The sequence below is a fragment of the Chelonia mydas genome, chromosome 7 (genome assembly GCF_015237465.2).
Source record: "Chelonia mydas isolate rCheMyd1 chromosome 7, rCheMyd1.pri.v2, whole genome shotgun sequence".
NCBI classification, from domain to species: Eukaryota; Metazoa; Chordata; order Testudines; family Cheloniidae; genus Chelonia; species Chelonia mydas.
Window position 1 is genome coordinate 120,358,074 of NC_057853.1, and position 143,562 is coordinate 120,501,635.

Below are 143,562 nucleotides of genomic sequence, written 5' to 3' on the forward strand. Positions count from 1 at the left end.
TTCTTCCATTGCCAGTCCCCTGTACCATGCAGTTCATTTGAACGATCTAGGATCACACTTTCACAAGTCACCCTGTTCAAAGAAATATGCAACCTGACCACCCAATCAACTGTGGAACCAGCCATCAAACAATGGTGCTTTAAAAAGAAGGGGGATAGACTGGCCTAGGACTGAAATGACTCTTCAGAATAAAAGGGCCAGAGACTCCTTTTACTTAGGAGGAGAGAAATCAGAACTAAAACGGGACACTAAGAAGGAGGCACATTTAACTAGCAAAGAAGAGCCATTTATTGCTTCCCCTTTGCTTCTGAAACACGGGGCGGGGGGTCTAGAAGTGCTCTCCCACAAACATTTAGTCTTAAAGACACATGATCTCTTCTTGTCTTTCTGCCAATCCCCCATTCCAGCCCCTATTTTCCTGCTTTTCTCATCATCTCTCCAGAAGAGAATAATTATGATTTTCACCAAAGCATTTTCACTAGAGGCCCTGACTGAGCACTGTACAAATTCATAGCAAGACACAGGCCCTGCGACAAAGAGCACGGCTGAACGTGAGATGGTGTATAAGACAAAGTAGGAGAAAAGTTTCAGATGGGAAACTGAGACACAGAGCTGAAGTGACTTCCCCAAGGTCTCATGTGAAGTCTGTGGCAGAGCTGGGAAAGGAATGAATGTCTCCCGGCTGTGTGTGTCAGTTGCTTTACCCACGTGATCGTCCTTCAGAAATGGCAAAAGGAGTCTGAGAATTCCTGCCATCAGCTAAAAGTTGTTCAAGATATTCCTGCTGGATATCTGGGGATTTTCTTTGCTTTGGGGAGAAAAGGTATCTAACCCTTGAAAACGCCTAACAGGCGGTAAATAAAATAGTCCATGGTTTCCTCCTACCTCTCTGCTTTTAAACACTAGTCATAATGAACCCTTCAGAGGCTTGATCGGCACAGATGGGGGTTTAATCAGGCACAGTTTAAGCACAAGGGTGTTCAAAGTTAATCCAATTTCACTCTGTTCATTAGGGCGGATAGTCATCATTTGAGAATTGACAAAAGGCCACAAGTCAACGTGTCTCCCCGTTGGAATTCATCAGACAGAGACATGGGGCCAGCCTGTAGGTTCCTCCTACCCACCATACCTAGGCCAGAACTACAGGGCTTGGGTCAGTTCTTCTCACGGAGCAAGGTGTTGGATGAACTTAGTCCTTTAATAGCCATGAATTATCCATCAGCATGTTGCTATTTGTACAGATGGTTTGCGGTTTCTTTCTCTTGTCTGTTTAGACAATGACCTTTCTGGGGACAGGGACTGTCTCTTGCAATGTATACCTTGCATGATGAGGTCCCGACCTCCTTAGTGATACTGTATAAAAACAATCAATAATAATCCAGGATGTTGGTTCACACCTAGCACTACTAAAGTAAAGATAAGGAGTACTTGTGGCACCTTAGAGACTAGCTCACGAAAGCTCATGCTCAAATAAATTGGTTAGTCTCTAAGGTGCCACAAGTCCTCCTTTTCTTTTTGCGAATACAGACTAACACGGCTGTTACTCTGAAACCTAAAGTAAAGATGTAAATGTTAGGACACTACCAAGATTGTACAGCAGGGGACAGGTATTTGTAAGTTTCCATCTGGCCAAACGCTTTGGTGATACAGTCTAAATTCCCCTGTGTGCTGAGGCCAATGGAGTGGAAGTGGAATAGTCCACCTACTTCAGAACCCTGCAATTAAGAATATACGAATGGCCAGACTGGGTCAGACCAATGGTCCATCTAGCCGGTATCCTGTCTCTGACAGGTGCCGGTGGCAGCTTAAGTTACCTATAGGCTAGAGAGTTTCAAATCAATTACAGGTTATAAATACTCCCCCGGAATCTTTCCCAATATCACACAATGGCAGGAAAAAACACAATCAACATCAGCCTTCATTGAAGTATTTAAGATTTGACTTGATCCCAGTCTGTGAGTACCTATCGGGGGAGAAGATTTCTGCTCGTAAGTGGGCTCTTTAAAACTAGCAGACAATGGCAGAACAAGGTCCAATAGCTGTAAGAGGAAAATTCAGGCTAGATATAAAATGTGGGTTTTTAATAGGGAGGGTAATTAACCATTGGAAAAATATCCTGAGGGATAAAGTGGCTTCTCCATCACTTGAAGTCTTTAAATCAAGATTGGATGCCTCTCTAGCTCAACCACAAGATACGGGCTTGATGCAGGAATCACGAGGTGAAATTTTCTGGCCTGTGCTATGCAGGAGCTCAGACTAGATTATCAAAATAGGCCCTTCTAGCCTTACAATCTATGGGAAAGAATCTGTATTACCAAGGCTAATAATGAAACAGGTATAGGCCGAAACCAACCCCCTTCCTCTGAACACTCTTACATCTTCTGTGTGTGCAGAGGAAATGGCATTCAGACCCACAGAGTCCTGGCCTGTTCTGCTCCTGTACACAAAGAATGAAACGTGCACTTTCCATCTAAAATGATCTTGATTTTAGGTGAAGGGAAAACGAGAACAAAAGTAAAATCTTTCAGAGAGAGCACACTGTGTGTGTCTCCTTTTTAACATGCTGCACAACTCTGGGAACAACATGGCTGCTGAGCTCATGTTTGGGGAGAGTTGTTGGAAATGTAAAGGTGCAGGGCACAGAAAACAAAGCGTCACAATTCCATAGTCACACCAAACAGCTCCTAAAGTTGTATAATGGGCCAAACTAACACCCTACATCCATTTTGCCCCTAAGCTTTGGGGACATTCAAAACTGGGAGGCAGAGCAGGATTTTGAATCTTGGGTCCATCTCTAGTGGAATCTGGTAGGTCCCTCCTTTCACCTCTGCTCCATAAGATGAGAGCAGGGAGTTGCATGATAGAGCTAATCGTAAATACATATCAAATAAACAAAGCTAAACATTTCATTGCACAGCATACAGTCAGCCTGCTGCAGTTACAGCTGCAGGGAGCCACAGCATGAAATGCAATTGTGGCTGGATTCCAAGATGGCTGGGAAGTTTCATGATCAATAACAACAGACTGACGTGAGCTAAGAGAAGTGGAAGCAAATTTCATGCTTCAGGGTATTGAATGATCACTACAGAGAAAGGGTCAGGAAGGAAAATTGCACACCATACAGCACTGCACAGTTGACCAGGTGTAGTATGGGATTTGGGGTTCACCATTCCCTTTGCATTTCCCCCAGTATGCAAAATCCTAGGACTGGTGATCAGCCCAGTATCTGCACTAAGAGAAGGACAGTCGCTAAACCACCTTTCGGCTCTGCTGACCCTTATAGGCATTAGGTCACTGGGTGTCAGGCGTTCTGGCTTATCTACAGCGGGTGAAGGAGCCTTGGATGTTGGAAGGTTCATGGAGATAGCAATCAGCAGAGCTGTGGGCAGCATGCTCAGGAGGAGAGGAAGTCAGTGCTGTGAGAAGAGCTGACCATTTAATTACATGGTAATTACCCTGGAGTGGCTAGGGATTCACATGGTAATTACCATGCAGTTAGCAGCTGATAGTTACTGGGGGATATTCTGTGTAAATGTATCACTTGTCTGGGGAAGCCAGGCAGTCGCTTTGATGATCACAAATTTGCTCATTCCAGATTACTCTGCAGAGGGCTGGGACGAAGGCACCTCAGCCACTGGGCCACTTGCAAGCCATTGCATTGTAATTCACTGCGGGGATACCCACTCCACCAAAGCTAAGGTGGCCTGAGGGGGTGGTGGAGTAGTTGGGAGGCCAAGGATGCTGCACCCAGGGGCTGGAATTACAGCTGAGCTCCTTCCATACCATGTCTATGCTGTGGCCATGGCATCCAAGGAAAGGCAAGCAGATCCCTCCACCTTGTCCATTCGCCTCCCTCTGTTGCCCCCTGTGTGGGGCTTAGGAGGTGAATTCCACCTTACCTGTGCTGTTCGTGCCCATGATATTCTTTCTGCTTCCTGACTGGATGTCTCCTGAACCCCAAGGCGATTTCAAGATGGCCACGTAAGCCCGGTTAGAGTGAGTGATTGTGCAGCTCACTATTCGCATGAGTATTTTCTCTCTCTGGCTGAGAAATGCGCTCATGATAATGTTTGTGGAAAGCAAATGACAGGGTGCAAAGACTGCAAGTGAATTCCTGTCTCCTAATCAAATGTATCTTCATGAAGACTTTACCGCTATTCATTCATCTAACCCTAGTGAATACCAGGAAGCGGCCTGGGTTAGAATTACTATCCCATCCCCAGGGATTTAAGGGAAAGTACCAATTAGTGGCCAGAGATTTATTGGGTAGCTCTAATTACTGTGAAGCACTGGGGATTTACTGGGCAGGGATCATCATTTCAGAGAAAATCAACATTATTTCTAGTTGCTGCTTCTGTTTACATTACAGATGGTTAAGTCCTAACTCGGGAGAAACTCCCAGTGAAGCAGGCCCCAAGAATGTGAGCAGTAGGGTGCCGGATGGTCCCTGGGCAATGGGGAGCAGAGGGGAGGAGAAGGGGGCTACGTGTGCTCACTGTACCCCAGGAGCCAGATATCTGCCCCTTCCTCTGTCTGCAATGGCCCCCCTCCAGACCCAGCTGCTGATGCTCATCTTTGGGGGCGTCTGCCTGTGCGTGGTATGGGCAAAGTGCCTCGTGATGGCCAAAAAGGGACCCCGGCTCTCTGCCACCCCAGTGATTCCAGCCCTTCTGCCTGCCTGTGCTCAGTGGTCTCCCTTTCTTCTCCACGGATTCTCTTTTCCTTTTCTTTCTTCAGGACCCTCTTTCTTTTCATTCGATCCCCCACCTGCTGCCTCTGGCTGGCCAGGTCTGCTTCTCAAATTGGCATTTTGAACTGCTCCCAGCATCGTTTTCCCTCCGCGTTCCGTCTCCTCTGCTGTGCCCAGTGAAATCCCCTCCCCTGCAAACCCACGCCTCGCTCTGAACCCCCTCCCCGCCATGCACCCCTCCTTTCCCTGGCTGATTCCCCCCCAGCCCAGAGCTCTCTTATGAAGCCTTTCACACCAGGGCACCCTGCTACCCTCTGAAAGGGGATGCCGCTGGTATCTTGATGGGAGCAATCCATCTCCATCACTGTAATGACCATCCCCATTAATCGGCGATAAACTAATAAAGTAAGCACTTTCCCCTTCCCCCCCCAAACTTCATTAAGTCTTTAGTACATTAATATGTCTCACTTAGTGTCTGTTAGGCCTCTTTTCCGGGGCGGCATGTGGAATTACCCGACGATGTATTCCCCACCGGCAGGCTGCAGTCTTGACAGCTCAGGCCCTCGGACCTGTCGCCTGGCCCTCCTCATTACGGGACCGCCCTGCACACATGGGAAGAATGGGACAGGGAGGGGGGGAGGGTGAAAAAGATCCCCCGCCCCCTCCAAATTAAATTTGTGATGCCAGGCGTCAGATGGGCCCGCAGCCAGAGATTAATTCGACTGATCAAGTTATAAAGAGCGCTGAGGCTGGTAATCAATCTTGGAGCTGTCAGGCAGATAGACAGCGGTATTAACCTGGCAGGACTCACACATATGCAGGCCTTTTTAATTCCTTTCGCATGGACTGTTATTTCCCTGGCCTGTTTGTTTGGAGGGGGGAGGTGGTGCTGCTTGCCTCACTCCCCTTCTACCAGAGCAATTGCCCTCTAAGGCTAGGCTTTTGGGTCCCACCTGTGTTTGATCGCCGCCCTCAAATCGGAGGGGCTGCTTGTCACGAGCCTGTCGGGAGCAGGGTATGAGCTGGGTGATGCCACTTTTGTGACCCTTTTGTGAGCAAATCATGGTTATTTGGAGAGGAGAAGTTAGTGAGGGGGGGGGGTGGGGAGAGAGAGGTCACAGCAGCAATATGGGGTTGATTAGGAGCTGTAATGAAGTGTGTGGCTGGGGGGGGGAATTGGGGAGTGCTATGGAATGGTGGAGCTGGGGGACAGTGGCCCATAGGCTTGGAGCCTTTGGGATTCACAATCTGAGAGGAAGGATGGCCCAGTGGTTAGGGCATGGCCCTCGGATTTGGGGTATGTGGGTTTGATTCCCTGCTGTGGCACAGAGGTCCTTGGGCAAGTCATTTAATTGCTTCATGCCTTAGTTCTTGGTCTATACAATGGAGACAACAGCCCTGCTGTACCTCATGGGGTGGTGAGATAAACACGTTAAGGACTCCAAGGTGTTCAGATGCTACAGGGCCAGATGAGCATCTGACTCTCCCCCACCTGATCTGACCAAGCCACCACCTTCACCTCCCTGAGACTCCTTCCATGAGGTCCTCGGGGAGTGATCTAGACAAACTGACCAAGCACACCTGGCTGGCCAGTGTTACTCCTGCTTCGTCTCCACTATGTCCTGTCTGTTAGCTCTAACTCCTTCCGGCACAGACTGTCTTTGTTTTATGACTTGCACAGGATTGGGTAAGCCATCCAGGAGGGGTGCAGTCAATTGCGTGTCTTGGAGGTGCATTGGTTTGTTAGGTGGCGTAGCTAATCAGGAAGCAAACCAGTAGTGGGAGAAAGAAAAAAGAAAAGGAGTACTTGTGGCACCTTAGAGACTAACCAGTTTATTTGAGCATGAGCTTTCGTGAGCTACAGCTCACTTCATCGGATGCATAGCATATCGTGGAAACTGCAGAAGACATTATATACACACAGAGACCATGAAACAAAACTTCCTCCCACCCCACTCTCCTGCTGGTAACAGCTTATCTAAAGTGATCATCAAGTAGGGCCATTACCAGCACAAATCCTACTTGATGATCACTTTAGATAAGCTGTTACCAGCAGGAGAGTGGGGTGGGAGGAAGTTTTGTTTCATGGTCTCTGTGTGTATATAATGTCTTCTGCAGTTTCCACGATATGCTATGCATCCGATGAAGTGAGCTGTAGCTCACGAAAGCTCATGCTCAAATAAACTGGTTAGTCTCTAAGGTGCCACAAGTACTCCTTTTCTTTTTTCTTTTTACGAATACAGACTAACACGGCTGTTACTCTGAAACCAGTAGTGGGAGAATGATGTAAGCTCCTCTAGCCAGGGACTCTCTATGTTATGTGTTTGTGCAGCTCCTAACACAGTGAGGCTCTGGTCTATGATTGGGTCCTCGAGAGCAGGTCACGAATAGTCAGTTCGTAACTTTGCTAGTTAGAAATGAAGACAGACATTTTTATAAATGGAAATATTAAGTTCCGTTTGCCATGATTCATGGGTATGACAAGGTCACATGTGCTAGTATAATGGTCCCTCTTTGGCAGCCTGACAACAGCATTTGAACCTATGACTTTCAGTGCTAGAAGCATAAACCTCGACTGCTTACATGCAACAGGTTACTCCATTAGCCTGCTGCTATCTACTTATGTGGATCAGCCACTAGAGAAGGACAAAGATCGCAGTCTGTTAGTGTGGGTTGCATTAGAACACTGTGCAGGGGTGCAGAGCTCTTTTGCTGACTCACCCTCCCATCCAGATTAGGTGGATCCTATTAGCTCCAACCCAGGAGTATAAAAAGGCTTGGAGTGTCTATCTAAAGAAGAGGGAACTACAGGCAAGGACAGAGATGATCCTGCATAGAGAACCCTAGGAACTGCAAATCGCAGGAGGAAGGTTAGCTTAAGGCCAAATTTTGGTGGTGTTTAAAATTAGAGAAAAGTCCTCAGAAAAGGGAAAAGTTTGGGACATTAACCCGGCATGTTTGTGCTGTGTTGAGAGTGGGCTGGTGGACTCTGTCCACACCCCTGTGGGCTCATTATTTGTTGTCTGTAAATATTCAGTCAACCGCAGGTTATCCAGGAAAATGTTCCCAAGCCCAGAAAGCATCCTGAGCTGTCGCAGAAGAGACGGATCACCTGTCTGGAAAGTCATCCCGGAGAGTGTTCTTCATCACCCGTTGTTCCCTATTTGTTCTACTCCTGCTGGAAAAGCTGTAGTCAACCAATCAGGGAGCAGAACCAGCTCTTAAACGATGGCTTAAATGACCCGCCACGCCACACGAATAATGAACAGCGAGTGGTTTAAGCTTAACAGTTCCAGGGCAGCCCAGGGCATGAACCATTTCCGGACCCAAACTACTTGGCGAATACTCCCACGTACTGAATACATCTGAAGGGCACCAGGGGCGGTTTGTGACTGGCTCACACACCAGAAAAGGGGCTAAATTCATATCTAATTTTTCTCTATTAAAGCTAATGTTAAAATGATCTAATACACAGATTAAGGAAAGAGTGTCTGTATATCTGGGCATAATGCTTAAATTATCCAAAAGTACAAAGTTTGGTTTAAAAGTAATAAAATACATATAGCACATAATCTGCAATATCCCAGATTAAGATGAATAAATTCAGTGACACAGTTAAAGTATTAGCATCCAAATATTTGGGTACGTCACTCACAAAAGGTTATACTAAGAGTAGCTTGTGGAAAGCAAATATAGCAATGAGTGTAGATTGTCCCTCAGTAATTGAGAATTTAGGGGAGGTTGTCCCTCAGTAAATACAATCCACCAGAGAAGTATTTCAGTTATTTTCCCCACTTCGCTTCTCAACGGCATTCCAGCTCAGCTCTCCTGGGATTGCCGATGTCCGGTGATGTGTTCCAAATAGATGTCCCTCGACCACCTGATGGCGTCCGATACCATGAGTTGCCGCATCAGCCAAGTGTTGCACTGGCCTGTTCTGCATTCCCACCAAGCTGGCTCATTATGTTTTATTAGGTTTCAGAGTAGCAGCCCTGTTAGTCTGTATCCACAAAATGAACAGAAGGACTTGTGGCACTGTAGAGACTAACAAATTTATTTGAGCATAAGCTTTTGTGAGATGAAGTGAGCTGTAGCTCACGAAAGCTTATGCTCAAATAAATTTATTAGTCTCTAAGGTGCCACAAGTCCTCCTGTTCTTTTTATGTTTTATTAGTTGATCAGCTCTAAGAAGACAGGACTGGTTGGTCAATTTCCGTGGTCTCTGGGGTACTTGGCCTCTCTCTGGAGATGAGGGGCCCAGCAACTGTTACCTATTGTGGGTGGTATGCGTTTTGTAACTGTGATTTTAGTGGGGTTATTGGTGGGAGGTTGGGTTCATGAAGAGAGCTTTTATCGTGGTCAGTCAGATCCCACCTGGAAGGGAGCTACACAACTGACAAGAAAGCTGTGGGATGAATTTCCCCTGGAGGCTGCCACATTTCATTGTCTCACTGGGAGGTAGCATTGCAGGTCATCACGATCACATGGGGCGAGATGGCCCACCTGGGTAACTGGACCAATCCACTGGAGGGCTGGGACCTTGCCTTTGACCCACTGTTCAACAGGGAGCCGTTGGCTGCTGTGCTCTTGATGACCTCTGTTGTTTAGCATGTGAGCACGGCCGTGCAGGGACTGTCTCTAGCTACGTGTATGGACAGCACCTAGCGCAACAGCTCCCTAATGTCAGCTGGGGTCTCTAGTTGCTACTGTAATACAAACGATGAATAACCACAATGAGCAAACAGGCTGACGTGTTCTGAACCATTTGGACCCTTTCTAAACGTACTTCTGAGCATGTAGCTGAAACTTGCATTGCAATCACTCGCTTGCTAGGTACTTTGTTCATGGGAAATCATGTTTTACTAATCTATTAGAGTTCTTTGAAGGGGTCAACAAACATGTGGACAAGGGGGATCCAGTGGACATAGTGTACTTAGATTTCCAGAAAGCCTTTGACAAGGTCCCTCACCAAAGGCTCTTGTGTAAATTAAGTTGTCATGGGATAGGAGAGAAGATCCTTTCATGGATTGAGAACTGGTTAAAAGACAGGGAACTAAGGGTAGGAATAAATGGTAAATTTTCAGAATGGAGAGGAGTAACTAGTGGTGTTCCCCAAGGGTCAGTCCTAGGACCAATCCTATTCAACTTATTCATAAATGATCTGGAGAAAGGGGTAAACTGTGAGGTGGCAAAGTTTGCAGATGATACTAAACTGCTCAGGATAGTTAAGACCAAAGCAGACTGTGAAGAACTTCAAAAAGATCTCACAAAACTAAGAGATTGGGAAACAAAATGGCAAATGAAATTTAATGTGGATAAATGTAAAGTAATGCACATTGGAAAAAATAACCCCAACTATACATACAGTATCATGGGGGCTAATTTAGCTACAACTAGTCAGGAAAGAGATCTTGGAGTCATCGTGGATAGTTCTCTGAAGACGTCCACTCAGTGTGCAGCGGCTGTCAAAAAAGCAAACGGGATGTTAGGAATCATTAAAAAAGGGACAGAGAATAAGATGGAGAATCTTATTTCCCTTATATAAATCCATGGTACGCCCACATCTTGAATACTGCGTACAGATGTGGTCTCCTCATCTCAGAACAGATATACTGGCATTAGAAAAGGGCAACTAAAATGATTAGGGGTTTGGAACGGGTCCCATGTGAGAGAGATGAAAGAGGCTAGGACTTTTCAGTTTGGAAAAGAGGAGACTAAGGGAGGATATGATAGAGAGCTATAAAATCATGAGAAAGTGAATAAGGAAAAGTTATTTACTTTTTCCCATAATATAAAAACTGGGCGCCACCAAATGAAATTAACGGGCAGCACGTTTAAAACAAATAAAAGGAAGTTCTTCTTCACACAACACACAGTCTACCAGTGGAACTCCTTGCCTGAGGAGGTTGTGAAGGCTAGGACTATAACAGGGTTTAAAAGAGAACTGGATAAATTCATGGAGGTTAAGTCCATTAATGGCTGTCAGCCAGGATGGGTAAGGAATGTTGTCCCTGGCCTCTGTTTGTCAGAGGGTGGAGATGGATGGTGGGAGAGAGATCACTTGATCATTACCTGTTAGGTTCACTCCCTCTGGGCACCTGGCATTGGCCACTGTCAGCAGACAGGATACTGGGCTGGATGGACCTTTGGTCTGACCCAGTCTGGCCATTCTTATGTTCTTATTTAGTGGTGTTGTTTTTTTTTTTCAAGCTCCCATAAGTTTTTCCGCCTTCTAAGCAGCAACGCTGTCACTGTGGCATAGGCAAGTCCATGTGGGCTGGGCTTGTGGGAATGCTGAGTCTTTTCCAAGCTGCATGATTCTGCTTCAAGTGGGTCCTCCCAGGCTGGAACATACTGCGTGGGAGGTGGTCCGTTTTCTGAGAAATGTTTTAGGGAGAGGGCTGGGGTCTTTGGGAAAGGAGCCAGTTTCCAAGCGAGGTCCATTGGTCAATCTTTTTAAAATCCTTTCCCCTCCCACAGTTTCCCTTCAATTAACTCCTTGGAGCTGTCACTCAGGCTATTACCTCCCTTCTGGGTTTTTCAAGCTGCGAATCCCTAGGCAAGATAAATGCTGGGATACAAGAATTTGAGCGTGCAGGGCATGGTTTATCACTTTGTAACTGCGTGACACAGATCGGGTACCTCTAGATTGATTACACGGGTCTCTGGAATTCATTGATCTGCGACGTAGGAGCATCTGCATCACGGGGTGCTGGTTCTGTTACCAACACTAACATTGTGGCCTCGGGCAAATTGCTTAAACTCTCCAAGCCTTGATTACTTCATCTGTAAAATGGGGTAAAAATATTCCCCCCGCCCTTTACAAAGCTGTTTGTGGCCTCCCTGAAACTTTAGGAGACTGATGGCTACTCCGAAAGGAAGATGATCAACCCATTAAGGCCCCACCGGGGCTGGTTTCATCGGTTTGGCCCCTTGTTCAGAAACAGAGTAGGGATTGAGACTTGGACACCTGCTTTTGGGGCAGGGGCATGTCCTAGCTCACTGATGGCAGGGGGAAAGGGTAGGGGAAGTGGGCCACAGAGGCTGGCACATTTTAAATCATGAAGCTTGATCCATTATTGCTAGCAACTGATAGCCATATGCAGGGCATGGCAGGGGGCAGAAGACGGGTGAGGAGCGGTGTCGGTGCCTTAAAATCTGTAGGTATTAAGTAGCAAAGGGCCCAAAGTGCTTTTGCAGCTGTCGGGATCTGGATTCAAGCTTTGCAGCTGGGCACCATGTCCCCTACCAGGCTGCCCCAATTCTCTGGGTCCCAGATACTCCTGAGCTTTGGGGAAGCCCAGATCTGGATCCAAATGTTCGGTTCCTCTCGATGTTTACATGGCCTCCCTGCAGTGCCTGTAGCAACCTTACTAATCGTCGCCATGCTTCTACACACAGAATGGGACCGTATATACCCAGGGCAAGGGAGTCACACCCCACGCATCACAGGGTCCAGGCCCCTGTTACTTCAGGCCTCCCCATCAGATCATCCCATTCAAAAGGGTATCATTGCAACACCCCTGGAAGACGGAGAAGTATCATCATTGCCCATTGTGCAGACGGGGAACTGAGGCACAAACTACGTGACTTGCCCACGGTCACCCAGGGGAGTTCAAGACACAGCTGGGAACTGAACTCACCACATCTCCAAGGCCCCCGTCTAGTGCCACAAGCACCGAGGCGAACCAGCCACGCAACATAGAGAAGTTTCAACATCAGAACAGAAGCAGAAATACCTGCTACCCCCGATCTCCGCCCCCCCCCCCGACTCTGAACATCTCTGCTTTCAGCCGAGAGCTCTGATTAATGGGTTCTGCTCCTTCCTAACCACTGCACAACCCATCAAACACACACCTGCTTTCCAACCTCGCTGCATACACCACTCCAGCTCCACGGGGCCCTAGGCAAAGGGCTGCTCTGGAATGACGGGGCTATCTCCAAGTGCCAAGTGTGTGCGGCTTGGCCTCACTCCAGTGTATCTTGGAGCAGCTTGGTGCCAAAGCATTTGCTGATTAATCTTCCCCCCTCACCGAGCCACCTCCTGGGAAGGCTCCATCTATCTCCAAAGAGTCCAATGGAGAATTGGCAGCAGCCGCTCTCCTCACACCTTCTCCCTGCTTCCAGGTGGAGAGAGAGCTGGTGTTTTCATCATGTTTGATGGGATTATTAGGGGGAAGGAGTTAATTGAGCCGGTAATAAAGTTAATAGAAGCTCTTGTGAGCTCGGCCATTAAGTATAATTAAGGAATGATGGGTGGAGAAGAGAACTGAGCCAGGCAAAACCCCAAGGAGGTTGGGGGGAAGCTGGATTATCAGCCTGGCATGGAGCCTCCCCAAACCCCTTCCAACTCCCCACATTTACCCTCAAACTCTCTTGTCCTTGTTCCCGCACAGAGCGAGTCTCGCCGTGCGGCTCTGCTCTCAAATGGCATCTTAGGCTCCGCTGACGTAAGGGACAATAAGTGCAAGGTTTGGCAGTGTTTCTCCACTGTTATCCTGGCGGAGCCGGCCTAGCTGAGAGAGAGGCAGCTGGATTCTAGTCTGGCCGCACGCACCACCAAAAAACTCCGTAACTAAGGCCATGTCTATGCCATAGACGCCAACTTCTTGTTTAATCCCCGGGGGTGTTCTGCCCCGAGGCCCCACCCCCATTCTGCCCCTCCCCGAGGCCCTGCCCTCGCCCTGCTCCTTCCCACCCCTGTTCCCCCCCTCTGTGGCAGCATGGCACCCCTGATTAGCTCCAGCCCCAGAGCCCCCACTGAGTCAGTGCCTATAGTCTACATTACAAAATTGTCACTCTCCATACAGCCACTGCGGTAATTACATCGCTTGTGTGTGTCTACGCTCTGCGCCTTGGGTCAGCGGTGCGTGTCCTACCCAGGAGTGCTTGTATCGATTGCAGTGCCAGCGTGGGGCATTGTGGGATGGTTCCTGAAAGCCAGTCACAGCTGACATCCGCAATGCAGTGTCCACACTGACCCTGCATCAACATAACTACATCGACTGTAACACTATGGGGTGGTGGAGTTATTACGCTGACGTAGCAGGGCAGTTACATCGGTGGGAGCGACATTTAAGTGTAAACGCTTCCCCAGTTATGTTGACATTAGCTGCCTTGCATTGACCTAACTCTGTAGCGTAGACCAGGCCTCAGTCCCAAATACAGGGCCACATTTTGTCTATCCTGAAAACAGCACTGAGAGTCCAATTTTCAAGGCAATGGGGCTGCCTCGGTGTCACTGAGGACACAATTTGGTTTTCAGGATCTTGATCGCCGGTTATTACGCAGGAGCCAGAGAGAACCCAGCTTGACTCTCAGATCCTGGGGTGAGTTTGTGACACTAGCAGCCAGAAAAATCCACCTTTCCCCTTTTGAACTGAGCACATTTCCTCTGAGACTCACTGAGCACAAATAAATCTGGAAATAGCCCCATCTGAGTAGTTATTTTTCAGAGCAGGGGCACACTTCGGACCCTTCCCTGCGGGACTGGCTGAGGCCGGATCCCTGTGCGTCCGGCGGGAACTGGAGCCGGGCACTCCGCTCACAGACTAATCTCCCTCCCACTGAGGAAAAAATGCTCAGTAAACACAATTGTTGAGAGAAAAAAAGCAACACTCAGGGGTCAGAGGTTAATGCTGATAGAGCTACTAGGACAAGCGGCAAAGAAAACAAGCAGGATTTCAGCAGCTGATAAGGAATCCGCGGGGAGCTGATCGCAGCAGGAAGAACAGCACAACGGCCATCCCCGCACCTGGGGAAAGTCACCCCGGATTTCCGCCTTGCAATGGAGCAGCGGGTGGATTGTATTCGCGTAGCTCTAGCATCTTGAAGCCTCAGCGGAGAGCAGGGCCGCAGTGTGCTGTACAACATAGTGAGAGACAGTCTCTTTCCCAAAGAGCCCCCAGGCGAAATAACCAAGACAGACAAAGGTGTGGGAGGGAGAGGAGAGGGCAGTGGCAGAAAAATAACTCGGGTCTCCTGGCTCCTAGCCGCGTGCCCTGTCCTCTGATTGACCCACTCTAGCTAGTTAGAACTAATTAATCCTCACAACCCCCCTCAGTGTTGGGTTTTATAGTATGAGCCCCATGGGGAAACTGAGGCACGGGGCTGTGTCTCATCCCATGAGGAATTGAGATGTAGTGGCTTAGACATGGGAGTAGAAGTTGTGTGCGGAATCCTGCCTGGGTTTTCCCCAGGACCTGACGCATGCTGGGTCAGGACTCCACACCCTGTAGTCCCCAGCCAGGCTGCATTCGGTCTGAGGCAGTGATCAAATGGCCAGCTGGCCAGGAGCTGACACAATGCAAGGATTCACTAGTTTAAAAATACTGGCCCCTCCATGCCTTTGTAAAACTTCCCCCCAGGAAGCTGGTTCAAGGAAATAGCTGAGGGCCCAGGACTGGTGGGAGGAGGCTGAGAATTTCCATACCTGCTCCTTCAAACTGGAAATCCAGCTTTCTTGTGAGACGTGGGGCAGGGCTGTAATCCAGGGCGATCCTGCAAGGCTTTGCAATGGTATTAAGAGCGAACTGAGGCCCATTCTGCAGCTGGAGACAGGTCAGGGAGCGCTTGCAACATTCCAAAGCATTAACTCTTCAAACCACCGCCCACCCCCCGCCACCCGTCCTAGGCTCTGCTAGCATCACCTGCTTCTCCCTGCCTTTGGGGCCTATTACAGGTGTGTCTTTCGGTAGGGGGGCCAGGGACGGGGCTACCTTGTTTTGCTATTACAAAGGTCATAGGTACCGTTAATGGGCTTGTAAGAAGACGGGCTGGATAACCAAAGCAAACAGGGAATTAAGGGGATGAGTAGTAACTGCCCTGCTGTCTGCAACACCTAATCCTCACTGGGTTGGTCATGGGAGCCTGAAATGACAGGCTTAGGTAGTGAACACATCAGTAGGGGGTTGGGGTCTCATTCTCGCCACCAGCCCCTGGTCTGCTCTCCGTGTCTGGAGTAGCTGTATGCTGGGAATGAGGCCGACAGGGAATGGAGGACTGCCTTCCCTAGGGCTGATCTGGCACTGCTTTACAGCTCGCGATGGCAGATTGACTTAGCTGGCTGTGGAGGTTCTTAGCTACTTGGTTAAAAATGTGGCCAGGTCTCGCTAGTGATAATGAGAGTGAAGTGCTCGGCTAAGATCATCTTCCCGCCTCTCCATTCACCTCTCTTTAATGAAGCTAGGGCCGTAACTCCAGGCCTCACTGTCAGCCCAGTCCTCGTGTCCCCCGCAGCTCTGCTGACGAACCTTAGTCCCCACGGCTAGGCCAGTTCTGAACCTCCCTCTGCTAAGCTTTGCTGATGCATCTCATTTTGACCGAGCTCCCTGAGATTCTCCCAAGCCACCCAGTACTATAGCATGTAGGGCTGGGTCTTTAAACACAGGCCCTTTTGCACCAGGAGCAAGGCTGCTATCCCAGCCCCAGCCCTGATCTGCTCCTTACCACTCTGCAAACATATGCAGCATGCCCGGCTCTGAGAGAGATGCCCGATTCGTCTCTCCCGGAGGGTTACGCCTGTGAACCCATGTTCAGACGCTGCGTTTCAGGTCCGGTGCAGCCTTCTGGGTCTTAGCAGCCTGCCAAGGTAGCTCTCCGTGTTGCAAAACCTTGGGTTTAGAAGGCCAGTTTCTGAAGCCATCATGATCATGGCTTCACACGTGGAATCACGTGGGTCTGCTAGCATAGAGCTTGTGCTGGGTGAGATGCAAATCTGGTATTATTATTATTTTAACCCCTCCCTTTGAAACACATCCCCGCCCCGGCTTAGCCGAAAAGCTGCTGTGAATTTGGCGGTTGATTGGGAATGAAACCAGATCAGTTCTCGCTGCCCTAATCCAAGCAGGTCTGAACACAGCATTTCGGTGGCTGCTTCCAAAGCAAACCCAATAGGAAGCTGCGTGACTGGCACTTCTTCACTGGAGAAGCCGGTTCTCCGTTACACAGAGGTGCCTTGGACCATTAAAAAAAAAAAAACAAGTACAATGCATCCCCCGTCCGTGAGTCTCTTTCACTGCCCTCCCTTTCCATCACCTCAAAGGACAAAGAAGGGGAGTTCTTCTTGTTCGCCTCCTTCCTCTCCCCAGTGGGGAAGGGGAGAGCGGGTCTGATTTCAGAGATCTGGCGCAGGGAAATCCCTTCCCTGGCCTGTCATTGACCTCAGTTACAATCATGGGCGCTCTGTGCTTCTGCAAAATTGGGCCCCAAATCAGGCGGCTGCTTTGGAAACCGCTTGTCTGGAGCGCTTTTCCTCAGCGAGGGTCGATGGCCTCTTCTAATCCCATCAAATTAGATCCTGAAATATTGGCCGGTGGCTTAGTAATGACCTGTTTGCCTCCTCGAATCCCTGCAGGGGCAGCTTCTGTCAGTGCCTCCAGGGACAGACAATACCAAACACTGATCAGGGATGGGGATCCTGAAAGGTCGCCCTTACAAATAGCAACCAGCCATACACCTGTGCTTAGGCTTTCGGTGTGTACAAGGTATCCCATGACCTTGTTTTGTCCAGGGCCTAGAGATGCTGCCCCTCCCTTCCTGTCCCAGCAAAGGCCCTTACAGGCAGCCAGTGGTACCCAATGAGAACGGGTGGCTTTAACTGCCCCCGCCCCCCAGATAAAAGCTCTGCAGAGGGAAATCACTGAGGGAAGACGTTTTCAGGGAATTCCCTGGCCATCCCCTCTTCACAGGGCTCTTTTTGAGCAATGCTGGCATGTGATAGCTTTTGCGGCCCAGTACGAGAATGATTGCAGCTTCGTCCCATCAGTGCAACCTCCTCTCTGTCCACACTGCTGGGCCCTGGGCCGGGGTCAACACCAGGAGAAGTCTGGGATAACTGTAGCTTATGCTATAGGTAGACTCTGAGAGCAATTTGAGGGTGCAATTTGTACTTTAGCCTTAATTTATTCTCCATCAGCTATTTCCCCTTTGGAAAGATACTAGTTACACTGCAGCCAGCAGTGCCATTAGAACGGACACAGACTGGTGATGTCCATTAATAAAGTGTACCCTTTAAATATAGACAGGTGTAGGGTGACCAGACAGCAACTGTGAAAAAATGGAACAGGGGGTGAAGGGGAATAGGCTCTTATATAAGAAAAAGTCCCAAAAAACTGGACTGTCCCTTTAAAAACGGGATGGATGGTCACCCTATACTGGTGTGTAATGTATATAATTGATTGGTAGGCATTGATGCTCAAATCCCATGTCCTTCTGTCCCATAGGGCCTGATCTGCAGGCCTGTTCTGCCTCAGTTTCCCCTCCATCAGGTACAAACCATAAGAACGACCATACTAGGTCAGACCAATGGTCCACCTTGCCCAGTATCCTGTCTTCTGACAGTGGCCAGTGCCAGATGCTTCAGAGGGAATGAAGAGAACAGGGCAATTTCGAGTGATCCATCCCCTGTCATCCACTCCCAGCTTCTGGCCGTTGTTAGGTTTAGAGACACTCAGAGAATGGGGTTGCGTCCCTGACCATCTTGGGTAATAGCCATTGCTGGACCTACCCTCTATGAACTTGGCTAATTCTTTTTTGAACCCAGTTATATTTTTGGCCTTCACAACATCCCCTGGCAACAAGTTCCACAGGGTGACTGTGCCTTGTGTGAAGAAATACTTCCTTTGTTTGTTTTAAACCTGCTGCCTATTAACGTCATTGGGTGACCCCTAGTTCTTGTGGTACGAGAAGGGGTAAATAACACTTCCCTATTTATTATTTACGGTCATGATTTTATAGACCTCTAGCATATCCCCGTTTAGTCGTCTCTTTTCTAAAATGAACAGTCCGAGTCTTTTTAATCTCTCCTCCTACGGAAGCTGTTCCACATTCCTAAATATTTTGTTGCCCTTCTCTGTACCTTTTCCAATTCCAGTGGATCTTTTCTGAGGTGGGATGACCAGAACTGCACACAGTATTCAAGGTGTGGGTAAACAGTGTTAGATAATTGTATTATATTTGATCATCTCTCCATTGCCTTATGGTTCCTAACATTCTGTTCGCTTTGTTGACGGCTGCTGCACATTGAGTGGAGGTTTTCAGAGATCTATCCCCAGTGACTCCAAGATCTCTTTCTTGAGTTGTAACAGCTAATTTAGACCCCATCATTTTGTACGTATAATTGTAATTATTTTTCCAATGTGCATTACTTTGCACTTACCAACACTGAATTTCATCTGCCATTTTGTTGTCCAGTCACCCAGTTGTGTGAGATCCCTTTGTAACTCTTCTCAGTCAGCTTAGGACTTAACTATCTTGAGCAATTTTGTATTGTCTGCAAATTTCGCCACCTCACTGTTCACCCCTTTTTCCAGGTCATTTATGAATATGTTGAACAGCACTGATCCCTGTTGTTTCCCCCTCTCTATTGTGAAAACTGACCGTTTATTCCTACCCTTTGTTTCCTACCATTGAACCGGTTACCAAGCCATGAGAGGACCTTCCCTCTTATCCCATGACTGCTTACTTTGCTTAAGAGCATTTGGTGAAGAACCTTGTCAAAATCCAAGTACACTATATCCACTGGATCCCCCTTGTCCACATGTTTGTTGACCCCAACTTAAAGAATTCTAATAGATTGGGGAGGCATGATTTCCCTTTACAAAAGCTGTGTTGACTCTTCTCCAACATACTGTGTTTATCTATGTGTCTGATAATTGTGTTCTTTACTGTCATTTCAACCAGTTTGCCTAGTACTGAAGTTAGGCTCAGTGGCCTGGCATTGCCAGGATAGCCTCTGGAGCCTTTCTTAAGAATCTGCATTCTGTTAGCTGCCTTCCAGTTATCTGATACAGAGGCTGATTTAAACGATAGTTACATACCACAGTTAGTAGTTCTGCAATTTCATGTTTGAGTTATTTCAGAATTCTTGGGCAAATCCCATCTGGTCCTGGTGACTTATTACAGTAAAAGTTGTGTTATCCAGCCCTGTACCAACTGGAAAGCTCTATAAACCAGCGTTTCTAATCTTCATAGAAAGTCCGGTTTATAGTCTGGTTGGCGCAGGGCCGATAGGCTCCCTGGAAGCAGTGACCTGTCCCTGATGCTCCTAGATGGAGGCACGGCAGGTGGCTCTGTGTGCTGCCTCCACCCGCAGGCGCCCCCCCTGCAGCTCCCATTGGCCGTGGTTCCTGGCCAATGGGAGCTGCGGAGCCAGTGCTCGGGGCAGGGTGGGGGCAGCATGCAGAGCCGCCTGCCATGCCTCCGCCTAGGAGCATCAGCGACAGGTTGCTACTTGTGGGGAGCCACCCGAGGTGAGCGCCACCCAGATCAGGCATCCCACACCCCCTCCCGGACCCAAACTTCCTCCCAGAGCCCGCAACCCCTCCCCTGCCCTAACCCCTAGCCCCACACCCAAACTCCTTCCCTCTTTGTTAACCTTAATTTTTCTCTTTCTGGCACCCCCATTCTCCCAACATGCTGGATAAAAAAAGCTTTTACTGTACTGTTTGATTTATCAGTTTGTTCCAAAACCTCCTCTGTCGGTACCTCAATCTGGGACAGTTCCTCAAATTTGTTAGGTAAAAAGAATGGCTCAGGTGTGTGAATCTCTCTCACATCCTCTGCAGTGAAGACCGATGCAAAGAATTCCTTTAGCTTTTCCGGAATGGCCTTGTCTTTCCTGAGTGTTCCCTTAGCACCTTGGTCATCCAGTGGCCCCACTGATTGTCTAACAGGCTTCCTGCTTCTGATGTACTTAAAAAAACCCAAAATGCTGATAGTTTTTGTGTCTTTAGCTAGTAGCTCTTCAGATTCTTCCTTGGCCTACCTTATTATACCTTTACACTTGACTTGCTAGAGTTAACACTCCTTTCAATTTTCCTCAGTACGATTTGACTTACAATTTATAAAGGATGTCTTTTTGCCTCTAATCACTCTTTTACTCCTTTTTTTTTTTTTGGTCCTTTTAGTGTTTTTTTAATTTGGGGTATACATGTAGTTTGATCCTCTACTAAGGTGTTTTAAAATAGTCTTAATGCAGTTTGCAGGCATTTCACCACTGTGACTGTTCCTTTTAATTTTCTTTTAACTTGCTTCCACATGTTTGTGTAATCCCCCTTTTTGAAGTTAAATGCTACTGTGGTGAGTTTCTTTGGTATTTTTTTCCCTACAAGGATGTTAAATGTAATTACATTCTGGTCTCTGTTACTCAATGCTTCAGGTAGATTCAGCTCCCAATCCAAAGCAGGCCATTGTCCTTGAACTCCTCCTCCAGAGGACCTTATTTACTGACAATAGAAAATGACCTGAGTAAATCTGACTCTTAGAAATAGTCTCTGGTTACTTTTGAACTCTTGTCCCTAACACCTGGGACAAGGTTTCTTCTTTCCATAGTCGTGTTCTCTTGTGGAAACTGTTTCCAGCCCCTTGCCTTCTGGGTACACTTGTTATTCCCCTGACAAGCTACTTGTCTCCAGAGGTACGACCCTCTCTCAGGTTAGAAGCCTCTTCTCCCCAAAGACACTGTCTTCTTGTTCCCATTTGGACTGCTTAGACAACCTTCATAGAGGGAGCAGGTGCTCCACTGCTAATTGGCCATTAAGCAGTCACCTGGAGCACCCAATTACCCATAGGTGGTCTTCAGAGGTCCGTCATTGGCAAACTAGGCCCTGATTCCCCATGAAGGGCCATTTGCCCCTTGACAGGAAGTATAAGAGTTTTGATGATTGTGACACTGGTAGACCAAGTGCCAGCTCTCACCAAGGCTGTAAGCGCCAGCTGGGCACTGACAAATTCATAGCTGGAAACCAGACCAGCTCCCCGGGACGTTAGTATTGTTCAAGATGGATGTTAGACTTGTAAAGATGTGTTAAGTGTTTAGACTCCATAAAAGACTCGTAAGTTGCTACATGCATTAATCTTATTTGTAATGTCTGTATCCCATGCTGTAAGGTGAGGTGTACGTTTTTCTTTATAGCTGTAAAAATACCTGCTCTGAACTTGTGAATCCAGGCAGGAGGAGTGGTTCCCCCACCCATCAAGAAGGACTATCAAAACAAAGCGGGCTATTGTGAAGTAGGGTAGATTGGGTTAAGGGCCTTTGCACACCTGTGAAGGTGCTCCGTGCAAGGAAGCCCTAACCCTAACCCAGCTTGAATTCTGGATGAAGGAAATAAAGATAGCTGACATGACAATTATTCATCTCTTTGCTCTTCAGACTCTCACAGGCGCTGAAGCTAGGAAACAAAAGCGGACATCCCCAGGGCCAGCCTGGGTTAGCTCTGAAAGACGTTCGGTGCTGATCGATTGCTACAACTGTCACCTTTTGAAACCATAAACCATAACTCATTTGTGTGTATATGTTGCCTGCATTAACCTGTAAATAACTCACATTTCTTTTACCTAGTTAATAAACCCTTAGTTCGTTACTATCGGACTGGCCGCAAGCACTGTCTTTGGTGTGAGATCTGAGGCACAAACTGACCTGGGGTAAGTGACTGCTCTCTTGGGACTGGAAGCAACCTGAATCTTTTGTGATCTTTGGTGTAAGTGACCATGTATCACTTAGTCCAGCTTGCCTGGGTGGCAAGACAGACTGGAGTGCCCGAGGGGACTCTCTGGGACTCCAGGGTGAGACTCCGAGTGCTTCTGGAGTTCACCTTCGTTACTGAGTTAGTGAAATCTAATTATAGACCATGCCGCCAGTTTGGGGTGTCTACCCTGCTTTTTGACACTCTTCCCTGAGGTCGTGAGCCATTTCTGAGAGCTTGACAACGATTCTTTCTCTCCACCCATCCATCCTCCTATGGTCCCACATCACTGCTGTACCTGAGTGCCAGAGAAACGGTAGCATCTCTTGTGGTGCAGAGGAGATGGAACTCAACTGTAGTGAGGGGATTCTTTATTGAGGCTGGTGGACGCAGACAGAGCTTGTGTCTCTCTTGCTCCTCGAGAATTAATGTGGCCTGACTAATACACCATATGATCTATCTGTCTGTCCTTTCAGGATCTACTTTAATTGATGCAATCACTTGAAAGTTTCAGTTTTCAGCAGTTACTTTAGGCCCCCCTTGGCCAGGAATTATTTTATACCAAGCCTGACAAACTGGTAGTGGTAGGCAGTTGATTTACTTTCCCAGGAGCTTCTGGGGTGGACAGATATTGGGTGAGTTGGTTCAGTTAAGTAAACGATTACTGCCGCATGCAGAAGGGAAAGAGAAAGACGGAAAGTCACCCCTGAGACCTGGAGTGAAAACCAGCTGCTTTTGAATTGTTACTCTGAGCAAAGGATTTCAAAGTCCAGTCAACCACCAACCCACCCCGTGTGCGCTTGGCCTTTCGGCATATCACAGGCTGATGTTTCAATGGCGTCTCCCCGGTCACTTCCTATTAATACTTCCAGGGTTTGCCTGGCTTAGATTACCTCGCTGTTTTCTGTTTTGTGATCGGTGCTTGATTTATAGCCCAGGCACCCACAGAAATGATGTAATTCTGCCTGCTGTCAGTTTCAAGAGAAAGTATAAATCATTTGTCTTGGGATTATGACCACTGCAGATTTACCTCATCATTACCATGTGGTAGCTGGGGATGCTCTGTGTAATCACATTGTAGTACTGGGCTATTTACCCCTGAACTCAATAGGAGTTTTAATATTCCTCAATGTGGGGGACTTGGAGACTTCGTAGTAATTAAAAATTAGTTACACAAATGATTATGAATATGAAAATAGACTCGGTAGAAGAGCCTACAAATAGCATTCTTTGTTAATATTTTATGCTAATACAGCCCCCTTTTGATTGCTACCAAAATGCTTTACAAAGTGTATAAACAGGGATCACCAGTGGTGCTGGAACAGTTTTTATAGTGAGGGGGCTGAGAGCCATCGAACCAAACTGTAAACCCTGGATATAATGGAAACCACTTCAAGCCAGAGGGTACGGCAGCACCCCCAGCATCTCTAGTTCCAGCACCTATGGGGATCACTCACTCATCACTGAAAGACAGCCACCTCTGGGGTGAAGAGTGGCAGCTATTTAACATTACACAGCAGATAACCCAGTACACATGACTCCTGTATCCTGTGGGAACATGGAATTTATCCAGTAGTTATGTGGGGTTTACCAGCATGCAAATTCTCCTGAATTCTTATGCAATGAAAGAGCAATTTTCTGATATTTGTTCCCAGGTGAATGAAATATTGATGTATTTGTGAATGCAAAGAGAAAATGGCTCTTAGAAACACACATCCCGATTTTCCCCCCCACCAATGGACTTTGTTTTCTGTGCTGATTGGATGCTTTTAAGGCATGTTTGAACCTGAAAGCAGAATGGGACTGGAAAGGCCTCATTCAACCCTAAAAACATGACTCTAGTTCTCAGAGAGCAGCAGAGACATGTTCCAGCTGCCTGGGGAGGGACATAATGTGGGAATCCCGGGGCAGTGAGCAACCTACTCAGCCCAGCTGACCCTGGATTTGATGTGAGTCTCTATGGAGAATGATGATGATACATTCAAGTTCAATCCATTCAACCTCAGAACTAGGCTCTCCCTTTTAGCCCTCTTTGCCCCAGCAATTCTGTCTCTTCAGTGTTGCTGGGCGTCTCGGGAACATGTAGGGATGGGTGACGACTCAGCTGTGTTTGGCATCGCATGACATGTGTCCCTCTTATCCTGTCCTCCTCCAACCCCCCTCGTTAGTCTTTTCTTGGTGGAAGGCAGCCTGGCATTTGACGGGCCTGCCTCCCACTCCTTGGGGGAGACGGGCTGTTTCCTGTCTCTTGAGGCTTCCTTTGCAGTGAACTCCCGCTGCTGCAGTAACCTCTGGAAGCCCCATCCCCTTCACCCAGATGTTCCATGTTTCCAAAGCTATTCTCATGGCAGCATCTCCTCCGACACTGCCCGTTTAGCGAATCCTAGTATTGATAGTTCCCTGCAATTTCAGGGGCCTTCAGCCACCTCTACAAAATACCAGCTCTCTCCGGTGGGGTTCATGCTCCCAGCAGTCATGTGGCGTCAAGGGGACAGGTCCTGGAGGGCCAGGTTCTCAATATAGCTTTGCTGGCTTCATTCCCTGGGTCCACTTATGCCTGCTCTGAGTATTTGCACCCAGACCAACTTACATTGCAGGCAGGGCAATCTTCTCTCATGCACGCCATCGCCTGCTGGTGAGCCTCACCCTGCATGGGGGAAATCCCCCTAAGCTGTGTTCAGTCCGCGTGGCATGTCCCTCCGTGGCCTCTCCGCTCCCATGCTGAAGAAGGCTAGTTGAGTTGTGGGGGTGCTGCAGTGTGGTCAATGTCCCATTACATAGTGGACTGACCCACTGCACCCAGGCCAACCCCCATCCCACACATCAGGGTGCCCGTTCGTTCTTTTTTGAACCCAGCCCCTTTCATTCTCACTTTGAGGCCCTGGCACCATTTCTGTGGCCACTTATAAGAGTGGGGCACGTCACGCAAGATGGGGAATAATGGACTTTATGCGCTACACGCAGAACTGCCATGATTTCATAGCATCATAGACATGTCCGGCTGAAAGGGACCTCGAGAGGTCATCTAGTCCAGCCCCCTGCTCTGTGGCAGGACCAAGTCAACCTAGACCATCCCTGACAGCTGTTTGTTCAACCTGTTCTTAAAACCTGCAATGACGGGGACTCCACCACCTCCCTTGCACACCTATCGCAGAGCTTAACTCCCCGAGAGTGAGAAAGGTTTCCCTAAGATCTGACCTAAATCTCCCTTGCTGCAGATTAAGCTCCGTACTTCTTGTTTTGCCTTCCGTGGGCATGGAGAACAATTGGTCCCCAGCCTCTTTACTTGAAGACTCCCACATGTTTGAAGGCCACCAGGTTTCCTCCCTCCTGCCTAGTCATCTTGTCTCAAGACTAAAGATGCCCAGGTTTTTTTAACCTTTCCTCCAAGGTCAGGGTTTCTAAACTTTTTATCATTTCTGCTGCTCTCCTCTAGTCTCTCTCCATGTCCTTCCTACAGTGTGGTGCCCAGACCTGGGCACAGGACTCCAGCTGAGACCTCCCCCGTGCCCAGTAGAGAAGGACAATGACCTCCAGCGCCTTATATGGAGGAAGACACCTTAGAACGCCCAAGTTCTGGGGAAGCAGGGGGCTGTGGATGGTGAATCCAGCTTCAGGATGTATTAGGGGCAGAGAGAGGCTGAGATGGATGGTGAGTTGGGAGCACGTTCTATACCCTAGAGAGCCTTCAGCCAAGGACCGGGTACCTGATGTTTTAGGGCCAACAGGGCTGTGTTAATTCAACCTGGTACCCTAGGCATGGAAAGTGTCTCCACCATGTGGCCTCCTCTCCCCGCTTTACCCTCACCCCTCTTGGTAGCGGTTGAGGGGGTCCCCCTCCTTGCCCAGAGAGGCCGTGGCTTTGGGGGCTCCCTTCTGTCCCAAGACTGACTGTAAGGGGTTCCCCTCCCCAAAGAGGCAGGGCTGGGAAGAAGAAGGGGGCTGTATTTACCCCAGCTGCTGGGGTGTATCTGTGTGGTCAGCCCACTGCTTGCAGAAGTCCACTGTGGGGAAGGCACTGGCGGGTCGTGGAGTTCACACCCCGCTGTGATGCCTGGAGCGAGTGTCTCAGGCTGCTGTTCCTGCATCAGTTCCACATGGGTCACCTCTGCAACGTTTTCTTTGCAACCGGGAGGGCTAGAAACTCACTTTTTGTTTTTAAATGAAAGCGGGGGCTCTGCTGTGCAGTCGCACGTCTATGGTTCCTAGACCTTAGTCTGACCCCAGTCTAGCAAAGCACTTAAGCACCGGCTTTACGTTAAGCACATCAGGGATCCCAGTGAGGCCAGCGCACCTGCTTCCATGCATCGCTGGGCTCCGAACCTAACGATGCCATGGTGGGATCCTGAAAAAAGCAGATGGTGTCAGTGCGAGCCTGGCCAAAATCTAGGCTTTGGTTTGGGCCCCTCTGTATGAGAGAGGCCTCTGAATGTCCTTAGCACCTGGATCTTGCAAACTGTGGTGCTACTAGGACTGGCCGCCAAAAAGTTCCCATCAAAACTGGTTTTGACAGAAAATTGGGGTTTCTGACTAAATGGGATTTTTCATGAACAGTGTCCTGCTCTCTGCAGAAAATTGACTTTTCATCCAAACACCCCCCAAACACTCACAAATAAAACCGTTCTTTTGGTCAAAACACCAAAACATTTCAATTCAGAACCGTCACTGTGGTGCCTGATGGGAATTACCGTGCCGGTGCCGCGTGCCACAGTTCTCCTCTATGGACGGGGTTCCCTGGCGAGACTACATCTCCCAAGATACACTGTAGCCAGTCGCACTTTGGTGGGTCAGCGAGATGGGAGGCTGTGGTGCATCATGGGAGATGTAGTCTGGCCAAGAGAGAACGGGGGCATGACCTACTACTGCAACAGTATTTCTGAGCCAAAATTGTTGGTTTTCAGCTGAAAATTTTTGGACCTTAATTTTTTTTTTTCTGCCCCAAAGTCTAAATTTTTCCCGTACCCCCAACCGCAAACCTGTTTTCCAACCTGCTTTAGTTATAGGGTTGCCAACTTTGATTGGACGAATTCCTGGCGATTTCATCACATGACATAATCTTTAATTCCTGGAGAATCCCGGACCATCCTGGAGAGTTGGCAACCCTATTTAGTCACAAGCCTTTCACAGCATGAGGAATTCTGTGCTGATAAAATCTGGTGTGTCATGTTCTCTCAGGAGCTCAGGTACCAGGGTGATTTACGCCGCATAAGAACCAGACTAGACTAGACCAGACTTCTTTGCATCACATTTCAAACATGGGTGATTTTTTTCCCCCTTGAAATTTGTGCAATTGTCTTCTTATTATATTTTTTGGTCTGTTTGGATCCTAATAAAGCAGATTTGGGATAATAAAGTCGGGGTCCACCTTAAATCTGTTAAGGTGGCAGGGAATCACAGCGCGTCCGTCTCTTCGCCCTCTGATTTCTCATAACTGCCTGCGAGCACATCGGCATTTGTAATTGAATACAAGGGCTTCTGTGCCACGGCAGCAGAGCTGCATTAATCACCAGCAACCTGGCGGAGCCGGGGCTATAGATCTTCCTCAGCCATAAAATAACTCATGTTAATCATTGCCTTTGATTTATTGTCTCCTCTGTCTTGTACATAAATTATTCATCGCGTTGTTGGGGGAAGCTCTCCTGAAGCGAACTAATGAGAAACTCCGTCCTCGCCGCGCGTCTGCGGTCCCTTTCGCTGGGTCATTTCCTTTTCGCTAGTAGCAAAGAGAGGAGGCGCTGGCCAGCGAGGAGGACGAGAAGGTTGGGTGGGAGGCGGCGCTTCGGTCCAAGGCCTTCGGCACAAAGCGTGGTGTCAAGAGCAAGATGGTCTCTGGAGCTGGAAGAGGAGGGGTGGATGTGTCCCTTTGGGGGATGCCTTATGGGGCGGATGCCTGATGGGCCAGGGGACGAGAGTCTGGGTCAGGGTCTGAACACTTCCAACGTTCTGGGTCGTTGGGGTTCAGGGCACTGGGCTGGTAGGCGCACGTTGAGTGGTGATGAGCGCAGCGGGGTGGGATCTGAGTTACTACAGAGAATTCTTTCCCGGGTGTCCGGCTGGTGAATGTTGCCCACATGCGCAGGGTTCAGCTGATTGCCATATTTGGGGTCGGGAAGGAATTTTCCTCCAGGGCAGATTGGAAGAGGCCCTGGGGGTTTTTCACCTTCCTCTGTAGCATGGGGCACGGGACACTTGCTGGAGGATTCTCTGCACCTTGAAGTCTTTAAACCACGATTTGAGGACTTCAGTAGCTCAGACATAGGTGAGAGGTTTTTCGCAGGAGTGGGTGGGTGAGATTCGGTGGAATGCGTTGTGCAGGAGGTCAGACTAGACGATCATAATGGTCCCTTCTGACCTTAATATCTATGAATCTATAAGAACTTGTACAGAGGAGAATAAAATGTCGCTTTTTTTAAAGAAGTGATTTATCTGTCTGCTCCCCATATTCCTTCCTTCCTAGTCGGAGATTGCAGCTCTGATGCCACGGAGGCAGAGGTGAAAAGTGTCTGGCCCTGGGCGTTGCTGTCAGAAGCACTGGTGGAAATGAATTGCACATGCAACAGTGAATTGGTGAGCCGCCTCCACCTCAGGGCTACCCTGTCCTCATCTCTGCCCTCTCTGGTTTGCTGCGGACCTGGGCTTCTCAGAGCAGGTTTTTCTTCCCATCTGTCATGGCACTGGCTCCAGGACGTGTCCATCACGCCTGCTGCGTTTGTTTTGCTGTGGGTATTTTTCTTTAGCCTCACTTATGCTCAGGATCACACCAAAACAAACACGCTTCCAGACCCAAAGGAACCTTCCAGGCTCAGACTACCTGGTGCCGTAGCTGGCCCTCGGGGCGGATGAAAGGAGGGTGTGACAAAGTTTCTCTAGCCAATTAATCACAGGGGAGCATGCACCATCAATTAATGGATCACTGGCCTTTTGAGGCTAATTTCCTTCGGCCCTATCTCTGCAAAGCCGCACTTGGATCGTCCCCAGGCAAACACCTAGAGCTCTCTGCAGAGGCTAATGCATGCCCTGACTGTGCAAAGTAGAAAGATACCTGTGGTGTGTTGAGTGGACAGAAGCTGGGAATGGGCAACAGGGGATGGATCACTTGAGGATTCCCTGTTCCGTTCATTCCCTCTGGGGCACCTGGCACTGGCCACTGTCGGAAGACAGGACACTGGGCTAGACGGACCATTGGTCTGACCCAGTCTGGCCGCTTCTCAGGTCTTATGGCCCAGTTTCCCCAGGCGATTGCAGGGTAGCTTTGGGAGGGGGGTCACTGTCTGACTCTCACCCTGCCCAGATCTCACTGGGTTCTCATTCTATTGCTCTTTAATAGCGAATTTGGGAGTCATGAAAGTGAGGGCTAGATTTAGAGGCGAGTCTAAGACAACCTACCTGCAGTTTATCACATTCTGGCCCCTTCCAAGTCTTTGTTACGCTAATTTAGGTGCTGTCAGGCTTAATTATATTCACCCTCCACCCACTGTGTAACTTGCACCCCTCGGAATCTGACCTTCTGATCATCTCTGTGCCAGGCAACCTAAGGGAGTTGGTATAAGAGAAAGGAAAGCAAGTAGCCGGCGGCAGTAAGAATGTGTAAGTTGGAGTAACCCCACCCACCCTGCCTTAACTTCTCCTTCTTCCAGCTTCTTGGCAGGTAAATTGCATCAGTTTCGACTCCCTGGCACACCAGTGAGTTGGAGTAAGTAAGGGGGTCCAAGACAGCCTACGTTTGTGTGAGGGCATCTCCTTACCCATCACTTCTGAACTGATCCTCCTGACCAAATAGTGCCCGGCACACAGACTGGTGAGGAGCTAGGCAAGCTGCCTTTACACACCCTTGCTGGTGCACTTCAATCCTGGCCTGCAACAACCCCCTCTTATCCAGCTTTAGGAACCCGCCCCCACAGCTCTGCCAATGCACGTTAGCCCCCACCCTCAGCCCCCTACTCTGCCCATCTTGAGCTCTTCTAATGTGCCTCCCTCCTGACCTGCACCTGGCTGATCCAGTCGGGGAGCTGCCTGGCGCAGAGGCCTCTAGGCATGCACCATTGTGCGGTTGCTTTGGGATGTGGACAAAGTTCAGCGGGATTCTGGTGGGCGAAGGGGTTGCTCACCCCTTTTACTCCGATGATCTAAAGCCGGGTCTTTGGTGACAAAGAGCTAATTCTGCTATTGCCACAGATGTGCAGATACCATGACGACAGGTGTGGGATACATCGCTATTAACTCACCCCATCACTTAAACCTCCTGTGACTTGATTTCTGGACATCTTACCTCCGGGAGGAGATGAACTGCCCATGCCCTATCAGCTCCATTGACAAGCAAGAAGATCTAAGCCGTGGTCTCCTGCAGTCAGCAATGACTCACTGTTGATGGCTTCTTCGACATCCCAGGCTGCTCACAATCAGTGGGTTAGTGACAGCCAAGGTGATCAAGAACCACTGAGTAATGTCATTGCAGGGAGACATCCTTTGACAAGTTCAACCTTGATGATGAGGTCATTCGGGAGGTGGGCTTGGCTAAGTTACCTTTCTCCAGCACACCTGTGGTGGCCAGGTGAGTCAGGGGGTTAGCCAAACCTTTGCAGTGCTGCTCAGGTTCATCCGTGCCGGGAGGTCTTTGCTTTGTAGTGAGTTGGAGAGGGATGGATGGGCAGACTTTTCTGATTACCTGCAAATTCACTGAATAAATGATTTCCTCACTTGTGTTACCAGCATTTCCATTAGAACTGGGCAGGAAATGGTTTCCTATCCTGTGGAAAGTTTTTAACATCTCAAAATTTTTTTCTGACCTCCATCAGGGTGAAAAGTCAAAATCTTGAAAATTTCTAAGACCCAAGAACCTGAAGAGAAAAAACAATCAGTTTAGGTCAATTGGCATGTTTCGATGTTGACCATTTACCAAAATTACTCTCGCAAACTCCAAATTTCAAAATGGAAATGTAATTCTGATATGGAAAATAGGACTATTTCTGTTTGGAAAATGTCAAAACAGGGTCACTTCAACGGCTTTGAAACTTTTTTCCAAAATGTTTCAAGTTGAGAAATTTCTCGAAACGGCTCCTTCCTCGTGAAATTTTCACAAATTGGCATTTTCAGCTAACCCTCCCTCTCTCTCACCCCGATATGTTGAAAAATTCCTAATCAGCTCTAATTTACATTAGCAAGAAAAAGCACACTTAATGTCCTCCTCTTGGTTAGTTGGTTAATTTCTCTGCTGTCATTGTATCCAGCAGAAACCTCTGCTTCCCTGATTGCTAATTCCTTTCCCTCCTCTGTTGGCTGTACACTGAGTCACACAATGCAGAGCCAGGCAAGATTTAGATTTGCCAAATCCCCCTTGATCTGGAGGCATTGGCTTTGGATTCCACTGCATGTAGAGATACTGGGGGAATCAAAATCCAATTCCGGGAACCTTTTGGAATGAAAATGCTTCTCGTCTAAGTTTGTGTTACCGCATAAGTAACCATATGAGCACGTTCTTATCTTATTGACTATAGTATGACACAGTTAGAGGCCTGATTCTGATCCGGAGGGATGGGTCCTTCATTACAGAGATCTTCAAAGAGCTCTGAGGTGACTTTCGCTAGGACAAAGAAGAAATCTGTGGTAGAGGTGGGACTAAATACTAGGGGTGCCTGGCTCCCAGCTCTGTGTTCAGAGCGCTATCCCACATCTTCCTGCTTCGGTCATTTGCAAACACAGGATTTTTCTGGCACCACTTGCAGAGCCAGGAAAAGCACTGGAGCTGGGTTGAGGGTTAGATACAGCGGGGATGCACTTGTTCCAAAATGGAGTGGCTCTTGCTTTCATTAGAATGCAGCCAATGTTTGTGAATGGGTAGCTGAGGAAGTGGGGTGCTGGTGGTAATTTGATGCTCTGAATACACAGGGAAGCTCCAGCTAGAAAAATCCATCCAACATACCATTTCAGGGGGGGGAAAGGGGGTTACCTTCATGTCAGTTTGTCATAAAAAGTACCTGCAGAAAGGTCCACCAGCTCCTGCTGGGGAACTTATCACTAGAGATGACTGGGGGCGGGGGGAGGGGTTGTGAAAATCATCAAAAGAAAATAAAGAGTTAACATTTTAATTTCATTTTTTCATTCTTTCATTTTTCAATTAAAAACATTTTGACGTTTCGGAGGAAGTTTTTCTCCCATTTCTCTCACTTTGTACTTTGCCCCAATGAAAGAAAGAAAAAGGACGGGATTTAAAAGTGACACAAAGCAGAACATGTCAATTGGAAAAACAGGTGTGGGGAGAGATATTTTAAGATTCAAAAGTAAGACAAAATACCACTTTCACTTAAAAAAAAAAAAGAATCCATAAAACAAAACTGTTTTCAAATGTTTCCAGTGGCAAAAAAATGGAGGAAAAAAACTGAAACGTGGGAATTTTCTCATGGTTTCAAAGTGAAAAATTTTGCAAATTTTGTTTTTGACAAAATGCAGTTTTTCTTTGAAAAAACTTTCCATCAAAAAAACATATATTTAGAGAGACCCTTCTTTTAACCCCCAAAGACTGACATCCCGTCCACAATACCTCCCCAAAATTAATGAATTAGCCTGGATCTTTAAACATAAGGGGTTGGAAAATTCAAAACAAAAAACAACAACCACCCTCTCCCAAAGAAACCGCCCCCCAAAAAGTTGCAAGATATTTCTAAAATCCCCATTTTTGGTTGTCGTTTTCTGACCAGCTCTGAGGTGACCCACGCGAGCTGCAGCACCCCCTACTGGATCCCTACACATTGCAGCCCAAGTACAGCGCAGCACTGCGGGCTGTGAAACTGGGCATCACGGCACGTGGTGAATGCAGTGCCCACTAGAAAAGCAGCAGGTTAACTGCAGAATTTGCCAACGGGCAGAGAGAGAGGGTGGGGGAGGAGGGAAAGCGAGGGAGTTATCGTCTAATAGTGCAGGGCTGGCTGCAATAGCTGCCTGGAGATAAGCAACAGGCTTTCTAGTGCTTCCTGGGTTTTGCCATTATCAGCGTTGCTGAAGGAGCTGTCAGCAGCCTGGCACCTCCTCCTCCTTCCCCTGGACTGTTTGCACCCTGGAGACTGGGGGGCTGTGCACCAGCCAGGGGTGTTAGAAAGCAGTTGTTCCCGCTATGTCATGTCAGGAACAACGTCCGTCCATTTTGCACCTCGCCTGGCCTCCCCACAGAGCCAGAATGCCTCGTGGTGATTTTTCTTGGCCCAGTTTGAGTGGCTCTGCCCAGCTCTGGCCTCTCCCGGTTCTCCTAGTTCTGGGCCTGGCACAGGACTCAGTGTAGATGATACCTTCTGGCCTGGGTTATGCAGAAGGTCAGACTGGCTAATCACAGTGGGTCTGTTCTGGCCTTAAATTCAGTAGGTGAAATCCTGGCCCCACTGAAGTCAATGCCCAAATTCCCCTGGATTTCAGTGGAGCCAGGATCTCCCTCCATGGTTATGTGAATCCTCCAGCTTCTGTAATGGCTCCATCAGCCTCTCATTCCTCTGCCCTTTCCCACTTTCCATGAGCTCCCATGAGGCTCTGGGTTCTAACCCCTCCCCTCTAGGGCAGTGGTTCTCAATCTTTTGGTCAATCTTGATGGCCTGTCATAAGATTTTTCTTTTTGATCCATTACAGAGAAAGGGGACAGTTTTGGATTCTGATCCGGGTCCAGTTTCGGACTCTGAAAAGCTGCCCATTCCGAGCTCCCCAAGTTCCGGGTGTGTTTGGATCAGTGTTTTCGTTCGGGCCCATGCCTCGATTGTTATGAGTTTATTGCTGTTGAAGACAAGCAACCAGCAGTATTTATTAATCTATCCCGCGAGATGCAAGCACAAGCAAATCTCAAGGTTGTTGCATCTTGGTCGGATTAAAATATGTACAGCTCGAGATGCAATTGAAATGCTGCCACTGAGGTTGCAACGTGTGGGTGCTCCTATCCCCAGAGGCATCAACTAAACGTCATGGTGTTCTCTTTCATACAATAGAAATGCATTCGAGAGGGCAGAAGGGACTGTGCACCTGGACTGTAACAGACACTCCGTGCAGGACTGTCCTCTGCTGGATGGAACTGGAACTGCTCAAGTGTGTGTCACAGGCCCTATACTGTGGTAGGGGGCCTGTTCTTTCAGAGCCCGAGGGGCTGTGTTCTGTTGCTGTTCTCGTTGTGAAGTTCCCCATGGCCCCAGCATGCAGCATGGGGACCCTCCCTCCAAGTCCTACGTGCGGGTCGATTTCTCCTGACGGCTTTGTGAGAAACACTGGAAACCTTGGAGGAGAAAAGTTCCATGAAGACCACTTAGAAAAGGGGGTTTGATAAACGTGGGACTGTCTCTTTAATTTTGCTATTGCACTAGTGCCCAGGGGCCCCCTTAGAGGATCCTGGCGCCGTTGTGCTAGTCACTGGCCAATCCCCGGTGAAGACTTGGTCCCTGCCCTGTATGATTTCTAAGCTACGAGGACAAGTGACATAGGAAGGATGGAGGGAAAGGGACTCAGATCTAGTTTCTAGAGAGATGCATGCATTTGCTTTGCAAAGTTGTATTTCGTTAGTAGAGATGGATGGAGCAAGGGGCAGCATTCTCGGACTGGCAGCGTCCTTCGAGGCCTGGTGGGGAAGGTCTTGAGAAGACATGTGGAAGTGGAGAGAAGTGGAAGCTTGTCCATGTGGCTAAGCCACTAGACGGGAGCACTGTGTTCAACTCCCTGCTCCGCCACAGACTCCGGTGTGATCTTCAGCATGTCCTTTAATCTCGCTGGGCCTCACTTCGCCCAGCTGTAAAATGGGAGTCATGATTCTTCTTTTGTCTGACCTGTCTGTTTGGATGGTGCATTCTTTGGGCCGGTGTCTCCTGCTGTGGGGAGGGGCTGCACCGACCCCGAGAGGCCCTGGTCTCAGCTCGGGGATCTAGGTGCTAGCGCAATATAAATGCGAATCAAACCAGCCTTTCTCGTGGCTGATCCTGGCCAGAACCGGACCATGCAGATGACAAGAAGTTTCACTGCACTTTTCAGATGGCAAGCAAGGGGCCAGGGTTAGGTTTGGGGTGAAGGTTTCTGGGGCAGGGCCCTCTGACTCCCCCCTCTGCAGATCTCTGCCTCTCTTGTGTCTTTTATTCTTTGCACAACAAAAATCACACGAAGAATCCCCAAGGGCTTTGCTGGGGCTCAACTGTTTGTTAATGTGCCCGTGCAACGCGCACACACGTACCTGCCCTGAATGGTGTCTGGCAGCTACACACACACACTGAACACCATGAGCGCCGCTAGGGGGCTCACAAACCGTTTAAAGGAATACGACCTTATTTCTCTATATGGCATCCCCCCGCACTCTACACAGCCCGTGTGCAGCTGCAAAGTCACCCAAGGCAGCTCAGGGTCAGTTCTTGGTGAATCAGGAAGTCCACAGGAAAGTGGTGAGAGGGACACATGCTCAAACTTCTTTCTGTGGGGAGGGGAAGCTCCTTGAAGGGTGTGAAAGGGTGTTCAGCATGTTAGTGTGAGTCCAGCCCGTCTGCAGTGACAATTGACAGGGAAGGGGGGTTTTTGGACAATGAATTTGGAGCAAATGTCAGCAGGTCCCATCCTACAGTGCAATCAAAGGGGACTGATTTCAGAGACCTGTGGTTATCTAGGTTTCAGAGTAACAGCCGTGTTAGTCTGTATTCGCAAAAAGAAAAGGAGGACTTGTGGCACCTTAGAGACTAACCAATTTATTTGAGCATAAGCTTTCGTGAGCTACAGCTCACTTCATCGGATGCATACTGTGGAAAGTGTAGAAGATCTTTTTGTATACACACAAAGCATGAAAAAATACCTCCTCCCACCCCACTCTCCTGCTGGTAATAGCTTATCTAAAGTGATCACTCTTCTTACAATGTGTATGATAATCAAGTTGGGCCATTTCCAGCACAAATCCAGGTTTTCTCCCTCCCCCCGTTTGGGAGGCTGCTGCCGAGAAGGAAAACAGCCCTGCAGAAAGTCATTGGACTGACTGCTGTTCGGTGTCTTTACAGGCCCGATTCTGCAAGTTGCTGAGTGCCTCCCTCTCCCATGGACGGGCAGGTGGGGAGGGGGTTGCTTAGTATCATCCCGCATCAGGCCCTCAAATCCCCAGGCCCAGCTTTCCTCTCTGCCGTGGCGGGTTTCCCAAGCTGTTCGCTCAGCGCACGGCCCGTCTCCTGGACGCTGATGAACTCAAGAGCCCGCGGAAAGCTGCAGCCTTTCACATTTTGGGGCTGCCCCAGGAGGAAGCAGTGCGTGGCTGGCTGAGTTGTTTCTTTCGCCGGGCTGGGCGCTGGCTAATCAGAGCCTCCTCGGTTCTGCTGACGGGGCGTTTTCGAGGCTGCTAATGAATGATCGCATTCCCCTGCCTCACCCTGCTGCGGGGAGCCAGGGGCTCAATTAAACAGCTCTTGGGCACCTCTGGCTCTAAACACCCCTCTCCCACAGAGGGGTGGAGGAGCGAGGGCCCTCTCGGGCCTGGTGGTTTCAAAGCACAGCTCAGCGAGGGATCACAAGTGACACGAGTGTGGCTCCCTCTGCCAGTGGCCATTTTGTCAGCAGCAGAACTAAAAGTGCCATTCACTTTGACATAATTCACCCTGTCAATTACAGTCCGGTGAGGGTGGAGGGGCACTGGCAGAGCTGTATCTGTGCAGGGGCTTGGCAAAACTGAAGGTTGGAATAGGGGTTGGGGGGGGGGCTGCTGGTTGGGATTGAGGGGGAGCAGCAGGATTGTCTTTGTGTGCAGAGCCCAGGACTGGAACAGCAGGAGATGATCGCTGGCTGGTCCTCGAACACAGGCATTACAAAATAAAAAAGGGGGCTGTCTGTATTTAAATAGACTTGGCCGGGTTAGATTTCTAACAGTAAACAGCAATGTCACTGGACACCCAGGGTAAGATATTTGTCTCCACGACTGAAATTTACGGAGCAGCAAAGTAAGAAAAATGCTGCTTGAGAACTTCAGCACTTGGCTTATGGATATTTACTTTGTCTGTTTTGACATGTGATGGTGCCAATTGGTGTGTTAACGGTTATAACGCTTTGACTTTTTGAATCGCAACATCCGCTGTTGTTGAATAATTGTCTGGCACCCCCCCTCCCATTGTCTGTCACCCTGCTATAGTTTCACACAACTGTGAACATTTCAGTAAATAAAACTTGAAAAATTGCTTAAATATTGATATTCATCAAAATGATACCGATAAAAAACCTGAATTCTGCCAAGTCTTTTTATAAGCCACTGTCTTGTAGCCTAAATTGTGAGTACTTGTGGATATCAGTGCCGGACTCCACTGAAGAAGAGGCTCCCTGCTGGGCTAGAGAATTAGGTGGGTCAAAACCTTTTCCGTCATCCACCTCTGCCCTGACGACTGTTACACTCAGGTCTCCATGCCCCTCTCTTTATATGATGGAGTTCTCCAAGGTACTTCCTTCAGTTGTTTTCTTAAAAACTCTTTGCATCCCCATGATATCCGTGATTTTATCCTTCCTCCACCCAGTCCCTGGCCAGGTGGTATGTTGGTGGTGGTGATTATTTGCATTTCAGCAGTTTCTGTAGCCCAACTGAGAGCGGGGCCCCATTGTGTTGGTGCTGCACAGACACGGAGAGACAGTCCCTGCGCCAAAGAGCTCCCAGCCTCCACAGAAAGACCAGACCTAGGAAGCGTTGTTATGCCATTTTTCAGAGAGGGAGCTGAGTGACTTGCCCACGGTCACATGGGAAGTGTGTGGCACAGCTGGGAATTCCGGAGTCCCAGTTTAGCACCTTAGCTACCGAACCATTTTCCTCTTGTGGTTTGTCCCTACCTTAATCTTCATTATCTCTGCTGGAGACGAGGAAGAGAGTCAGCAGCATCGGACCAGTCGGTTTCCTGGGGGCCCCAGCCGATGTTCTATGGGCCACCAGCTATTCCCAGACCTCAGACTGGGAACTGGTCCTTTCTCATCAAGGACAGCTATGCAGTGGTGCGTGATGTACAGAATCAGGAAGAGGATCATCCCATTTCACATGGATTTTATTTCCCCTCTTTTCTGACTGGTGTTCCTGGGGGCAGACCCGCCCCAGAAGGAAGTGGCGTATGCTTACTGGAGCCCTCTGTATTGTATATTTATCAGTCAGGCACAGCTCTCCATCTTGGGTAATGTTCGCTCGTGGTCCCATGCTTCACCTGGGGGAACACCTACTCTCTAAAGATGATTTGGTCCCCACAGAAAGCTCAGTCCTGGAGCGCCACTGAATGAAGATGGCAGCTGTGCCGAGCTAAGTGGGCTGTTTATTTCCTGAGCATATGTATGCACTTTTGTAGCATCCTTCACTGGAGCCAGCCAAAGCATTTCAGTGTTGCTACACCCATAGGGGTGGGATCAGGGCACACTAGCATTGGTTTACAGACAAGCAGATTTAGGCACCTAAATAATTCCGAGGATCTGGGATGTTGTACCTACCTCCCATTGAAATCAGTGGGAGTTAGGTGCCTAAATACCTTGGAGGATCTGGGCCACAGAGGTTAAAGGATGTGCCCAAGTTTGTATAGGAGCGTGAGTGGCACTGTGGCACAGATGAGAATAGAACCCAGGAATCCTTGCTCTCGCCACCAGGTAACACTCTCTTTTCTTGGAAACTTGTCCGGGAACCAAACTGAGATCCACCCTGACCCCATGCCATATAGGGCCTTGAACCTTGCTCCCCAAGCTGATTGAGCATGTGGCCATGTGCACTTTCCAGTGGAATGGAGCATGTCATCCCACTCACTGAGTAGCCTTGGCATGGGTATTTCCCAGGAGCGGCTTCCAACCTGACAGCCAGCCGTGGAGTTCAGAGTTAATTACAACTGGCTGCTGCTGTTGGAATTTCATTTTCCCGGGGTTTGGAAACCCAGGCCTGTAAACTGATCCAGCAATGATGCCATGTGAACCTAACGCGGGAGCGGGCTGATGGGATTCGTGCATAGAGAGCTTGGGGCTGTCTGCTTTAAGGCATTCAGCACCTCTTCTCCAAACGGTGCATGGTTGTGTCAGGCTTCCTGCCTCCCCTCCGCTGGTGATCAAAGGTGCGTGGAGTTGAATGGAAAGTATGCCAGAGTTCAGCGAGATCCTCTTTCCAAGGACCTGGAACTGTTAAAACCATCCAGGACTGAATCAGATTCACTGGATGGAAGGGGGACCTCTTGGTGGGGCAGCAGACCCACCCACCCCATCTTGGCAGGGATGGATTCACTCTCCCATATGGAGGGGGGTCCAAGCCCTTGTGGGCTGGGACCAGGTAATCCTAAGTGAATAGACAGCACCTAGCACATTGTGGGCACTCCTGGAAAACAAACAATAGCTGGAGTGCCAAAGCTGGATTCCTCCACCAACTCCCCGTGGAGCATGTCCCATTGGCTAGAGACTTCCTAGACACCTGGGGCCAGATCCTCCCATGGTGTAAGTCAGTCTAACTCCATTAAACCATTTACCAGTCACCATTTACAGTAGCTGTGTCACTGCCCAATTCAGTGGGAGTTTGGACTGAGTGAGGACAGATGGATGGGGGCTATCATGTTTTCCCCAGTTTGCCCCAGGGCCACCTTAAATCCACTGCTATTTGCTCTGATCCCCATGTTATTTATTCCTTCTTTTTCCATGGATGGGACTAACTACAGGTTTGTCCCCATGTTCGGCTGGGAACGCAACTGCTCTTCGGTTTGACTGCTGGCAAAAAAGTGCTTTTCAGGCTGCTAAGAGAGGGCTGGCCAACCGGCTGGGAGCTTTGGCAACTCTGCATCCTGGCAACCCAGCTGGCGTCTTTCTTTATGCCCAAAGCTTTGCCTCCAGAGGCTAGCGTTATAAAGGGACGCTGACAGCAGACAAGGTGATGTTCACAAGCAGACCCTGGCAAATACTAAAATGAGTGCAGATAAGACCAGCCAGTCCAACTTGTCACTCTAATTAGGTGTTTACTACATTAGTCAGCCATTAGATGTAACTGTGTGCTGGGTTCCAGCAGGCAGGTAGTGGTCTGGGGTAAACAAAGGAGACAAGATTGGAACTCAAGCTGTGTGGAAACCTGCTTTTTTCTTTCTAGCTAAGGTATTCATGTGGCCCGCACCATCATAGTGTCTGAAGTGCCTCACCACCTCATTCCTTGTGTTCACAAGTGTTCAGCTGGGGCAGAGTTAGTTTACACCAATGTTTAGAGAAAGCTCATGAGAGTGTGTCCTTACACTCAGACACAGAGAGCCCTACGCAGATACGAAATATGTATCTGCATCCGATCTGCGATGTGCAACATGGTTCATGGATATAAAGCAGATATCCACGGATTTGCAGGACTCTAGATATAAAATATGGATCCACATCCACCCGCAGACATGGTCTGCGGATATAAAACAGATATCCACAGATTTGCAGGGCTCTACAGATCCATGTGTTTCATAGAATCATAGAATCATAGAATAACAGGGTTGGAAGGGACCTCAGGAGGTCATCTAGCCCAACCCCCTGCTCAAAGCAGGACCAATCCCCAACTAAATCATCCCAGCCAGGGCTTTGTCAAGCCTGACCTTAAAAACTTCTAAGGAAGGAGATTCCACCACCTCCCTAGGTAACGTATTCCAGTGTTTCACCACCCTCCTAGTGAAAACGTTTTTCCTAATATCCAACCTATCCAATTCATCACATAGGGTAGTCTATAGACCGATTGTTTCGAGGAGCAGAAACAATATCATGTGTCTTCAACGACCAGTCACACCACTTGAAGACCGAAAGAATACCCACACTGAACCATGGCTGAGCGCCCGGCAGGCCAGAATTGACTTGCCTCAAGTGAACAGTGAGTCAAATCGGTGGGTCAGTTCCCCAGCTGAGTATATTGGCTTAGCTCTGTTGAAGCCAATGGATTTACACAAGCTGAGGACCTGGTGGGCCATGATCTCTTCTCAGACAATTAGTGAGCAGAAGAGACCAGGCTGAATTAAACAAATAAATTGTGAGCTGTCCATAGATCATCCACTCCCATTCGTGGGCATCTTGTCATGGTCCGGAAGATAAAGCCAGACGACATGGGCGGCGGGTATCAAAGGCCAGGGCAGGCTAAGCCTCCACTAACCCAGGCCATGGCCCCGCCATGTTCCGCCCTGATGGCCCGCCCTCCCTTCCCCTCTACCCTGAAGCCAACGGGGGCTCAGCTCCAGCCAATGGCCTGGAGCTCAGGCCCGCCAGCAGCCTGGGGCTGGCACTGGGGGAGCCGGCTGGCATGGCTGAGGCAGGCAGGCCAGAGCTCCTCCGGCCGTGGGGGGGAATGGGGAGGGCCTCCTCTGGCCACGGGGGGGCCCTCGGGTGGAAGAGGTAGGGTTGGTGGGCTAGCTTCCCCGAAGGGGGGGTTCACTCGCCACCCATGCCAGCCAAATTCAAATGAGAACTAAAGCACACCATTTTAGCAGCGAGGGTGATTAACCATTGGAACAAATTACCAAGAGAAGTGGTGGATTTTCCATTGCCTGAAGCCTTTCTGGAAGTGATTTGGATCGATACTGGGAGAAAGGGGGTCAGAACAGATGATCTGATGGTCCTTTCTCTCCTTCACCTCTATGACTCAATGATCCTCCCAGAAGCTGCTGCTTCCCTTCCTCAAAAGAACTGGGGGGGAAAAACACACACACACAACACCAGGGTGACAAATATTGTCACCATGCTTCTGAAACAATAACACTGGCCGGGCGGTCTGTCACTCAGCCATCACCCAGAGGACTCGCTCCGGCCAGGCGTTTCATGCACCTCTCCACAGATGCCAGCTGAAGTTCAAGTTAGGGAAGGCCAGTTTTTCTGGGCCAGGAGCATTGTCCTTTGGAATCATCCCAGCTCCCGGGTGCCTGAATAAACACCGCAAGCCATGCGGTCTCCCGAGGCAAGGACTGGTTTCCCTCCGAGGTGGTGTATTTTAAGCCAGGCCTTTTGTTTAACACTTTTGCTGCCACTTTGGTATGGCACTTTGCAGCAAACACTTGCTCGTGCAGATCTGCAGCAGGTGGAGATGCTGATAGTGATCCAAGCCAGAAATGGAAAGATAGATAAGATAGGGTTTTATAGCGCTGTCAGTTACCGTAATATCTGAGTATGTCCCAGGTAAAAATCAATAACAGTGAAGTCCCTTGTGGATTTACTTTTTACATTTAATTTTGTAGGGGATTGGGAAGTTGGTTGCGGGGATTTGGGAGTAGAAGGGGGTGTCAGTGTTGCGAGCGTCAATCTGACGGTGGAAAGGCTCTCTCAGAGAGGAACGTTTTTCAGTGCTTCCTAAAGATGGTCAGAATCTGGATCTGCCTGATGTCCTCTGGACATTTGTCCCATAGCTGGATCCCCTCAACAGAGACTGTTTTGTCCCCAGCTCTGGCACGCTTCGTCCTGGGCTTTGAGATCTGCATTGTCCTAGAGGAACGCAGCTGTCACAGGGTTTCAGAGATCAAAAAACTGGTCTTTGATATAGCTGGGGCTTGTTCTATTAATCACTCTGAACATTGACCAAGGCCTTGAACTGGCATCAGAAACAGACTGGGAGCCGGTGGAGGGATTTGATCATGGGTCTGAAGTGCTCATGGCAGCCTAGACCACGCAGAAGGCAAGTGCCTCATTCTGTACCAGCCTGGGCATTGCCTTCCCATTCAGCTCGCCTTGCTGCCAACGTTGCCTCCATCATGGTATGTGTGGAGACATGCCACCAAAGAGCTCTCAGTTGGGCTGCTCAAAGTCAGCTCAGGGATTGAGACAGGCAACTCCGCCGATTAATTTCTAACGGGAGTGGGAGGGGTTTGTCTCTATGGTGCCCCCTTGTGGTCTGTCAGGGCATAACTCACTCAGCTGCAGGGAGGTCGCTGTCTCTTGTGAGGTCTGAGGTAGTGGGTTTAGCCCTCCAGTCACAGCACGCTTCAGTCCTATACTTTCCAGGCTGTTCAGGGCCAAAAGAAACAGGAAAAACCACAAACTCAAAACAGGGTCATCCAATGAACCTTCAACAGGACTCCACCCTTCAGTTTAGGGCTTGTCTTCAAATGACCAATGCTTTGGCCTGTCTCTTAAGGTTTCCTTGCCCCAGCTACCAGAAGGCTCATCTGACCAGCAAACTGCCTCAGTCTCTGGGTTGCAACCACGCTTTTCTCCCATCAGGAGAAGTGGAGTTCTGTTCTCCTTCCTGGGCAGCCCTGGACTGGGATAGGTCTCTTCCTTTCCCGTCCCCTCTTCATGCCTGTCACCTGCCGCAAGTGTAGCAGGCTGGAGCCAGTTGGGTCCACAGGCTCTCATTAACCCTCTCCTTGTCAGTGTGGGGCCTGTCTTCCCCACCGCAGTGTCTAAATCTGCTAGTCCTCTGTGCAAAGCTCAATCTTTGTGATGGAAGATGCTGCAGAAGATGCCTCGGCTCTCCTGAGAAAGGGACACATGGCTGCAAGGTGCCAGGAGAAGCCAACCAGAAAACACCTGGCCTGTTATGTGCCATGATGGAGATGGGACTCAGACACAAGTGGTTCTGAATGAGATGGGCCCATGGGTGGTTGAACATGCCATATTTTTGCCATTGGCAAACCTGAATATTCAAAATTGAATCAGTCTCTTCCCCTCCCCCCCCCAAAAAAACAATTCTGAGATTGGCTTAAAAAGTCATGAGATTTTAAAAATAATAAATGTTGGATTCTTTTTATTTGCCTCCTGGCATCTGAACCATTTGGGGTCACATTTTCAAGCTTTCCTCTGCCACCATGAAGGCTAGACGGTTTTTTAATGAAACCTGAGACTCTCACATATTAGCATGACTCCAGGAGCTGGGGATTTAAGAGAAACACCAAATATTGTGTGGCTCAATAAAACTGCAAGAGTGGGCCCCACTGTGTCATCCCCAAAAAGTGACTTCATGACCCATCAGCCTCCTCCTCTTGGCTTCCCCTGCACCTATAGAAGGGCAGGTGGTCACTGGGTTGCTAAGATGGTTAAAGGAGGTTGACATAGAAGAGGTGCTCTCCTGCGGGAATCTGGGGGGGAAAGGGGATACTGCTTACCCAAAGCAGGGAGAAGGGGGTCTTCCCCACGGCTCCTTTCTTGAGCCCCAGCCAAGAGCCACAGTGGCTAGAATGAGTGGGAACAGGTGGCCACTAGTGTCCCCATTGCTGGATTGGCTGCTGCCCAAAGATGTGGCCACCACCACTAGATCCTCGTGCAGGGCTTATTTCTTGATGCCTTGTGTAGCCACAGAAGGGCGGAGGCTGAGTGCTGCCGGCCTGGCACATATCTTCAAGATACCTGAGGCCCCAAAACATAAATCAGATGGGCTGGGTTGCGAGAGGTGAAAGATTCTATATTGGTTTCAGGTTTCCCCTTCCTTTTCTTTCCATTTGGTTTTCAACAGTGCATGGCTCCTTAATTCCCTTGCATGCCTTCCCCCTCATGCTCTGGAATGCTTTAGTCTTAAAGGGGCTAGTCAGAGATGGGCCCAGATCTGAGCTCTGGAAACTTTGAACTCTGCAGTGGGCAAAGCAGTAACATTAGCCGGTACAGGCAGCAGAGGGTCACATGGCCTTTCAGACTACCACAGCTCTCTAATTAAGCTCATTGTGTCCCTACAGATACCAAAATGGTTGGAGTCCTGGGGAGATGGAGAAGTAGGAAATGGAAGGGGAAGGGTTGCTGTCTGAGCCACAGCCAAAGTGGGTGAGTGATTTGCAGAATAGCACTTCTAAAAGTTTGATCTGGATCTGAGGGCACTGGGCTTGACACACCCAGCTTCTGCCATGCTATCGCCAACGTCCAGTGACTAGGGAAGGGGTAGGGAGAGCTCTGATTGCCTAGCCAGAGCAGCACTGAAAGGGACAATCCATCAGCTCACGATTTAGATTTGGCAGAGAGAAGGATTAACGAAAACGAGGCTCAAGAGAAACGTTCATAGGAGTATTGTTTAAATTCTAGTTTTCCCTTTGATTTAAACTCTCCCCTGCAACGTGGATGACAGCGCATTTTGGATTTCAACCCGTTCTGCATGGCGCTCGGACACCCTGTGGGCATGGGTGGAGGATGGGGGGGCAGCATGCAGCATGGCCCTTGTGCTAATACCAGAGGGCAGGCAGCTGACTAGGGAGGAACCCGAAACTGACTGGCCTATGGTCACTGGTGGAGCTGGCGGACAGGTAGGCAGGCAGTGCACACGTTGAAAAGAAAATCATATGTTTAAAATGCCATTGGCTTCTAATAGTTTAGCGAGGCCTCCTCATTGCAGTACTTAAAAGCCTCACAAACGTTACTTAGACTGGGAGGCTCTTTGGGGCAGAAGCGGATTAAGGTCTTTGGAGCTCTGGGCCGGAGCAAGTGGGGGGGCCCTGATGCTGGAACCATGGCCCCAGCCCACCCCTTCTACCTTCAGTCCCACCCCCATTCTGCCCTTCCACTGTGGCTCCACTCCCCGCTCGCTCTTTTCCATACCCCGGACTCCTGTGGCCCCAAGACCAGAGAAGCTCTGAGCTCCAACCCGGGGCCGCAGCGAGGGAAGATTTTTTGGGGGAGCCCCAAATTGGCTGGGGCCCCTGGGCAAGGACCCCTTCAGCCCATGCGGTAATCCACCACTGCTTTGGGGCTGGGACTGTCTTTCTGTACCCAGCGGAGTCCTGATGCCTGACTGGGGCTCCAAGGTACTACTGCAATACATGTAATAAAATGCCCACAAGGCCCCTGGAAAAGAGGAAGTATTTTCCCCATTCACAGGTGGGGAAACTGAGGCACACAGTGGGGACGCGACATGCCCATGGTCAAACTGGAATCTGCAGCAGAGCCAGGAACCAAATCTAGATCTCTTGAGTCCCAGTTTAGGGACCACTTCTACAGAGGTTTTAACAGCACCAAGGGCATGATGAGTAAATTTGTTTTTTAAAATATATATGATTTTTAACTTGGGAGTTTCCCGTTAGCCCCCTGGTAGGATCCCTCATGTCTCCCAGTTTTGTTCCTTGCTAAGTAAGCACTCGCCATAGGAGGCTTGTGAATGTGACAAACCAGCAGCTGACGCCCGTCCTGCGTGGTTTATTGTGCCTGAATGATATTGCTCTAGAAACAGAACGTTCCTCTTGACTCTGCCCTGGCGGAGAAGAGTCAGGCGGTGGGGAGTGCCGGAGGTTGACCAGGGGGCGACTGAGGCAAAGCACAGTGTTTTCGTTACCAAAAATGTTGAAAGGGACGCAAATGAACAAGAGCCCCAGAAGCTAAGTAAATAAAGGATTGACCTTCCACCCCAGGGGCAGAGGTCAACTGCAAACTGATGCTAATGAGAATTAGGGAGGCCAGCTTCCCAGGCTGTACGGGCGCTCGCCCTGCAAACGCTCGCCGAGCGAGGGATGCCTTTGGTGCGAGCGTGTAACTCACGCGTGGCTCTTTGTACGGACCAGCACTGGGAACGACACCCCGGCTCGAATCGGCTCTGGAGACGGAGCTCAGGGTCCAAACGGCTGGGTCTTAGAAGGATCCGTTCACTCCGGAGCAGCCGCGGACTCCAACCTCCATCTGTGAGGGCGGCACTGGAGAAGCACAGAGAGTGACACTGTATTGTGCGTCCCTCCGCTATTCGTTACACACTGTGACCAGCACCAGGAAGGGGGCAACCTCCTCCACAGGGAGGTTCCTGGGGAAATCACACAATCGGTTGCACTGACAGAGAAAGCAATGGCGCAGAAAGGAGACTTTACCCTCGTGATGGGGTTCCCGCGGCGCAACCCGAACCGTGGAACAACTGAGCCCTCCCAAACCAGCCAACCTGGGCTGTCCCTCACGCTATGATGCTGATGTCAAGCAACAAACCTCTGACAGGCCCTGCACTCACGTAGCCATCCACAGGCAGGGACATGATCTCCCAGCCACTCCTGAACCATCAACATAGAGGCTCCAGCCAGTTGCCAGCAGCCCCCCAGCCTTGCACCCCAGAACTGTACCGTCTTGCCCCGGTCTGAAGCCTGACCAGTGTCAGCTCATTACCTACTTCGCCCCTCCCTCAGTGTGGAGAGAACACACACCAACCTTTGTAAACTGAGCGGAGGTTTCCCAAGCACTTCAACCGAAACACGCTGTTTTAGGTAAAATATAAAACAGCTTTATTAACTGCAGAAAGATCGATTTTAAGTGATTGTAAGTGGCAGGCATAGAGATCAAAGCTGGTTACTTAAGAAATAAAAATAAAAGTGCAGTCTAAGTTCTACAAACTAAACAAGATTTGAATCAGGCAGTGTCTCCCGCTGACAGATGGTACTAGCAGGTTGCAGATCCTCAATACACAGACTGGATTCCATTTCCAGCCTGGGACCGCCCTTCTCCAGCTCAAAGTCTTTGTCCTCCAGATGTTCCTCCAGGTGTTGAGTTGGGGGGGGCAGAGGGCCAAGTGATGATGTCACTTCCCCTCTTTTATAGTCTCTTCCAGCTTGCTGGAAAGATCTTTGCTGTGCGTGTGTGGTGGGGGGGATCAGGCAGCCCCCATTGGTGAAGCTGTCTCCGGTGTATACGTGCTCTCCCTGAGAAGTCTCTGGGAAGGCCCTTCGGAGGAATGGATTCCCTTTAATGGCCATCAGCATGTGTCTGGCTGGTTCACTGGTTGCAATTGAAAGGCTGGCTGTGGACATCCAACCTCACAAGGTATTTCAGTAACACATAGAACAATGCTTCAGAACTTCTCATATAACGACAGCACTTACAATCCAGCAGGAGATTACTATTCAACTGAGCAAGACTTTTAACATGCTACCTCACAAGACAAACTTTGTTCAAAACATAGCACAATGATATGACAGTGGGGAATGTGGGGGTTCCAGGGTGCTACTTTGAGGTACCGTGTGTCACACCCCTTTTGTTAGATCTGTTCTTCTTGGATTCATAGCAGCTTTTCAGGGCTTTAAAGTGCAAACATAAATAAGAGGGGGACACAGAGACGGATCCATTTTAGTGCAGCACTACAGTGTACGAGTTTACAGATTAAGGTCTTGATCCTGCCTGCAGAGCTCAGTGAAAGACAGGAGGGCTCTGTGTGGGCGCAGGGCTCCATACCCTACTCTGGACATGTTCTATCTTGTATTGTTTTCACTCCTGCCTTTCGCCTATATAAAATCTCTAGGACAGGAACCTGTCAGTGGTTTACCCACTCCAGCATCCTTTGTACATCGATAGCATGAAGCTGATCCTTATTCCCTACAGTGGACAACAGTGATTGTGTTAGGGATTAGCAAAGTGGCTTGGATGGAACAACCTTGCTGAACTTCCACCCTCTTCTAGTGGTTGCCTAGAAATGACAGGGATGGGCAAGCTGAAAACATGGCCAAAGTTTTCAAAAATGGCTCTTGGGTGCTGGGCTTTCAGGGGGTGGGAGCTGAGAAGAACTTCCTGAACCCCAGGCTGCTTTGCAATGGCTCCGAGTGGGGATCCCAAGGATGAGACACTCCAAATCTTAGTCACTTTGGAAAATCTTGCCCACGCATAAATGGGATGTATGGGTAAAAATGGCATGGTAGACAGGCATGGTCTTTTCTTCTCACTCTTCCACTTGTTAGGGGGTTTCAGAGCCAGTGGTTATTAATAGCTGGGAATAACTGGACTGGCATGGAGTGTGCCTGATTAGCCCACAGGGCCCACTTGTACCATAGAGGTAAGGATAACACATGGCTGATAACCAGTAAGTATTTTACTCACAGGATCCTGATAATGGTGAATAAGCCTCTCCAGGTCTGGTAGGTTATCAGAGCCCTGTGAGTGATTTACACCCTTGTAAAGGCTACCCAGGCTAGGCATTATGTATGGGACAAGGAGACCTTCTGGAGCACATAGGACTCCGCTTGCCATGGCTATTAGCCCCTGGAAATCGGGCTGCCCCTTGGAGTAATGTATTGTGCTCTAATGTTTTATTTCTTTCAAAATTGGACTAGCCAAGAGAGATACACATCTCACTTCCCCCGTGCTTAAGGGGTCTTGTTCCACTTGCCCAGGTACCTCTGTGGGTTGCACCTTATCAACTCACAGAAGCTAAGCAGAATCCTGGCAGGTGGGTACTTGGATGGGAGACCTGGAGCTGTTCGAGTTGGTACTGTCTGCCCTGTGTGGGGGTGGTGGCAGGTGCCATCTTTCAAATGAGATATTAAAGCCGAGGTCCCAGACATTAAAGATTCCCATGGCACATTTTGAAGCGTAGAAACATTGGTCTGTCATTGCAGAAGCAGCCTGGGCTATCCCAGCTCCCTCCCATTTGCACATACTAAAGCTCACCCCCCAGTTTGGTGCTTTATACCTGGCCCAGCTGGGGCTATAGGGCAGAATTTGGATGCTACTTTCACTGGGTTTATTAACTTGCTGACTTTGCACTGAGGGCCCAAGCTGCTCCCACACTTCCCGCAGAAGGACAGACGAAATTCCCCCCTCCCCCAGTAAACAGAGCGGCTTAGCTCACGGCCACACAAAGAACCTGGGAAGTCCTAGCAACACACAGGGGGAGCGTGGCGCTTGTGAGGATACGGTAACTGAGGCAGGGCTTGTTCATGGCCCTACAGTCGTCACTCCCTGTCCCATCGTTGGGAAGGGCAGCGAGGAGCTGTGTGTATGGACACACGGAGCAAGAGGGGGTGTAGCGGGGACCCTGAATTAATGAGATGCTGATGCATGGAGGCCAAGTTCCCCAGCTGGCTAGCAGGAGCCAGGCCTATGAGCCTAGGGCTAATTGTTTTGTTCGCTTGACGAGGATCTAACCTTATGTCCTGTGTCTCAGACACGCCCATGCCCCGCCCCTTCTCTGACCCAGCACTCTTGGGAGGAAGAGCTGGGAGATTCGCCACCGCTGCTCGGTACAGACGATGGCCCCCTGGGCTGCATTTTGAACCAGGTGCCCACCCCTGCACTGGAGCACAAGACACTTAAACCCGTCCCCCACCCAATCCAAGGCTTCCAAGATCAGGGCAATGAGAGTTAATACTGGTTCAAAGCCATTTGACGTCAATGGGCCTCTTCCCATAGACTTCAATGGGTTTTGGATCAATTTGTCCATTGACCACCTAGCTCCTCTGTCTGTCAAGCTAGTGAAAGGCCAGGGTAGTCTGGTAAAGAGGTGTCCTGTCTAGCCCGACACAGAGAAGATGAACAAGACTTCAGTTCTCCAGTCTGGGGGCCTGGATCACTTCCCAAGGAAGGAAGTCACCTTGGTGGATGCATAGAAGGGGCAGGAAGGGGATGGGGCACTTCCCTTTGTGGCTTTAGGAGTTAAAGGTGAGTGAGTGATCCATGTCACTGCTTCTCACAGGAGCATGAAAGGGGCTGGAAATATCCACAAACGGGTGGGAGAGGCAGAGCTGTGTGAATCGCGATGCTCCAGAATGAGCGTGACGCCCACCACCCTAGAGCACAGGCCATCCTGGAAGTGCAGAGAAAAGTACAAACGCCCGGGCCCAGGGTGTGCAGTTGGGAAAAGGTCTCCCTTGGCGTGGTGATGGTGCAGTATCCCTGCACCAGCTCAGCCATGCTGGCTAGTAAGTGAGGTACAGGAAAAAGGCCCCTCTCATCCCTGTCTGCTCCCATCCACCCTGCTGCAGGGAGGAAGTCACCTGCCTAGTGGATGGAGCACTGGACTGGGACTCAGGAGACCTAGAGTCAATTCTTGGCTCTGCCACCGGCCTGCTGGGTGAACTTGGACTAGTCACTTCACCATTCTGTGCCTCAGTTTCTGCATCTGTAAAATGGGCATAATGATACTGACTCTCTTTGCAGAGTACATTGAGCGCCGCTGATAAAAAGTGCTATGTAAGGGCTGGATGTTGTTATTTATCCCTGGACCCAAAGGCGAGGTAGCCCCCGTAGAGTTACAAAGGGGAGTTCTCACTCCCTGTGCAGGTGTGCAGTCCAACTCAGAACCTAGCCTGGCAGGTGCCTGTGAGCTAGCATATGCTGGACATTTGCTGGTTCGCCTGCAGCCACACCGCAATACATGTCACAGGCATTTCTGGTGGACCGGACCCTTTCTCTCTCGCTGTGTAAGCCTCCAGCCTCCCAGCGAGAGACTTCACCACCACAAAAACCTCCAATCCCCTAAAGCACCCTGTTAAGAACATCCGCATCTCATTGAGCCATTATTAATAGGGAGTTTGTCTGGTGTCAGAACACAGACATAAAATACATTAACATTATCGCGTAATCGGATTTAGTAAACACTCGTGCTGCTTCGCCTTTGGTAATTGCATTTGGTAGATGCAATATTTATGAAAGGGGAGAAGGAAATGTCATGGCTCATCTCCAGTGAGCAGTAAAAGTCCTGGAAAAAAACCTGTGTGTGTGTGTGGTGGGGGGGGGTTATGAGTCTGGGAAGATGATGCCACCTCTGCTACTGCAAGTTGCTTGGGTTTTTTCCCCCATCTGTCTGCAGTGAGCCCGGCATTTGGGATCTGACCTTTCCTTCAAAGCTTGGGCTCACTCCTCTGCCCCTTCCCTGTAGGAACCTAGATATAACTCATTTCCAGCAGGATACAAACAGCTCCAGTCCCTGTGGAACTTCAGATCTGGATCCAGATTTTCTGACTATTCCCTTGTCTGTAAGGAGCCAAACCAAAACCGCACATCCGAATTTGGGGGGATGAAATTAACAGGCAGCAGGTTTAATACAAACAAGAGGAAGGACTTTTTCATACAATGGACAATTAACCTGTGAAGGCCAAAAGTATAACTGGGGTCAAAAAAGAACTAGATAAGTTCATGGAGATTAGGTCCATCAATGGCTATTAGCCAGAATAGTCAGGGATGCAACCCCATGCTCTGGGTGTCCCTAAACCTCTGACTGCCAGCAGCCAGCAGGGGAAGCCGGGTGGATCTCTCCAAAATTTCTCCTGAAGCTCTGTCAAAAACAAGACAGGTACAACCCAGTCTGGACATTCTTACGTTAAGTTTGCATATGGATCTGAACTTTACAGTTTGGCTTAGCTTTTAATTTACATCACACTTTTCATCCTGCACATGCATCATGAGAGTTATACCATGGAAAGGCACTAAGATTTTCTAGGGAGGTGCCTTCATCTCCCCAAACTTCTTTCGTCCTTCATACCCTCCAAACCCTTGTGACCTGCCATTACTTTTCTCATCTGTAACCCTCTCTTCGCTTATACCCAGATGTTTTCATTTTGCCCTGTCTCTGTCCTTGGCCTTCCAATACAGAGCTCTGATCCTCCAGTGTTGTCATTTGTATTAATCACCGGCTGCTGTCTTGCAAGGTTTACTTCTGTAAAGTGTTGTGGTATATAATTGTATCAAAGTACAAAATAAAGTCCTTTTAGTGCTTAGATCAGCACTCAGATACCAGGACTCATGCACTCTGTGCTGAGATATATGCTTGCCGCACTGTCAATGCCTCCATCACCTCCACACATCCTTATTGATTATTGCACCTAGCTGTCGTATTCTATTGTAAGCTAGACCCCAGGCCCGCACTGAAATCATCCAGATGTGGGACCCCCGCTGAATATCGCCCACAAGAGTCTCCGGCCAGAATTAGGGCTGTAAATTTGCAGGCTCTTTGGGGCAGAGTCTATCTTTTTAATAAACCTTTGTACAATACCTAGCCCAATGAGGTCCTGATGCCTGACTGGAACAGTTTGGTGCTATTGTAATAGAAATAGTTAACAACCGTGGATATGGTTGTTCATAGGGAGCTCCAATGCTTAAAAAAGTCATCTCCTGACCACTGCAATCTCTGAGGCAGTGAGTTCCACAGGTTGCAAATGATTCGTGTTTTATTCTGAACATTACAATGTGAGAGGAGACTGGATCCACACCCCGTGTCCAAATCATCACTGTGTTTGGGGTTTATTTATTTAATGTGTGAACATAGAATTGAATCTGGGACCTGTTAGCTTCTCAAACACCAGAAGCCCATTTAAAAAAAAAAATTAGCCCCCAGCCCTACTCCTCCTAAAGTCTAGGGCAAAACTCCCTTTAGTTCAATGGGAGCAGGAAATGGATCTCCAATGCCCGCACCTCAAGAGGGTATAAGATGGGGTATGTATCCAGGCAGAATCTGGGTTTGGAATTTTTTAAAATGAAAGACAAGTATCTAATACCTTCAGGGTGTAAACGTCTATATGTGGACTGGGTATACTTTTACAAACACACTGTTAACAAACCTGGGCTAAATAACTGACACAATGAACCCCCAAATTGTTGTATTTTAAAAATGTAAGAAAACCATGAGCTTCTGGATGGATGAGATTGTCTCACATATTCTCTCCCCCACCCTCCTTCCTCCTACAAGGCACTGCTAAAAGGGCAGAGTTAAGGGTGTTTCAGTGTTTTAACTATGCATTGCCATGCTTTCAAATGTTTGGCTTTCTTTCTTCTTATTATTATTAATAAATTGGTTAGTCTCTAAAGTGCCACTTTTCTTTTTGCGAATACAGACTAACAGGGCTGCTACTCTGAAACCTTTCTTATTATAGAAATGTCCTGGTTTTCTTTCTTTCTTTCTTTCTTTCTTTCTTTCTTTCTTTCTTTCTATATGAACTACTTCAACTTTCTTATAAGATTTTTGTTTACCTTAAGAATCGAATATGTACCTGCAGCTGGGGTTCTTGGATAGAAGTTCTTGTCTGGGGGTTCTTGTACAGAATAAAACCCTCCTATTCCTGTTCGTATGGCAGTAGTGCCTCCCTGGTGCTAGGTGCTGTAGAAACACATAGAAAGAGACAGTCCCTGTCCTGAAGATCTTATAATCCACATAGACAAGACAAAGGATGGGAGGGAAAACAGAGGCACAGAGGGAGGGGAAGGGATTTGCCCATGGTCACACATCAGGCAGTGGCAGAGAGCCAGGACTGGAACAAAAGCCCCTGAGCTCCCAGGCCATTGCTGTAACCACAAGGCCTTGCTGCCTCCCCTACTGTCTAATGAAGAAAATAACACTTGCCTACTAATTCTTTGCAACCTCCACATGTGCGCACAAAGCTGGATATTTCTCTACCTGCAGAGCTCTTGCATTGAGTAGGCATAGTGGGGGTGTGTGCTTATTACCTCCTCTCTGAAGGCTATATCAATCACAGCAAATTAGATTTAAGTTTACTCATTACCTCCGACATAATTTTTATTTTCTTTTTTGGCATGCTAATTAACCTCGGTAAAATTAAAGATAAGGATTCACTGGTGAGAGTTTATAAGCAGCGGGCCTGCAATCATTAAAACGATATGATTTGGTCAACCGGGTGATTAGTTAATGCTACTTTTGCACCAGAGGCAGCCAAAATGTCTCACAAAGGTTGTCGCTGGCTTTCTCGCAGTCACACACTCACACGCACGTGTTGCGGTCTCTCTTGGAGGGTTGCTTTTACACGTGGTTGGTGGGAGGCCACAGTCGTCTTGTGGGCAAACCAGGAATGTGTCTGATCTGGGGCAAAGGGGGGAAGGTTTCACCGGCCAGACAAAACAAGAGCGCTTTCCTCCCCGCCTCCCGCGCTCAGGGGCCCGACCAAAACAAACAAACAACCCCGCTGAGCGCCAGCAGACATGCCTGCTGCAGCTTGATGGATGCGGCCCCGCGAGCGGCTCTTGCGCTTGACGCCCACGGCCCTTGCTAGGGGTTCAGTTTCAATCTCCAGACTGCAGCGGTGCCATTGGGAGCGGCTTGTTGTGACTGTGTCCCGCCCTATCTCGCCTTTAATCTGCTCGGCTCTGCGGTGCCATGCTGGAAGCCCAAGGTCTGGGAATATATAACCCAGCTGCTCCCTCAGTGCTTCCTGCTCCATCCTTCTGCTTGGCACCAGCAACCCCATGGCGAGAGCTTGTTGGAGAATCTAAGGATCTGGCCCGATTACTTTTCCCGGCTAGGAAAGCCGTGTTGAGCGACACATCTTTCACTCCTGGGAGGGAGGCTACAAGTTCAGCAGGCAGAGAACCGACCCTTCCCAAGGTGGGATGGACCCCACGCAGGGGAATGAGGGACTTTGAGGCAGAAGGAGTTAGCTGCACCCAATCGCCTCCTTCCAAGAGGGGCGATCACAGACGGTTGATTAAAAGACGCTGTTTATCCACACGCCTGTTATGTGCGCTCCATGAAATTGACCCGAAGCTGCTCGAGCAGCAGCCAGTGAAAACACCCAAGCGCCCCTGAGCTCGGGTGTGATGTAGAAAAGAAGCCTGAAGCCCGCAGGCAAACCTAGAAAACCCCGCGATTCCTCCTCCAGAGTGAGCTGCCATCCCAGGGCCTGATCCAGAACGGGGTGCATGGCTTTATCCCCAGGGACATTGCACTATCTCGGTTTGCCGGTGTAACCAGCTCAGAAGCAATCTGGGTGGAAGACTTGGCAGGCGAGATTTCGGATCACTGGGGTGGTGTCTTTACCTGCCTAGCTGGATTGTTGGAGGAATTCATGAGGGTTTTCAAGGCCCGATTTTGCATTTCTTAGCCAAATCTGCCAGGGCTAGGGGGGAAATTGGCAGGATTAACCGTGGCAAAGGGAGGCAGCTGGGGCTTCTTTCGCCCAGGATGTGCTTTGCAGAGGAATCGGGGCAGGTTACGCATTCCGAGTAGCCAGTAGCAGGCCAGAGCACGGAGAGGGGAGCGGGGTGGCTTGGGGGAGGAGAGAAAAGAAATGTCTTACTCGGTAGCCATTTACTTCTCTCCACATAGACTCCGAAGCGGGTCCCTTGGTTCAAGTTCTTTTTCTGTCTCCAGAGGAAATGTCGCTTCCTTCCCATTTCGCTGTGAAACGCCACCTCCGATCGCGTTTAATCCGGTGTCTGGCTCGAGCTACCGTCGCCAAATCTGAAATGTTACTGGGAAAGAAAGGGCGGGGGGAGGAGGGGGCTCGGGGCACACACACATACACACACACACACAAGCTCGTTCTCCTGGCCCAGTCTGGTGACAATCTCCAGCAGAAATTGCCTAAAGAGCGCTTCCGAGAACAGCAGGGGAAGGACAAGGCAGCTCATGGGACAGTAATTATAGACACTCCGCGGATGGGTAGAGAGAAACCCAGATAACTTGTGTTGGTCTAAGAAATAGGATCCCCCCCACCTTGTTACAAAATGACTTGGGGGGGGGGAAGTATTTTTCAAATGTGCAGGAATAAATCAAATTTAAGTACAATGTGTTACGTAGATCCCTTTACAGCCATTAAGTCTGCTCAGTGCGGGGGGGGGGGGGGAGAACCCCCAGTTGATTATAAAACAACCCCTCACATTTACACCAGAGCAACAGGATTAATTCAGGACTAGTGGGGGAGGGGAGAAACGGCATCTAACCCCCGTCATCCCTTCTACATCGTTCAACCTTTACATATCTTGCTTCCAGAGACCGCGTGGGGAGAGCTACGAGTCTGAACCGGGGATATTTGCGATGCAGCAGCCAGGCTGCAAAGATCGTTCTTGTTATCCATAATCAGAGCAGCTGGTTTTCGTGACCATGCTGCAAAGTGGCATTTCTCATTCTTGTTAATTTCCTGGTTCTTTGTTACCCAGGCAGATGGAGAGGAGGGGGCTGGTCTGTCTTTTGCAGCACCTTGGCTCTACCTGTAGAAACGTCTCCCTCACCGCGACAAAAGGAAGGGGAAGTGGTTTGCAATCACTCGCTCTCGTTTTAAACACCGGGCTTGCGAACATTGTGATCGGTGGTTTACGATCCCAGTGTGCCTGAAGTCAGGGGGCTTCCAGTCCCGCGGGATTTAATCCAGAGACTCCAGCCAGCAGCCGGTGGGGAATTGCCCCGGCACCTGCGAGCCCTGTTTTAATGAGAGGGGAAGAGAATCGGTGCTGTGTGAGGCTGTCGTTTCTCTCTGGCTCACAAGCGCACGCCCGTGGCTCAAGCAGATAGCCAGGGAGAAACGGAAGGGAATGAAAACAGCCTTTCCAGGCCCCGCACACGGAGCCGGCGTCAAATCGCATTGAACTCAGTGGGCGCCTCACCTGTGATGTCCAATGCCTCAGACCCTGAGCCAAAGAACGGTTAGCAATGTAGCCATGTCCATCGCAGATCAATGGTCCAGCTGGTCCAGGGGCCTGTCTCTGGCCTGGCGCTTGGAAGGAAGGTTTACCGGGGAGGTGGGCCGGATAGTGTTGGCAAGGGGGATTCAATTAAAATTGTATTTTCTGCTTCCAAGTTGCTTTCCACTGGGAGATCGCCACCATTCATGGCCTCTTCGGAACACCCCTGTGTACCGGATTGACGTATGGGGAAACTGAGGCACAGAACGACCTCCCATGCTCAGTGTTATTATTTCTGATTTGAATTAAAGTAGCACCCAGAGACCCCCGCCCCAGCAGGATCAAGCTCCCCTTGTGCTGGATGCTCTATAAACACCTAATAGGGGTAAGTGCCTGTCCAGAAAAAAAGTAGTCAAAATAGAGGACAGACATCAGAGCGGCCAGACTGGGTCAGACCAAAGGTTCATCCAGCCCAGTGTCCTGTCTGCCGACAGTGGCCAGTGCCCGGTGGCCCAGAGGGAATGAACAGAACAGGAAATCATCAAGTGATCCATCCCCTCTCCCATTCCCAGGTTCTGGCAAACAGAGGCTAGGGACACCATCCCTGCCCAGCCTGGCTCATAGCCATTGATGGACCTATCCTCCATGAACTTATCTAGTTCTTTTTTTAACCCTTTTATAGTCTTGGCCTTCACAACATCCTCTGGCAAGGAGTTCCACAGGGTGACTGTGCGGTGAGTGAAAAAATACTTCCTTGTGTTTGTTTTAAACCTGCTGCCTATTAATGTCATTGGGTGACCCCTAGTTCTTATGTTTATGGGAAGCAGTAAATAACACTTCCTTAGTTACTTTCTCCACACCAGTCATGATTTTATAGACCTCAATCATATTTCCCCTTTAGTCCTCCCTTTTCCACGCTGGAAAGTCCCAGTCTTATTAATCTCTCTAAAGGGTGGGGAGAAAGGATGGATTATATTATCCTAGTTTGACAGATGAGGAATAGAGCCATGGGGAAATGAAGTGACCTGCGGGTCTGTGACAGAATCCAGGAGTCCTGATCCCCAATTAACCCACTACCGCCTCCCCTCCCAAGAACCCAGGAGTCCTGTCTCCAACTTTTATGCTCTCTCTCTCTCTCTCTCACTCACTCACACACACACACATTAACCTACATTTGGACAAAGAGACAGCAAAGCCCCGAACCAGACCGGGAAGGGAGGGGTGGGAGGTGGTAATTTAATAACAGGAGGAAAGTCATCAATCTCTGTTCCTTTGAAACGGCGTGAAAGTGGAGGGGAAAAGGCAAAGAAAAGCCAGCACCTGATGTACCCGAACAGCTGAGAAAGCCGGGTTTGCGCTTCTCTTTCTGTGGCCCTCCCCTCGCTGCGTCCATTCATCGCCCTGCCGCTGTGCATTTGGGCTTCCCCGGCTCCTAACATGGCTTGGAGCTGACGGGACAAATGTAATTTGTTCCAGGGAAAGGCGTGGGGGGAGCCAGGCTCGCCTGGGGCATGTCGCCGTAAGGAGTGGCAGGCAGACTTATTGTTCATTAATGGAGACTGGCGGGTGCTGGGCAGGGTGGGCACTGGGAGCCGGGTTAATTAAATTAGACGGAGTTGCTTATTTGTCGCCGCTTTGCCAGAAGACAATAACTTCGTGGGCAGATGCTCTTTGGAGAGAGGAGGGGCTATACATATTTATGAGCGCGATCGACAGCGCACCCAGCCCTGGCTGGGGCTTTGATGTTTGCCCCCTGGCCCCTTATACCAGCCTGGGTTTATAAACACCCGCCCCTTTCTAGGAGAGATGGTACCGCCACTGAGGTCCCTGTGCACGGGGAATGCAGCTGTTTGCTGAGGTCTGTTCCCTTGATTCAGACCGGGGAATCGTTCCCTCCTTGTTTATGTTTATCTGTACTTCTAGAGCCCCCAGGCAGATCTCCCGTGTGCTAGGCGCTGTCCAGACCTAATAAAGAGCAAAATTCCCCTTGACTTCAATGGAGCAGGAGCAGGCTTTAGAGCCTCAAAGGCTCTTAACTTGCATTGATTTCAGCCAAGACCTTGGAGGAACTGGGCCCAAGTGACTTATCCCAGGGCATGTGGCAGAGTAAAGTTAGGGCAAGAACCAAGGAATCCTGAGTCACAATCCTGGGCCTTAACCTCCCAGACCTTCCTTCCTCTCTGAATGAAAAGAGGGGTCCTGCAAATAATCTCTTGCAATCAATTCTACACGTTCTTTCAAGCTGGCAAAAGGCTGTGGGATTTCCCACCAGCCCGGGTCACACCCGCAACAGACTCGTTCAGGCGTGTGGCCACCACCGTTGCATGGGGCAGTTCCACAGCCTGCACACCCGGGCCTGGGTGAACTTGTTCCTGGAAGTGAGGGACCGGTTCGGTTCTGTGCTCGCCGGAAGGGATGGATCCAGGCTTTGGGGGGGTCAAGGTCCCAAGCAGGGAAGCAAAACTCCGAATCTTGCCGCCATAAGAAATGTCCATTTTAACAAGGGGAAGGTTGGTTTTAAAAAGACAGAGGGTCTCGAAAAATTGTTGCTCTAAATTTCGTGCACAGTCTAGTCCATGGAGAGGGCAGGGGTTAGGGAGTCAGGACTCCTGGGTTCTTTTCCTAGAGCACACGCTGTGTGACGGCCTTTATCCGTGCCTCAGTTTCCCCATCTGTAAAATGGTGCTGACTCTACCGATCTGAGTTGGTAGTAACTGTGGTGACCTAGAGATGAAAGGGGCTATGTACAAACTATGAGTTGTTATTCCTGGCAGGGTTTTCTTTGTCTTTTGCAGGAATTAGGTTTGCAAACGTGATGTGGATCATTTACAGGATTAACAAAGCTGCGGACGCGGGAGGGTGAGCTCTGATATTACCTGGAACCCTAGTAATGGGAGGGCGGGAACCGGATTGACTATTCCTCATTGATGCTGTTTATTTGGTACTGCAGTTTCACCTGTAGGGCCCCGTGGTTTAAAATATTGATTTCCATCTTTATACATATTTTCCATGGTATGCAACAAGCCTGGGGAGGGGAAACAGGCTCACAAGTAATTGCAACTCCACGAGCGGAGATGAGGATGTATGTGTCACATTATAATGACAGGGCCAAACTCAGCATTCCTTACTTGGACTAAATTCCTAGCCAAGTCATTGGGTCTTTGCCTGGGGGAAAGCTGAATACAGGGTCCCTTGATTTGGTTCCTCTTGGGAGGAAGTTTGGCTTTTGGCTAAGGCACTGAACTGGGGAGTTCAGATCCTGTCTCTGCCACACGTTCCCCGTGGGACCTGGGACTACTCACTAGATTTCTCTGGGCCTCAGTTTCCCCCTCTATACAATGGGGCTCATAATCCTTCTTTTCTTCTATCTGTTGTCTGTCTTGTCTATTTAGGCTGTAAACTGCTCTGGCTAGAGACTGTCTACAAGAATAGCAACTAGCACAAGGCGGGGGGGGGGTATGCTTGATTGTGGCCTCTTGGTACTGCTAAACAATAATAATTAATAATTAATGGTTATCCTTCCACCAGCTTTAAATCCTGCTCCGTTTAAATCAATAGCTAAACTCCCACTGAATTCAGTGATGCAGGGTGGGGCCCTAACCCGACAAGAATCATTGGGCTGCCTTAAAATTAATTTCCTCCCAAGATAATTAACACAAGGTTTTCCAGGTGACAGTCTATTTTTCATACGGACAATATTTCCCCCCCTAATCTATTCATCTTCCACCACCACACAATCTGGACGGCTCTCTCCCTCTGTATTAATCCAGAGCAGTTCACTAATTTGTAACCATAAAGGAGGGGGGAATATTGTTCGGGCAAGTTTGTAAAATCTTGCAAAACCTCCCCACCCCCTGCGCTGGGCACTTTATACTCATTAAGTGCACCCGAGTGCTAAGCCATTATTGTAATAAGGAGATATGCTGAATAAAAAGAGCCACGCTTCAAGTGCCATAAATTACAACTGTCAGGGCGTATTCTAGGGATGAACAGAGCTGGGAATAATTATTTATAGCGTGCTTTATAGAGCAATTAAAAATCCCCCAAACGGTGTTAATTGCTTTTAACGTGCAGAAAGTGTTGCCTGGCTTCCAAATCCATGTTTAGCAGAAAATCTGCTCTTTAAAGAATTCCTCCCCCCTCCCCGCCCCTTACCTCCTTGGCTGCGCTCCTCGGTAGTTGAAAAAGTTTTCCCACCGCCGGGTGTTGCTTCCTCGGGCGGCACAGCCGTACCCATTCCTGGCTTCAGTGATCTTTCACGGGCGGTGCAGAATTTTCTGCGGGGAAGAGAGAGAGACAAAATCGAAGGGTAACAGACAAACGCCGCAGCTGGGTTTGAGGGTGTTATGCAGAAATGCGGGCGGTGCGAAGGAGAAAACATGCCCCGAAAGAGGAAAGAGAAGAGTGGCCCAAGAGAGGAAGCAAGGCAGAATGGGAGGAACAGAGGAGGGAATGGAGGTACACGCGGTAGAACAAATGTATCCATCTGTGGGGTGACATCCTGGTGGGGTGACACACGGGTGGGGTGACATCCTGGCTCCACTGAAGCTAACCAAAGAGCAACCATTGATTGCAATGAGGCCGGGATCTCACTGTTCTGAGAATCTAGTGCGAGCTCTCCTGCCTAGCACAGAGCAGGGACTTTCACCCAGTGAGTCCTGCATCCGGCCCAAGAACCGGCGCAGCGACTAGAGAAAACCTTTTACACGCAGGGTAAGAAGACACAACGCAGGAGCTCGGATGGCCCCACTGTGAGCTGCAACAATCCACCTGATCGTGTATGTCACCTGGGGAACAACACCCCCGTCTCTGCTGTGGTGTCGCCTTGTGGTAACATTTTTAGCAGACAAGCAGGGGGGCTGGGGGTGGAAAACCTTCCTGTCTTCACTGAATTGCTTCTGGTTGCTCCGAATTTGTCCGATTCGATGCTTCCTCGACTGCCAGCTCCTCTGTGCTGCAGATCGCATTGAAAGGAATTGTACTGTACACCCCCTCCCCCCGAAACCCTCGGGTTTTCCCTTCAAAACTTTTTAGATTAGCAATGCAGCAAAATTTGCACGGAATGGGACGCAAATCCCTTCACTCCGCCCCCATCCCCCCAAATCTCCGGATTACTTTCTTTATAAACAGGAATGAAGCAGGCAAGCTTTCCACTCTCCTGTGGAAGATCTATGCTGCAAGGGGCGCATGCTATTTGTGGTCCAGAATGCCTGCGAGGTTGGCTTTGCTTTTGCGCCGTTTACCTGGCAGGTAAAGTATCCCCGCAGGACTCGAGTAACGATCCTGTCTGCCAGGCTTTGGTGGTGGGGCTGAAGCTGTGTGTGTGTTTGGTTTGTTTTTATGTTGGGGCTGCAAGAAAACAGCCTCCCCCCCCCCCAAACTGTCTCTTTCTCTTCGAGAGACCAGGGGAGTGCAGTAATATCTTTCGTTGGACCAACTTCGGTTAGTGAAAGAGACAAGCTTTCACGTTTACACAGAGCATCTTTCCTCTCTCTGATAACCCTGGGACCAACAGGGCTACAGCCACACGGTCTCTTTCTATGGTATTTTAAACCACAGGTATACTGGAAGTTGGAATTCTCCACAATCCATTTGTCAGCCATGATTTACTCACCAGCTCTCCTCTCCCCCCATAGCCCTGCCTTTTCATGCACTCTCCCCTCGCTCTTTCTAACGGATCTGGTCTAGGGATTATTTTGGGCAAGTTTTCTGGCCTTAGGAGTGTCTCAGATGCGGCCACTGTGGCCACCAGGGGCTCTACTTGCGGCCAGGGCAGCCTCCCTGGCAGTGGCGGGAGGGGCAAAGCAGTGGAGAGATTCCCCCAGGGCCACTAGCAGGGGTTGGGCCTTGCCCCCCTCTGGAGCCACAAACGCCAGAGGAGCAGACAGCCCGGGGGTTCCCCACCTTCCTGGGGGCAGTGGGGTGCAGGCTTCTGGCCTCAGCCCTGGGGTGGCGGGGGCAGGATCCGCTCATGGGTCTTTGGGTTCTGGCCCTGGACGCCGGTCATCGCCTCACCCACCGCGGCCCCTGCTGTTTCCCTACCCACCTCCCGATCCAGGGCTTAATTTGTGCCCAGGTTTGCCAGAGCTGAGCAAGTCTGCTGTGGAAACGGATACGTGCATGTTTGTTAATATCACTTTCCACGGCAGACTCGCTGGCGAGCTGGGAGGCTGTGAAAAGCGATATTCACAAACATGCCCATTTCGCTTTCGGCAGCAGCGCGGGACTTACTAGCCAGCAAGTCTTTCTTTCTTTCTTTCTTTCTTTCTTTCTTTCTTTCTTTCTTTCTTTCTTAAAGCAACCAGAAACACCAAAAGAGACAAGAATGTGCAAAGCACCTTATTTGTGTTTCTATTCTGATTAGGTCCAATAAAGAACAGAGACAACTGCATCTTGTTTTTATTATTGAGTCTGGGGGTGGAAAAAACACCTACATAAATAAATGACATTGATCTGGACATGTCTAGGTGCAGAGCTCTTTGTTTTTCCTAAAGTTAATTAAGTATTTTAGGAAAAATTGTCAGCGTGGCCGGAGTGGGTGGCCGACCTCTGAGTCCACCGAAAAATGTGTTGTGAGAAGCCCTGCACTAGATGATCACAATGAACATGAGACCATAAGAACCACCAGACTGGGTCAGACCAAAGGTCCATCCAGCCCAGTGTCCTGTCTGCCGTCAGTGGCCAGTGCCAGGTGCCCCAGGGGGAGTGAAGCTAACAGGTAATGATCAAGTGATGTCTCGCCTGCCATCCATCTCCACCCTCTGACAAACAGAGGCCAGGGACACCATTCCTTACCCGTCCTGGCTAATAGCCATTAATGGACTTAGCCTCCATGAATGTATCCAGTTCTCTTTTAAACCCTGTTATAGCCCTAGCCAATGGCTCCTTGCTGCTTTAGAAGCGATGAATCTAGTTCCAGCCCTGACTGACATGGGGATCTCAGCACCGGCACTGAGGAAGTGGAATGAAATGAACAAGGAAAGGGGTTGCTCTGACTCTGACTTCCCAGGAGGATACATTTCAAGAAAAGTAGTTCGTTAGCAACACTGTACAGCGCCGCGCACATGGTGGGTGACTAAGAATAAGGCCCATAGCATTAAAATAGCAACAGGAAAGGTTGTGGTAGCAGGGATGATCACTCCCAGAATAACACAATAGCAATGGCTGTAGCCAGCAATCATTGCAACAATGGTCACAGGTGTAAAACAAAAGCCAACTTGACAATAATGGGGAACAGGAACCATTGTGAGGGTCACACGAACAATGGGAACAGCAACAGTAGCGACTGCCCCTCAACCACAAAAACCAGTAACGATTGTCGTGGTGAAAATTACAACGGTTCCTCTGCAAGTAACAGCAGCCGCCCTGCCAAATACTGCAGCCATTCCTCGGTCATTTTTTCCCATAGACACCAGTGCCGCAGATGGGAGTGGGCGGCTTGTTTTTAAATAAAATGCACGCTTCAAAGGACGTGTCTCCAGCTCCAGGTTGCAAGCCCCACAGGGGGAAACGTCTTGCTAATATGCTCCCCCTCCCCTTGCTTTCTCTGTAGCCCTCTCCTGTACATTACATAAGCTCGACACACCTTGATTCGCAAGCAACCCCCCCCCCCCGCCCCCTCGCACCCCAGACGCATGGCAAGGAAAATGAAGGCGCTGGATGGAAACGGCTCCAACTTCCATTCTCAGTTTATTGCTTGGCAAAGAGGGTGGAACGGGGCTTTAAGAGCCATCAGCCCCGAAGTTTGCTGTCTATGTGCTAAGTGCATCTTTCTCCCCTAGCTGCCTAGATGTCTCCAGACCGCTCTCCTCTCTAAGACCCTGGGACCGCCACGCTCTCTTTCTATGCTATTTTCAACCATGGGCATTCGGAATCCTTCACAATCAGTTTGTGTCTCTCCAGATATTTAAACCCGATCGCTCTCTCTCTCTCTCTCTCTTTGGTGCAAAGGGGGCTAAACAAAACCTGTAGTTGGCGCGGGGGAGGGGGGGGGCTCTTCTATAAATTTGCCCTGGGTGTGTGAGAGAGCCAAGGACCGATCCGTGCAATCCCGGGCAGGGGTCGGCTTGTTGCGCACTCCCATGCGCGCACGCAGGCGCTGCCCCCCTCCTTTCCCCTCCCCACAGAGGGCTCTCTGCGCCCCTCCGCTGCAAAGACGCATGCTAACTTGGATCTCTAAAGCGGGGCTCTTCCCGGAAATCGGGATGGGCTGGTTCAGGGCCTGATGCTGATTGAATGTGACTCCCCGCCCCAGGCCTCTCTTGGGCCGGGTGTAAACTGCACTTTGTAGTAGCGCGTTCTCTGAGCTGCTATATTGGAACGCGTTGCTCCTCCCTACAGTCCTTACACAGGCAACCCCACCACACCCGAAGTCTTGCAAAGGACTGGGAGAGAGTGGAAGTCAACGGGAATCTTTAATGGAGGCCCCATTAATTAAATGAAACACACCCTCGGGATGGATATAACAAACAACTCTAAATTAGCTAACAGTTTGAGTTCTGTTTTCAGTTTATCTCAGTGGTAAAGGGACTGTTGATACCAATCAGGACAAACCAGCATAGTCTTTACATAAGAAGGGCCAGACTGGGTCCATCTAGCCCAGTCTCCTGGCTCTGACAGTGGCCAGTGCCAGGTGCCCCAGAGGGAATGAACAGAACAGGGAATCATCCAGCGATCCATCCCATGGCCCATTCCCAGTTCTGGCACACTGAAGCTAGGGACACCCTTCCTGGCTAATAGCCATTGATGGACCTATCCTCCATGAATTTATCTAGTTCTTTTTTTAAACCCTGTTATAATCTTGGCCTTCACAACATCCTCTGGCAAGGAGTTCCACAGGTTGACTGTGCCTTGTGTGAAGAAATACTTCCTTTTGTTTGTTGTAAACAAACATTAAACGACTCTAATGAGACTATGCCGGAGCGCATAGTGAAGCCTGTGCTGAAGTCTTCGCAGGATCTAAGTGTGAGAGCTGCCTGGCGCAGCAAGGAATTAAAATCCTCGGTTGTTATGTAGCAAATCGGTGCAACTCTGCAACTGGAGAGTTGTGGCTGTTGGCTCTAGAGTGACTGTCTCTGAACGTGTGGGAAAGAATCAAACTTTGCATTGTTTGGCTCTGTTCCCTTCCACACCTGCTAAAGTCCAGGGATCTAGGTTACCAGCCTGGGGAGTAGCAAAATTGAAAAAAAAAAGTCCAAATCTTATTGGTGAGCGACACGAGTATTTTTTTCCATCACATCCTGGTTTTTCTTGAATGCAGGAGCTGACGGTTAAGTTGCGGCACCAGCTGATGGATGATTTTTTGTTCCTGCGTGATCACCTCTCCCAGGTCTTCCAATTGGGGACTTTTTTTTTTTTTTTTTTGGAAATAAAATAATTGTTTGAAGTGGTGACGCAGCTAGCCGTGAAAAGTCAGAACTCACGTGAGTGCGCCCCACAATCGCGCGCCCCGGTGACATTTAAATGTAAATTGTTCTAAACACTGTAGAGGGCAAATCGGAGGCTGGAATGAGCTGCTCCATTCTGAGTCTGGATGTAGCAGAGTTTGCATCCAGGGACAACAAATCGCTTGGTCGTTGAGGGAAACTTGGTGTCATATTGGCTAACTTCACCCATTTGCAAAATCCCGTGCCCACGCTCATTCTGTGTGACAGATTAAAGACTCTCTGGAAATGATTGCCTTGTCTTCCTGGTGAGCAAACCAGCGAATAGTTACATTTGGTTTGCAAGGGTCTGAAGGGAAAAGAAGTTTCTTAGTCAAGCTTCTGTTAACGGGATCCTTGCGCGTTTTCTAAGATCAAGACGAGCCGTATCGAAATTCCTTCTTTGTGTTACTAACGGTAACTTACTGAAATGAACAGGGATGTAAAGCTCTGAGGTCAACATTTCAAAGGCACTTAAAAGTTCCCCTGACTTTCAATGAGACTTGGGCTCCTGAGGGCCTAAATCACTTCTGAAAGCAAAGTTTAATCTCCTAAATGGCTTAGATTGTTTTTAACCCCTAAGCCAGTTGTTTCCTTCATATTGTGTATGCACTTTCTGGACCTAATTTGGGATCTGTGAAGGGAGCCTGGTCGGTTTCATGTTCTGGTTCTCTTAGAATAGCACAAGGCAGTTGTGCTTGAGGGGAAAAATCTGTTGGAGTATTTCTCCTCCACCCCGCCCCCGCCCCCAATCTGCACTTTCTGCTTTCAGGGCATTAGAAGAACTGGGCTAGCTAGGGAAAGACTACTCCTGTGATGTTTCCAGTCCAGACAAAGCAAGAAAGAACTACAGAGAAAAAACTCTTCTGATGAGATTTCCAGTTCCCCACTCCCACGTCCTCCCCCAAAAAGTTGGGATAAACTTCTGAGAATTTAACATATTTTCCATTATTCCTCCCCCAGCCACCTGACCTTTCTGAAACTTGTGTGCCCTTAAAAATCTGAATATTTTGTAAAGGCTCAACTCCATGCTCTGGGTATCCTGAAACCTCTGACTGCTAGAAGCTGGGGCTGGACGACAGGGGATGGGTCACTCAGTAAATTGCCCTGACACCAGCCACTGTCGGAAGACAGGGGACTGGGCGAGATGGACCATTGGTCTGACCCACTGTGGCTGTTCTGATGTTCTTATATTGTATCGACACTGTTTCCTTTTTTATTTTTTTCCCAGGGTTACAGGCACAAAGAACTGATGTTTTCTCACTCTGGGGAGCAGCTTGGATGTAATGTTGCACATTACACGAAAATTATCAGCTGTGTACCCACAGAGCCAGTCAGGATGGCTAGTGGCAGTGAAAAGTTGAGAAACCACCTCTAAGGATTTCTCTGCTGAGACGAGCAATTAGATTAGTGCCAGTTTGGCAGCAGGTTTTGTGACGTTGACATTCTTCCCCGGGAGCTGGACAGAGACCATCAAACTCATTTCACACGGGGGAACTGAATAGCCCTTGTATTGCGCTCAACAAGCTCATAACATTTGCAGCTAAGTGTTTAAGACATGGCTATAATCAAATCCCTCATGCTCCAGGGCTTCAGTTCGTTGCCTGCTGGGATCAGGAAGGATTCCCCCTGACCTCCAGATATTGGCCAAGTGTATTCTGTGTGTGGAGTGGGGTGGGGAGTGGGAGGTGTTTGCCTTCCCCAGATACATCAGAGCCTGGCCACAGCTGGAGATGGGACACAGGACAGGGTGGACTGGTGCTCTTGAGATGGTCCAGAGGATCTTCTTTCCAGATGCCTGGCTGGCATGCCTTGCTCCCAGGCTAAGGGTCATTCCGATCACCCCAATCTGGGGTCAGGAAGGAATTGTTCCCCAGGGTTGGAACTTTGGGATATTTTCAGTTTCCTCTGCAGCTTGGGGCCGGTTCAAATGCTGGGAACAACTGAGCATCTGGTGAGGCCTCAGCCACTGGTAGCATCTCAGTTTCTCCTGTGGCTCACAGATTAGTGTCCTAAGAACTGAAATGCTTTCATCTAACTCAAGTCTTTGGCCTCAGTACAGGGGTAGCTAGGTGGTGTTGGTGACCTGTGGTCTACAGGAGGTCAGACTAGATGATCTAACATTCCCTTCTGGCCTTAATCTCCATGAAAGTCCTTGTGTTCCTCACCATTCCAGCCTAGACTGGAACCAGTGAGCTATAGGTGAAAGCTATAGGTGAAAGCTATAGGTGAAAGCTCTCTGTGCTGTTCCCAATCCCAGAGACATCCAATGCTCCTTATAAGAGAAAGCTGTTGAAGGGACAAGCTTTGATTACCGCTTGGTGCAGTTATCAGAAGGTGTAAAGGCTCATTAAATAGGCCTCAGATGGGGCAGGGCTTCCTAAGGTGGGAACGGATGGGCCCTTCTAAGCAAATATAGGCATGTACTGTAGCTCTATGTTGCATCTACTGATTCATCAGTGGGTTTCCTGGTCTGTCCTCATGCCCTCTGCTAAAAATAAAGAACCTATAGATCAAAGGCAAATCAAGCTGATGATGTCCATGCCAGGGCAGTTCTTCCTCAGGGTTTAGTGTCCTGCTACCAGAGGTGATGGAGTCACGAACCAAAAAGGAAGAGATGGAAGTGGACTAGGAACTGACACAAGTTCCTATAAAGAGTGGAAAGCTTTACACATGTGATTGTTGCAGAATGTCACATCATGCCGCTAAGATCTTTCCAAGACCTTTCGTGGGAGTGACTTAATAATGAGACAAGGTGGGTGAGGGAATATGTTTTATTGGACCAACCTCTGTTGGTGAGAGAGTCAAGCTTTTGAGCTCCACAGAGCTCTTCTTCGGGGCTAGGAAAGGTACTCAGAGTGTCACAGCTAAATACAAATACCCTGGGACCCACATGACTACAACACAGGTGCATACAACAATGGTTTCATAGTGGCACGATTAGTGCCCACCGTTTCTATTATAAAACCCGGTTTTCAGAGCATAGGTCCATTCTCCTCTGGGTTTCTGCTAAGTCTTGGCCCTGGAATGAAGTTTTTTTGTGGGATGGGGAGACGGGAATCTATCTAGAGTGGTGTTAAAAATGCTGTAATTGTTCCCTCCAGATTTTGCATAAAGATTAATTCCAAGGCTACCTTAGATCTCTGAACTATCATGACAGTTGCGCTTCTGTAGGACAAGGCAGCTCTTGAAGTCCAGGATGAAGCATTCTCCATTGGGGAGAGCCAGCTCTGGGACAGTCTTCCAGCAGCCAGAGTCTGCCCATCTTTCGAAAACCCTGCGGAACCTTCCTCATCAAAAAGGGCTTTTCCAGCACAAGAATGATGCTCACAACACTGACAACCCACCCGCCGACCCAAAATAACTCCCCCCAAATCGGGAACAAATTCACCTAAAATAAATAAATTAATGAAAAATGAAAAGAAAGCCCCTACCTGAAGCAAAAAGGTTTTACCTCCAAAAGGGAGAAGAGCCAGGAATTCCACTGGGGACTTGGCTGTGTTTACCTGGAAGACAGCCAGATACTCCGGTGATGGGCAGCAGTATACAACACAAATACAGATAGATGAGTTCCAAGGTTCCTAGACTCCCGTGTTGATGATTCCCTCAAGTCTTCCCATCAGAGCCAGCGGGATGAGTTGCATGAGTAAGGTCTTTGCAGGATGAGTGGCTGAGAAGTGTTAGGGTCCGATAACTGGCGGATGACCAGTGGGAAGTGGCTGAGGGGCCTCATTCTGGTGCCCAGAGGATAGGTGTCTACATCAAAAAGCCAGCACCAAGATTAGCACTGTGGTTAGAAGAACTCTGAGTGCAGTGGACCAGGGCTCCATGGAGCTCACGGGGGCCAAGTCAGGTGTAAATGGAGGCCGGAGCAGATCGGTAGAAGATCTGCACCGGAGAGGAAGCTGACTGGGTCTGGAGGGGAGAAAAGCAACAGATCAGAGGTAGAATACCTGCTGTGACCTGCATGCACCCTGAGCTGTGAGCCAGCCGGTCTGCCTCGCCCCAGCAGGCCTTGGTGGAGTCGAATATCTCCCCTCCAAAGGCACTGCTGTGCTCGCCCTCAGGAGGACACGGGCGGAAGAAGGCCCCTCTGTGGCCGTGGTACTGCGGTCTCTAGCTGTTTGAAGAAGCTGGTGTAACCATCCTGACACGCAGCTTCCAGCGTTCTGGAGTATGAATGAATGACCGCGAAAGACACAATGTGCTGGCGTATCCTGCCCGTCCTGGGGGCAAAGGAGCCCGTGGATTGACAGTGTCCCGCCTGCTGGACTATCCGGCTCCGACGGGAAATGAGAACATAGACTCTCCGGCACTTCTGCAGATCTCTCTGGCTGTCTAAGGGCTTGGTTTCCCCCCCCCCCCCGCCGCCCCCGCAGAGGTCAAAGGGAGACTTTCCATTCACAGGCGGCAGTGACTTTCAGCCTAGCCCCCCCGGTGAGGTAGGGACGTATTACTGCTCTGGGTTCGTACAGCGCCTAGCACAGGGCAGTTCTGGTTCACACCTAGGGTGCTTAGGAGCTGCGATAATACGAACAGCAAACCATAGTGTCTAGATGAGGAAACTGAGGCACGGAGGCATGAAAGGCCAGGCTTTCCCAGGCAGGGCGGGGATTGAGAGACACAACCCCCATTCTTTTCCAAACCGGGAGCTTTGGAAGGGCCCGCAAGCAGCCATCGAGTCCACAGGGCCCGCTTTCCCCGGGTGGTATCCGCGCTTCCCCGCCTGCACACAACGCCCGGCTGCCTCTGCCGGCGATGGCTCTGGGTGCAGCCGCGTGCGGGGGGCAAGTGTAGCTGTGACTGGCAGGAGTGTCACCTCTCTTGGCTTATCTCTTCTATCTGCCAGACAGGGGCTGCCCATTGCCCCCCTCCCCCTGCCCTCCTCCCCCAGCAAATCCCCCAGCAGCTCCGGGAGTGCAATTAAGCCTGTGAGGGGAAAACTTCTTGAAACCGTCATCAGCTCCTCTCCCCTCCATCCGAACGCTTCTGCTCTTCCTAACCACAAGGACTTTGGTTGATGGAGCTGGCGCCAGCAGGTTCCCAGCTGAGTTCAGAAGTCAAGAACTTAGGCAGGTGGGGAGGTTGGGGTGGGGGAGGAGTGGAAACCCGATCCCCTGCCGGCGAAGCGGTGCAGGAAGGGGAGCGATGGGATCAGGGCCCTTTCTCCTGAGAGCAGTTCAACCGGAGCGCTGGGCTGAGGGGACCCCCCAGAGCCGGTGTGGGGAGCGAACCTGCAGCAGGCTCCCGGCAGACCCGGTTCCGGTTTGTTCTGTCAGGCCCGGTGCGATGGATCTAATGCACGGGCAGGCCCCAGGTTCCCAACAGGAAAGTACGCTGCTTCCTCCTTCTGCTCGGCTCCAAACGGCGACAGAGGCTCTAGAGGGGGAATTCCCCAGAGACCCTGCCCCTGTGAAACCTTCCTGCCGAGGGGGTTCGAGCGTGGCTGGCGGTGCAGACTTCTGGTTGTGTGCACGTTGGTGCGTGTTGCGCGCTCGCCTGCTTGTGGGGGGAAATCTGCAGACTCGTGCCCTGGGATTGGTGTGCGCGTTTGGGTGGGGGAGTGAGGGCGTGTGAACATATATAGCTGTGGGAATGTGGGTGTGTGTCATGTATCTGTCGTGCACAGCTCTCGCTCTCTCTGTATATTATATATATACACGCATTCACATGTGCACACAGTGATTGGGTGTGTAAATATACACGGAGATGCACAGCAGAGATATATCAGGGGGGAGCCGTGTTAGTCTGCAGCCCCAAAAACATCAAGGAGTCCGGTGGCACCTTAAAGACGATCAGATTTATTTGGGCATAAGCTTTCCTGGGCAAAAACCCCACTTCTTCAGATGCGTCTCGAGAAGGTAGGGTTTTTACCCAGGAAAGCTTATGCCCAAATAAATCTGTTCGTCTTTAAGGTGCCAACAGATAGATAGACAGATATCCTGCATCTGTTGTGTATCTCTCTCTGTGTAATATGTAATATATATATATATATATATATATATATATATATATATACAGCGATGCATAACATATATTATTACATATATTACATATATATCTTGTGCATCTCTCTGGATATGTGTGTGTGTGGACATACACAGAGAGAGATGCACAGCAGATGCAGAGATATAAATGAAATATTTGTGTGTAGAGGTGTGGGAAGGCGTGTGATGCATATTCAGACCCGACCGCACTGCAGAGCTGGGCCATGAATCAGGCAGCCAAACCAAAAAGCGACTCTTGTGTTCTCCAAAATCTCCCCGCTGCGCCGACCCCTTTCCGGCCGCTGGGGTCCACCGGGGTGAGACCCCTGGGCCTGTGCTTGGTTCCAGGGGCGAGGTGACGCCCAGCCAACCTGCAACTGACCGCCCCGCACAGCCGCCTCGGAAAAGGCCGGGGTATGAAACGTTTTCACGCACCCGCCCTCCCCAGCGGGTTTTCTTCCGCTGGAAAGACCTGATCGCTTCCTGACAACTTTCTGCGGCCTCGTCTTCTCAGTGAAGGGCCGGCGGGCGCTGCACGGCGGAAAGCGCGATCGGCTGGTGCTGACACAAGACAAAACCAAGAATGCAAATATTTAGTTAGCACTTAAGGCCCGGCTGAGGATCTCTCGGGACACTCGAGACGGCTTTTTGGACAGAGGCGCTCAATAACTGCCTGTGATTTTTTTGGCGGGGGGGCAGAGTCCCTGCGGTTGCTAGGCAGGGGGGTGGATTGGGGAGAAAGGACGTTTCCGAACAGATGAGTCCTTCCCCAGCAGCAGCCACCCACAGCAAAGCACTCGCCCATCTGGTGCAGTCCTGCTATTCTATCGCCCGGGGAAGACATGGCTGGGGCGGTCACTTTGGGAGAGGGCGTGGGGGCGGCAGTTGGCTAATGGTTACATCAAGGAACTTCTAAAATAAGTCCCGTGCATTCATTCAGAATGAAGGCGGGAAATGCCTACTCGTCTCCCAGTAACTTTGCAAGACCACAAATCAGTCCTTGAGCCTGAATAGAAATAGCGACATAATTATAAAATGATCCACCTTTACGAATAAACTCTCTGACGATCATTTCAGGACCTAGCCATTTGCCCGCCTCTCTGGCAAGAATTTAAAAATCCTGCCCGTCTGCTTATCTATAATTTCAGAATCAATCTAATAATGATCGAAGAATTAATACTTCAATTCATAATAAATACCCATTACTTTCCGGCTGTCTATAATTTCAGAACAAACCTAGCAAGTGAAGAATACGATCAACTCTCCAAATCCAGCGCTATTTTCAGAACCCTTCTCACACCAATTTGAGAATTCTCGCTCTAATTTCAGAATCTACCTCTCATGCTCCCACCACGCTGGTGCCGAAACTACGGCTGAAGATCCTGAAGCGTTGTGCGAAAGACTTATTTACTTCTGGTAATAATTGTCTCCATATTGATTTAGCTGGGGAGGTGTAAAATCTCCGTAGCATTCTGCAACCGCTTGCAATTAATTTCTATTTTCATTTAGCCTCTTTTCCCCTCCAACGGTGGGAAAGCGAGATTTCCCACGAAAGGGTTTTGTTTCTATCCCCTGTAATAATGGCTCCCAGCGCCCATCTCTAAATAATCTTCGGGACCTACCAGGATAGCATTTCTTTTTAATTATTTACCTGTTAGTGGAAATGCTGCAGGTTTTTGCTAATGGTCTCTGTTCTGTGGCTTGACAAGCCTCTAACTCTAGATAGCAGATCATTTCATTAAATTTTAATGTCGGTCAATTGCCCAGCATAAAAAAAAAATTACAGACTGTGATCCCATCTAAAATATTAATACTTTAATGCTTGCTGTTAAATAAGCCAGTTCCCCAAGCGCCCCCAAATCAATTCTTCATAATGCACTCCTCATTTGGGCACAAGCTTAGAGACATATTTCTTAGATTATTATTAACGTGTGTCAATTGCTCACCCAATTAGTGATCGCAGGAGAAAGGGGGCTCTGGAAAAAAACCCTCGACTCTCTTCACAGCCAACGCACAACGTTGCAACAGCTGAAGACTTTGAACTCTGTGGAGTTGGTGATTTGGCTTGTAAGAGACAATAATGCCCGTATTTGCGGCGCTCTCTGAGCTGCCAGGTTTCCTTTTGGTCAGTTTACAGCGGTTAGATGCGAAGGCGATGAGTCCCGATTGATACTATCGGGATTAATAGCCCAGCCAAACCTCCCCGGTTTAACCGGGGCCGCTGCAAATCTCATGGGGAAAGATGTGTGTTTACATGGGGCAACCCAAAGCTGACTCGGAAACATCCCGAAAAGGCTAAAACTCATTTAAAATCAAAGGGTATTTAATTGCCAAGCCGCTGTTGGACAAAACATAATTTAGAGGGCCATGGCCGATGGTTTTCCAGTGGGGTTTTTCCTAGCATTAAAAATGAAAGTTTAGGTCAGAAGATGAACTCGCATTCTGAGGAAATACAACGGTGTTTTTTTTAAAAAGTGGGGACAACACATCGCCAATGGAAGATTAATGGATCGAAGAGAAAACGTTAAAACAACGCCAACAACCAGTGACAAAGGTAGATTTGCAGGGCGGAAGAGAAGAGCTGCCAATTTAGTCTCTTGCCCGTATCCCACACAACACACAATCACGCTTGCACGCACAGATCAACAGAGAGACACTTTCACACACAACGTGTCCGCAGCAACGCCCTTGTATTCTCTGAAAAATCCCATCCTGAAAAAAATGACCTTTTATAGGGCTTTCATGCACAGTATATATATATATATATAGTCTCTTTGTGTGTGTTTATGAATTAGCTTTTCACAGCTATTGATAAAACTCTTCGCCTACTTGCCTATAGGTCTGCTACTTTAGAAGAGGGGAACTCGCTCCCATTGTAATGAATCGCTTATGCTCATTTGAAATACGTAGCCCCTGGACATGCCGCGACTGGATGGGGTCAGTTTCAAGCACAGAAAGTTTGCGGGGAGGACCAGTGCTTGGGGCGATTTGGGTTCTGGGATCTCTGTAGTTGCTTTTCTGGCTGATCAACACTAAAAAAAGCCACGCGCGAGTCATTCTTAGCTGGTTGGTCTTTAAACTACCCTCTCGGCATAGCTGGGAGAACTGGCTGTCTGTGTCGTTTTAGATGCATGCTCAGTTTGTGTACACTTTGGTCTGTGTCCCCTCCTGTATAGTGTTAAGGGGTTTTGAAAGAGGTCCCTACAGTCTAGAGGAAGCCTAGCGTTGTAAGCTGAGCTCCTGAGATGTTGTCAGCTAATGGCGGGACGAGCTCCTGAGAACCCTGGCGTGAGTCCCGCAGACACGGTTCCAGGCATATTTACAAAGTGAGAGACTGCGAGGAGGGATTAGGCAATTTAGGGTAACCGTCTAAATTCAGTGCAGGCCGGAGCACATCGGCGGTAACCGGTTTCTTTTTGCTCCACTGCAAAAAGACTGGATTTGTTTCTTTCTAAATTGATATTTCTTAAACAACAACAACTCTCCTCCTGACTTCAGTGAGGATCTCTGCTTTCAAATCAATCGCGGAGATGGGGCTCTGGACAGTTAATCCGGTCTGAGTCCATCTGAATTCAAAACGCATCTGATTTCCCTCCACATGGTCGTTAGTTCAGACAGGTAGTATCTGGTGTCACGCTGGTTAAACTGGGAACTGGACTTTTCTTTCCCCTATTAATTAGTGTCTAAAACTTACGGGGGCTAAAAGATTCCTAAATATTGAGAAGGCTTCCCCGGGGAATAACTGTGGCTAGAAATGACGGGTGACAAAGCAGGTCTGAGCAGTCAATAGAAACAAGGACTGGGAACCTCGGCTCCGCTGAAGTCTGTTGCAGAATCCCCTCCGCCTGCAAGAGCTTCGGGGTTTCACCCAGAGTGAGGGCGAGACGGTGAAATGCATTGGGCCATGCCTCCTTTTACCAGGGCAGAGGCCAGAATCTCTCCTTCCTGACCTGACCCAGCTCGATCATGACAGCAGGGGAACGGGACAGGTGCAGAAAGCGGCAGGCGATTTGCTTTCCTACGCGTTCAGACGGATTTCAGCCTGGTTTGTGCCCTGGGAGTGGCACGATTTTAGCTAAACGTCTCGTGCTATTACATGCCACGGCGCTTTGACTTTTTCTTCCTGCGCCGGACGTTTATTTTCAACGCCTCCCCCACCCCCCCAGTTTTTATGAACACTCCCACCACTAGAATCGATGGATTTTTTTTTTAAGTCTGGTATTTCCCCCCTGCACAATGTAGGGGTGGGGGAAATCACTGAAAACATTTTTTTTTGGGGGGGGGGGGAGGTATGGAAAAAATGTTAACCCCACTCTCAATCTCCGCCATCCCACTGTCTCGGAGCGCAAGAGCAAAGCCGAAGAGCAGCGGTAAATAAACTAGCCCGGGCGGACTGAACCTCCAGGACTCACCCACACACCACGCGGGCTGCGTCTTGCACCCGGAGCAACCCAGCACCCACCCTGCCCCAGCAAGAAGGCCTCGGAGAGAACAGCTGGAGCCTGCGTCTTGCCTCGAATCCAGCAGAACCCATGGGTGAAATCTGGGGCCTCGGCCTCAGTGGATTCCAGGGCCAAGCCCAGCCCCAGGGGGGGGAAGCAGTTGTGTGTGTAGCTAGCAACCAATCCACACAAAGACTCCTGCAGCCAGAGCATCTGATTATAGATCTCCAGAGGGGTCCCACCCAGGGCCCCAAGCCCGCTGAAGCCAGCGGGAACATTCCCATTGATCTCAATGGGCGTTGGGTCAAGTCCATGGAGCAGTGATCCAAGCTGGAGGTCACCGGGGCCTGGCCAGCGGTGGCGAGGCCCCCTCAGACATGGCCAGGGTTATGGGCTGTCCGAGCAGATTTAAAAAATAAACCCACTGAGATGCCCGTAGCCGTGGATTGTAACGCTTCCCACCCAGCTGGTAGACAGGCCAAGCCCGCCCTTCCCCGGGAAATCGTTAGCACATAGGATCGGGTTATGCCATCTCGGCTACAGAAAAGTCACTTTACATACACTGGGTGTGGTCAGCACGGTCTTTACCTTCTTTTTCCTTCCCCCAGCTATTGGCCTGATCACCCGGAGTCTCACTGTAGAGGGCCATTGGGAGAGAGAGAAACACCATTACTTTTTTAAAAAAAAAACAACACACTTCTAAAAAGGCCCTAACCTAATGTTTTCTGCAAATCAAGATGTGCCAACTCTAGGGGCAGGCCTTTCCCCCTATATGGGCCATATCAAAGTCTGAAGCTGTGCCCGCCCCAGAATTCACAGGGCAGTGGGTCTGTGCAATATTTTAGGGGGGATGCCACCCCTGGACACAAAGGGAGGTCTGTGTATGGGAGGTTAGTTTGCAAGTGGTACAAATGGGGGCTATTTGAAAGAACCAAATAGGGGCAATAGCTCAGTGGTTTGAGCATTGGCCTGCTAAACCCAGGGTTGTGAGTTCAATCCTTGAGGGGGCCATTTAGGGATGGGGCAAAAATTGGGGCTTGGTCCTGCTTTGAGCAGGGGGTTGGACTAGATGACCTCCTGAGGTCCCTTCCAACCCTGATATTCTATGAAACTCAGAGGGATAGCCGAGGGATTGCGAGCAGAGGGCTGGTGAAGAGACTATGAAGTGCCCTCTCCTCCAGGCAATTTAGTCCACAGATTATTGCAAGGTTGCAGGAATTAGGTCTATGGATATAATGCCCGCATGCATGGGGTCTCTCTCTCACGCATACACCAGAGAGAGAGAGTCAGGGTTTACCTTCCGAGGTAATACTCCCATGGACATCAATGGGATTAAGAGCAGGGCCCAAAAGTTCTGGCTACAAATAGTTTCCTCTCTACTCAATCAAGCAGAAGGGTATTTGGATGGGGTGTGCGTTAGGAACAAGGCAGGTTTGTGCGTGTGCCATTAAGGAAAAGCATCTCAACACGCCTGTCGTGAATTATACTTTATAAAATAAAGAGCAAACGTTCTCCCTTCTTAGACTCAATCAATCAATCAGGCCCTACTGTCGCTGATGAATCGGCTGTGGCGCATAGCTGATTGGGGTAATTTGGTTAAGGTTCCTAACGAGGAGGCGAGATCCTGCCCCATTTGGAAGGGGGTTTAAAGCTGTCCTACCCACGATCTTCTCTCTTTGGGAAAAAAGGTTGGAGTTTGTGTTTCGGTGCAACAGTCCGATGATGGATGTGTGTGAGGGACCAATTCTCTGTGTGAGAGAGACACAATAATTGCACCGGTAGTGAGAGGGGGGGTGCGGCGTGTAGTTTTACCTGGCCTTGGATCAAAAGGGTCTCACTTTACGCCCTGGCGATTTCGTCCCAATACACATCCCGAGCCCGGGGGCGAGTCTGTAAACTGGCTGATTTGATCTACTCGCTGGAAAAGCAAATTCAATTTCCCTTGGCCAAGCGGGACCCTCACACAGACAAGACTCAACTCACAGCAAAAACTGGCCCCAGGAGAAGCCAGTCTCTGCAACCCCTTCTCTGGAGCTGCGGAGATCCCAGCCTCTGGGAGGGGACAGCTTGCTTCTAAAGGGGATGGAAAGTGGATCCCTTCGAGTGGGGAAGATCCCCAGGTTTGGGAGGGCTAGGTTAATAACAGGCGCTCCTGGGCAAACACGTCCCGTTCAGTTACAATGATACCCCTCAGGGAGATCGCTGTCAATGGGCAGGCGCTGGGGTAGGAGGCAGACGGCCCGGGACCAGCCGTCTGCAGAGACACTTCGGAAAATGCAGCCCCGGCTGGCTGCCTGGGCCCCTTTCCTGGCTCAAGCGAAGTCGGTGACTGTTGAGCCATATCCGCCGGGTTGCCCCGCGAGCAGGTAGGGAGCAGCCCCCGGACAGAATGGCCTTAAAAATGCCCAGGGAACCGCCGGCGGATGCCTCTGGCTGGCTGCTGTGAGATTAGCCCGTTGCAGCGGCCTTTGTGTGGGCGCAGAGGAACAGCCTCGACCCAAACCGGGGAGTGGACCGATCGTTTTTAACTGCTTACACACGTGCGTTCAATTGCGGAAGGTCGCCTTCAGGCCTGCCTCTCCCACCTCTCCGTCCGGCTGCGCTTCCAGGCGCTGCACAAGTCGCGTCCAAGCGATCCCCATAGCCAGCACTAGGCCCGTGGGTTTAGCTACCTACCCCTCTTCTTCGGTTTCAGAGTAGCAGCCCTGTTAGTCTGTATTCGCAAACAGAAAAGGAGGACTTGTGGCACCTTAGAGACAAACCAATTTATCTGAGCATAAGTTTTCGTGAGCTACAGCTCACTTCATCGGATGCATCAGATGAAGTGAGCTGTAGCTCACGAAAGCTTGTGCTCAAATAAATGTGTTGGTCTCTAAGGTGCCACAAGTCCTCCTTTCCTCTTCTTTGGGTTATCCGTAGAGGTTGCCACATATGACTGACTTACTCAAATCAAGGGAGCATTGGTTTGGGGTCCATCTTCATTTATCCAGTCTGATGCAACCTTTCCATTACCCCCACTCCGCAGGGTCCCAGCTGGGAGTACCGGGGTAATGTTTGGTGCGTAAAGAATCGGATTGATAATTTAGTTACAGAAGGGACAGGCGAGTCACTTCTAAAGTAAATCGTGGGTGCCAGAGATAAACAATTTACATATAATATAAAACGATGTATTTATATTTATACAAACAACACAGGATATTATATATCCTCTGTAAATCCTTTCTCGTATAGTATTATGTATTTAGATTTCCACGAACAAATATATCCATCTATCCATCTCCTTTGTAAATCTTTTGCCTAATCTTGTATTATGTATTTCGATTTCTACAAATAGCACTGTGTATATAGATATATCTCCTTGGCAAATCCTCTGTGGACTATTTTGTTATGTATTTAGATTTCTACAGACAACAGATTTTTATATGAAAATCTAAATACCGAATACAATATTAGAGAACGGATTTATACAGGGATAGCGATCCAGATATGAGATCGCTCACTTTTTCATATTTCTGCCCCCTCCACTCCTCAGACTTTGGAAAAAGAAAGGAGCCCCCCACCCTTTTCTCCCCCAGCCATTGCAACTCCAGCGCCGATTAAGCTTTTACCTTCTTTGTCTGGGCACGAAGGGCTTTGCACAATGGCAGCAAAATACCTGCAGCTTTCCACGGGGCGGCGGAAAGGCACTCGTGTCTGTTACACTCTCCCAGGGCTGGATGGGAGGAACGAGAAATACACCGGGGGGAGGGCGGGGGCGTGTGGATGTTTAGAGAAAACGTGAGCTAGTCAATTGCACAAATAAACAACCGGCAGTTGCAAGCTGCCTCCTTTGCGCTGTAGCTGGGGTGACTTGACTTTATAAGGCTCTGGCTAGCCTGGGGTTTTTTGGGCTCTGAAAGAAACTCCTTTTCTCCTCTCTCTCTCTCTCTCTCTTCCCTGACTGTCATTCATTCAGCTGCTCTCAGGATCCAGCCAATGGAGACCCAGGGCCTAGAAGTATCAGGCCTTCTGGTAACATGATTGATGCCCTCGCAGCCGAGCCAGAGTCCAGACGCTCGCACACACTCACCCATTCTCTCCCAAATCTCCGCTCTTGCTTTTTTCCAGCCCTTCCTTCCCCACTTCCAGCCTCCTTGGAGGCTTTGGGGCGAAGCGAAGCGAGACCGGAGCGGCGCGCGGTGTAAATCTCTTCCCTGATCCGGCACTGGCCTGGAGCAGGGTGGTGGTGGTGGGGACGACGACCCACCTTTTGTGTTGTTTAGGGGGATTACGAGCGGCAGCATGGATCACATAGGGGCTCACCACCTCCACCAGAGCCACGCCGAGCCCATCAGCTTTGGAATCGACCAGATCCTCAACAACCCGGACCAAGGCAGCTGCATGATCTCCGGCTCCCGGCTGCAGGACTCCTCCGACTACGGCCTGAGCTGCATCGTGAGCAGCGCCTACAACACCATGACCGGCAGCTACGGGGCGAGCGGCGGCTCGGCCGGGGCTTACCCGGGGGCCTGCAGCATGGCTTCCCTGCCGGGCTCCTACAACGTCAACATGGGGGTGGCCATGAACGGGAACGGCCTGAACTCGGCGGGGGGCGTGATCCGGGTGCCGGCGCACAGGCCGCTGGCTGGCGGCGGGCACCAGCCCCTCTCCACCGGGATGCCCACCGTGCCCTCGGTGAACGCCATGAACAACCTCACGGGACTCACTTTCCCCTGGATGGAGAGCAACAGGCGCTACACGAAAGACCGGTTCACAGGTGAGTCCCGTCCCCTGGCTTCCAGAGCGGGGCAGCCCGGCTCGCCTGCCTCCCTGTCGGGATCACCGCCCCGCTATGCCGGGCCCACCTGGGGCGCGACGGCAGGCTCCCTCCCCGCTGCACCAGACAGCCCTGTCCCCAGGCCTCCCCCTCGCTGCCCTTTCCAGACGGCCGGGATTGGGCGGGCGCGCCTGCAAGGGCGTGATCCTTTGATTCCAGGGTGATCACCGAGACCCCGGCCCCGCTCTCCAGGTTCCGAGCAATGGGCACAGAGAAGCAAAACCCTGCATAGAATTAGTCCCGGGCCAGCCACTGAGGCAGAGAGTAATGAGGCCGACGCGGAAAGAAAGAATCATATCAAAGGATGCAGCACAATTAGCGATCCGGGGGTGAATCCACCTGAATGGGATTATTTATTAATTACCGGGGGGTTGGGACAATTCCCCAAGTGCATTTTGGCTATTGGGTGCAAAGATAGCCAAGGGACAGCAGGATTTATAAATGAATCAGTCATTAGTACAGATATATTTTGACTAAGGAAGCATAGTTAGGCTCTAATAATAACAACAATAAATTCACACTGGGGGTCACATTTAAACCCTTTAAACTCACCCCGAAAATAGTTGAAAAAGTTTTTCAGGCTCAGATTTTTCAGGGGGGTTTAGCTCAGAAAAGAATAGATTATTTGTTTATCCCTAACTTCTCATGGAAGGAGAAGGCTGCTCACGGATTTATTTTTAAAGTGAGGGTTTAATGTCGGCACGTTATTGCGGGAAGGATAGTCCCGTTGTTGGATCTAGTAACAGGCAGGCACCGAGAGGGAACTGGAGTTCTCTCATTTCGTTATGGCCAGGCCCCAAAAGGAATTTCATGTTTCTATGATTTTTAACAAGTTTTTGCCCTAGTTTTTCTTCAGGGAAGATTACGGATCAATGTAAATTTCCTCTGCGAAACCGTGTTTTTGCAGTTCCCAAGCGAGCCTAATGCAGAATATAATAATGAACAAACAAGGCGGCTTCCTCCCACAGGGCCGAGCAAAACATTTAAGTGCTGCTCTTTCGCTTCACTTTTGGGGTCAGTTCTCCACCGCTGCCCGCACCCCCAGACCCGAAGCAGTGTGGAGTGGGCGGCTGGATGGCTGTTCGGGTGTGAACTGGGAAACGAATCCAACACCAGAATGAGTGGGTTGAAAAGGCAGAAAAATTGTAAAATGGGGAGAGTCCGTCCCCTTTAAAGCAGCTCCTGGTTAATTTACACTTTCCAGTGTGACCAATTGGGATTATTTTTAAATCTAATTTTGATATGATATCAATTTACTCATATAATTAAAAATACAACCGAATGAAGTCTTTATCTGCCTCCCAGGGGGAATGAGGCTCGATTTAATCATTGTTTATAGAGCGCGTTGAGATCCCGGGACGAAAGGGGTCCTTAGAATTGCCGAATATTTCAGCTCTCTTACTATTTACACAGGCAAAACTGTCCTGGCCACAAGTGGGGCTTTCCCCTGAGTGGGTCCCGGGGAATAGAGCCCATAATAGAAGTGCGAGAGGTGGAGAATTAGGCTGGTTTAGGACAGATGACGGCACCTAGAAATGTCATTGTAGAAACACTGCACAAAAGGCTTCCCAGAGACAACATCGGGTGGTATTATCCGTTGTTATTACTGCTGAGTATTAAACTCGGCAGTTGGATGGGTTTCAAGGCGGTAAATGTCTACCTGTTCGAGACAGGGGACAGATCATTCCATCTGGGAGGTCCTGTACCTTTGCCCTGGAGTAACGAACTCTTTGCCATGTGCTCTGGCCGCTAGATAGGAAGTTGATGCGGCATCCGTTTCACAGCAGTAATGGGGGCGGCGGGGGGGATTAAATGCATGATAGATCCTAGTTAGGCAACTATCACAAAAGGCCGTTTTGTCTGAAATTGACAGCAAATGTCCCCCTGTCATCTGAGTTTCGTCTGCTCTGGGGAAGGAAGGTACTGCCTAGCTTCCGGACGGACTAGGTGTTCTAAAAGATTTAGGGGCCTATATTTTTCCATTATCTGCCAGCCTGATTATATATGTGTCGGAACAGGGAGGAGGGCAGACGTTTCTCTGCGCTGTCCGGAAGAGGGACTTAGATACAATAGCAAGGGAGAGGGATGAGAGGCCCTGCAGATAACGAGAGGAAGATATGCGTAGACAGAAGACAGTTTAGATCGCCCTAATCACAGTGTTTTTCTATCTTCTCCGTTGAACGGGCGAGGCCCTTGTACCTCACTTCAGTGCATCCGGCCTAGGGATGTTGTTCCACAACGAATAAAGACAGATACAATTTAATAAACAGCCACGCTACTTCCGGGAGCCTTTTCTGTATTTATGAAGCTCTCATCGAAATTATTTCGACCCACCCCAGCGATTGCTGCGTATAGTGAGAAAGGGGGAAAGTAAACACGCGTTTGTGTTCCGTGGAAGTTGGTGCAGGATCAGATTTTAAACTTAGTTCTACATCCGGAGGAGGTAGGATATCCGTGTTTAAAGAGAATTCTGTGGGTAAGGTCCTTCCTAATTCAGGGGAAATAGAAGATCAGTTATGACAGAAACTTTATTAATGGGATTAAACAGCGCGACCAAAAGGAGAGATATAGGTATAGATATAGATATAAAACCCCAGACCAAAAAAATCACCTTCATATACACACCAGGGACTAAAACAAATCTGAACTGTGGAAATCTGTCAATATCAGAGAGATGATTCATTCCACAAAGTATCGGGCCCCCCGCGTCCGCTTTATTAACCCAATAGCCCGTGTTTGTGTTAAATGGATTTGTCACATTCAGAGCAATCCAGGAACTTTCTCGGGGGCGGGTAGTTTCCCTCTTTACGTGAAATAAACAGACGTCCCGAGCTGTATTTTGAACACGCGCCTGACACCGACTTCGTCCAAAGGCGGCTCTCTGAGCGCCTGGACTGACCGAGAAAATCAAATTCCCTAGTCTGAGAAATGGCCAAGGCTCCCCTTTGCGATGACAGGCAGACCGTGCCCCCAGAAATGCCGCCGGCTGGGCACCCTTGGGTGCGGCAGCGAATTAATCACTGTTCATCCCCCCGCCCTGGTTAGCAGGCAGCGGGATAGCCGGGGGTGCATCACGGGGGCGCCTGTTTTCGCGGTTTGGCCGGGGGTAGTTAGCACAGGGGACTCGGCGCCGATCCGGCTCCCACGAAGTCACTGGGGGACGTGGGGCCTTTCCTCTCTTCCAGCAGCACCAGGCATCTTCCCACCGCGCATTACTAACATCTGCCGCTCCTGGTCCTTTCCACACCCCGCGCCCCAGAGGGAGACCCGCGGAAGGGTTGGGGCTGAGGGATGTTGGTGTCTCAGAAGGCCCGGGCCGAGAGGGTGTTTATTGCTGGGGAAGGGTAGGCCTGGGGCGGGCGGGGGGCGGGGGTGCTTTGCAGCATGCTATTAGCCGCTATAGCTGGCCCAGGGCAGCATGGGCTCTGGTAACAGCCCCCTCGCCCCCCGGCCCTGCTTCCCAGGCCAGGCTCTGCCCACTCGCCTCGCAATCTCTCTCTGTGTCTGTCTCTGCTATTGCTCGTGGACCCCTCCTGATATTTTGCTGCTTGCTTCTTTGCCCCCCCCCCCCCCACCCGCCCGCCCCGTCTCCCACCCCAGTGGCCCTCTCACCCTTCACTGTAACACGCCGTATAGGTCACCCCTACCAGAACCGGACGCCGCCCAAGAAAAAGAAACCCAGGACGTCTTTCACCCGGCTGCAGATCTGCGAGCTGGAGAAGCGCTTCCACCGGCAGAAGTACCTGGCCTCGGCCGAGCGGGCAGCCCTGGCCAAGGCCCTCAAGATGACAGATGCCCAGGTGAAAACCTGGTTCCAGAACAGGAGGACAAAATGGAGGTCAGAAGCGAGTCCCGCCCCTGGGGGTGTATTTGGTCTGGTGTGTGACTGTCTCTGTTGTCTTTGCACACTGTCCCGGGTTTGCTTCCTTGGTGGCGCGCCCCTCTGGGCTTCGCCCGCTGTGCGTCCTGTTACTGCGCGTCTGCGGTGGTGTTACTGCGCGGGCACCCCCGGGGCTATTACCCGGGCGCTGAGCTAGGTGGGTGACAGAAGTTTGCCCCCGCGGGGTGTGGGTTTGTGTCTCTCCTCGCACGCGGCTGCCCTTTAAAGGGTTTCCGAGTCGGAGCTTTGCCCCTTTGAAAGACAGGCCCAGGCCCGCGCTAAGCTGAAAACCCTCTCGGCTCTGTTCAGCAAAGCCGGGTGCGCTTAGCCGGGGCGGGGGGCTGTGGGCGGTCGATGCGTTGGTCCGGTTGAGATGAGCGTTGATGGGGGGGATCCGCACACGCGGCGAGGTCCCTTCAGACCCCACAGCCGGAGAGAGGGGTCTACGCTTGGGTGAACTGGTCAGCGCGATAACTCCGGAATCAGCGACCTGGCCAAGCGCCGCAGCAGAAGTGAAGTGCAGTGGGGACGCAGGACACAGGAAAGCGCGCCGGCATGGCATTGCGTGTGACTCAGCTGGGATCCGGCCGAGTGGAGGAACGGGGTTCAGGAAGGGTCCAGAGGGGCAGCCCTGTTAGTCTGTATCAGCAAAACCAAGGAGGAGTCCTTGGGGCACCTTCGAGCCTAACACATTTGTTTGGGCATAAGCTTAAATGTGTTAGTCTCTAAGGTGCCCCGAGGACTCCTCCTTGGTTTTGGTTTTGGTTCAGGAAGGTGTTTCAGACCCCAGTTTTTTCTCTCTTTGGCGGGATCCTTTTGGTTCAGTGCTTTAAAAAGTACATAAGGTATTAAATGGAGGAGACTGGTGTCCCCAAACACCAGCCGTTCTCTCCATCTGAACCTGTGAGAAAAACACGCCCCCTTCACAGATATATTCATGGCCGGCCAACAGTCAGTGACAGTGTTTGGGACCGGTGGATTCCTGATGGACTCTCTCTACTCCCCCCAGAGCTAAGGCAATTTATACCAGCTCCGGATCTTCCCCCGAGTCCTTCTCAGGGTTACAGTTCTTTCCCCGGTGTCTTTAAACTGGCCTGGTAGTTTTATACAGAGAACAAGAAGGGCCAGTAATAATGGGAAACCATTTCTGGAGGAGAGAAATCGGAACGAAATTATGTTTCATTTTTTAAAAAAAACGAGGCTACCCAGTGGGGAGGCAATTTTTACTGTGAAAAGGCATCTTCGGGGTGTATTTTGGGGAGTTGTAAGTACTTTGGAGGAGAAGGAAACATACAAACTCGAGCATGTCATTTTGACTCTATGGCCCTTGGGGGTGTTTGTTTTGTTGTATTTTGTCCGTGATTTGTACTGACCAAAAAGCGGGTGGGTGCCTACGTGGATCTGTAATGATAAATGCAGCGTTTTGTGAATACATGAGGCCCGGGTCAGGAGGCATAAGAGGGAACCCTGTTTTCCTGGGCCATGTGGCAGTAGCCTAGGACGGCCTCGCGTCAGGGACGCTTTCCAGAGTAGCTAGAGGGGGTGAATGTGGCCATAAGCCAGCCCCCCTGTGTCATGACGGTATGAACTGAGCTATTCATTTTCACACCAGCAACCAGAAAATTTAGATTAGTAGGACGGGACTGTGGATTTCAGTACCGTGCCCTAAAAAGACAGCAATATGAGCTGATATTTATTTGAAAAGCCCCAGCAGTCCTGAACGTGCCGGGGAAATGAACGGCTGTAGATTTGGAAGCCTTTGAAGTGATTGGCTATGCTAAAAGCGAGGGATTTTAACTTTGAAAAAATCCCATTGGGGTTTTGTAGTTACACAAAGGACATTTAAGAAATGAAACCCGTCTTGTTTTCTTTACTTACCCTCCCATGCACAGTACCAGCCAAGAAAGGGTGTGACAATAACCATTGTTCAAAAGGAAGTTTATATATATATATAAAATGGTTTGAAATCTTTAACGTGAAGTTCTGAGTTATTATTGACTTGAGTTTTAAAGGACTAGAGGGTTATTTTCTCAAGTCCTCCTCAAAACAAAATATACTTTCTTCTTGGTTTTTTTAAAATCATCTTGTGTACATTGGATAAAGCTATTTATAATCCACAATAGATCTGCTCTTATTTAGAATAGATTGATCTCAATTTGCTTCTAAAAATCCTTCATGCACAGTAGCACTAGGCGGTTAAAAATCCATTTCCCCTTCCTTGCTATAAGTAAGATTTCTGTTTGCATTAATGGGGAACATGCCACAGACAGATAGATGTGAGTTCTCGGGTAAAAATAGACGAATACAGGCGATTGTATATAATATTTAGCGCGAGAATTGCACACACCAGCCTTTGCTAGGATGTGCCAAAAGGAATTGGAAGACAGATGTTTCAATAAATACACGAGGTTTAATGGAAGGTCTTTGAGTATGAAATAAGTCTCCTTGTGTTCCGAGCTCAATGAGTCTAGAGTCAATTATTGTATGTTGTAAACTTCAGGAGTTAGAATCGAAGTTGGTAGATAATGTAATTGCTTTCGATGGCTCTCACACACACAGGCAGCTGGAGAGTGGTGTATTCATTGCAGAGGAAGAGTTTTTCGGCCCCAGAAGGGAAACAGAAAAGAAGTGAAATTTTAAAAAGTTAACTACAGACGAACATTCTCTGATCATTTGAAGCAAACAATAAATATATATATCACAAGTCACCATGGCCTTAGCGCTCTAATTTAACTGCCAGGGAGTCCTAAACCGCATGTCTACAAGTTATACAATGGGAAGCTATTTAAGAGGGGTGGGAATCCGAAAGGGGACAATCGCCGGAGTTTTATGTACACGGGCAGTTGTTGCAAACAACCTGCAATTGCCTTAATAATACTTAATTCTAACCCCAGAACCTCCTGCTGGGGACAGTGCAACGAACGGTGAAGTCAGCGACAAGACGGACTTTGAAATCAGGACCAGTCCTTTCGCGGTGGGACCTGGCGGGGCCGGGAGGGGGCTCTAGGGGAACGAGATCGATACTCGGTCGGAAGGAAGTTAAAAATCGCAGCAGCTGCGCGATTTGCCAGAGCGTCACGGAACAGGGACCAAACCTCTGCCACCGAGTCCTGTTCGGTCACGTTCAGTCCTGAGCCATTGAAATCAATGGGGAAAGCGCGCGGTGAGTAGAAGGGGACCTGGATCGGGGCCATACAGCGGTATAGGGTCCGAGCCTTAAATCCTCACACGGGGAAAAATCCCATTAAATGATCGCTCCCGTGTCTTTTACTACATTAGGTGCCGATCCTGAAAAACTCCCATCGGAGCAGGATAGGGCCCCGGGCTAGACACTTCATATTCGTGCTGGGGGGAAGGTCTTCCATAATTTACAAATTTGCAATTAAGGCAATGGGCTGCATTTAATAATTATTACTAATACGTTGCCCTTCCGTTGCAATATTTAAATCAATTGCCTGGATCCTGGTGTTTTTGCACCGGGGGGTATTTATTTCTCTCTTGGTTTGAAACGTGACTTATTTATTTATTTGTTTTGCTGCGAACTGTGTTAACTGAGAATAATGTCCCAGCGTGAAATTTATAATCGGTTACCACTAATTATAAAGGAGGCGGCGTTACATTTCTCGATGAAGTCAAAACAGTATTAAATATGCATTACGAGTAAATTTGCTGCGGAAGGAAAACTCGTACATTATTTATGAAATTCTTTCCTTGTCTCTTATTCAGAAGATAATTGGCTGCATACGCTGAATTTTGTCCTGCTTTAACGCGGCACGTACTGGTGGTGGTGGCTGTCTTGAAGTCGGAGAAGAAGGTTACAGGGCTGTCTCCGATCCCATGAAGCTACACCTGACAGTTGTCAAGAAATTAATGCCATCCAAACCTATTTTACACCGTGTCTTTAATAAAAACCGTGCCTCGGAAGTGAAATAACCGAATGAAATAACACAGTGGCTCGGCTACATAATAAATAATGCCGGGTAAATCAAGCAGCGCGGGTCAGGGAGGAAAGAGAGGAGATCAGATACAAAAATGTATATTTCATGCTCTTTGTAGATGTGAAAGGTACATGCAATGACTCTTGTCAATAACATGCCACTGTATTTGAGCTGAGAATCAGCTTGGTGTCCCTGAGCTTTCTCCAGCCGGCTGGACTCCAGTTTCCCACAGATAACCCAGCACGTCTCCTTTCCCCCAACCCTCCTGGGCTATGAACTGAAACCTTTCAGGGGAGCGATAGCAAAAGGAAACCCAAACAAACAATAGTTTCATTAGAAATTGATTTTACAACAATGCATTACAAAGTGTGAAGGATCAGTACAGAGCCAGGAAAGTGACAGATAAGGCCATAAATCTGGTAATTACCACCAGAGAAGCAGAGAAATAGCAGAGAGGGAAGGAATTTTTGTTGGCTGATTTTGGACACAGGGTTGATAGGCAGAGGAAATGCCTCTGCTTTTCATACCCGGATCCCCCCTAAACAGAGCCTTGCTGTACCTCAGACGGAAAACACAAAGGCCTAATATGCCAGGAAAACTTAAGCTGGGTGGTGCATGCATTCCCGGGGCCTTTGATTCATTCAGATATAGTGCTTTCCATGCTGGATACTCCAAAGGGGGAGACAGCACCATGGAATCAAGCTGCACAATGGGGTGAGAACTAGTCCTGGTTCCCATTTGACTCAGTGAACTTCCAGCTGTCCTGTTTGATTTTCTAGGGCTGGCTAGCCCCCGGGGGAACATAGCAAAAAGTAGCTGGAAGGACAGTGAGTTGAGCCAGCCACAGACACTGTAACCTGAGATCCACAGTAGGCCACATGGTTTCCAGGAGAGAGAAGGCCAACCCTGGTGTTCCACTCTCTACAGTGTATACAGCTGGAGGGATGAACCAGAGCTTTCTTCCTGGTTCTATCCTGAGAGCCTCACCTACCGAAGCGAATGGGGTTTTGCCTGAGAAAGGAGCGCAGGTTTTGGCCAAAGTTATTTCAAGGGGCCTAACTGGGCACCAAGGAAAGGGGCTGCGCGTGCGCGTGCTGTGGGGAGTGCTATGCCACAAGGGATCTCCCCGGAGACCAAAGGGATTGGTCACTTCCCACAAAGCTGTGGACAATGGAGCTCAGACACTGGGCGAGTGAAGGAAATCTGCCTTTCCTTCGGACCTCTCTGGAATAATTTTCCAGGATCCCTGGCTGCAGTCATTTGCAGTAGGCTGGGGACCGTCCTGGAGAACAGGGAACAATCCTGCATTGGCCAGGGGATGGGGTGGGGGGAGGGGGAGATTTGACTTAGTTAGGTCTCTTCCAGCTCAGTCGTCTCTGCTCCTATGGACAGTCTGTATCTTCCTCGATGAGAACATATCCTGCACCCATGGCCACAAAGGAAGCTTTGGATTTTGCATGGTACTTTCCCTTTTCTTAAGGAGGGTAATGGAAAGACAGTGTGGTCCAGTGGCTAGTGCCCTGGGCTGGGACTCAGGAGACATGGGTACTATTCCCCGCTTTGTGGCCTTCCACAGGTCTCTCACTGTGTGTCTGTACAGGGCCCAGCACAGTGAGGCCGTGACCTTGGTAGGGCAGCTCTGCCATGACATAAATCATTCATGATTATTGTTTTCTCCCAGGCGACAAACTGCAGAAGAGAGGGAGGCCGAGAGACAGCAAGCCAACCGCATCCTCATGCAGCTCCAGCAGGAGGCCTTCCAGAAAAGCATCAATCAGCCCCTCCAGGCAGACCCCATCTGTGTCCACAACTCTTCCCTCTTCGCCCTCCAGAACCTCCAGCCTTGGTCCGATGACTCGTCCAAGATCACCAGCGTCACCTCCGTTGCCTCTGCTTGCGAATAGAGACCACAATCCAGTGGTCCCCCCCACGCACACTGCGTTACGAGCCACCCAAGCTTCAGCACAGCCGGAAGCATCCTTCTTCCCAACAGGAAACTACCCCTATACACTGTCACCCAAGAGCCCCACACTTCCAATGTGCCGAGACAGCAAATATCCTCTTGGCAGGAAGCAGGGGAGGGGGAAAAAAATAAAGTCACCTGCAGGATTATTCAGATAAAAGTGGCATTTCCCTTTTTGTCTTTTGAAAGTCTCCATTACGGACAATGAACAACAAGGAGCTCCCTTAATTATTCCCAGAAAGTAAAGATACGTTAGCCCCATGTCATCCTCTCAGAATCCATGGAGGAAATCTTCCCTGGATTCTGTCCGCAGCCAGTGCAGGCCTTTGGTTTCTTTGTATACGTTTTTTAGACTGGTCATTTAAAATGAAATAATTCCCCCTTCCTTGAAATGGAGCTTTGACGTTTCTTTAACAACCCCCCTCGCCTCCACCTGGGTCATAGGCGCAAAAGAAATGCACAGACTGGATTCAACAAATGGACAAAACAGCCCAGCTTTAGTCTTTTGCCTGGTGATTTCCACGTGCAGGGGAAGTGAATTCCTTGGATTTCATCTAGGAATGTCTCTTCCTCCTTTTAATTATTATATTTTTCCAGTGGGGGAATAAGAGAGGAAACTGACGGACTTTGAAGATAGTAAGCACCATAAATAATTGTATGAAGATTCCAAACTGTTTCCCTGGATACCACATGCTCTGCATTGATCAACTTATATTTTAATAACTCTTGAAACATCTGTGGCATTCTGCAGAGACAATGCAGTTTCATTCAGTGGATTATTTTGGTATTATTTACAAATGTTGTTCAATATTTTCTTTTACTTCTTTTGCTCTAGACGTCAGCTTAAGTTGGGGGGAAATCTTTCACTTTCAGCTGTTTCTCTCATTTCTTTAATTGTATTGAGGGAAGGAGACATGCTTAAGTCAAGCACTTCTTATAGCAAACTCCAGGAATATATATATAGATATATATACACAGTATATATTTTTCAGTTACTTATAATCTAAAACAGCACTGCCAATTTAAGCAGCTGGTACAAACAATCAATCAAAAATATTTTCAGTGAGATTTTTAAAGGCATTTGTTTGTTTGTTTTAAGTTATGCACTTCTAAGGTGTTTCATGTGTATTCATTTTATAAAGTGCTTGTGTAATTTATGTGGATACAAAAGAATAAAAAAAAAAAAAAAAAGTCCAGGATACTGGACAAATCAGCTAAGGCTTTGCTCTTGTTTTTGTACTGAGTTCCAAGAGGGAATATTACACCAGAAGTCACGTGGCAACTGCCTTCAAAATTAAGGTTGAGGTGTAAATGGAATTAACATTGCCCTTCTATTTATGTAGAATCTTCTTGGCTCCAGCACCTAGGGGGGTAGGTAATACATTTTACCCCAGACCCTGCTAACATTTTTAGGTATAAAACCAGCAAAGCACTTAGCAGCTGCTTAACTTTAAGCACTTCATTGGGACTGCTTATGTGGTTAAATTAAGCAGATGCTAAGGACTTTAGTCTGGAGAAGAGAAGACTGAGAGGGGACATGATCACAGTTTTCAAGTACATAAAAGGTTGTTACAAGGAGCAGGGAGAAAAATCGTTCTCGTTAACCGCTGAGGCTAGGACGAGAAGCAATGGGCTTAAATTGCGGCAAGGGCGGCTTAGATTGGACAGTAGGAAAAACTTCCTAATGGTCAGGGTGGTGAAGCACTGGAATACATTGCCTAAGGAGGTGGTGGAATCTCCATCACTGGATATTTTAAAGAGCAGGTTAGACAAACACCTGTCAGGGATGGTCTAGATAATTCTTAGTCCTGACATGAGTGCAGGGGACTGGACTAGACGACCTCTCGAGGTCCTTTCCAGTCCCATGATTCTATGACTTTGCTGAAAAGGAATGGGATTACTTGCACGCTTAAATTAAGCCCATGTTTAAGTGCTTTGGCCATTCTTTTGATATTAGGGCTTGTTTATAGGGGGAAATTGACCAGAATACTTATAGTGCGATACCTCCCTATTTGACAATCTTATTCTGCAATAGCTGTAATGCTTTACGTTCACAGCCTACTTTATTCCTCATGTAGACAAGCCCTTGGCCAAAGCGAACTGAAGACACTGGAAAAATTCTCTCTGACTTCTGGGGGCTTTGGACTAGGCCATTAGGGCTTATGCTCCCTGGAGATGTTGCACTGACTTCATAATGGAGCTTATTTCCGCTGATAATCATTACTGGCTCAGAGATGTTTGCAGGATCAGGCCCTTAAAAAGCCAGCTTCCAAATTCAGTGAGAGCCTGAGCCAAAGCCCAGTGAAGTCAGCAGAAAGACTGTAATTGGCTTCAGTGAGCTTTGTGTCAAGCCTTGAGTGCAGAAAGCATGTAAGAAAAGAGCCTGTGTCTTCTATGAGTTTAGGAAGCTGTAAACATCACTTTAGTGCAAGTTACAGCAGGGCAAAGCAAAGATGATTATTTTTTTTTACTAATTACGGCAGAGTTGAGACCAAAATCCACGGTACTCAAGGGTTTTTTGATCCTTAAATAGGACGTGTACATACACAGATGTGCACACACACACACAGAGAAATTAAGTACAAAGAGAACTGATTTTTGCAGCTCTGTTTATATCCTACAGAACTATTCACAAACAACAGCCAGAATAAAATCGTTTGCATTTCCCCAGACAAGTGCCAAAGATTTTTGTAACTTTGAATTCCTTTCTCTACTCTAAGTGCCTGTTTAAGTGTGGGGAGCTACAGAGGAAGAGGAGAGAATACAATCTTTCATCACTTAATATTAGCAATAGGGCTACGATGTGGTTTTCTTTGCAAGTGTTCCTTCCAGGGAAAGGCACTGACCAGTCAGAATGAGCACAGTGCTCACTATTAATATTATGAATATTTTGCTGTTTATTATTATGACATATCACTTCTTTACAATTTCATACCAAAACAGCTATTTTAGAATTGCAGCGTGACTCATTTTATACTTCAAAATATTTCCCAAGAAAGCTACACACACAAATATGTGTTTGCTTATATATGTGCATTTAGCAATATTTTATTTTAGAAATGAGAAAATCTTTTACTTCTGGATAGAAGAAGATAAGCTCAGTATGAAATGAGACTAGCAGTAAAATCAAATACAGAAAACCATCTTACCCTTCCTCTTTGTTTCTGGAATTATCATTTCTGGAAGGGTCTTCTGTGAAAACATTTTTCTTATTCTTATTAAAATGAGTTTAGTTGCAAAATGGTTTTAATGCCAGTATACATGCTTCAAGTTATTAAAGCAATGTGTACCTAAACATTAAAAAACATTGCCTGAAATGTGATGGAATTAAAATGATAAGGAATGACATGAAATAATGAGATATAATTATATCTATTTTGTATACTGACATTACCTCAAATTTATCCAGGGGCTATTATATAATGCTGAAAGCTGATTTGATTTTTCATATTGTACCTATTTGGGCTCAGGAATAAATCACCCTAGGATGCATGGAAAGTTGTTTTTCACTTCCATTTACCTTAAATCCCCGGTGTGAAACCTGCCCGAGTTCAAAATGGATTTCCATTGTTTGTCTGCCAGTAGCTAGGAAATGCAAACCAAGGTGCAACAAGCATTGGCAGAAGGGGGAAAAATCCAAACAAATCTAGCTTGAAATACGCAGTTGGATTTGTGTGTAAAGCTGCCCGCAGTGACTCAATAGCTTGAGTACAAACCTCAGGGCAGACTGTCAGGAAGCAAGGCACAAACCCCCAGTTGGCTGAGAGGTCTATACTTGGATTTCCCCAACCAAATATCAGGTGGTATAAACTCCCCACTTACAAGAACAGCCTTATCACAGAGTTACAGACCATCCCCTTGGGTACTCCGATCGATTTTGCCATGCAGGTGAGCCTGCCTTTGTGCTAGATGGTTCCTTACACCAAAATTCACAACAATATTCAGGTTACTCCCAGTCCCAAAGGACCAGTCATTTACCCTAGGTCAATTGCACTTTAGATCTCACATCAAAGACAATGCTTGTAGCTAATCCAATAGTAAACCATATACAGATTTACTAACTAGGAAAAGGAAACTAGAGAAATATTTACAAGGTTAAAGCAGGTGAACATACACATGCAAATGAGTTCCAATCTTAAGTTTTGAAAAGAAATAGAAGCTTCTATAATAAACAAGATCTAGATGACCTTTAGGGCTAACCCAGGCTGAGCACTGTGGATCTCTTGGTCATGCCTAGCAAACTTTGCCTCTTAGAGTCCAAGCAGCACAGAGATACAGTTCTTTCTAATTAGGGGTTTTTATCTGCCTCCTTCCTTGAGCTCTGAGCGGTAAATTCAGCTGATGGGAGGAATCCATATGCATGACTCATCTTCACAGATGGGGATGAAGGGCAAAACAACCATCTTTTGTCCTCTTTAATGTCTCTCAATAGTCTGTCTAATGTTTATGGTCCTTCCCTGAGGGACAGGACATAACACCTTCGGCTGGAGATCAGCACTTCACACTAGTTAATGTCTCTCTCCTAGCTGGTGATTTACAGAGTCACAGAGGATCACAATAAAACCACTCAAACATTACTTTACAATAAGGGATACAGATGCTATGCGTGAGATTAATGCCGGCAGCCACTCACAAGCAGTCCATAAAGTCTGAAGACATTCTTATAGTGCTAATACCTCTTTCAACAATACTAACACACAGGTTAGCCAGACTGCTTCCAGCTCTGTGTTTGTCAGTGGTCCATTGAAACATGGTGACTGTGGGTGGCATGGTCTGCCGGTGTCACAGTGTAGATATTAAATATCTGTGCAGTTCTGAAGAAGACAAAGCCGAGCTGATTATGTCTGCATTTGTCTTGACTTTTAGCCCAATTCAACTCAGTAATTAATACATGCCTAACTTTGGGCTTGATCCCCCACGGGGGCTGAGAACTCTGGTTACGACCCAGCAAAGCAGTTAAGCATGTGCGTAGTTCACTGGTACCACTCCTGTATTTAAGATCAAGCATATACTTAGGTGCTTTGCTGGTTCCAGGCCAGAGTGCTCCGCCCCGGGCAGGATCGAGCCTTTTAAGCCCATGACATTTCTTGTTCATAAAGTTAGGCACTTGCTCAAGTACCTTGCTGAACGGACCCCTTGTTGGCTCAGATTAAGTGAAATATCAGCTTAATCCCTGATACGTCCTGGGCTGATATATTGGACCTTAGTGATCTTAGTATGGCTTATTAATAAATCCATTGGAGGACAAACACCAGGGAAGGAGAAGAACTATTTAAGCTAAAGAACTATATTGGCACAAGAGCAAATGGGGCCCGACCGGGCATGAATACATTTAGCTGGAAATGAGAAGAAAGGTTCTAACCATCAGAGGGGGAAGGTTCTTGAACAAGTCTCCCAGTAGGAGCAGTACTGGGCAATCAATCTAACTGGTTTTAAGGTGGATCTTGCTGGGTTGCATGTGATAGCAGGGAAATGGACTGGATGACCCACAGGGTACCGTTCCTGTCCTATGTCCCTATGCACCTACAAGATCATCTGTGCCTCTTATTTCTCCCGGGAAGGGACTGACCGGCACAGGTGTTCTCTAATATAGCTTCTATTTTATTACTATTACACACCCACACAGGCTGTGAGCCTGCAAACAACGATATATGGGGGTAGTTTTACTGAACTCAATGGGACTGTTATTATTTATTTGCATTTTGGTGGCATCTAGAGGGTATTGGTGCCCCATCGTGCTTGGGGCAGCCCATGCTCAAAACAAAAATATAGTCCCTGCCCCAAAGAGTTTAATATTTAAGGTCCCTATTCAGCAAGATTTCAGTGGGAGCACTTACAGTCAGGCCCATGCTTAAGTCCCTGGTTGAGTCAGAGCCTAATTATGTACAAAATTTTCCATGAAAAGATTTTCTCAATGGAAAATTGGCCCGTTGACAAAATAAAAGTTGTAGCAAAACAAAGGAGGAAAGAAATTGGGTTTCATCGAAAACCAGTAACCCTGATCATTTCCTGCTTCCCGGCCACCCCTCCCCCCAGCAAAAAATTTTCTTTTCCATCCAGAAATGAACGTTTTCAGCCAAGCCCCCAAACATGTTGAAGAAAATGACAAAAAAGTTCATTTTCATTGAAATTTTTCACGGTGGGGAAAAAAAAGGGTTCCTGGCTTATTTTCTTCTACAAAAACGAGGAGTCCGGATAAGAAGTGCGGGTTTTCCCCACGGAAGCTTATGCCCAAATAAATCTGTTCGTCTTTAAGGTGCCTCCGGACTCCTTGTTGTTTTTGTGGATACAGACTGACATGGCTGCCCCTCTGATATTTTCTTCTAGAAAGCCATTCAAGTGCATACATGTTTGCGGGCTGGGCTATAGAGTGGAACTCTTTTCTGTGGACACGGAAACTGCTAACGAGTTGAAAAAATATTTATCGTGTGCTTAATTTTGTGCAAAAATAATCTGCCCGATTCAACCTGAAACTCAGTGTCCGTTACTGAGCTTTCATCCTCCTTTGAGTAAACAATTCAATGATCAGAAACAAATGGAGTGGCTCTGTCTTGCAAACTTTAAATTATTTTGGATTTTTTCAGCAGTGGCAGGTCAGACGTGAGACATCTTGCTTTCCCAGTTCCTTCAAAGAACGTATCAATCCTTTGTCACTGGAATAGGTTGTGGTTGTCTGTCTGTCTGTCTGTCTCTCATAGGCAGCTGCCTACTAAAAACAACAAATCAACGATTCACAGAAACAAAAATCAATATTTGTCTTTTGAAACTAGACAGGGGGAAATTAACGCAAAGGGACTGCCCTCATGAACCATCAGACCATAGGGAGAGGCTAAATTTGCTAACGATTCTGTCATTTCCTCATGTTGAGACATTAGAAAATCATTTCATTGTCAAATATCGCGCTTGTGGCTCATTTTTAATGCATGCTTTGACTTAGTTACGCGTTTCGTTTAACAGGTGGACTAAACTTCCCTGTAGGCTTTCAGAAAACATAGCAGCCTGCTGAATAGTAGCACCGAGGGTTTGTTGTAAAACCCACGGCAGCAGGGGTCTCGGAACCTGGGGCTACTAATCCTTCCTTTCTGCCACCTTTTGTCTGCTTTGTCTATGTACATTATAAGCTCTTTGGGGGCAGTGAGCTTCTCTTCCTATGTGTTTGGACAGCACCTTGCACAGTGGGACCCTGACTCATCAGGGCTGCTAGGTGCTATTAATAATATGATTAAAGGGATACACCTTTCCTAGCCACAAGCCTGAGAAGGGGTGGAAGGCCTGGGGAAAAGCTGTGAGGGAGCTCAGGGGAAAGGGGCCGTCCTAAACAACTATTGTCCGATGCCATTGTGTCGAGTGAAGGGGGAGGAGTCAGAGTTTCAGTCAGTTTTTCCGGCACCTTTAATCTCTCAGGAAATGACTGCTGGAACTGTCTGTCCTCAGTTTGCATCATCCCCAATCTCTGCCCGTGTCCTTTCCTCAGCCTCTTGGACATCGCTTATTTCAGCCCCAAAGTTACTCACGTCCCCTGCAAAATTTATGCCCCCCCTCACTTTTATCGCAGAAAATTATGTACAGCAGAAATAAGGAAGAACGAAACTGACCTGGCCAAAGAAGTTATTTCCAGGAAAGGGAGGAATCCCACAACCTTTTAAGTTTCCTAAATGAATAATTTTTTGTGGTGCCTCTTTGTCACACACTGGGGCCTAGGCAGGTTCAGAAGTTTGCTTAGGATGGTGCCCAGTTCTCTCCCATTATCTGCATTTTAGCTAAAAATGCACAAGGGGCAGTTTCTATTAATGACAAAGGTCTGTAGGCCCAGCTCCTCAAAGGTATCCAGATGCCTAACTCCCATTGGCCTCAACACTTTTGAGAATCGGGGCCCTGGGAATCTTTCATCCATGACCTACATATTTCCCCCCACATTCTATGTCTCTTATTTAAAAGAAGGCAGAGTCTCATGTAAATAGGCCAGATGCATGGACAACATACCCCCACCTCCTCAGCTAGTGTTACTCAGCCTGGTTCCATCAACCGCAGTGGTGCCACATGGATTGACACTTGTCAAGTGATGTAACCTATCTCTTAAATCAGCTTCTGTACCACATGACTGGAGGATAGCTAATGGGATGCCGATTTTTTAAAAAGGCTCCAGAGCTGTTCTTGGCGATTACAGGCCAGTAAACCTAACTTCAGTAGCAGACAAATTGGTTGAAACTGTAGTAAAGAACAGAATTATCAGACACATAGATGAACACAATTTGTTGGGAAAGGATCAATACTGCTTTTGTCAAGGAAAATCGTGCCTCACCGATCTATCAGAATTCTTTGAGAGGGTCAACAAACATGTGGACAAAGGTGATCCAGTGGATATAGTGTATTTGGACATTCAGAAAGCCTTTGCCAAGGTCCCTCACCAAAGGCTCTTAAGCAAACTAAGAAGCTGGGACAAGACAGAAGGTCCTCTCACGGATCAGTAACTGGTTAAAAGACAGGAAACAGAGGGTAGGAATAAAAGGTCAGATTTCAGAATAAAGAGAGGTGAATAGTGGGGTCCCCCAGGGATCTGTACTGGGACATGTACTGTTCAACATATTTATAAATGACCTGGAAAAGGGGGTAAACAGGTGGAAATGTTTGTAGATGATACAAGATTATCCAAGATAGCTAAGTCCAAAGCAGACTGAGAAGAGTTACAAAGAAATCACACAAAACTGGGTGACTGGGCAACAAAATGGCAGATGAAATTCACTGTTGATAAATGCAAAGTAATGCACATTGGAAAACATCATCCCAACTATGCATACAAAATGATGGGGCCTAACTTAGCTGTTACCACTCAAGAAAGAGATCTTGGAGTCATTGTGGATTGTTCTCTGAAAACAACCGCTCAATGTGCAGTGACAGTCAAAAAAGCTCGGCGAATGCTAGGAACCATTGGGAAAGCGATAGATAATAAAACAGTAAATGTCATAATGCCACTATATTAATCCATGGTACGCCCACTCCTTGAATATTGTGTGCAGTTCTGGTCGCCCCATCTTATAAAAGATACGCTGTATTAGACGTCTCCCCCAGAGGAGATTAGCTGGGAAAGATAATACAGTTATATTGCAAATGAAACACGTGAGACCAGGACTGTCTAGTTCAAGGGACTTTAGATAGCAACATTCTAAGCCTGCAGGCCGTCCGCAATTTATGCCGTAAAACTTTATTGATTAGTGCAGTAGTCCAAGGCTGTGAAACTCCTTGCCAATGGAGACCAGACTGAGTCCGAAGTTAGGGCACAATGCTACCTCTGTGCATTGGCTTTTCTCCCATAACAATGGGAGCAGTTCCTCCTAGAAGCAAACCTTCTAAACAATGCCATGCAGGCTAGCTAACATGATAGAAGGGGGAGGAGGTCCTCCTGTGGCCAGAAATGTATGTAGAATTATTTCCGTCCATGCGTGTAGGCTCGTGACTGCATTAGAAATGCAGCCAGAGATCCCCAGGCTTTTCATCCTCTGCTGCTTTGCATGATGCTGGGGTGTGAAAGTCCATCCTAACAATCTTTCATTGGCCAGTCCCTTGCCTTAGCCCAAACAAACACGACCCGGGCCTGCTTTAGCTCGTCCAAGGCTCTCTTTGGAAGTGTTCATGGAAACCTTCAGGAAAAAGTAAGCATAGAGCTCCCTCTAGGGGCCAGCTGAGGCCCATGCAGCGCCAAGGATAGTATCAAAGGCTATCACAAGAATCAATGGGCATTAGCCATCTGTGCCTTTGAAAATCTCCACCCTTGTCCATGCTAGACATTTTCCTTAACAACCTTTGTTCCCACCCTTGGTACCAGAGACTCAAATGATCCACATCTTTCTCCCACCCCAACACCTTATGTCTCATGTTTGCAAGAATGAGATTCACTTCCCTGGACAACTTTCCCCGTGTAGGGGCTCAAGCGGCTGCTGGTATTTAATCAACTCCTCGTTTGGTTTCCTCTGAGCAAGGCTGAGGCGACACAGTGGTTTAAAAAGCCAGCAGCTGGGCCAGGGGCCTGCTCCCACCAGTGAGTTGTGCTGGGGAATTTAAGCTGCAGGAGCAAAATCTGCTCTTATAGGGATCTTGTCTCTCTCTAAAGAGAGAGGCTATAACAATGTAGCCAAATCATTTAGTTTTAAAAAACACGTCTTTAGAATTTGTCCTGTCTAGCCCCATAGCTAACCATCTCTTTATCTCTCCACAGAGAGCACAACCATCAGCTGTCTATCTATCTGTTTGGCTGTCTATCTTCTCCGCAGGTCAGCTATTGCACAGGTTCAACTGCAAGACGGGCCCTAAAAAATTCAATGTAGGGAGAGATTTTCATGGTGCCCAAGGGATTTAGATGCACAAGTCTTGTTGCCTTGCTGTGAGATTTGTGCTCCTAAACCCATTTGACACCTTTGACAAATTCTCCTTTTAACTGTTTTTTGCACTAACGGGAAGGTGGGCCATGTGTGTAACAGACTGGCTGGAGGGCAGTCATAAGGGGAAGGGAAAAGCAGCCAGACTGGGTCAGACCAATGGTCCATCTAGCCCAGTGTCCTGTCTTCCGACTGTGGCCAATGCCAGGTGGCCCAGAGGGAATGAACAGAACAGGGAATGATCAAGTGATCCGTTCTCTGTGGCTCGTTCCCAGCTTCTGGCACACAGAGGCTAGGGGCACCATCCCTGCCAAAGGCAATATGATGTATGCAAATATTTCCTCCAGATTGTTGCTGAGCCCATGCAGGCAGGGCGGGTTGGGTGTGCGACCAGTGTAGGGGGCAGAGGTGGAGTGAGCGAGAGCAGTGGGGAAATGGTAGTGTGAGATACCCCGCAGGCGACCTAGCAGGGTAGGACAGAACTGTAGCTCCACCTCCATTCCTTACCTGCACGAGGACTGGGACCAGCATCAGGGAGGGGATCCCACGCTACACCAAAGAGGAGATGTAGCCGGCACTACCTCAGCAATGCGCCTGCCAGCAGTCTTCTGCCTCTGTGCTGGGCAGTCACATCCCCTGCATTCACTGCCCAGAGCCACCATTATAGCTGCGGATGAGAGAGCATGGGTAGCATCTGAAGCTGCTTCAGGACAAGAGATATACGGGCTCGGCTCTCAGGGGGCACCGTGGTGCTCAGCAAGGTGACACCTGCTGTCTTGATACCCGCTGGAGGAATTCTGGTGTGGAACGGGGTCAACGGGGCCACGGAGCCTGGCTTCAGCTGCAGGGAGAGGAGATAACCAGCACCCCAGTAACTCCAGCTGAGAGCTGGGAAGGGGACGGGAGCTGAGTGCATCCAGTGCTAGGTGTTTTGGAAGCCCCCAGCTGGATGTTCCCTGTCCAAGCGAAGCTGCTCAGACTGAGAGGGATATGAAGGGAGACTGAGGCTTCCCTAGTGGGAATGTGACACTTGGACAATTTATATTGTCCGCCCCCCGCCTTCCCCAGGAGCTCCAGACCTGGGTGCTCAACGCATGCCAGCTCTATTCAATTCTATACGCCACCCTCATCAGCGGAGAGTCCGAGCGCCTTCCAGTCGGGCTTTAAGCAACGTGACTGTCAGGTCTGGTTTGTTCTCTCTCACCCTCTTCCAGGGGAGAAGTGTGTGCACTGTGGTGTTTTGTTGTGGTAGGGATTTTTTTAAAATGTCCACACTGCTCTGAGTTTATACCAGGGAAGGCAGGTCAGAGGAACGTGACTTAACCTGAAGGAAGGGAGGTTTGGGATGGTCCGTAGTTCCTGGGGGAGTTCGTTCCACAGGCTCGGACTGGCCCCTGAGAAAGTTCTGTCTCCTGCACAGATCAGATTTACCCTGAGTGTAGAGAGGCCCAGTGTGCCAGAGGACTGAAGGGGTTGACCACATGTCAGGAAAGATGTGGACAAATTAGAGAAAGTCCAGAGAAGAGCAACAAAAATGATGAAAGGTCCAGAAAACATGACCTGTGAGGGAAGACTGGAAAAACTGTTTAGTCTGGAAAAGAGAAGGCTGAGAGGGGACATGAGAACAGTTTTCAAGTACATAAAAGGTTGTTACAAGGAGGAGGGGGAAAAATTGTTCTTAACCTCTGAGGCTAGGACAAGAAGCAATGGGCTTAAATTGCAGCAAGGGTGGTTTAGGTTGGACACTAGGAAAAACTTCCTAACTGTCAGGGGGGTGAAGCACTGGAATAAGTTGCCTAGGGAGGTTGTGGAATCTCCATCACTGGGGATTTTTTAAGAGCAGGTTAGACAAACACCTGTCAGGGGTGGTCTAGATAATACTTAGTCCTGACATGAGCGCAGGGGACTGGACTAGATGACCTCTTGCGGTCCCTTCCAGTTTTACGATTCTATGAATCTTCATCCCAGACCTCTAGGCTCTTCTAGATATCTTGGGCCCAGGCCCTGGAGCACTCTGAAGAAAAGAACCAAGACCCTGACTTGCTGTTCAATGGGAAGCCAGCGTAGGGAGCAGAGGACACGTCTCATGTGCTCGCAGTAGCCTGTGTTGCTGAGGGGACACGCTGCAGCATTCTGTACTAGCTGGAACTTCCTAAGCGCTGAAGGCTTCCTGCCCAGGGTATGGCATGGCTGTTGCCCAGCCCAGAGGTGCCAAAGACATGGATAACTGAGGCCAGGTCTTCATCTGCCAGAATGGGATGGAGTCCCCTAGCCAAGCAGAGATGATAGAAAACATTGCTCGTGGATGCTGCTCTGCGAGAGCTCAGCATCAGCGCAGAATCCAAGAGTGCTCCTTCCCTACGGACTGACTGATGGGGGCTTGGGTGAGCTTTCAACCAAAGGAGACTGTGCCATGGCTGCTAACTCTTCCGAATACTTTCCTCCGCCCACCAGCCTCAGCTCCGTCTTGCTCGGGTTTGGTGTCAGCCAGCTCTTCTTCATCCACGAGCTGATCTCACCCAACCACTGGGCCATCTTGGTGGTTATGGTCTGTTGCCTGTGGTGAAGGCTAGGGAGAGCAGTGTATCATTTGCATATTGGCGGCTCGTCAGTCTGTGTCGTCTGACCAGTTCACCTGGGGGCTGCATGTAGACATTGAAAAGGACCGGCGAGAGAATTGATCCTTGTGGGACTCCACAAAGGAGAGGTCTGGTGGTGGAGGTGCAGTTTCCCATTGCTACTCAATGGGTGTTTCCCTCCAGAAAAGACTCAAGAGGTTGTACATTACCCTGGACCCCTGCCTGCCATCTCTCTCAGGGGAGACAGCAGTATCTCGTGATGATAACAACAAGTCAGATCTCAAGAGGAACTCAGCACCTGCAGCTCACACTGATGTCAATGGGAATTGCTGATACACTCAGAGGGGGCTCACCACTTCTCAGGCTAACACTAATAATGTAATGTAAAAAGACTGGTGACCGTCTAAAATTCCCTGGAGGTCACGATGGTGCATGAGGCAGCTACTCAGAACTTCACAGCTACAGGAGGGAGATATAACTCCGATCCTCCTGTTCTGAAAGCACAGTCCCTACCATTTGAGCTAAAGGAGGATCACCACGAGCTGTTAGCAGTACAGGGCCCATGACACCCAGTTGAGCAGTCCTGATTCCATCCACTAGAGGTCAGTGGTGACAGACTCACAAGCTAGGCCATTGTAATAACAATAGTGGATTAAGAGCTGCTGCAGCTCTTTCAGGATGGTGGGAGAAGTTGTTGTGGTCTGTCGGACAAGCGGGCTGCAGCCTTTTGGCTCAAGAATGACATTCTCCCCTCGAGCATTTCCGAGGAGCTGCATAAATTAATCTGTTCCTTCTGGATGCGACAAGAAGCTACAGAAACAGACAAACAAGGTAACGATTCACTTTCTCTCGGCAGTGAAAAGAACAGGCCTCTAACCCCAGCCCACAATTCTCCTGCTTGGCTCTGGCAGTAGCTGGAAGAACACAAGTAAGCGAACAGTTTAAGCAGCGATTCGTCCCCCTCCCTCTCCGAAAGGTGATTCGAACCAGTCTAGACAACTGTGCTTCGGCGCTAAGATAATTAGGTGATTTAGAGACGCTTTTCCCGGCTCACATCAAACGACTTTAATGGGGCTTCCTTGAGCGTGTGTGTTTGGTGGACGTGTTATTGCTTTTAAAAGCTGCATCTATTCCCCAGTCACTGTCAGAAAAAATAATTCTCTCTGAGAAGGGATTATTCATGCTCAGCCATTGGTTTCTATTTATTCCATGGCACACAGAACAGAGCAAACGGCCCCTGGAGGGGAAAGGCCAGCACGGGAACGAAGCATGGAACTTCCAAATTTGGGATAAACGTTTCTTCATAGCCCAATAACTCCCCATTGCTGCTATTGATTCATGGTACTCGTGAGTCCCAGGTATCGGTCTAGGGTGTGTATATATCAAAGGCTGGGGGAGGCGGGGAAATCATGGTTGAGTGATGGTAGAAGCCTGATGAAGTCTCTATTGCAAGTGAAGTCTGGTATGCCCAGTGTCCAAGTGCAGACCCCCTCCGTGCACAGGGGAAGGGTATGTGGTGGGGGCTCTGTTGCTAGTTAGTTCCAAACTCCCCCTGCCCGCCCCTGGCTTGAGGGTGGAGACCACTCCTCCAACCTTTGGGGAGGCAGGCATTCACCCAGAAATCAGCCCACCACCACTATCAGTAACAAATGATCAGCTCCATTTGCAAGGGGCCCCTTTATCACCAAACACACAATCCCACTGCCCTCCCCACTGCAGCATCAGGCCTTCACTGACTGATCAGGGGCCTTGTTTCCTTTGGGCTCTGGCTGATCCTCAGGTTTGGTGCAGGATCCCCAGGGCCTGTCCCCCAGCTCCAAGTTCAGATTCTCAGGGGACGTCTTTGCAGCAGCTGGGAACATGCTTCCTGCCCGGGTAGACAGACACAGGAGTGCTAAAACCAGCAGCCTGGCCGTGGCAGCTCCAGCAAGCCCCCCGAATAAAACCCCACCTGGTACCCAAACGCAAGCCACCACCCCCAGTACAAACCCACCTGAGCCCCGGTGCACACGTGGGTGGCTAGCCCGAGCTGCAGCCTGTCTTGCCGTGGCCACCCGGCTATTTTCAGTGTGCTGGCTCGAGCAGAGCTAGTGCATGTCTTTCTACACTCGCAGCTGCTGTGTGGACGTACTCTCACCGCCTCCTGCATGCAGCACATGCCCTGGCAGAGAGTATCGAATCAGGGCTCCAGGGGGGAATCGAGAGGCCAGCTTCTCCTGTCTGTCCATCCCCAGCCATTTAGGAGTCAGGGGTCAGGGCAAGCCACTGCTGCTGATCTGTGGAGTGGCAGGCAGCAGAGGATATGCCAACGGGTGTTTTAAATCCGGAGCAGGCAGCCAGGCTGGGGGGGTTCTGGGGAAAGTTCTTCTTCTAGGCAGAAGCTCTGCAGCGAAGCAGCGAGGGACGGGAGCATTAGAACGGTCACTGCTTTCCTCACTCCAGCAGAGCTGCTTGTTCAGGGTCGGAGGAAAGCGACGCTGGGCTTAATTGCTGTAGTCCTATGACAGGGTGTCAGCTGCTGGCTCGTCTTGGACCAGGGGAAATAAGCGGAGATGAAAAAGCCCTCCCTAGCATTTCAGGCTGGCAAGCCCAGGGAATAACCAGGATGGGGAGTGCTTCTCCCAAGCCGGGGCGAAGCTTAGCGCAGAGAGTGATAAAACGCAGGGCCCCTCATTCATGTGTGCCGGGGGAGCCACGCTGGAACGATTCACGAACCATCGGCCCTCGGTGAGGAAGGAGGTAGCCGTCTGTTGTCTCTCGATGTGTGCTTAGTTGGGAAGCTCTCTGGGGCTGGGATCCTCGTTTGGTTCTGTGTCTGACCAGCGCCCCGCTCGGAGGGGACCTGGCCCATGCCTGGGGCTCCCAGGCGCTATGGTAACATGGATACATAATAATAGGGTCAGAATAAAGGTGGGATCGCTCCTAAAATCTGGGCTGAGGCTTTAATTCCAAAAAGGGCCGTCACACAGCGTCCCCCCCATTCAGTCCTTATTGTAACCCCCCAGTGAGACACCCCCACTTAGCCACTTCTCTAATCCTCCCATTCGCTCAGCTCCCTACCCCGATTAAGCCCTTTCTCTGATCCCGCCCCACTTTCAGCGCTCACCTTCCCTATCAGCTGCTGCTGCCCCCTCTCCTTCCCCAGGGTTCTGTGCCGCTCTGGGGCCAGCCCAGGGGAGTAGAGAGAGCAGAGACAGAGTGGGCACCACTGTCGCCTCGGGGGGCAGAGAGGAGCTACTGCAGCCAGGCGAGCCGCTCAGCTGGCTGGGCGAGGACCCAGCTGAGCTGTGGGCAGGCGTGACAGGGTTGCCAAGCGTGTCTGCATCTTGCAAGATGCATGACATTTGGCCGCCCTACGGTAGCGCCTAGAGGCCCCTGACACCCAGTGCTAGGTGCTGTATAAACATACAATAGCTCCCTTACAATCAAAGCATTAGATGAGAGACCATAGGCGGAAGGGGGGAGCCCAAGGGAACTGCAGGACCATTCGGATTGACCCAATAATCAATGGTCACAGAACACCATTGTCACTGTTTGTGGCCGGGTGACCTGGAGTCACACCGACACACATGGGCGCCCTGACAATGGCATGAACCCCCACACGCTTTGAGTAGGCCCAAGGTTCCCGCCCCCGATCATCCCCTGGGACAGTGTGCCCTTCCTACCCATCCATAGAGCACCTAGTAAATATTATATTGTCTCACTGTTTCCTTGTGCCTCCCTGTCTGTCTGTATCCATCTGCTGTCGCTTGTCTTCGACTTAGACTGTGAGTCACTTGGGGCAGGGACTGTCTTTTTCTTCTGTGTTTGTACAGCGCCATGCACAAAAGGGCGCTGGTCCATGAGTAGAGCTACTGCAATACAAAGGAATAATAATATCAGGGCCAATGTATATCCTGACCATGAAACACTTTCTCCTGGATCTTTATTTCCACCTGAGGAGTTTTTGTCCCCTGGGGTGTGTGTGTGTGTTTTAGAAACTCATTAGCTAAATGATTTTCTGCCCCTTGATAAAACAGCAGATGGGAGAGGTCTGTCCAGCCAAATCCAACTTGAGGAGCCTTTAGGAAACCCTTTAATTCAGCTCGAAAGGGTGGGGCTTAATCTAACTCTAATCTTTAGCAGTCTGCCCCTCGGCAGAGAACCTGTCCGGGCTTGATTTGTAACTCTCCCCACTGAGATGACCACAGAGCCCGTGTAGCGTCCATGTTCTCCAGTCCTGGCCTTGGCTCGGCACTCTCCGCTGTGCTTAGGGGTGAATACCCTGCTCCCTGGCCTCAGGTCTGTGTCTGCACGGGGTGGAAGTCTGCCATCAGCTGTGAAGCCAGAAAGAGCCACGGAAATATGGGGACTTCACAGGTCACCACAGCTCGTCCAGTTCAAAGATTCTGTTAAGATCAGAAGAGACCATCATCTGAGCGTCTCCGCGGATTTCTTGCATAGCACGGGTCAGAGATCCTCTCCTGGTGATTTCTGCCTCTAGCCCGTACCTGCTGTCTGAGTTATACTACCGTGCCGTCTTGGCTGAAAGAGTCCGAGTGGCGGAGAATCCACCACATCCTTCGGTAAGTTCTTCAAGTGGTTAATTATCCTCACTGTTAAAAATGTGCCCCTCATTTCCAGCCTGAATGTGTCTAGCTTCCGTTTAAAGAGCCACCTCCTACTAGAAAGCTCTTCCTAGATACGGTCACACTTCTGCCCTTTGAAGAAACCAATCCCCCCCCGCCTCTCCCCCACCAAAAAAACTAGCCCAGGCCTATGCACACAGCCCCAGCAGTGTGGGGGTGTGCAGGGGTTGCCAGGTCTGGGAGCCTTCTCCTCCCCAGGCCAGACCCAGAAAGAAATTCACTGTCTCTGTCCGCCTCAGGGAGTCTCCATCTCTTACAACTCTGAGCTGGCAACGCACCGTTTTCTCCTTCGCCTGGGCCGCTTCAGTGACCTCTCCTTCCGCTCCTGGCCTCTTGCCTGACTCATCGCATGCACTGACCACGCAGTGGCTTGGCCTGGTTTTTATTTAATAATTGATGCCCTGGGCTGCCTCGTATCATTTAATTGTGTAAAGCATTTTGGGTGACAGGGTGTGTGTGTGTGTGAAAGATGCTGGCCGTGTGCACCAGAAGGGGATCCTCAGTGGCCTACCTTGGACCCATTAGGAGCTGGGAGTTGGTCCATATGCCAGGGCAAAGGTAATTCCCCCAAATTTGCGATCAAGGCTTGGGTTTAGTCTATGACCGTGATGTCAGGCCGGCTTCATGATCTCCATACAGGTAATATACAGGCAAACAGACACAGCATCTTCTGCCAGCTTCAGGGATGGATTCCTGCAGCCCGGTGTCCTAGGCATACTGTGACACAGGGACCAGGGCAGTGGCAAGGTGCCACCTTCTCCCCCCAGGAGTGGCAGCAGTGAGTGGCCCCTCTCCCCTTCCCCAAAGAGAGGCCAGGGTGGCAGTGGGGGCGGGGACAAAGCAACTGGGGCGTATCTGCTTGGATGGGGTTGGCTGGGCCCTCCAGGGCAGTGGGTCTCGGAGTTCACCCCCCACGAGGCAGCCTCCCACCCCTCAGGAGCTGATGTCTCAGGCTTCTGGCAGACTCAGGCAGAGATCTCTGCGTCTCTGACACCCGGGTCACGTTTTCAAGTTTGTCTTCTCCACTCTGAGGGGCTAGAATTTTCTTTTCGGAAGCTGAGAGTCTGTTGTAATCACCTGACTCCAAGTAAACTTACTAGGGTGTAATTCATCCACCAGGATGAACTCAATGAGTAGAACTCATGCATTTCTCAACTTGAATGTATTTATATTGAATATACCTACACTGAGCTCAGGGACAGATTAGGAATAACCAAGGAGTTATGTCTCTTCCCCTCAGAATCCACCCCTGATCTTACACCCAGCCCAGGGCAAGCTGGAACAGGACTTTGGGGGTTCAGGGAATACTCCTGCAGTGCAGACACGCTCAAGAAAGCCCACCGTATCGGAGATTACTGCCTCGCAGTGTCTCGATTTAAGTCATTTAACGTTCCTGGGGGGGCAGCTCTGCCCGTAGAATGTAAAGTTGCATTGCCCAGTGTCCAGTGGCTCGCAAGGAGCGCAGAAATTGCCACACAGGGTTGGACTCTGTAACTGTGGCAATGTGATTTGTGCCGCCCTCGAGTGACTGTGGCCTCTTTAAATAAAAGCTCCGAGATGTGACATTGGGGCTCATGACTGTGACGCTGCCCAAGGGCCGCTGAGGTCGTTAGGCACCTCCCCACCTCCGCACCGGAGCATGAAGAGGTCTTGTCTGGGCCTGCTGTGGGATGAACTCCAGGAAACCATCAGCTTCTGTCAGTACAGGCCACGGCAGATCTCGCTGCCCGGGGACAGTTTAGTGACAGGCACACACCACCCCCTGGATCCACTGAGCATCCCTCTGCAGTGCTCAGCCCCTGGTCCACTGAACACACAGAGAACTTTTAGACCTGCTCTTCCATCGTACACCCCAGACTCAGCTCAAGATCCCCACGCTCCTTAACCCACATCGCCTAGATGGAGAGAGAGCGAAAACGGGAATTTGGCCATCATCGAAGAACCGAGATTCAAGTGACAGAGAGTGTGGATGTCGGGTACAAAAGGTTACATATAAAGCAAAATCATCACACTCTTTCTGGGGCCTGAACTGAAAGCACAAGGCATTCCCTGAGCTTCAACGAGACAGCTTATCCCAAGTCCTTTCCCTGGTGTTTTCAACCAGTTTGGCTGAGATCCCCCCTCCTAAGATCAAGGCCGCTGGCAGCTTGCCCTCAGGCATGAGGGTGTACCGTCATACCCCTTCATTGTACCCCCCAAAGTTCATGGTCCTTCCTTGTCAACAGGGCTCTCCCTTGCTTGTTCTCATCTGCCTGTCAGTTTCTTCCCTTTGAAAGTCTCTCAGTCCTTCATTAGACTGTAAAAGGAGGCCTACAGTGAACCAAGCACTACTCATCTTACGTGTAAGCAGACAGACAGATAAATATTTCTTGCCTGACAGAAAACCTGCTTTTCACCTTTGCTGGTGACCCATCCCTAGTCACAGACCTTCAGTATGTAAACAACTCCTTACACAACATCCATCCGGACATACGTCTCGCAATGCTTATGATGACCAGTGTGACACCCGCTTTCGTTAGATACCTTACATGACATTCTTTTGGTGAACCCCGGGGATGCCTGTACCCCTGTGTACCTCTGTGCCCTCAGCCAGTTGGCATCTAGAGCTCCTTGGGTCACAGTAACTAAGACCTTTAATGATCTTGCCTGGGATTTTGACCATCTCAGCCCTTGGCTACACTGCACTGGCTCCTATGCAGCATTCACTAAATACCCAATGTCATGTTTCAGCATGAATTGGCCTCAGCATAAAACTTGGCCTGGATTCCCTAGGGGTTGGCTCTGATCAGGAGTTTCTCCCTCCTGTCAGTGCGGGAGAAACCACCTCAACCCTTGGCAGTTGTTCCAGTGGTTAATTACTCTCTCCATTAAAACTGTCCATCTTATGTCCAGGCTGACTTTATCTTAGCTTCCATGTCCAGCCCTTGGATCGTGTTATCTATTTCTCTGAAGAGCCCATTCTTAAATATTTGTTCCCCAGGCAGGTACTTACAGGCTGGGATCAAGTCACGTCTTCACTTTCTCTTTGTTCCGCTAAATAGATCGAGCTCCTTGAGTCTATTGCTATAAGGCAGGTTTTCCAATCCTTTAATCATTCTCGTGGCTCTTCTCTGAACCCTCTCCAGCTGATCAACATCTTTCTTGAATTGTGGGCACCAGAACTGGACACAGGATCCCAGCAGCGGTCACACAAGTGACAAAAACAGAGGTAAAATAACCTCTTTGCTCCTTCTCGAGAGTTCCCTGTTTATGCATCCCAGGATCGCATTGGCCCTTTTGGCCTCAGCACCACACTGGGAGCTCATATTCGGCTGGTTCTGAGCCACGACCCCCCTCAAATGTTTTTCAGAGTCCCTGCTTCCCAGGAGAGAGCCCCCCGAACCTGTAAGTATGGCCTACATTCTTTGTTCCTAGATGGCTACATTTACATTTAGCTGTATTACAATGCATATTGTTTGCTTGCAGCCAGCTTACCAAGCAATCCAGAGCACTCTGTATCGGTGACCTCTCCTCTTCATTGTTTACCACTCCCCTGCCAATTTTTGTGTCATTTGCAAACTTTATCAATGATGATTTTACATTTTCTTCCAGGTCATTGATACAAATGTTCAATAGTGTATGGCCAAGAACCAATCCCAGCAGGACCTTACTGGGAACAGACTCACTCAACGATGATACGCTCTATTCCGTGCTGATTAGCCCTCAGCTGGAGTACTGTGTCCAATTCTGGGTGCCACATGTCAGGAAAGATGTGGACAAATTGGAGAAAGTCCAGAGAAGTGCAACAAAAATGACTAGAAAACATGACCCATGAGGGAAGATTGAAAAAATTGGCTTTGTTTAGTCTGGAGAAGAGATGACTGAGAGGGGACACGAGAACAGTTTTCAAGTACATAAAAGGTTGTTATGAGGAGGAGGGAGAAAAATTGTTCTTCTTAACCTCTGAGGCTAGGACAAGAAGCAATGGGCTTAAATTGCAGCAAGGGAGATTTAGGTTGGACATTAGGAAAAATTTCCTGTCAGGGTGGTGAAGCACTGGAATATATTGCCCAGGGGGGTTGTGGAATCTCCATCATTGGAGATTTTTAAGAGCAGGTTCGACAAACACCTGTCAGGGATGGTCTGGAGAATACTTAGTCCTGACATGAGTGCAGGGGACTGGACTAGATGACCTCTCGAGGTCCCTTCCAGTTCTATGATTTTGTGATTCCCTGTTTACAGTTACATTTTGAGATCCCTCAATTAGCCAATTTCTAATCCATAATGTGTGCCATGTTAATTCTATATTATTTGAGTTTTTTTTAATCAAAATGTTGCATGGTACCAAGTCAAATGCCGTACAGAAGTCCAAGCATATTACATCAACACTGTTACCTTTATCAGCCAAACCTACACTCTCACCAAAAAGGGTATCAAGTTAGTTTCAAAAGATCTGTTTTCCATAAACCCATGTTAATTTGATTAATTATATTAATTACATTTAATTCTTAATTAATAGCATCTTATATCAGCTGCTCCATTATCTTGCCAGGGATTGATATGTCACACCGACAGGCCTATAATTACCCGGGACATCCCCTTTACCCTTTATAAAAATTGGCACATTAGCTTTCTTCCAGTCTTCTGGAACTTCTCCAGTGCTCCAAGACATATTGAAAATCAACATTAATGGCCCAGTGAGCTCTTAAGCCAGCTCTTTTAAAACTCTTAGATGCAAGTTATCTGGACCTTCTGATTTTAAAATGTCTAACTTTAATACCTTCTGTTTAACATCCTCCACAGAAACGAGGGGAATGGAAAGAGTGTTATCATCACCATGTGCTGAGACTATATCTTCAATTCCCACCCCCCACCCCCATACAGACCAGTTATATTTATTGAACACTTCTGCCTTTTCTGCATTATTACTGATAATTCTACCATTTCTCTCTAATAATGGACTAATACCATTGTCAGAATTCTCTTTGTTCCTAATATATTTTAAAAACTCCTTATTGCCCTTAACTTTGCTGGCCATAGATTTCTCTTTGCTTCCCTTATCAATTTTCTGTATTGCCTAACATCTGATTTATATTTATTACTATCAATCTCTCCTTTCTTCCATTTGTTGTATGTTGTGGGTTTTATAACTGCCTTCACTTCTCCTCTAAACCAGGTCAGTTTTTAAACCAGCATGCCCTTCTTCCTCAGTTGTGGTATTGTGTCTTTTGGGGCTTGTAGAAAAGGGGCCTGGCCTCCCTCTGATGGACAGCAAGGGAGAGCCAGACGCCCCCTGGCCAGCGGAACCAGAAAGACCTTGGCCACCATGCCGGAAGCGGCCAGAAGCAGGAACAGGAAGTATAAGAGGCGGGCGTGCAGCTCAATTGAGCAGGAACCACCGAGGGAGACAGATGCTTCCAGCCCACTGCTGGAACCCGTGGAAGACTTTTGCTGTCCCGAGGACACACCCCGGTTACCAGAACTGCCAGACACGCCAGATGCTGAGGAGCTGCTGGGATTGCCACTGGCAGTGTATCTGGGGAGACTGAGGACGACACCTGGGTTCAGGTGCACCCTGAGGGGAGGGGAGGGGAGGAAGTGGTCCAGGGGCAGCTGGCTATGTTGCTGGCTGACTCTCGGCCAGCGTGTTGCAGCTGGATCCCCGCTGACCTGCTCTGCCACTGTTAGGGCCCTGGGCTGGGACATGGTGCAGTCGGGTGGGCCCGCGTCCCCCTGCCACCCCGGGGTAGCAGCCTCCCCAGCTTAGGCTAGGAGACCTGGCCTAGTCTACCATCCGCCGATCTAGGACTGCAGACTGCTTGGTGGCCCGCCCTGGCTGAGGGCCTGGACCCCTGAATTATTTGTGGCTACACGGCCTAAGGGTTGGAGCCAGAGACTGATAACTTCCCCCTTGCTTAGACTGTTGTTCCAGGAGCGTGCGTAGCAAAGGGATGTGGCCTCCCGCAGAGACTGACAGTGAGGGCGGGCCGTACCTGCCTACACACTGGCATCTAATAAGATGTTCTTAAATGATTCCCAATTATCAGTCACATTTTTCTGATTAAATTCTTCCTTCCAGCTGATTTGGCTCATAATTGTTTTCAGCTTTGTGAAATTGGCCCCATTAAAGCACCAAGTATATATATTACTGGTCTGGACTCTATTCTGTTTGCACGTTATAAATGTGATCCATGGTCACTTGGACCAAAGCTACTTTTAGTTCTGTGATCAGTTCCTCTTTGTCTGTTAGGACAAGGTCTAGCAAAGAATTCCCCTGTGTTGGCTGCAATACTGTTGGCGTTAGGAAATTGTCATCTGTACTGTTTAGAAATTCCAAGGATGTTTTAACACTGGCATCATGAGCCCTCCAGCCTATGGCACTCAAATTAAAGTCTCCCATGATTATGCAGGTTTTTCCCCCTACATGTTTTAGATAGATGCGTAAGGAGGTGGTCATCCTGCTCCCTAGTGTGATTTGGGGGTCTGTAGCAGACATTAATTAATACCCCATCTTGTGCTTTATGTGTTAGGACACTGATCCATAAGCATTCAACATCGTTTTCTTCTGAGTTACCAGTGACTCGGAAACAAGTAATGCCATTTTTGACATACAGTGCCCCTCCCCCTCTCCTTTTGCTGACTTGATCCTTCCTAACTAGGTTATAACCTTTGATTTTAACATTCCAATTGTGCGAATCATCCCACCAGGTTTCAGTAACACCGACTAGATCGAAATTGTGCTCGTAAATGAGCAATTTCAATTCCTGTTATTTGTTACCCAGGCAAAGATTTTCTACTCTTTGTGTCCTCTGGTTCCTTGATTAATTTTGTTTCAACATCTTGATTTTGTGCTAACTGACTGCTCCTGTCTTCCCTCCCCTTTTGCTATTAGTTTAACTCGCTCCTGACTACGTTAGCCAGCCTGTCCCAAGGAGATGACCCCCTTCTACCGAGACGGAGAGCATCCAAATTATATCATCCTGCTCCCAGTAGAAGGCAGACCAATATTCCACAGAACAAAAACCCTCCACCACTCACCTAGCCAACAATTCACTTCCAGAATCTTCTGCCTTCTGTCTTCCTTCACTCACAGGACAGACGGATCTCAGAGAAGATCACTGGGACGTTCTTTTCCTTCAGCACACGTCCCAGTTCCCTGAAGTCCTCCACTATCTGTAAGACGTCCCCGCAGTGCAGTGCCATTAGTGCTGATATGAACCATCACCAGTGGTTCCTTCTCCATCGACTGCAGAAGCCTGTCCAGCCTTCGAGTGACATCTCGAGTCCTGGCTTCAGGAAGGCAGCGCACCGTCCTGTTGTCCGCCTCTCCTTTGCCAAATATTCCTGCAGACGCCTTCTAAATCCCAAGTTAGTCTCCTGCCTACTGGGCCATCTTTTCCCTCCCACTCTCAGCTTCCTTTGGCTCATCTTATTCTTCAGCATGTGGCTTTAAAACCCCAGTGCAGGGGAAAGGTGAGAAGCACCAGCGACATCAGTTTGTTTTCGAGATAGCTGTGAGAAGGGATAAGGCTCCTTACTGGAAGATGGTTGCATCCATCAATTTCATGAATGACCTGGTGGGAAAGGATTGTCTCACACAGTTTCTGCAGGTAGCTTGGTCTTGGATTAGCCTTTTATTTCACTGCCTCCTTGTTCTCGTCACAATACAATTCAAAATATAATTATTTAAGTACAACCACAAACCCGGGGATATATCACCCGGAATGGTGTAGGGCTGTCATCATATATAACAGACTGAACTCAATATTTATAGAGCGGCAGCCAGCACAAATCATCCCCAGAAATCCCGCTGAACTGGAGCGTGAGGGATAAACTCCAGAAATATCGCAAGCGATCGTTCACCGCAGATGGCCCGGCAGACCCGCCGGCTGTATATCACACTCTAATGCCAGCTGAGTCCACGCTCGGTGCTGGAGTGGTGTAAAGGTCACCACCAGGCTTTTATTTCATGCGTCTCAGGCTGAGGCTCTGAGCAAGGTCCGGGGATGGGCGACCCCATCTTCAGCTTCTGAGCTCCTTCCTGGTGCTGCCCCACAAGCTGTCCTGTTGACACACGCACACCTCTTATGGACATATCTGCTGTTCTCGCCCACCTCTCTGGCCCCAATCCAGCTGTTTTGCCACAGGAGTATGGCGCGGGGGGGAGGGCAGGGGAGGGGAGAAAGCACGTCTTGCACTGAATGACAGGCCTTGCAGCCCAACTGCATGAGTTTGGACCATGATTTGATTGAACCCCCCCCCCGCTGCTTCTACAGCTGATCCGCCACTGAAGGATGCTGGCTCCTCTCTCTCTGTGCTCTGTGATGTTAACTCCTGTTGTATCATATTATTTCTTCACACCACACACAGTCAACCTGTGGAACTCCTTGCCAGAGGATGTTGTGAATGCCAAGACTATAACAGGGTTCAAAAAAGAACTAGATAAGTTCACGGAGGATAGATCCATCAATGGCTATTAGCCAGGATGGGCAGGGTGGTGTCCCTAGCCTCTGTTTGCCAGGGGCTGAGAGTCTGAGACAGGGGATGGATCATTTGATTCCCTGTTCTGTTCATTCCCTCTGAGGCACCTGGCATTGGCTCCTGTTGGATACTGGGCTAGGTGGACCTTTGGTCTGACCCAGTCTGGCCGTTCTTATGTTCTTATCTGTCAGCTGGCCCAGCTGCCTGGGTCACTTCCATGCATTAGCCTGGTGCCGCTGTGCCTGCTAGAGTTTCCCATTTCAAATCCCAACAGATGGGAGAAGGTAGAAGAATCCAGGGCCTCATATCTGCTACAAGTTCTGTCAAAGTAGCAATGGCTCGAGAGTCTTGCACAGGAAAACCTGCCCCACCCCACACTCCCATCTCCCTTCCTCTCCACTCTCACTGAATCTCTTCTTGACACGACTTGGCTGGAAATCACTTCTCCGTTCTCCCCATTCTTGATCACTGTATGCTCTGAATGATACATGGAGGGCAGTGCTTTCATGGGCTTAGCCATGGACCGACTCATTGCTTCTAAAGTCAAGCTAATGCTTGTGCAAGCTGCTGCTGGACTGATAATCCTGTGGACAAGAGTCTTCGAGTCTCCTTCCCAACATGGGCAAGCTCCTTCAGCAACTCCCTGTCTGGGCGACTGGACGAGTGGGGACAACTTCACTGTGAGGACAGAGAGTCCTTGGGCCTCCCCTTAGAGACCACCCCTGAGGCAGGTTAGGAGGAGGAGGAGGGAGAAGAATGAGATACCAGTGTCTTTCCCATGGCTGAGGTCTGTCTGAGGTGGGAATCTGGTGTCCTTCACACGTGCATCCAGAAACATGCACAGAACTGTAGAAGTTAGGGGTTGGGAGGGACCTCACAGGTCATCATGTCCCACATCAGGCCTCTAGCAGAAGCACAGGTCTCCCTACAAAGCATGATGTCTAGTCTCCATTTGAACATTCCCCCATTCTGGTGCCCAGTCCATCACAGAGTTCTTCATTCCTGTAGCTCTTGCCTTAAGTCTAATCCAAACTTGCTCTCAAAGCCGTTACATCTCACAGAGCCCCTCTGGCTGGCTTCGAACTATCTATGGGGGAGAGAATTGTGATGACGTTTGTTGTTGCTGTCGTCACCACTGAAGCGTGGACAATTGTCCACTGTGATGCTGCACACTCCTGACCTGCCCCACATCCTGTTATTCCAGGCCTGGACCCACAGCTCTGCAGGTGGACCTCATACCTAGGGTTGCCAACCCCACAGGATTGTCCTGCAGCCTCCAGGAATTAAAGATTACCTCACGTGATGAAAGTTCCAGGAATACGTCCAGCCAAAATTGGCAACCTACTCATACCTGACCTGAAGAACCCCCTGTTGATATCCCTTCCACATCTGTCCTAACGAACCTCAGTCTTGACCATGACACCCTTTGCCACTCCGGTCCTAGACCCACAGCTCTGCAGTTGCACCTCAAACATGACCGGTAGCACCCCTCTCCCCCTCTGCTATTCCAGACCTGGAACCCTACACAGCTCTCCTAACGCATCGATCCTGACCCACAGCCCCTTTTGCTATTCCAGTTCTGGGAACTCTCGAGCAGGGTGAGTATTCACACATCCCCAGAATATCCGACATTCCAGAACTCCCGGGAACGGTGAAGGCCCACCCCTGCTGGCCGGATTGCTCGCACGCCATTTTGAAGTGTGCACGGCCCCAGCCGCCGGCGGCGTAAACTCCCACGCATGGTGCGTGTCAGGTCATGCCTTCGGGGGTGGAGCAATGCGCTCTTCAAATAGCATCCCCCGTCCGATGCTGGATAAAACCACGTATGGTTTTGTCTCAGTACCGGATGGGGGGGAAACCACCTAAAAAAGAGAATTGTCCAATTCAAAACCGGACGCGTGGCCCACCCTCCTGTAGAACAGAGACCACTGACGGCAAGGGTGACCGTACAGAGTGGGGACCACCTGTACGCGTGGGCAAATGGACAACTGTCCTTTCGGACTGTGGCTGAGGAATCACTCACCTAATATTCCCTTGCATTTCCAGACAGAGCACAGCAGACCTGAGCTAATCGGTTCCTGACTCCATCCTGTCTTCCCACAGCACTGCAGGCAGAGCCTGACAGTAAACCAAATAAAATCCAACCCTTAGCATTAAGTAAAACTCCCATTGTGATGGGTTGGTAACTTGCAGCAAGAACCCAGCAGGGGCGTGTTAACGCTGGTCTCCAGCGAGTGAAAGAATGAGACTTCGGAAAACCCTGACGAGGCGAAGCTCTTAAAATAACAACTGAATTAAACTTAATTCATTTTCACTTAATACCCTAAGAGTGCCTTTAGCAAAATGAGACTACTATTATTTTGGAGAGGAGGATGGCAAGGTCTTAGCTGCAGCTAAAATCCCTCTATCGAGGCAGCAAAAGTCCTGGTGAAAAATTGTGATGGCTGCAACCTCAAAAATGCAGAGGTTACATTTCAGGGGAAATGTGCAGACGTGCAGCTGCTTCTTCTAGCTGTAGCCAAAACTCCTGGAGCTGCAGAACTGGATTGGAAATCTCTTTTGTAAAATTACAGAGACTTCCTTGGTCCTGGAAGCATAGGCGCGGGAACTAGGAGTGCCTGGAAGGGGTAAAAATACAATCAGACTCTGCTTTTACACATTCCTTTACCACCTGTTTGTCTGTCGGGAGTGTATATATGTCTTCCCCGCCCTCCACCCTATCATCAGAGGATTTGTGAATCTCCCAAGTGCTTACAGATAGAAATTACAATCTCTGTCTCTTTCCTAGACTGCAGGGAAGGTAGCGGGATTGGTTTATGGGATTTGAACATTGTATTTGTGCTTGTGTCTGTGTGTGTTGTGCGTCTGTGTGAAGAGTTTGTCCAGGGAAAGCTAAACTGAAGGAATGAATTTTGCATTTTGGCCCCGATTCAGCAACACACCCAAGCACACGCTTAATTTAAAGCCTGTGCTTAAATTAATCCCTACTCTTTAAAGCACTTAAGCGTGTGCTTCAAATTCAGCACACTCTACTGAACTGGGTCTTTAGTTCTGAGAGTGCCATGCACTTCCTGTATTAGCTGTAACTAATGTGGCTAAGATCCACTAAAAGACACTTCTTTTGGCTCTTCTCAGCCCTCTTTGGAATGGGCTATTCTGGGATATTGCTTTCTACAAAGATTTAAAAACTTCCTCTTCAATTAAAACTCTCTCCAGTTAACTCACACATGCGGCAAAAACAGACCCAGGAACTCTATCCTGACCTTTTAATCCAAAAGTCCCCTGAATAAAACCTCATTCTTTCCTTTAGCTGAACACATGCAACACCAGCAACAAAATGGCTCCCAATTACTAAACTACATTTCCCAACAGGCCACAGGCCAAGGTCAGAGGTCACATGAACCTTCAAAGGTATAAAAAGTCTCCATTTCGGCCTGTCCCTGCATTATAGGGATCTTGAGACTGTGAAAGGGTGGGTAGGTGGAAACAACAGCTTCTCATTGCACTAGCTATACTGGTGCATAAGCAGATCTAGGCTTTGGAGACACCACAACAAAATCAATTTCCTCTGACAATACATGAATTGCTACATTATGCACAAGCCCTCTCTGGGTTGCACGATATATTACCGCGTTTATAATCAGCCTCTTATTTATTAATCGTCTCCAGAAAGAACAAACCACTCCTTAGCTGGAAAAAAATGTTCTCTTTAAGCTAGAAAGCCTTTTTTAACATCTTTTGACCAGTATAGCCCCCACCCCAGTGGAAAACTTGCAAGTTTCAAGATTATTTCACAACCCACCAAAAACAAAAGAGAAATGCTGCAGGCTGGCTAGATGAACTAACGAAAGCCATTCGGTCCCCTATATTGGCCTCCCTGTCCTGAATGTGACCTGTGCTTCCTGGTACATGGATTTTGGGGTATGTCTACACTTAAAATGCTACAGTGGCCTAGCTGCCCTGCTGCTGATAAACCAGCCTTGTTAGGCAGGCAACAGGGAGACACAATATTCAAAGCAAGCATCTCTACCGCATGTGATCCCAAGCTAGCTGAAGAGAGGTCTCCTCGGGAATGAGTTCAATGGAATATCTTCCAGTGGAGCTGGGGACAGTGGAGTGACAGCACTGGGTGGGAACAGATTACAGTGGGGGCGGCGTGTGAGTGATCCTGACAACATGCTTAATGTCAGGTGTCTGGATTAGTTTTGGGAGAGGGTGTGTGTGTATGAGGAAGGGGGTAGTTAAAGACACTAAGATCTCTCTGTGTGGGTCTCTCTCACACACACACATACTTTGGAAGCTCCCCGTGTCTTAAGGGGGCCCTTGAATATTAAAATCCTTGATGTACTCAGAGCCTGGGGAGATCATTTAACTTCATTTTCATGAGCTGATCCCTGAGCTCATCTCTAAATGGAACAAGCAGCAGGCTGACAATCACAAGCGACACTGGCAGGGCAGAGCAAAGCCTGGAGATGTTTCTGGGGAGGTGAGAGTTGGAGGGGATGGCAGGACTCCATTGCGCTAGGTGCTGTACAAACCCAGCACAAAGAGATGGTCCCTGCATGGACGTTTTTCCCTAAGGTGTTCTGTCTGCCACAGCCCTGATATCTCTAGCCCCTAGACTAAGATATTAACAGCCACGAGCATGCATGTCCCCCTCATTGGGCATGCTCATCTCTCAGCCAGCTGGGAGAGGGGAATGTAGACTCGGGGAGGAGGGACTCTCTCACTACCTTGGTGAAGGCTGGGGGACGCTGAATTGCCACGTGCCACCTGGTCCCCGAGCAGCACATCACACCTCAGGAAGGCATGTGGTGTGGTCTGTGCGGCTTATCACTCAGGCAATGCACCTGCCTCCCCTAGCCGCTGAAGGGGGGTAGAAATGGTGTCTGTGCAAACTGGCCTTGTGAATGAAGGGGAGGCGGAAACTGTAGCAGCCTGTGAGACCTTTTAAACGCTTCATCAACGCCTGGCCCGGCTCTCTGATCTTGAGTTCCCACATAAAATGAATGGACCATCGGGATCCCTTGAACTCTGGCTGTGTCCTTGGTGTTGGCCTATCCCCTGTGCAGTTCCTGCCCCAAGGAGCTTGCATCCTCTTACACGCACGGCACCGTGTTAAAGGATGTTAGCGAAAGTCAAGCCCTCAAAAGCTGGGAAAGGCCAGACTTCAGGTGGGCTGTGTACCTTTAATTGTCCCCCTTGCGGGTATGATGCAGCACGAAATTACATAAACACCTACTGGTTGGTCTGCAGGACCCGTGCCTCATTCCACGCACCGGATGGATGATGCTCGCTCAATGAGCAACCATTCCATATTTCGTTTCTCCTCATTGTTCAGTGTGGGGCCCCAGGCCTGATTTACTGCCCACTATTTAAACCCGATGCTGAAAACAGAATTATTCCCTCGTGGGCTTTTCTGTGCTGCTCATTACCTAGAGTATCTGAGTTCTTCATGGCCATTAGTGAATTTATCTTCACCACACCCCTGCGAGGGGTGGTATTATCCCCATGTCACAGATGGGGGAACTGAGGCACAGAATGCAATGTAAAAATTTCCACTCATTTTGGGTGCCTAATATGAGACACCTGCAGCCTGATTTGGCAGAGTATGTGGCTTCATATAGCACAGCGTACGTTCCAGGCAGTGCTCCCGCTGACTTCAGCTGCAGCGGGGAGTGCTCAGCCCTACTGCAGATCAGGCCCCGGGGTCCCAAGCCAGGCACTCGGAAAACGAGGAACACACAACTAGTGACCATCTGTGAGAAGTTTGATTTAAGTCCCTAGGCAGCCCCAGTCTCCACCCCAGTCCCAGTCTCCTTGCCCAGCCAGTCTGAGTCTTCTGCCCCCACCAGCTCCCAGTCTATCCACCGCCAGGTATAGCTCTTGACCCCTCTGCACTGGGAACCGGCAGGGGAGCACCGAGCGCACAGGACAGCCAGGCTCCTTGCTCTCAGTTCCTGTGCCCAGAGCCACTGTGACCCCTAACATCTAGGAAGAGCAATTGCAGCCCACACAGCCTGTTCAGTACAGAGGCAAGCTTCGGTGATTTCCGCCTCCCCACCCCCGGCAAAGTTCCAACAAGTCTCTGCTGAGATTTTCCCAAACTTTGTAACTTGGCCAAAGTTTGGTGGGGTTTTCACAGGAACAGCAAATGGAGCATTCCTGAGAGCAGGGGCAACTCCCCTGCAAGTTTCAAGTCTCTGATCCAAAGCGTGGAGGCACTGGTGCTTCTCAACACATGATCATAAGAATTTTGAATATGGGCAAAACAATGTATTTTTCCTCTAGTCTTGTTCTTGAAAAATGGCTGAACCATTTTGGTGACACTTTCCAGACAAAAGCAGCCTGAGGCAGACACCCAGCAAGGGAAACTTCAGACAGGGTGGTTAAAGTTTAGCAAGAGTTGTAAGCAGCTAAAAACAGGGGGCTTATAATGGGACACATTGTGCAACCTTAATTCTAGGTGGTGCTACCAGTTCTGCTAACAGTATTAGCTGTAGGATGGTCCATGCAGATGGCATTATTTTGTCACCTTTCTGACAAGTGGTAGCAGATGTCAGGGGCCTCATAGAATCATAGAAAAGCAGGGTTGGAAGGGACCTCAGGGCTTTGGTCTTACAGGCGTGTGGTCTCCTTCCCCCGGTGAACCTAGTTTAAAGCCCTCCTCACTAGGTTAGCCAGCCTGCCTGCGAAGATGCTCTTCCCTCTCTTCGTTAGGTGGAGCCCGTCTCTGTCTAGCACTCCTCCTTCTTGGAACTCCATCTCATGGTCAAAGAATCCAAAGCCTTCTCTCCGACACCACCTGCCTAGCCATTCGTTGACTTCCACAATTCGGCAATCTCTTCCCAGGCCTTTTCCTTCCACGGGGAGGATGGACGAGAAAGACCACTAGCAAGTCAGTTTTTCCATTGGAGGAAAAATCAGTAATGTGGAGTTTGGCTATTTTAGTGCCACTTGTTTATTTCCACTATATTCACCAATCCCTCAAAAGAGGAGGTCAGACGCAGCATGCAGGTCATCTCCTCCTTCAGAAGTCGCAGCCCAGTGCTTAATTTGGGATGAAACAGGGGCTGGCGCTCAAGCAGTTAGTTGCTGGGGCTCAAACAATTTTTTTTACTTCCATAACTGATGCGGCAATCCCAGAGATGCCGGGGCTTTGAACCGCCAAGCCTAGAAATGCTGAAGCTCAGCCCTGGCACAAATTAAACACTGTCAAAGCCAAAATGCTAGTGTGTGGTTCTGAAGGATCAACTCTGCCCTATGAATTGTCTGTGGTTAGAGAGATGAAGGCACAGAACAAACTCTCTGCTGCTTGAAACAGCTCCCCAAGAAAGAACTGCCATTGTAAAACAATGCAGAATTTCACCAAAGACTGAACAATGCTTGTACACTAAGAGAAAGAGCTGGGAAGACACGGAGTATTAGCACCCACTGGTAAATCCTGTCATAACAATGGGTATATAAATCAGGTCTGATCCACAGGGAGAGCTGGTCAGAAAATCCGTTATTTTCCTGTGTAAAATTTCAAACTTTTAGCAAAAAAATGAAAGAAAACAAAAATATTTTGGCTGAAAACTGAAATAGTTTGATTCAGAAATGCCAGCACGATGCCTGAGGGGAGTTATAGTTTGGATGCCTCCTCTAGTCAAATTACATTTCCCAGGATGCACGATGGTATCCCCTCTTGGTGAGTGAAGGGGGTGCATCATGGGAGTCCCATGGCCAACACTACATCAGACTCCCAATAAAGGAGGATTCTCAGAGGTCCCCAGGTGCCTGCATGGCCCCTTAGAGTCACTGACAACTGGGGGTGAATTAGAGCAGCCTTCAGGCTGTTCTAATTTGAGGATCCCAGCTAGTTCTGGGAGTGGGGAATTGCAGAGGTGACTGCAAGCCAGCTCAACAGGAACACAGAGTGTGGCCCACAGAGTTGAATTACGGAGCCACTTGATGTTTCTCAATAATGTAATAGCAGATTATTGTTTTCTATCCTTATCTCTCTGCCACACACTTCCTATGGCACATCCTTGGGGTCAGTTTCTCTGACCTGCTCTGCTTCAGTCACCCCATCTAGAAAACGGGGGGGTGTGGTGTTTTGATTCCCTGGAGGGTGGTGGAAAACCTCCCTAGAAGAAGGGGGGTGATGTTCAGATCTTTATTAAGGGACTAAGGAGGGACTGGAATCAAGACCTGGAGCGTCCCTTTGGCCAAACCCTGGGTTTCCAGAAGTATTTGAAGAGTTGTCTTGGCTGGCAAGGAGTCAAAGGACAGTGCAGCTCTTTCAGCTATGTATGCAAGGGCAGCGCAGGCCTCCTTGAGCATGCATCTAGAGCAAAGTCCCAGCCCAGGTCCTAGCCTGAATATCTGGGCTGGGTGCTGGGCAAATGCACGAGAAGGAGAGAGATATTTTCCTCCCCAGGCTTTGCAGCAGACCCTCAGCTTCTCCTCAGAGGCTTCTGAAACCCAGTGGCCTGTAGCCCCAATGGGCAACCCTCCCCACTAAAGGAGCAGGTGCCGTAGGATCCTTGCTGCAGCTGGCTCTCAGACCTGCCTTTGCCATGAGCAGTCTTTCCCTGAAATCTTGGCAACCACCTGGTTCTGCTGCCCAGGGGTCCCCCAAGGCGCTCAGGACCGTGGTGATGGGCAGGTATAAGAACACAGCTGGATGGTGCAAGCACAACCCATTGCTCAGTGAGTCCTGTGTTCCCGCTGTGCATAATCCATAAAGGAGAGTCGTGACTCCGAACTGGTTTTTTTTAGCTCAAGCTGTAGCAGCTCATGCTTTCAGCTCTGGAGGTCAATCCCTGGTGTCCATCAAGATGGCAGCTGTCACGTAAGCTGCTTAATTAGCACAGCAGAAAAATTAAAACCTAATGAGCACGCACAGTGTATGATTTTCGAGTGGCTGTAATTCTGTCAACTCAGTCTCCGTTTTCTCAGGAGTGGTGCCCCCAAGGAGAGCTGTTTCTATGTCATATAACAGCCTTCAAATCTCAGCTGGTTTGACTGTTCAAAAAACGGTCCCAGGAATGTTTTACTGCTGGGTACGGTTTTCATTCTCTTTTTGCTCAAAGGCAGCTGGACTGGTTTTGCTCCAACTTTCCAGGAAAAAAAAAAGAGAGAAAAAAATCACCTTAGTTCATAGACCAAGCCTGGCAAATTTCAGCCTAAAACGTGACAGTTTCCCCCAGCTCCGAGTGATAGAATCCAGGGGGGCCAAACAGAAGATGTTTTACAACCTTGACCGTAGTGGTTACTGCTGCTCCTGCAATAATAGAATTGCAAAGTTAAGGGAGCAGAAGAAATAGAAGCCATTATCACAAAATAATGAAGAACAATTGTTAGATGAGGGAAAGAACAGGGTTATCTGGGCAAAGCATTATTGGAACATAAAATACATTGAAAAATATAAGAAAGAACCAGTCGTCAGCTGTTTACTGGTCTTAGGCTACTTCTCTTCCGTACATGAGGGGGAAAGGAGTCCAGCAGAGCTGGCTGTATTTTAAAGAATCCTTATTGAGGTTACAGGGACAAACCATCCCGATGTGTAGAAAGAATACTAAATATGGCAGGCGACCAGCTTGGCTTACCAAAAGAAACTACAGCATTTGCTCAAGAAACTCCCTGAAAAAGCACAAGATCAAATCCACACAGACACACCCCTGGAACCCAAACCTGGGATATTCTGTCTACTACCCAAGATCCATAAACCTGGAAACCCTGGGCGCCCCATCATCTCAGGCATTGGCACCCTGATAGCAGGATTGTCTGGCTATGTAGACTCTCTCCTCAGGCCCTACGCTACCAGCACTCCCAGCTACCTTCGAGACACCACTGACTTCCTGAGGAAACTACAATCCATCGGTGATCTTCCTGATAACACCATCCTGGCCACTATGGATGTAGAAGCCCTCTACACCAACATTCCACACAAAGATGGACTACAAGCCGTCAAGAACACTATCCCTGATAATGTCACGGCTAACCTGGTGAACTTTGTGACTTTGTCCTTACCCATAACTACTTCACATTTGGGGACAATGTATACCTTCAAATCAGCGGCACTGCTATGGGTACCCGCATGACCCCACAGTATGCCAACATTTTTATGGCTGACTTAGAACAACGCTTCCTCAGCTCTTGTCTCCTAACGCCCCTACTCTACTTGCGCTATATTGATGACATCTTCATCATCTGGACCCATGGAAAAGAAGCCCTTGAGGAATTCCACCATGATTTCAACAATTTCCATCCCACCATCAACCTCAGCCTGGTCCAGTCCACACAAGAGATCCACTTCCTGGACACTACAGTGCTAATAAACGATGATCACATAAACACCACCCTATACCGGAAACCTACTGACCGCTATTCCTATCTACATGCCTCCAGCTTTCACCCTGACCACACCACACGATCCATCGTCTACAGCCAAGCTCTGCGATACAACCGCATTTGCTCCAACCCTCAGACAGAGACAAACACCTACAAGATCTCTATCAAACATTCTTACAACTACAATACCCACCTGCAGAAGTGAAGAAACAGATTGATAGAGCCAGAAGAGTTCCCAGAAGTCACCTACTACAGGACAGGCCTAACAAAGAAAATAACAGAACGCCACTAGCCGTCACCTTCAGCCCCCAACTAAAACCCCTCCAACGCATTATTAAGGATCTACAACCTATCCTGAAGGACGACCCATCACTCTCACAGATCTTGGGAGATAGGCCAGTCCTCGCTTACAGACAGCCCCCCATCCTCAAGCAAATACTCACCAACAACCACATACCACACAACAGAACCACTAACCCAGGAACCTATCCTTGCAACAAAGCCCGTTGCCAACTGTGCCTACATATCTATTCAGGGGACACCATCACAGGGACTAATAACATCAGCCACACTATCAGAGGCTCGTTCACCTGCACATCCACCAATGTGATATATGCCATCATGTGCCAGCAATGCCCCTCTGCCATGTACATTGGTCAAACTGGACAGTCTCTACGTAAAAGAATAAATGGACACAAATCAGATGTCAAGAATTATAACATTCATAAACCAGTCGGAGAACACTTCAATCTCTCTGGTCACGCGATTACAGACATGAAAGTTGCTATATTACAACAAAAAAACTTCAAATCCAGACTCCAGCGAGAAACTGTTGAATTGGAATTCATTTGCAAATTGGATACAATTAACTTAGGCTTGAATAGAGACTGGGAGTGGCTAAGTCATTATGCAAGGTAAGCTATTTCCCCTTGCTTTTTCCTACCCCCCCCCCCCCAGACGTTCTTGTTAAACCCTGGATTTGTGCTGGAAATGGCCCACCTTGATTATCATACACATTGTATGGAGAGTGGTCACTTTAGATAAGCTATTACCAGCAGGAGAGTGGGGTGGGAGGAGGTATTTTTTCATGCTTTGTGTGTATATAAAAAGATATTCTACACTTTCCACAGTATGCATCCGATGAAGTGAGCTGTAGCTCACGAGAGCTTATGCTCAAATAAATTGGTTAGTCTCTAAGGTGCCACAAGTACTCCTTTTCTTTTAGTGAAATCCTTGCTGCTCTTAAATACAAAAAAGAAGCTTACAAGAAGTGGAAGACTGGACAAATGTCCAGGGATGAGTATAAAAATATTGCTTGGGCTTGCAGGAGTGAAATCAGGAAGGCCAAATCACACCTGGAGTTGCAGCTAGCAAGAGATGTTAAGAGTAACAAGAAGGGTTTCTTCAGGTATGTTAGCAACAAGAAGAAAGCCAAGGAAAGTGTGGGCCCCTTACTGAATGAGGGAGGCAACCGCATGACAGAGGATGTGGAAAAAGCTAATGTACTCAATGCTTTTTTTGCCTCTGTCTTCATGAACAAGGTCAGCTCCCAGACTACTGCGCTGGGCAGCCCAACATGGGGAGTAGGTGACCAGCCCTCTGTGGAGAAAGAAGTGGTTCGGGACTATTTAGAAAAGCTGGACGAGCACGAGTCCATGGGGCCGGATGCGTTGCATCCTAGAGTGCTAAAGGAGTTGGCAGATGTGATTACAGAGCCATTGGCCATTATCTTTGAAAACTCATGGCGATCGGGGGAAGTCCCGGATGACTTGATGATTTGATAGCTGCTTTCAACTACCTGAAAGGGGGTTCCAAAGAGGATGGCTCTAGACTGTTCTCAATGGTAGCAGATGACAGAACGAGGAGTAATGGTCTCAAGTTGCAATGGGGGAGGTTTAGATTGGATATTAGGAAAAACTTTTTCACTAAGAGGGTGGTGAAACACTGGAATGCGTTACCTAGGGAGGTGGTAGAATCTCCTTCCTTAGAGGTTTTTAAGGTCAGGCTTGACAAAGCCCTGGCTGGGATGATTTAACTGGGAATTGGTCCTGCTTCGAGCAGTGGGTTGGACTAGATGACCTTCCGGGGTCCCTTCCAACCCTGATATTCTATGATTCTATGATTCTATGACTGGAAAAAAGCTAATGTAGTGCCCATCTTTAAAAAAGGGAAGAAGGAGGATCCTGGGAAGTACAGACCAGTCAGCCTCACCTCAGTCCCTGGAAAAATCATGGAGCAGGTCCTCAAGGAATCAATTCAGAAGCACTTAGAGGAGAGGAAAGTGATCAGGAACAGTCAGCATGGATTCATCAAGGGCAAGTCGTGCCTGACTAATCTAATTGCCTTCTGTGATGAGATAACTGGCTCTGTGGATGAAGGGAAAGCAGTGGACGTGTTGTTCCTTGGCTTTAGCAAAGCTTTTGACACAGTCTCCCACAGTATTCTTGCCAGCAAGTTAAAGAAGTATGGGCTGGATGAATGGACTATAAGGTGGATAGAAAGCTGGCTAGATTGTCAGGCTCAACGGGTAGTGATCAATGGCTCCATGTCTAGTTGGCAGCCGGTATCAAGCGGAGTGCCCCAAGGGTCGGTCCTGGGGCCGGTTTTGTTCAATATCTTCATAAATGATCTGGAGGATGGCGTTGGATGGTGTTGGAGGATGGATTGCACCCTCAGCAAGTTTGCAGATGACACTAAACTGGGAGGAGTGGTAGATACGCTGGAGGGTAGGGATAGGATACAGAGGAACCTCAACAAATTGGAGGATTGGGCCAAAAGAAATCTGATGAGGTTCAACAAGGATAAGTGCAGAGTCCTGCACTTAGGACGGAAGAATCCCATGCACCGCTACAGACTAGGGACCGAATGGCTCAGCAGCAGTTCTGCACAAAAGGACCTACGGGTGACAGTGGACGAGAAGCTGGATATGAGTCAACAGTGTGCCCTTGTTCCCAAGAAGGCCAATGGCATTTTGGGATGTATAAGTAGGGGCATTGCCGGCAAGTGGAGGGACGTGGTCGTTCCCCTCTATTCGACATTGGTGAGGCCTCATTTGGAGTACTGTGTCCAGTTTTGGGCCCCACACTACAAGAAGGATGTGGAAAAATTGGAAAGAGTCCAGCGGAGGGCAACAAAAATGATTAGGGGACTGGAACACATGAGTTATGAGGAGAGGCTGAGGGAACTGGGGATGTTTAGTCTTCACAAGAGAAGAATGAGGGGGGATTTGATAGCAGCTTTCAACTACCTGAAAGGGGGTTCCAAAGAGGATGGCTCTAGACTGTTCTCAGTGGTAGCAGGTGACAGAACAAGGAGTAATGGTCTCAAGTTGCAGTGGGGGAGATTTAGGTTGGATATTAGGAAAAACTTTTTCACTAGGAGGGTGGTGAAACACTGGAATGCGTTACCTAGGGAGGTGGTGGAATCTCCTTCCCTAGAAGTTTTTAAGGTCAGGCTTGACAAAGCCCTGGCTGGGATGATTTAGTCAGGGATCGATCCTGCTTTGAGCAGGGGGTTGGACTAGATGACCTCCTGAGGTCCCTTTGTGACGATGTGACGCAGCAGGGAGGGGGGAGTGTTGACCTGGGAATGTGCCCTGGGGACGGGAGACCTGAGAGCCTGTTACCTGAGCCAGGAGGGGGAGGGGGAGGTGACACCTCTGCCCAGGAATGTGGACGGAGGCTGCAGCAGGGAACCTGCTGGGTGGGTTTAGTTTCAGTTTGGGGCTGGGTGGAGGAACACAGGGAACCCCAGGGCTGGGGTCTAAGCTCCCTGCTCCCCCAGAAGGACTTGACTGAGGGGTCCTGGGTGTACCCACAAGCTCTGTTTTGGACTGTGTTCCTGTTGTCCAATAAACCTTCTGTTTTACTGGCTGGCTGAGAGTCTCAGTGAATCCCAGGAAGAGGGGTGCAGGGCCTGGACTCCCCCACACTCCGTGACAACTGGTGGCAGTGGTGGGATCTACTGCACCCCGTGAACGGCGCTTCCTGCAGTAAGTGACGGGGGAACAGTAAAACGAAGGGGGATTGACGGGGACCAGGCGTGCTGAAGCTTCAGAGAGAGACGGTTCCAGGGGGCGGTTAACCCCTGGGAGTGTGTGACCAGAGAGAAGGACTTTTGCAGTAACAGGGTCCCCCGGGGGATTGCAGCGAGTGGTCCCAGGGGCGGAGGAGTCTGCAGCTCGACCCTGGCAAAGAGGTGGTGACCTCAAGAAGGACTGGCACACTAGGGGCTTTTCCTGGAAACCGTGGAAAGCTGCCCGGCCTGCGAGTGGCCAGCCGGGAGATGTACGCTAAACGCCTTAAGAGTGACCTGGTGGAGCTGTGCAGGCAGAGGGGGCTGCGCATCGGGAGGTCCACCAAGGAACAGCTGATTGCCCAGCTGGAGGAGAGGGATCGCTTGGATGACCCGATCCCTGTCCCTGAGGGAAGCCGCCCGGGGGACGCAGCATGGGCCCCGGGGCCTAACCAGGCTGGGAGGGGTCAGACTGCTGCCCAGGACATCCCGAGACCCTCCCTACCTATGCCTGGGGGAGGGGTTGGGGGAAGCTCAGCGAATACCGAGTGTACCCTGACCCCAGCAGCCAGCAGGGGATCCTCCCGGCGGAGCTCCCCATCCCTGGAGCGGATGCGGCTGGAATGGGAGAGGGAGATGAAAATGAGGGAGCTGGAGGATCATGAAAAACAACGTCAACATGAGGAGAAACAACGTCAACATGAGCAGGAGGAGAAGGAGAAACAACGTCAACATGAGCAGGAGGAGAAGGAGAGGGAGCGTCAGGAGAAGGAGAGGGAGCGTCAGGAGAAGGAGAGGGAGCGTCAGGAGAAGGAGAAACAAAGACAGCATGAACTGGAGCTGGCCAGGCTGAGGAGCAGTGGCGCCCCGGCTGCGGTGAGTGAGGGGGGACCCAAGACCTCAAGGAGCTTTGATAAGTGCTTCCTGGCCCAGCGGAAGGAGGGGGAGGACATAGATAGCTTCCTGACGGCCTTTGAGAATGCCTGCGAGATGCACAGGGTTGACCCTGCAGACAGGCTCCAGTTCCTCACCCCCTTACTGGACCCCAAAGCCGTGGAGGTGTACAGCCGAATGACAGGGGCGGAGGCAGGGGACTACGAACTGTTCAAACAGGCCCTGCTCCGTGAGTTTGGGCTGACCCCCGAGATATACCGGAGAAGGTTCCGGAGTCAGCGTAAAACGCCTGAGGCCACCTACCTACAACTGGTCAACAGGATGCAGGGATATGCCCGCAAGTGGACAGCGGGGGCCCAAACTAAAGAGGACCTGCTTGACCTGTTCGTACTGGAGCACCTGTATGAACAGTGCCCTTCCGACCTGAGGCTGTGGCTGGTGGACAAAAAGCTCGCGAACCCCCAGCATGCAGGGCAGCTGGCCGACGAGTTTGTGAACAGTCGGTCGGGGGGTAGCCGGGAGGAGTCCCAAAAGAACAGGCCCCCCCCCGATGCAGAGAGAGAGTCACCATGGGGCCTCCCAGCGGGGAAATAGGGAGAACCCCCTCCAAAGGGGAACGCCTGGTGTCGGGCCCCTCCGACCCGCTCGAGGGGACCAACGTGACCTGAGCTGCTATCACTGTGGCCAGAGAGGCCACGTACGGGCCCAGTGCCCTGGGCTCAGGGACAAACTGAGCAGACCCAACCTACCCAGGGTTAACTGGGTAGGGACTCAGCTGGACGAGGGGCAGACGACCCAGGAAAGGGGGGCTACCAGTTTACCACCTGCTCAGGAGGGAAGAGTACCCCCGGCCAGCTCCGCCAGAGGGCCGGATGCTCCGGACTCAGGGTGCTCAGTTTACAGGGTGGGCGCGGGGCTGTCCCTCCGGAGAGAGTGCCTTGTTCCCCTGGAGGTGGATGGGAGGAAGGTCAATGGATACTAGGATACGGGGGCGGAGGTGACGCTGGCCCGGCCCGAGGTGGTGGCCCCAGATCGGGTGGTGCCCAACACCTACCTGACCCTGACGGGGGTGGGCGGGACCCCATTTAAGGTGCCCGTGGCAAGGGTGCACCTGAAATGGGGGGCCAAGGAGGGCCCCAAGGATGTGGGGGTGCACCACCATTTGCCCACTGAAGTTTTGATGGGGGGAGACCTAGAGGACTGGCCAAGCAACCCCCAGACCTCCCTGGTTGTGACCCGTAGCCAGAGCCGGCGAGGGGCACTGCACCCTGACCTTGGGTACCACACCGGAGGCACAGGACCCTACCCTGGTGGGGAGGGAGCGCCGAGGGGCACGGCTCAGAGAGGCTGAGGCCTCAGACCTGACCACTGAGGGGGAACCGGGCCCCATCCCTTCCCCAACCACTGAGTTCCAGGCCGAGTTGAGGAAAGATCCCTCCTTGCGGAAGCTCAGGGACCTGGCCGACCTCAGTGTGGGACGGACCACGAGGAGAGGCTGCCAGGAGAGGTTCCTGTGGGAGAAGGGGTTCCTGTACCGAGAATGGGCTCCCGCAGGGGAAGGGGAGTCCTGTGGGATCAGGAGGCAGCTGGTGGTCCCCCAGAAGTATCGCCGCAAGCTCCTGTACCTGGCCCATGACATCCCCCTCGCAGGGCACCAGGGAATCCGGCGCACCCGGCAGAGGTTGTTACAGAACTTTTACTGGCCTGGGGTCTTTACCACGGTCCGGCAGTATTGCCGATCCTGTGACCCCTGTCAGAGGGTGGGGAAGGCCTGGGACAAGGGGAAAGCGGCTTTGAGACCTTTGCCCATCATAGAGGAGCCTTTCCAGAAGGTGGCCATGGACATCGTGGGGCCTCTCAGCAAGACGACCCGGTCGGGGAAGAAATACATTCTGGTGGTGGTAGATTTTGCCACCCGCTACCCCGAGGCAGTGCCCTTAGCTTCCATTGAAGCCGACACCGTGGCAGATGCGCTCCTGACCATTTTCAGCCGAGTGGGGTTCCCCAAGGAAGTCTTGACAGACCAAGGCTCCAACTTCATGTCGGCCCTGCTCCGGTGCTTGTGGGAGAAATGTGGGGTCCGGCACGACTGGGCCTCAGCGTATCACCCCCAGTCCAATGGGCTGGTGGAGAGGTTTAACGGGACGCTAAAGATGATGCTGAAAACCTTTATGAACCAGCACCCGCAGGATTGGGACAAGTACTTACCTCACCTGCTGTTCGCGTACAGGGAGGTGCCCCAGGAGTCTACCGGATTTTCGCCTTTCGAACTGTTATATGGAAGGAGGGTGAGGGGCCCCCTGGACCTGATGAGAGACGAGTGGGAGGGGAAGGCCACTCCCGATGGAGAGTCAGTGGTGGAGTATGTCCTGATCTTCCGAGAGAGACTGGCTGAACTCATGGGCCTGGCCAGGGAGAATCTGGCCAGAGCCCAGAGGAAGCAGAAGGTCTGGTATGACCGCACGGCGCGGGCCCGGGCCTACGCCACCGGGGATCAGGTGATGGTTCTCATCCCCATGAGAAAGAACAAACTACAGGCCGCCTGGGAGGGCCCTTTCAAGGTCGTCAAGCAGCTCAATGTGGTAAACTATGTGGTGGAGCTGTCTAACCGGGCCCACCACCGCCGGGTGTACCATGTGAATATGATGAAGCCATATTATGCCAGGGGGAATGTGGTGTTGGCCGTGTGTGGACAGTGGGAGGAGCAGGGAGATGACCCTTTAGTAGATCTGTTCCCTGGGACCAGAGCTGGTTCCCCCCTGGAAACAATTCCCCTCTCGGATCAGCTCACCCCTGCCCAGCAAGCTGAGGTCAGGGGGGTGCTGCATCCGTACCGACAGCTGTTTTCCAACCAGCCTGGACTCACTAATCTGACTGTCCACCGGGTGCAGACGGGGTCGCACCCGCCGATAAGATGCTCCCCCTTCCGAGTCACAGGGAAAACTGCTCAGGACCTGGAAAGAGAGGTCCGGGACATGCTGGCTTTGGGGGTGATCCAGCCATCGGCCAGCCCTTGGGCCTCGCCAGTGCTGCTGGTCCCCAAAAAGGATGGGTCGGTCCGGTTCTGTGTGGACTATTGGAAGCTCAATGCCATCACTGTATCTGATGCCTACCCCATGCCCAGGCCGGACGAGCTCCTAGACAAGCTGGGAGGAGCTCGGTACCTTACCACCATGGATCTTACAAAGGGCTACTGGCAAGTGCCGCTGGATGCAGATGCCCGGCTGAAATCGGCCTTTATCACCCCTCTGGGGCTCTATGAGTTCCTGACCCTGCCTTTCGGCCTCAAGGGAGCGCCGGCCACCTTCCAGCGCCTGGTGGACCAGCTCCTGAGGGGGATGGAGAGTTTTGCCGTGGCGTATATTGACGACATCTGTGTCTTTAGCCAGACCTGGGAGGACCATGTGTCCCAGGTTAGACAAGTGCTGGACCGACTCCAGGGGGCTGGGCTGACTGTCAAAGCGGAGAAGTGCAAGGTGGGGATGGCTGAAGTATCTTACCTGGGCCATCGGGTGGGGAGCGGCCGCCTAAAGCCAGAACCGGCCAAGGTGGAGGTGATCAGAGACTGGCCCGCTCCCCACACCAAAAAGCAGGTCCAAGCCTTTATTGGGATGGCAGGATACTACCGAAGATTTGTGCCCCACTTTAGCGCCATAGCCACCCCCATCACTGAGCTATGCAAGAAGGGGAAGCCAGACAAGGTGGTCTGGACCGAGCAGTGCCAGGAGGCTTTCCGGGCGCTGAAGGAGGCTCTGGTCAGTGGCCCAGTTCTGGCAAACCCAGACTTTGACAAGCCCTTTGTGGTGTTCACCGACGCCTCCGACACGGGACTGGGGGCGGTGTTAATGCAGGAGGATGAAAAGGGGGAGAGACACCCCATCGTGTACCTGAGCAAGAAGTTGCTACCCCGGGAGCAACACTACGCGGCCATCGAGAAGGAGTGCCTGGCCATGGTGTGGGCCCTCAAGAAACTAGAGCCCTATCTCTTCGGGCGACACTTCACCGTGTACACCGACCACTCTCCCCTGACCTGGCTGCACCAGATGAAAGGAGCCAACGCCAAGCTCCTGAGGTGGAGCCTGCTCCTGCAGGATTACGACATGGACGTGGTCCATGTGAAGGGAAGTGCCAACCTGATAGCGGATGCGCTGTCCCGGAGAGGGGGCCCCGAACTTCCCCAGGTCACTGGTCACAGTGACCCCGCTCAGTTCAGTCTCGAAGGGGGGAGAGATGTGACGATGTGACGCAGCAGGGAGGGGGGAGTGTTGACCTGGGAATGTGCCCTGGGGACGGGAGACCTGAGAGCCTGTTACCTGAGCCAGGAGGGGGAGGGGGAGGTAACACCTCTGCCCAGGAATGTGGACGGAGGCTGCAGCAGGGAACCTGCTGGGTGGGTTTAGTTTCAGTTTGGGGCTGGGTGGAGGAACACAGGGAACCCCAGAGCTGGGGTCTAAGCTCCCTGCTCCCCCAGAAGGACTTGACTGAGGGGTCCTGGGTGTACCCACAAGCTCTGTTTTGGACTGTGTTCCTGTTGTCCAATAAACCTTCTGTTTTACTGGCTGGCTGAGAGTCTCAGTGAATCCCAGGAAGAGGGGTGCAGGGCCTGGACTCCCCCACACTCCGTGACACCCTTCCAACCCTGATATTCTATGATTCTATGATTCTATATTGATATCTACGCACCTGAATATATCCTGGGTGTAGTCTACTTTATTATCTTGTTACATTAAAACCCTGCTAATGGCTGCCCAATGAGGTGGGAGCCATTCACAGACCTCATTAAAGCCGAGGGGTGCCAAGCATGCTCTTCCAGGCTCAGTGGAAGAAACAATGAAGCCCCTTTATGTTGAAAGAACAGCTGCAGATGATGGGGGCTACTGCTTGAAGCACTAAGCCTTAGGGCCAGGCCTGGGCTAACCTGAGTAGATTAACTGGGGTTTCCCTGCGTCCAAACCCAGGGGCTAGGAGATCGAGTGCCGGCTTTGTGTGTTAGGGGCAGGAAGCCAGGAAAAACGGTGGCGAGTGTGACCCTGATGGGAACCAAAGAGACAGGACTTTTTGGGCACAGAACCAGCTGGAGAGGTGGACATGGGGATTTCTGAACAAGGGAACGGCCTGCTGCTATTTGTTTGTGATCAGGGAAACAGGCCCGGGTGTCCATTTTTTTGTAATACAGACTAGACCAGACTCCTTTCATCCATTTCTCCTCCTAAATGGAAACAGCCCTGCCAGGCCCTGAATTCTGGCTCCCTGCTTGGGTAGGGATTTACTAGAGCTGGTGGAATGGGGCGGGGGCGGGAATGATTCATGGATATTTTGGCAAATAAGAGCGCCGAGTCATCTTCCACAGGGAGATTCATTGTTGACAAGGGTTCAGACACGGACCTGGTTCTCATGACAGTGCTGCTGCAAACCCTGAAAGTTTCACAAAATCTCCCGTGAAAGATCATCTGAAAATTCCTTCCAGAAAGCGTGTTGTCCGTTATTCATGCCTTGCTGTGCTCCTGTTTCAAACGTTTCAGCCATTCTGTCAGGAGGCACAAATGATACCATGTGTCTGAAGTGACCAGCCACACACGAGGGATAGAAAATAGCAGATAGGTCTGTCTGAACTAGTCAGTGAACATGGATGACTAAGGATTAGATTACAAGGAAAACTCAAATGGGAAAGGGTCTCGCAGTCGGACGGAGCCCTGGCGGGAGTTTTCCGCATCAGACCAATTCGCTCCTCCTGCCAACCGAGTGCCTTCTCACTTTGTGTAGGTTTTGAAAATTACCATTTATTTTTACTACCACCATGTGCATGTCATGGGAAATTCATCACTAGGTTGGCGACCCCCTTTGTTTGTAATCTGCCCTTGCCGGACAGCTTTGCAAAAGGCCTGTAGGTGTCCTGTCGGGGCCTTAGATTAATTTCTTCTGTAGTTCTAAAGACTTCCTTGAGGAGAATTGGGTGAATGCTTGGGAGGTGCTTTTCCCTCACAGTTCTGGCACCAGCAGCATACAATAATTCAGTGCCATGATGAAGATGCATTTAGAATCACCGCAGGCAAGCCGGCCCGAGGTCTGGAATGTGCATTGCTCATGTGTCCTATTCATGGAGCTTAGGGTTGTTATGGACATGATGGCTGGCTTGATGTGTGTGGCTCAGAGACCTCCCTGCAGTGACTTCAACATGGCTTTAAAATCTGCTGGCGATAAGTGCAGAGTTATAACAGCAAAGGGGTATAAAACCTCACACCTCAAGCCAATCTCTAACGATTCGTGGTTAGGGCGAGACCTTCATGGGGAGCAAGTTATCCCACATCTGCCTACAGTGTGGGTCAGGCACCTTCCTCTGAGGCATTGGCCCCTGTCAGAGACAGGACACTGAGCTAGAAGGACCATGGGTCCAACCCACTCTGGCAAGTTCTGTGTTCCATAAATGATTAGAGTTGGGTGAATCATTTTTTAGAAAAAAGAAAAGGAGGACTTGTGGCACCTTAGAGACTAACCAATTTATTTGAGCATGAGCTTTCGTGAGCTACAGCTCACTTCATCGGATGCACCCGATGAAGTGAGCTGTAGCTCATGAAAGCTCATGCTCAAATAAATTGGTTAGTCTCTAAGGTGCCACAAGTCCTCCTTTTCTTTTTGTGAATACAGACTAACACGGCTGTTACTCTGAAACCTGCCATTTTTTAGAAAGTCATCAGATAAGAGAAAAATATTCCCAAATGAATCCTGTAATTATGTAATTAATAATATTTGCCTAGTTCCACTAAGCAACAAGCTTACTTTGGAACAAAAACCTTCCAGGGTACTGGAGAGCTGTGGTATAACCAGATATGTAATGTATTTGCCAGCTGATGGTGAGGTGCTCAGATATATAATGGTAACAGGGCCCGGATCAGCACTGTGTAAGTCTTGGTGCTTCTAAGGAGGAGCTGCCCATTTGAGGAGAGAGATAAATCAGCCGGCTGGGAGGTGGCTGGTTTGGAAGACAGTAAAGGGATATGGATCGGACAGTTCACATCAAGCCCAGGGTAGCAGTGGCTGAAAGTTGCTACCATCTGATGGCTCTTCTGTGGTCTGTGCAAAATTATTTGGGGTAGACAGGCTGGTCTCTAGTGGCTAGGGCACTGGCCTCAGGAGACTGGGTTCACTCCTTGCCTCCATCACAGACTCCCTGCATGACCTTGGGGAAGACACTCAGTCCCTCTGGGCCTCAGTTTCCCAACTGTACGATGTGGATAACAGCCCTGCCCCGCGGGGATGCGGGAGGCTAAAATTCATTCCTGATCAGGAGGCACTGAGCCCCTACAGGGACAAGCACCTTGCTACGCAGTGATTCCCAGCCCAGCTCTTAATGGAGGTTTGACCCCATTAAAACTGGAACTGGGCCTCTCCTTGGCAACTTCAGGGGCTCAGTGGGCCACAGAACTCGTGCCTAAGATTCCTGCGTGTGAATAAGGGACATCCGGCTCCAGGGGACTCCATTAAGGTAACTTTTCATCAGCTTTAAGCTTCATACATACCCACCTCACTCACCTTAAAGCTGTGTGCTACTTTAAAAAACAAAACCGGGGTAGGGTTACCGTACGGTGAGACACCTAGGTATAGAGAGCCCAGAAATTAAATTACAGCTGCAAGTGTAGCAATAATCCCTTATGTCCAGCAGAGGGAGCTTTTCTAATAACTTGGGGTGATACATGGGGCTGTAAGATCCCTGGTTTGCGTATGGGGAGCCTGCCTTCCCGGAAGACCTTAGCCCGGATCCCCCTGCAAACAGCAGCCCTCTGCCTGAAGCTCAGACGGAGGAAGGGTCCGCGCTTTTGCTGGAGATTAGCCTGTTGCAAAGAAGTTATCACTGAGTGAACAAAACTGAATGTTTTCTCTGCACGGTCTAGGCTCCCATTTTCCCGCCAACAGCCTTCTTTGCAACTGCATTTAAGGCTTTTTGCTGTGTGATGGGGTTGCGGGGGGGGGGGTTTTCCTAAACTCCCTTGCATATTGAGAGATCCCAGTGAGGTTTTGCATATATACATGGTAAGGAAAGTGTTGATTAAGGCTGTAATGCAAGGAAGAACCAGCAAGAACAGGCCTGCTAGGCAGTTTGCTCAGCATAAATAAAAACTAGCTCGACATGAGGAGCTTGAGATAAGGAATTAGCAGGCTAGTGACGGGAAATCACAAGATGGAGCACGGTGGGAAGTGAAGACCGCAACACAAAGATGATTGGTATTTTAGGATCATAGAGACATGGAATCGTAGAACTGGAAGGGACCTTGAGAGGTCGTCTAGTCCAGTCCCCTTTACTCAGGGCAGGACTAAGTATTATCTAGACCATCCCTGACAGGTGTTTGTCCAACCTGCTCTTAAAAACCTCTAATGATGGAGGATATGTGTAGGGAAGAAGTATAACCAAACTTTATAGCTACCACAGAAATACCACGGCAATTCACTGACGTGACTGCTAATGTTTGATGTAAATGGTTAATTAACCTACAGGAATTGGGGGACCTGCAGATAAGGGAAAAAGGGGGTCCTAAATATGTACGAGACACGGGGTGACGGCGTAACACACTATAAAAGATGTTACCCAGCCTGTGTGCTGTGGGGAACACCGGGGGATGGTGACTGCCCACTGGCACTGGGGTCATCACCGCGCCTACTTTGGGGGTGCCCGAGGGACGATGTGAGCAAGGAAAGTGCTGCCCAGCCTGTATGATCCGTTTCCTTTGCTATATGACGGTGCTTATGATTTGGTCTGACTTGTTATGAAACTGCTACTAAGAAGGTATTGGATTGTTTCTCATGTGCTCCTCGGGGCCCTCATTCGAACGACAGTCTCCCTACTGTAGCTAATCTGGGGGCTGAACCTTCTCAGAGCACTGCAGGTTAAAATTGCAAAATTATAGTTAAGTTTAGCATGACCGATTAGGTGACAGCTGGAAGCAGCCGGATATTGTAATACTGGGTGCTACAGAAAGCCGGAAGGTGGGTAGGTGGATGGGTGGGTGGCCGAGTCACCTGGGATATGATCTTTTCTGAACTTTAGCTTCCTGCACCAAGGTTTACTCTGACTCTCTGATTACAGAACTTTCCTCTCCTCTAAATCAGCGAGTGCCAGCCAGATAGGGGTGAAGACTGTCAGGATCCTGACCAGGGCAGTCGGCATCAAGGGTCAAACTGGAGGCTGAGAGTCGTGGAGGAATCATAGGACCAGAAGGGACCTCGAGAGGTCTGCTAGTCCAGTCCCCTGCACTCAAGGCAGGACTAAGAATTATCTAGACCAGTATTATCCAGGAGTTTGTAGTCAAGGTCCAGGCTGGGGCTGATAGCCAGGATCAGAATCCAAGTCAAGTTTCCAGCTCTGGGTCAGGAGGCAAGGTTTGAATCAGCCAAGGACGAAACCAGGAGCTCAAAAGCTGGGATGATCATGGCAGCTAGAGGAGATCCACATTGTCACCTGAACGCTTCTTGGAACACCCCTTGGGTTTATATGGGGCGGGGAGCCAATCAGGATCCATGAGGCTGCTGCCTGTGAGACCCCTTGAGGCGGGACTTCCTGTGGGTTGTGGGCAGTGCCACAGGCCTGTGTTTGAGCCCTGCTGGGTCTTACAGGGATGTATTTTTACAGACTTGTCCAGGGAGTGTGATCCTTGTCTGCCCAGGAGACTGAGCATGGCTAACGGCTGGTCCACAACCCAGGAACTCCCTCCTACAAGAGATCAGGGTGAGCCTAAGTCTCAGCACCTGCCCAGCGAAATGTGACACCTGCTCCTTGGACCGACACAGCCCAAAATACCAAGCAAACAAATCCCATCCTTGCTGACTGGAGGGAAGACATCTATCCTGATGTGCTCAGATCCCATGGTGATGGGTGCTGCATGAGAACATAAGTCAGTGCCTGTGCCTGTGGACTGCTGCGGTACCTAGGCCTTCATCTAGCCCCCTGCACTGGGGTGAAATTCCCCCTGGATGGTTTGGGTGAGCACTTGTCAGACTAGGAGTTGTAGCAGTGCCAGCTCACGTGATTCCAGTCTCCTGATAGATGGTGATTTATTATAAAGCCTCAACTGACTAAAGGATTGGAAAAGAACCTTCTAGTATTCACCCAAGGAGCTCACTCAGTCTGTTTAGTTTAACAAAGAGAAGGTAAAGGAGTGACGTGATTCTTGTCTGTCGGTACCACCACGGGAAACTGAAATTTCAAAACAGAGGGCTCTTCAGTCTAGCAGAGAAAGGTCTAACAAGACCCAACGGCTGGAAGTTGAAGCCAGACAAAACCAGATGAGAAATAAGGGGGGTGATTAACCATTGGAATAGTTTGCCGAGGGTTGTGGTGGATTCTCCATCACTGACAATTTTTAGATCACAACTGCATAGTTTTCTACAAGATCTTCTGTAGGAATGAGTTTGGGTAAGTTCTATGGCCGGTGCTATACGGGGGGTCAGACTAGCTGACACAGTGATCCCATCTGGCCGTGAAATCCAGGAATGCCGGCTTTAATCACCAGTCTCCTTGTTGCAATTCACAACTAGAGTCTGCAGAGGTCGTCCTTGCATAAGGTTTAAATAGCTGAGCAAGCCAGCCTGAAAGTTCAAAAATCTGTGCAATTGACCAGAATTGATCAGCACCCCAGAAAACTCAGAGGCTCGAATCAAATCTACATCTATGCGTAAAATAATTGTCCTCAGTCGTTATGAGTTGAGTTGGAAGTCAGTCCAGGACAATTTAAATTTCTGGGAGTTGGGAGCTGACTGTCAAAGCACTATGAAGCCA

General features: G+C 49.5%; 1 protein-coding gene and 1 long non-coding RNA gene across 4 annotated transcripts; one reads left to right on the forward strand and one right to left on the reverse strand.

Moving 5' to 3' along the window:
* Positions 1–47,077: 47,077 nt before the first annotated feature.
* On the reverse strand, positions 47,078–80,618 carry LOC122466650. Of its 2 annotated transcripts, none has more exons than XR_006292336.1 (5): positions 80,520–80,618; positions 61,216–61,337; positions 57,043–57,286; positions 55,737–56,858; positions 47,078–53,806 (listed from the first exon to the last, which is right to left on the reverse strand). It is a non-coding gene; the product is annotated as an uncharacterized LOC122466650 (long non-coding RNA). The 2 variants fall into 2 exon arrangements; XR_006292337.1 differs by having other exon boundaries at positions 47,078–54,523.
* TLX1 (T cell leukemia homeobox 1) lies at positions 79,082–92,751 on the forward strand. 2 transcript variants are annotated; one of them, XM_043551827.1, is made up of 4 exons: positions 79,082–79,277; positions 81,174–81,667; positions 85,328–85,565; positions 91,227–92,751. In XM_043551827.1, exons 1-4 carry the CDS (start codon positions 79,120–79,122, stop codon positions 91,447–91,449), a joined length of 1,113 nt encoding a protein of 370 aa, XP_043407762.1. In that variant the 5' UTR covers positions 79,082–79,119; the 3' UTR covers positions 91,450–92,751. The 2 variants fall into 2 exon arrangements, with proteins under 2 accessions (XP_043407762.1, XP_007066962.2); XM_007066900.4 differs by having other exon boundaries at positions 79,122–79,277; positions 85,364–85,565.
* Positions 92,752–143,562: the final 50,811 nt, after the last annotated feature.

Coding starts and splice junctions, on each gene's coding strand:
- TLX1 (XM_043551827.1), top strand. CDS start 79,120: ATGGGCAGGCGCTGGGGTAGGAGGCAGACGGCCCGGGACCAGCCGTCT. Junction 79,278..81,173: donor CCGGGTTGCCCCGCGAGCAG/GTAGGGAGCAGC, acceptor TGTGTTGTTTAG/GGGGATTACGAGCGGCAGCA. Junction 81,668..85,327: donor CACGAAAGACCGGTTCACAG/GTGAGTCCCGTC, acceptor CTCCCACCCCAG/TGGCCCTCTCACCCTTCACT.